At 35.7% G+C, this 144,179-nt stretch overlaps 3 protein-coding genes and 1 long non-coding RNA gene across 8 annotated transcripts in view; 3 read left to right on the top strand and 1 right to left on the bottom strand.

Moving 5' to 3' along the window:
* The window catches only part of LOC126828166 (neprilysin-1), a 23,206-nt gene extending 5,231 nt beyond the window's left edge, over positions 1-17,975 (top strand). Inside the window, exons 5-22 of the mRNA XM_050557764.2 lie at positions 343-423; positions 581-783; positions 1,724-1,903; positions 3,107-3,193; positions 3,903-4,042; positions 4,531-4,624; positions 5,311-5,439; positions 5,701-5,799; positions 5,969-6,046; positions 6,908-7,011; positions 10,159-10,220; positions 10,322-10,373; positions 10,580-10,647; positions 12,268-12,398; positions 12,506-12,571; positions 14,962-15,057; positions 15,587-15,663; positions 16,959-17,975. Coding sequence (XP_050413721.1) covers positions 343-423; positions 581-783; positions 1,724-1,903; positions 3,107-3,193; positions 3,903-4,042; positions 4,531-4,624; positions 5,311-5,439; positions 5,701-5,799; positions 5,969-6,046; positions 6,908-7,011; positions 10,159-10,220; positions 10,322-10,373; positions 10,580-10,647; positions 12,268-12,398; positions 12,506-12,571; positions 14,962-15,057; positions 15,587-15,663; positions 16,959-17,058 — 1,847 coding nt within the window. The 3' untranslated portion in view covers positions 17,059-17,975. The remainder of the gene's footprint in view (positions 1-342; positions 424-580; positions 784-1,723; positions 1,904-3,106; positions 3,194-3,902; positions 4,043-4,530; positions 4,625-5,310; positions 5,440-5,700; positions 5,800-5,968; positions 6,047-6,907; positions 7,012-10,158; positions 10,221-10,321; positions 10,374-10,579; positions 10,648-12,267; positions 12,399-12,505; positions 12,572-14,961; positions 15,058-15,586; positions 15,664-16,958) is intronic.
* Positions 17,976-29,719: 11,744 nt separating this feature from the next.
* On the top strand, positions 29,720-31,174 carry LOC126828185 (uncharacterized). Its single transcript, XR_007682935.1, has 3 exons — positions 29,720-29,806; positions 30,535-30,674; positions 31,079-31,174. It is a non-coding gene; the product is annotated as an uncharacterized LOC126828185 (long non-coding RNA).
* A 443-nt stretch (positions 31,175-31,617) lies between these two features.
* On the top strand, positions 31,618-36,470 carry LOC126828046 (neprilysin). Its single transcript, XM_056102261.1, has 11 exons — positions 31,618-31,629; positions 32,702-32,779; positions 33,181-33,284; positions 33,918-33,976; positions 34,082-34,133; positions 34,230-34,297; positions 34,484-34,614; positions 34,864-34,929; positions 35,027-35,122; positions 36,019-36,095; positions 36,199-36,470. Exons 1-11 carry the CDS (start codon positions 31,618-31,620, stop codon positions 36,296-36,298), a joined length of 843 nt encoding a protein of 280 aa, XP_055958236.1. The 3' UTR covers positions 36,299-36,470.
* Positions 36,471-45,179: 8,709 nt separating this feature from the next.
* On the bottom strand, positions 45,180-116,826 carry LOC126828173 (cholecystokinin receptor type A). Of its 5 annotated transcripts, XM_056102550.1 has the most exons (3): positions 80,813-80,831; positions 80,177-80,326; positions 45,180-47,004 (listed from the first exon to the last, which is right to left on the bottom strand). In XM_056102550.1, the coding sequence occupies exon 3, from the start codon at positions 46,993-46,995 to the stop codon at positions 45,805-45,807; it is 1,191 nt and encodes a 396-aa protein (XP_055958525.1). In that variant the 5' UTR covers positions 46,996-47,004; positions 80,177-80,326; positions 80,813-80,831; the 3' UTR covers positions 45,180-45,804. The 5 variants fall into 5 exon arrangements, with proteins under 5 accessions (XP_055958525.1, XP_050413743.1, XP_050413744.1 ...); XM_050557786.2 differs by lacking the exons at positions 80,177-80,326; positions 80,813-80,831 and adding an exon at positions 116,334-116,826; XM_050557787.2 differs by lacking the exons at positions 80,177-80,326; positions 80,813-80,831 and adding an exon at positions 70,883-71,357.
* Between the last annotated feature and the right edge of the window lie 27,353 nt (positions 116,827-144,179).

Genomic DNA, 144,179 nt, shown 5'->3' with positions numbered 1-144,179 from the left:
CATCTACACATATCTAATTAACCTGTTGCAATCTCAGACTAGCTGATTAAACCTGATACAAACATTACAACCATCACAGCAACCAACTAATTTTGAATATAATTGCTATAAGCATGTATATTTACTTATACATATTGGAATTGATTTAGTCGATTATTTAAAATACAATAACATTTCTTCTGATGTAAAAAATATCGACTATAATTGGACTTACATTTTTATAACAGTGTTTGTACAATCACCAATGCTACTTGCATATATTTTATTAACTTACTAAAATTTGATTGTTAGATCAGCGTATTTTTGTTCCCAGTAAGATAATATTATTTCTTAATGCTTCAGATGCTTTAGAAAAGGAATCCAGTGAAGACATCAGTGCCATTAAGAAGACGAAAGACCTCTATAAATCATGTCTGAATTTAAGTAAGATAAACCAGCTTCAGCATGTATTATTTCTTTTTGTTAGTTTATTTAATCATATCTTTTTATATTAAATGAAAAGCAATATATCAAAAAATCAAAATTCCCAAGGCATATTTAGACTGTCTATATTGTAGTTGATTTTCAATTCGTTTTCTAGCTGCCATGGAAGAACTAGGAATACAGCCATTGGTTGAGAGTCTGCTGTCATTAGGTGGTTGGCCAGTTTTACAACCATCATGGAATGAAAGCACCTTTGATTTGGTTCAGATCTTGGCAAAATTAAAGTCTTATAAAATAAGCCCAATCATCAACTTATTTGTTGGAATAGATTTTAAAAATTCTTCAAGTAGAAGTATATATGTGAGTGGTGTTTTAATCTGCTTTAATTGCCTGATATGTTAGTCTAGAGAAGACCATCATTGGAAGGTGCTTCGAATGTGCCATACTACTCTTAATTTAGTGTTTGTAAATTGCATTAATTGTCTTCATTGACTCACAGTGCAGTGTTTGCTTATGGCAGCTCGCAAGGTTGATTCTCTAGATTTGCATATACTTTTATTGTTTTGTAGCTAAGTAACCCGAGGATGCACGTGTGGAAAAGTTAATCAGTATACTAGTATTACCGAGTGCTCTAGAATATTCTAAAATAGGCATCGTTAATAGATGTTTGATTTCCTATAGCTAGAAGCCGAACAAAAATAAAAATTACACCCTACTTGTAATTACTATCATCGCCTGAATTAGTTGCATTTGTTTCAAATCAAAGTTTCCTAGACAGAATAAACTGTCGAACACATTCAACCATGTTTAACTGGGAAAGTATGTCATTACTTCGCAAAGTACAGATACACTATATTCTAAATCTCTTTAAAGTTTCTTCTTTTTCTTAAAGGCTCAATACCACTCTTGTTGTAACTGAATAATATGTCCCAATCTTTATTCTGGTCAACAAATTGTACTATTTTAGAATCTTTTAATTAATTGATGATACAAATTTCATCTTAACACACCTTATTTAAAAATTTTGAAAAATTCAACATAATGGTTTGAAACGTCTAACGTAAACCTTTTCAAATGAAACCTCGATTTAAAAATATTTTCGAACCCTCTGGACAAGTAAAATAGGGTGTAATGGATAATTTACACAACAGTTAGGACACTTAAACATCTGGTACTTAGATAGAGATATTATTTATTTTCTGGAGCTTTCAAGTCAGCAAGAGTGTTATTGTCCCTTTAATGATGCAGGATCGCCCTTTTACGTGTATAGATTTCATTACAAATTACAATTATTTTTCAGATAGATCAACCAACATTTGGGATGCCCGGAAGAAGATATTATTTACGAGATAGGGATGATATCATGGTCCAAGCCTATGAGAAATATGCCATTGAAATGTCCATAAATTTAGGTGCAGATCAGAAAACAGTTAAAAATGATTTCACAGAAATGGTGGACTTTGAATTTCAACTAGCTAATGTACGTATTTACAGGCACCATAACGGCGGGAAATTATGTCCCGATTTTTATGAAAAAAAAACATTAGGAAAGGTACTATGTGGATATTATCCACAATTATTAATTGTGGAACGCATTCCCTGTGGTGTCACACGGTATCATCTACACGCGAGCAGATTATCCTGTAGCTGCCCAAACATAGACCGGAAGTATGTCTGGTTGGTCAAAACCCCATCGTCCATTTAAACGTTTTTCCACTAGTGATGCAAATTCCTGTTTCTCTTGTGTAACACCGTTTCTGAGATTACATATGTTAATAGAATTAATATATGTCTGCTGAGGATGTTTGTGCATGATCAAAGAGATGACTCTAAACGAAATTGGTCTATGTTTGCTTTCAGGAATATGTTGATAGTACAAGTTATAACTAGATATTACCACATTTCTATACTAAACAGCAAAAAAAACCCAAAAAACCCCAAAAAACAAAAAAAAAACAACCCAAAAAACGTCAGTACGATTTCAAAACCAGAGAGGCATTCTAGAAAACGACTTACTAAATGAATCAAAGCATTTTTTTATCAACAGTATGCTGACACATTAGTGATTAATTCAGCACAATTCCAAGACATTACGAGAACGTTTAGAGTCTGTACACAGTCTATACATCAGTATCTGGTGTGTCCACCGCATGTGTCAATAACAGCAGCGCAGCGTCTGTACATGGAGTGGACCAGACGATTGATGAATGCCATTGGCACCTGGAAGTGGAATCACACTCTCAGAAAAGCCCGGCGCAATCCATCAGCTGTGTTTGATCTTGGTACAACGTTATTGAGTCTCCTCTGAATTTCATCCCAAAGATGTTCAATCGGGTTTACGTCCGAACAAAGGGCTGGTCGCTGCATAACGTTGACACCGCTCTGCTGTAGAAAGTCACGTGTTTAAAATGTTGATTTTGTGCATGAAATGTTGACATAAGAATGTAGAAACAAGAATCATTAGTTTAGAATGTTGCGTTCGTGTCTAAAATGTTCAAACCGGAATCTAGAAACTAGAATCATGAATATAGTCCCATTTGGTCTTCCATAGATATTACCCCTTTTCTATATTTAATCATTAGATATTTCCCCCTTCATGTATTTAAACATTAGATATTACCCACTCACTATATTGAAACATTTGATATTACCCACTCTCTATATTTAAACATTAGATATTTAGATTTCAGTTGCAGCTGAAGACCGGAGAGACAACGAAATTTTATATAATCCAAGTAGTATAGCAGATCTTACTGCGAACTATAGCAAGGTATGCTTATAAAACTATACTTCACCACTTTACATTTGTCATTGGAAAGATTGCAAAATCACATTCTAATATACAGGAAGAAGTTTCGGTCTCCTAGTTCTTGTCTGCGATATCACTTTAGTGGAAGCAGACGTTAAAGCACCATGGTAGTAGTAGTAGTAGTAGTATTTACCTTTGCCTAAAACAATAGAGTGTCGGACTGGTCGTTTTTAATTGTTACAAATTCTAACCCCAATCTATCTATCTATACCAATATTTGTGACTGTCGTTTGTCTGTTTGTTTGTCTATCTGTCTGTTCGGGGTTGGCGGCTACACTAGGTCTGCCCCGAGTCTGAAATTTGGGGTATAGGGATAGCTCGGACCGGGGAGTAACATTGGCCAGGTGGCGTTAGTCTACCACTTCCGGTTTCGGGGTTATGACCCCCGAGCGAAGCCAGGCATTCTTCTAGTTCTTAATAAAGTAAATGTTTCCGGTATTTTGCCATGATTTTATATTGACATTCACAGCTACAGAAGCCGTTTGTTGTATTTAAAAGGTTTCAGTCAGTTTTGTGTTGACTATAATCATTACTCTGTTGACATTTCTATCAAAGATAGTATTAATGCATTTCTACCTTATCACTGTTCAAAGAGTGATTCTTTTTAGGATGAGAAGATCTCCAGGATACAAAAATTATAATTAAAAATGTTTATTATTTATGTTTAAAGTTTGAATGGTTTGAATATATTAAACAAGTATTCGAGATGGACGGAGTAGAACTTAATATAACACTAGATGAAATAATTATCAACAGAGCACCTCGGTATTTCGATCAATTATTTATTCTTTTAGAACGAACACCAGCAAGGTGAGTCAAGTTTATAAGATGACAAAAAGAGAGAAAGGAACGATGATATAACTTATTTTTATAGATTAGTTACATAATAAGGTTTAAAGAAATGGGGTATTAAAATATAACATCAGTCGAGCCAATGGAGACGGGCATACGTCGTGCAGTGTGCTGCCATATGAGGGAAACTTTATCCTGTGGACTACTTTTAGTTCGATTTCCAATCGTCAGTCGACTTGAACATGATGCCATTGGTAACACGGGTCCTCGGTGTTTCCTACCATTGGATCGACTAGTCGCTGTTACTGTCTAACTCCTCGGTCTTGAACAGCTGATAATTAACTGGAAACCAGACTGCAAATATTTTTGTCGAAATCTGGAATCGAACTCGAAACTCCCTGGTTAGTGAACCAGCCATGAACTAATATTGTGTCCGGTAAAAAGAAAGCAGGTGAACAATATCTTTTCCATATTTGTCACACCATCATTTTAAACCTTATTTTCAGGATCTTAGCTAACTATGTATTGTTTCGACTTGTTCTTGAAAGAGCCCCGCTATTAACTAATATATTTAGAGATATTTTAGTTGATTATCATAAGGTAAAGTAGAATTTATATTTTTCGAAAAACAATCTTAAATAAACAGTAGCACTGTTTTAACGTTTCGAATAATATGATATGGCGTATATAGTTTTGAATTATATACTAAAACGATGCATGGATTACCTTTTAAAACTATGTGATTATTTTTCTTTTAAAGTTTGATTACGGTCATATATGAAATTACGTTTCTTGAAACATTAAACATTCATTATGCATAAGCCACATCTGCCTATTGCAGGCCTTTCTTTAGGCTTTAAATGTTAAAATGTTATCTAAAATATTGATTAGTCATTAATTAACTTATCGAGACAATAATCAACTCTCATCAGTTTCGATGCCATCGTTAGCCTACGGTATTTCGTGGATTTGAATTCGTTTTGTGATGGATAATTTAACGTAAAAATCGATAATCGAGACTTTGTTTATTAACGTACCAACGGTAGTAATGACGATCGAGGCTAGCTTAAAATAAAATCGCTAATATCTCGGTTCAGAGTGAAGCAATTTGACTGAAATTTTCTTCATATTCTTTTTGCGTTGCCTATTTGTTTTTAAACTATTATAGGGAGAACGGTCAGCTCTTTATCTTATCTCACCTAATGCTCCTTTAAACTGAATATAGGAGTCTGAATATAGTGGTGATCACAACACTTTATTGAGGCTGTCAGTTTGTATTATTTCAGGTAATATCAGGAATAAATGTTGCACGAGATCGATTTAGAACTTGTGTAGGATACGTTAAAGACACAGTTTATTTAGGTGTTAACAGATTATATATCGATGATGTGTTTGGTAAAGATTCCAAAACAAGGGTGAGTTACCTCAACACTATAGAAACACCGTTAGATTAGTATTATTATTTCAATATCTATCAATCAGAGTACTGGGACCTTATTCATGAAAACTTAAACTAAGTTACAATCGAAATTTTAAGAAACACTGCAACTTCATTGGATATATGCAAATTGATTTTACTGCTCAGCCAATCGAATTGCAGTATTTCTTAAAATTTCGATTGTATCTTAGTTTAAGTTTTCGTGAATAAGGGCCCAGATCGCTGTTTTCTTTTTAAGGCACAGGATATGATTGGTAATTTGCGTTCAGCGTTCAATGAGTTGTTAGATGAACTGAATTGGATGGATGAACCCACCAGAAAACTAGCCAGAGAAAAGGTATAGACGCATAGTGGCGTATTTGAACACATTTTTTTCTTTGTTCCCTAATTCGGTATTTTACTTGGTATTTTGTTTTGAAAATGCAAGTATCGGTGGTTAAAATCCGACACAGCAAATAGAGCGGACAAACTACGGAGATAAAATGATTTCTCTTATTTGATTTCAGGTTGAGCATATTGATAGTCAAATTGGTTACTATGATTCCATTCTGGACGACAGTTATTTGAATTTATCATATGAAAATGTGAGTCATCTCAAATATTTTTATTTACTACATTTATACCCTGCGACAGTCTTAGTACAATGGGTGCCACGGTGATTCAGATAGTAATGCGCTGAATCACGGTATGGTATCCCCTTGTCAGTGTTGCAGGACGGAGGGTCTGGCCAGGAATAGTCTCAAGTCCTTCGAAAGGGAAGAAATCTAAGGTCCTGTTTAAACGTCGACGTGCACGTAAAATAACGGTTCGCATTTGAAAATTGACAAAGAGTTTGAAGGAAAGGCTACTGTTCGAGCAAAACTTCCCTCATAGTATACTGCATGGCGCATGCCGGTCTTCATTAGCTGGGTTGGTGTATTTTATAATACAATGCGTATAGCTGTCTGTAGCTGTGTAATGAATTATGAATTGTCTAGCAGCTGATCAGAATAAATTGCTCCTGACTTATTATATCAGGTAAGCATTTTCATGCAGTGTCTGGTGGTCGTCGGGCGCTCGCCCACCATACAATAAAGTAATATTTTCTGTCACGAAACTGTACAAACTAAGAATGAGAATAGTCTTAAGCTTTACATAACAAAACCTTACACAGATCAATAAAATTCGTTGTAGATCTTTTAGTACATGTTTTTTTCTTGAGATTTTAATTGGTTGTATTCTGCCCGAATCGTATTCTATTGTTGTTTTTAATTAAAAAGTTAGATGTAGCTGCACATAATATTGTGTGGCATTATATCAATTCTATTCCATTGTTAAAATAAGCATTATATGCAAAATAATAAATGCATCCATTTGTCAACATTTAAAATAACATTGAAATTAATCTTTTATTGATTTATCGCTGTGCATACATATTTCCCCTATTCTTCTTATTATTATTCTAGCGAACTTACCATCCCTTGAAGTACTACGAAAACGTTGAAGCTAATCAAAATCGAGTGGTTGTAGGAAATCTAAAAAACTTACGTACGCCCATAAGCAGAAACGCGTAAGTGTCACGTTTTGTATATTTTAAGCACTTCAGTGGGGATTGCAATATATTTTAACTCACCTTCCACGACAGCAAGGCAATGGCATAAGGGACCATAATACAAATAAAAGAATAACCCAAGAAACATTAATTTAGAGACCAAATTTGCTACATAATTATAAAACAGTGCAGGTTTATACCCATTCATAAATTTGGATTCTCGGCCGAGAATATAATACAGACCAGCATCGAAAATCTATGACCAACATTTCATTTGAAAAATGGACTCTGACAAGACATTTATTTCTCTTAAAAAATACGTCTAAAGTATTACAGTATACAGCGAAATGACTTTAAAAACCCGGCTTTTACGCTCAACATTTATGACTCTCCAGTAACCATTTTGGTAAACTTGTACGATGTCATTCAGTACACCAACACTACCAGAAAACATCTAAAACACTTTCTTACAAACTTTCGGGAGTTGTTTTCATTAATTGACTGATCTAAAAGTGTTTTCATTAATTGCTGCTGTGAGTTCTATTAACTTGCAAGAATTAGTACAGTGTTGATTGCTCAATCTGTCAATACATCGTTAACAAAGATTATGGAGATTTTTACAACGAAAACAAATATTTATTTGAAAGGAAACAAAATTATCGTCCAAAGAAATATTGTGACTTTCAGAAGTAATTTCACAGTATATTGTTTGGGCGAAACGTATCACAGCAGTAATATATACTATTCAAAAAAAGTAGGGGATATTTGGTTTTTAAGTGTTATTAAAGTCACCTAATGAAACTGACGAAGAAACAAATGACAAAATGAAATGAAGTTCACATTCATCGATTTATTCCAAATGATCGTTAGACTAAGTAAGGCACAGACTGACCATTATAAGGGTAAAATGATACCCGGGGTCAAACAGCAAAGTTACCACAGCATCACAACCAAGTCAGTAACGGGTAAATCCTCCTCTGTTTGCCAAACAAGCATTGATCCGACGTGGCATACTCCTAATGAGACGTCTAAGGTCATTTTGGTCCAGATTGTCCCATTCATGTTGCAACGCAGCAGCAAGTTCTTGGACATTGGCAGGACGTTGTTGACGTTGACGTAACCTCTGTCCAAGCATGTCCCAGACATGCTCGATGGGGGAGAGGTCGGGACTCAGTGCTGGCCAAGGTAATGTGGTGATGTTCTGTTGTTGGAGGTAACCTTTAACGATCCTGGCCCTGTGACATCTTGCGTTGTCATCCTGGAAGATGAAACGGCGGCCATGACGTCGTGCGAACGGCACAACATGGACTGCCAAGATGTTGTCCCGGTAGTACTGGCCTGTAACACGCCCTGCAACAACATGTAAAGCCGTTCTTCCAGCAACAGTGATGCCTCCCCACACCATAACAGAACCACCCCCAAATCGATCATGTCTGATGACGTTAACGTCTTGGAAGCGCTCGTTTCGACGACGCCACACCCTCCTACGTCTGTCCAAAAAATCAACAGTGAACCTTGACTCATCTGAAAACATCACATTGCTCCAGCGTCGATTATCCCAGTGTTGACGATCCCTACACCAACGACGTCTTGCCTGAATGTGATGATCTCTCAAACAAGGGATCACGCGAGGACGTCGGGCGCGAAGGTGACCCCTATGCAGTCGATTCCGAATCGTCTGGCCACTCACTCTCACACCAGTGTCTGTTTGAAGACGAGCGCTGATCTGATTTGCTGTGATGACACGATTTCTCAAGGCCAAGGTACGGATAAATCGATCCTGGGCTTGAGTTGTCGCCCTTGGTCGACCTGAGCGTGGTCTGTCCTGTACATATTGTGTATCACGGTATCTGGACCATAGCCTGCTTATGACAGACTGAGAAACATTCATCGTCCGCGCCACAACCGCCTGTGTTGTGCCGATCTGTAGCATGCCAAGGGCACGTAACCTTTCATTTTGGGTAAGCCGACGCATATCAAAATTTGTTTTCTGGTCACTAAAACAATTAAACTGATGTTTCCACCCTGGAATTCAATGCCACAATGACTGTAACATTCAAAGTCAGAGTCGTGCAAATCTTGGGTTGGACCCCCATGATGATCCCAAGCATCACCTGCATTCCATGCGGTAGCTATTGGTGCGTTTGGGCGTCACATGTAACTGGAAATGTTTCTTCTGTTAGGTTCTATAGTGACTTTTTTCGTAGTCATTTGCATATTTTAGTATTATGCCCCCAAAATCAAATATCCCCTACTTTTTTTGAATAGTATATATACATATACCACTATATGTATACAGATTTATATTATGCATTGCTAACCGTTAAACACTGTCATTATTTTAAAAGAGTCGCATAATTACCAAGACAAGGAACGGTTACAAACAGCGAATTGAAATTTGTGACTAATATTCGAGCAATTCAAAACTCATCTTGTCAATCTTCATAAAGTTGTCTCGTGAAAATTTAACAAATTAACTAACAACACTTGGAATAAAAAGAAACGGCCCAAGGGCAATTTCTGGAATTATACCATGTATGGGATCATTACTGCTTTAAACCCGTTTCTATCGTAATTTGGAACCTGACAATCAAATTGAAATCTGTATTTGACAGCTTTTTACGGATTACCAATGGACCCAAGGCCACAATTAATTGAAAACCGAAACTGACTAATTCCCCGTGTGGATGTTTGGACACTGTGGCAACTGTCAGGATATAAGAAACATTTCAGGACAAACCAACACCGGATAACATACCCCCACCCCTCCCCCAGCCCTTAACAAATTTGTGTCATTGGAAGGTTCAGTGATAGAGATATAAATGCTCTGGATTGGTAATGTCCACCCAGTGCTAATGAATAGTTCGTGGAATCGGAATAACAAATTAATTTAAACATTCCGTCAAAACAAAATCGTGTCAAGCTTCCTGATATTATACGTTGTATAGCAAATATATCACAACCTACATGTATATAAAAAAAGTTCCCCAAATTACCGAGTGAAAAAAAATGAGGTGGATAAATTATGAGATACATATATTATGATTTTAATGCAAAATGCAAATATTTTGTATTATTTCTTGATTAGTTATCAACCAGTAAAGTATTTTACAGACATGTTTTTTCTTTATAAATATTCATGACGTGATGTTATTTCTGTTACAGACCATCTTATCTTAATGCTGCAACAGTCAATGCTTTTTACAGCCCACAACGCAATGCAATAAGTAGGTAGCTTTTAATATCAACATTTTAATTAAAACAATTTGATCCACATAATTGCATATATTTATTTAAACTGATGGTGACCACGTTTTGTTATTTGCAGTTTTCCCAGCAGGCATTCTTCAACCTCCGTTTTATCATAAACATTTTCCAAGGTAGGTAGTTGTAATTCTTTTTTCCGAACTGCACCGAAATTGCTAAGATGCAATTTACCAAAACTATCGTTAAAGTAGACCACATTATATACACGTACAGTCTTTCCAGATTGCAATTTCATTATTCATAAAAGTTAAAATAATACTATTTTAACAATTACTTTCTTTACACGTTACTATTTACATTTATTATTTTGTTTTCACAGAGTTTTGAATTATGGTGGTATCGGTGTTGTTATAGGTCATGAAATAACTCATGGTTTTGATGATTCAGGTAAAAAAATACCTAAAATATATATGAGTTTGTAAGTTGTCCTTAACTCTTAGCAAATGATCAGCACTACCAGATATATCGTGATCGTAACAAAATTACCCAAAGTGATTTGTTGCATTATTATTATTGTAGTACTAGCAGAATGCCCGGCTTCGCTCGGGGGTCATAACCCCAAAACCGGAAGTGGTAGACTAACGTCACCTGGCCTATGTTACTCCCCGGTCCGAGCTACCCCTATACCCCAAATTTCAGACTCGGAGCAGACCTAGTGTAGCCGCCAACCCCGAACTGCCCGGCTTCGCTCGGGGGTCATAACCCCGAAACCGGAAGTGATAGACTAACGCCACCTAGCCTATGTTACTCCCCGGTCAGAGCGACCCCTATACCCCAAATTTCAGACTTGGGGCAGACTTAGTGTAGCCGCCAACCCCGAACAGACAGACAGACAAACAGACAGACAAACGACAGTCACAAATATTAGTATAGATAGATTAGTATATCCCGGTTGATGCAGAGGTGCCATAAAATACATCTGTATTCATTAACTGCATCATTATCTTATTATATTGGAACGCATAATAAAAAATCTCATACAAGTCTTTTATGATACCAACTATACATCAAGATAAGAACAATACCAAGACAAGTTGATAACATACGGAATAAAGAGGTTTCAGAGACATTTACTAAGAAAGGACAGATTCTGTGATCTCCATGAAACCCTTTGGCCATTAAACACATCCATTATGCGAAAAACCACGCGATCCCAATTTAGTATTCACTGGTGTCTACTGATGAATTCTTTATTTAGTTTGAGTCATTCTATGTGTCTATGACTAGTCTGTGTCTACGGTTATATGCCGTCTATGACTTGCCATGTTTTTATTTTTCAAAATTCAAATATTTTTCATATATATTTAGCCAGGTGTGCCGCTATTTTTTCATGTGTTCCAAGGTGTGCCGTTGGCAAAAAAAGGTTGAGAACCACTGCTCTAATGTATTAAAATTCTCGTCTCTTTGACCGTCCATAAAATTTTCTTTGAGTTGTACATGTGGCAAGCTCTTGCTCAAAAGCATGTATAAGGTTCACCATGGAAATCTTGGAAGTGGCATATATACTAGTAAACATTTCAACGTAACCAACCTCTTACCTATTTAATCCTTCCGTCACAAATTCCTTAATATTCACCTAAACCTAGAACAAAATGTATGTTCTTAGATTGTTCGCCAGAATGTCAACAAAAATCACATGCAAAAGGAGGAAAAGTGGAGGGAAAGAAAGACTGCTGATAACGTTTGCGCTATATTCGTAACCAGCGTAGAAATAATAATGGTGCCCTGTGTCCGTATAGTTGCAGTCACTAGCCAAGGTAGCGTTTCTGCAGTGTAGAATTTCGAAACCAAACGGTATCATTTATCATTCTTTTTTTAAAAAAATGATGAACATCGACTACTTTAGCGCAGGGTTGAAATCTACTACGAATAGTTGTCTTGCTGTATCTGGTTAGGCATGTGATTGTATAATTTGTTATACCTACAAATTGCATTTGGCATGTCGACTAGAAGTACAGAGAGCTATATTTAAACTAAAGTAAATACATATATTATAATTATGTTAAGGTCGACAGTATGATAAAGATGGTAATTTATTACAATGGTGGACTGATGACGTCATTGGTAGATTTAAAGAGAAAACAAAATGTATAGTAGACCAATATTCGAATTATATTATTAAAGAAACTGGTATGAATGTAAGTTATTCTTATTTATTTTTAAAATTTAAATTTATGAAAATATTACCTATTTCGTAGACTTCAATACCAGGCAACAAATTATCGTATCGATCTTTTTCTTTCAGATAAATGGTAACAATACACAAGGTGAAAATATAGCTGATAATGGCGGATTAAAACAAAGTTATAGGGTAAACATAATACATGAATTATAGTATAAATGTGAAACTCACATGTTCGAACTTGTGCGTATTATATAATAATATGGCGGCGGGACGATTCACCCAATACTACCCAATACCACCCAATACCACCCGAATACCACTGTAATATCACCACATACTACCCAATACTACACATGATGGTGTAAAATGAGCATATTACTTGATTTTATTCAAAAATAGCGAGAATTATCGTGGGAAATATACTTCAAATGTGATTACCGATGTCTGGCTGTTCCATCTGCCTCCCTATATCACCCAAATCAAGCCAATAATAACCCAATACTACCAAATACTTATTGAATACTACCCAATATTATAAAATACAAACCTAATATCGTCAATTAGCAACACATCAGTATAATAATTGCAACGAATATTCGATAATTTGCAGAAAGTTGAAATATTTACGCAGTTATCTCCCTTTACAACCGATAAATAGATTAATCATCTTGTTGGGCTTTGCAGTTTGTTTCCAAGACGACGAAGTGAAAATAAGGAAAACAAATTGTTATAGATGCCCCCGCTATAGTTTATTCATCCAATATTACACGTTAAAAGCTTATAAATATATAACATAACATAAAATAATATATATATAATTTCTTCACGTGGTCCTGTAAAACATCATTTGGGTATATTATATCAGGACAGCATATGAATTTATCTTTCAATGACTTATTAACGCGTTTCCTTTCCTCTTGTCAAAAGTTCACAAATTCTTCTAATATTGTCCATATTGAACAAATTCTAATTATTCTACGGTATATATCCACATGTGACGATGTCGTGTTGATTTCATTACTACCTAAATGAATAGACACGGTCTACAATTTCCGACCACGGCAAAGGCATCTAAACGCACAACCGAATTATTGAATTATAGACCCGAAATGCCCTAGTTTGTGTCGAATGGGCGTTACCCCCCCCCCCTCTCTCTCTCTCTCTCTCTCTCTCTCTCTCTCGTTATCGAAATGACGATTCCACCTAACCTAACAATTAATCAACGGGGTTAAGATTGTTGATTGGGTAATCAAGTTCTGGTTTATTTATATTATCTAAGAAACCAACAGGACAGAGCTGTAACAGGCCGCAAATGATAGTTTTGATGAACCGAGAAGTGTCGCGTCGAGCATAACACACTTGAAAGAAACATCTGAAAATTCGTTAATTTTAAAATAAATTATTGTGCAGTAAGTAAATAACTTCATAGTTGATATGAAAAAAATGAATATAAACATTATGTAATTTGTTTTGTTAAAGCATTAATTTTGAGATAAACACAAACAATCGACACTAACTAGGTAATTTCGGGACTAACATATAGTTCAGTATTATTTCATTTACTCGCTTGCGCGTTTAATAGTGAGACGAAATCGGGCTACCAGAGAAAACCCACCTTGTTTGACAGATGACCCCACGCCTTGTCACAATCAAGCGGTGAGAGAGAGATAGATAGAGAGAGAGAGAGAGAGAGATAGAGAGAGAGAGAGATGGGTCATTCTAGGAATAAAATGTGGTATATGGTTACTTGTTTTGTCGTCTTGGAAAGCAGCTGCAAAGCCAAAAGGGTGATTAATCTGAGTAACAATCTAAAATCTATTTAGCGGTTATAAAAGGAGATAACTAGGTAAACATTTCAATTTTCTGCAAAATATCGAATATTCGTTGCAGTAATTATACTAATGTGTTGTTATATGAAATATTAGTTGTTATTTGACCATATTGGGTAGTATTTGGTAGTATTGGGTTAATATTGGCTTATTTTGGGTGGTATAGGGGGGCAAATGGGATAGCCAGACATCGGTATCGCATTTGAAGCACATTTCCCGCGATACAACTCTCTATTTTTGAAAACAATCATATTGGTATCTCTATTTTGCATCATTATGTTGTAGTATTGGGAAGTATGTGGTGATATTGAGGTGGTATTGGGTAGCATTGGGTAGTATTGGGTAAATCATCCCACTCATTAGTATCGTATCGGTTTTTCTGACCAACACAGTGCTCACCCATAAGTCCCCTTCAGTACTGTGCCACCAGAATACCCCACCCCCGTTCTCTAGCTTAATCTCTTTTAATGCATTGTTAATCTGTGGCTCTGGGACCTTGTCAGTCACAAGAACGTTGATAAATGGCAATATCTACAACCATTATGTTTACCTTTTTAGTGACATATTTTTTCTCTGTGCACTTTTTTATTGTTTTTGAGCTATATTTTGTTTCTAACCATTAACACTGAGAACACCAAAAAGACATCTAAACTACTTTTTAACTTAAACGATTAGACTATTGTCTAAGGAATATTTTTAAGTCCTTTATTTTGTTTTATGGTTAAATTTTATGAAATATAATTTCAGGCATATAGAAGAGCTGTTGAAAAATATGGCGACGAAGCACAACTTCCTGGTTTGAAATATAACAACGACCAACTCTTCTTTATTAATTTCGCACAAGTAAATTATAAGATCGATTATAATTATCAGTCCTAATTTGGAATTTTTCTATAAAATTATTTTTTTTTTTTAATATATCTTCCTTTTACTCCATTGTTGACTATGTTCATGATTCTAGAAATATTGGGAGTTCAATTCCAGCAGAGAAATTTCATCGGGATATTTCTTTCTTTTACACCAATGTTGACTATGTTTATGATTCTAGAAATATTGGGAGTTCGATTCCAGCAGAGAAATTTCCTCCGGGTTTTCCTATGTGGTTTCCCCTTGTCAGTGGTGCAGGATAGAGGCCTGACAAGAAACAGTGCCTAGTCGTTCGGAGTGGACAAAAAACCGAGATCCTTGTACACGCTGGCGTGTACATAAAAGAAACCGTAACAGTTGGAATTAAAAAGAATAGTAATCTATTGTACCGCTGTCCGGGGAAAACTGTTCTCATAGCGCACTGTACGGCGTATAGCCCGGATTGAGTAGGATGTTAAACCCCATTTCAATTCTAGACATACTAATATCTTCATTATTTTATTAGATATGGTGTACGAACATGAGAAAACAAGGTTTCATTAACCAGATACTAACAGGTGTTCACAGCCCTGGGCGATATCGGTGGGTATTTATCCTGTACCGCAAGTTTTGTGGATTAAACCATGTTGCAGCGTTAAAGGACAATATTGGTGCCAGTCATTATCACATATGTGATAGAGCTGGTTAAACACATTCCAAATATAATTTTAACACAGAGATCATTGCTACGATAGCTGAGTAATACAGGTTTCCTGAGTCGGAAGTGACGAACGCCAAAGGAAAACACGAGTCATCCCTCTATATAACTGACTGATGTGACGAGTGATAACGGATATATGGCCGAATTTCTGCTCACTAATAATTCCTTCGAAGACCAAACGTTGATATATGGGACTGTAAGAGGATACCTGACAATTCAATAAAGTAACTGAATGTCATTAGATAAGAGAACACGAGAAAAATAGAAATAGTCTGTACCTTCCCTTGTTTATATTCATTCTATATCTTATAAAAACATGGTAATGCACGGACTTTTTCTGTTTTTCTTTCGTGTTCACTTATCTAGTGGCAGTCATTTCTTTTTGTGAATTGTCACAATCTCATGCAAATACTTTTGGTCTTCGAATGAATTATTAGTGAGCAGAAATTCGCCCGTATATCCGTTATCACTCGTCACATCAGTCAGTTATATAGAGAGATGACTCGTGTTTTCCTTTGGCGTTCGTCACTTCCGACTCAGGAAACCTGTATTACTCAGCTATCGTAGCAATGATCTCTATGTTAAAATTATATTTGGAATGTGTTTAACAAGCTCTATCCCATAAGTGATAATGACTGGCACCAATATTGTCCTTTAACAATCTTCAGCTTTGGGAAACATTTTTTATATCTTAGTATTCTTTCTGTGCTATATATTTCATTTGGAAACTGCATGTCAAGTGCAAAAGGGGGCCTGTTGGGGCATTAGTGTTACTGAACAAACTTGATCACAAGAGTTATTGTTGTAAATTTATCAAATATAAACAATGTTTCTGTATAAAGTAGTACTAGATCCCCCGGTGTAATTATATACACAAATCCATTAGCGAAACGGCAAAATCAGGGCAATTTGTTGTAATGGACAATATTGATGTCAGCCATTATCACTGTAAGTTGTATAGAACAATAACTCTTGTTTTCCATTTTTTTGCGTCACTTCCGTTTCTTCAAATCTTCGTTGCATATCTATAGTAGCAATGATCTGTGTTATATTTATATTTAGAACGTGTTTAACCAGATCTATGACATATGTGATAATGGCTGGTAGCAATATTGTTCTTTAAAAGGCATATATTTCTTCAAAATATCAATAATTGTTGTTTTAATTTTATCTGTAGGGTAATTGGTTCACTTCAGAATTCTAAAGATTTTGCCAAAGCATTCAGCTGTCCGGTAGATAGCTACATGAACCCCAACCGTAAATGTTGTGTGTGGTAATTCATCGCGTAGACCCAAAAGTAAACAATTATATTCTTGTGCAATATGGATATATTCAACAATTTAAAGCTAGTGTCGATGACGAAGAACATGGATCGCACAAATTGAAGTCAATGTCGATGTGGATCGCACAAAGTATGTGCCGTTAATGTTAATTGTCCATTGTCAGCATAATATACGTGGTGTGGTGGTTGGTAGAATTATACGGTTTATGTAAACCGATGTAATGCCTGTTGATTTGCATAAACTCGGCCATCTTCACAATTTCAAATTACCAAAGCACTAAATGTCTTACACACTGGATGCGTTAGTTGACCTTAATGCATGTTGGCGATGTCAAGGTACGCGAACATCAAGCACATTGCCAACGTTGCAGCTCTTGGAAGCAAAAAAAAAAATGTTTATAAACAATCGGTGTAAAACAATATATCAATACATCATGGAATTAATGTGACATTCAGATTTAAATGAGTATTGACATTAAAATGAGTGGTTTCTGTTAAGTTAGACGAAGAAGTAATATTCCGATACATGTATACCGGTACTGTCAAGTGATAAACATTTATTTTCATTAGTCTATCATCACCTAATTAGTAATCATTGATTTTTTTCTTATTTTGATGCGTGTTTTACTTCATATTTATTGAGGAACAGATCTTGGTATTGTAATTATGCGACTGATGGCGAGTCACATTTTACGCATTAATACTGTGCTCGCACTATGTTCTTGTTTTACAACTTTGTGATCAGTGATCCACGGATGGTTTCTGATACGTTAAAATAGTTTAAGTTATAGATGTCAAAGTATAGACATTTTTATATAGAGAAACATACCTCATCCCACCTTTCTTACAGTTTTATTTTTATATTTATCGCAATTTGTATTAAATCTAGTAATTAATAAAAGAAAACTGTTTCGTTTGTATTCTTTTTCCACTAAACTGCTGGCGATGTACGGAGTCTAGCGTTTTAAATGTCACGTATCTGCGCCAATAAACGTCGAATTCTATTTTTTTTTGTGTGTGTTTGAGAAAATTGATCTGTGGTGGTTTTCCGCGATCGTGAAAACATCATTCTCGTGGTAATCATCAGATAAGATGAGATGTTTATAAGTGGGTGTATTTGAGCAGTAAGTGGGGATCTTTAATCTAACTCATCATAACTATAATACACGACATGCTGGTTAATAAGTTGCATACGTATGATATTTACATAAGTTGGGTCTATATAAATAAATACAAAAGAAAAATCGTGATGTGCAATTGTTAATAGTAATTAACTTCCGCCTCGTGGACAAGAATTGATGAAAACCTCAGTTGTCAGCCATTAGACTTCGCACTCCAAATACCGTGCCTAAAATATTTTGCTTTTGAGAGAGAGAGAGAGAGAGAGAGAGAGAGAGAGAGAAAGATGGGGTTTAACGTCCACTCGACACAAACTAGGTCATTTCGGGACCAACATATGGTTTAATTTTATATCAAAAATTCGCTTGCGCGTAGGGGTCTTTAGCAGTGGGAGGAAACCGGAGGACCCGGAGAAACCCCACGAGGCTGGGGAGGCGACCCTACTCCTTGTCACGCACAACCGGGGATTCGAAATCACGCCAGTTGACTCAATGACAGGCCATATTTATGTATGTGTAGTAAATATATACTACCGCAAAAAGCAACATTGAACTGTACAGTGGGTAACAATTTCCTAGATTCACGATACCAGAGGAGTATATGGTCACATGTTCTCATTGAGTTAAATATATAACTATTTATCCAAATCTGTAAATCAAGAATATGTTTATTGGTCCTCAAAATCCGTAAATCAAGTATCCTCAGAGATAGTATATCAGTTATAAATTTCAAGTCAGAGACAATGAATTTACATCTGTACGATATACCATGGAAGGGACTAGTGCAAAAGTTTATGCCACCGGCGTTAATGATATACGGTAAATATAGTATAGAATTTTATATTTTGTAGATTATGTCAGTTCTTTATACCCCCGTCAGACCAGAGTGGCGTCCTTACTTCGCTGCTACGGCGACGGAAAATGGTTTTAGAGCGCGTTAAGATCGCCATAAGCGTGGTGGAAACACCAGCTATCGTGCTGTGGTCACCATGGTCGCCAATGATCGCCGAGTCACGGCGTGTTTTTTGAGCATGTTCAAAACAAACGCCAAGGTTCTGCGATCTGAACTGGAAAGCTATGAGAACACGACTTTTTTCAAGTTTTTAATTTTTTGAGACATTTTCGCGTGTTGTGTTCACGTTTGCCGGCGACCTTGTGCGTTTTCTGGTCGCCGTACGGTCGCAGCAGGGCAGTAAGGGCGCCACCCCGGTCTAACGGGGGCATTAAGTAAAAACGAATATCTTAATAGTTTAGCGGCGTTCGTCTTTTATTTGACTATTACATATTTTGACGTTTCGTTTTGTGTCTGTGAGGTTCTACAATGAAAAATAAATAAAAAAATACGTCATATATAGGTTGTATTTATATCGAAAACAACCACAGAAAACTGTTACCATTGTCTTAGCTACTGTCTTAATCTTTAGTCTTTAAAAAAGTATGGTAGAAAAATTACAGTCCACTCGCTGCGCGAGGACCGCCGGAACGGGCTTTTTAATGACAAGTTTTAGAAAATATTGCTTTGTGTCAAATACTAAATGTCATCGATTTTTATGTTGTAATTCAATACCGATGCTATAAAGTATGTCGGTAAAGAAGAATGAAAAACAAATAAAAAACCGAAAAAAATCATATTCATATCTAATAGCTACATGTCTTCCAAAATAGTTTTCAGAAAGGAGGATGGTGGAACCAAAGATCTACATTAGAGAAATCGTTAATTGTGTTTGGAGCCGTGGCCTTGGCAGCTGCAATTGCCTTTATTGTTGCCTTTGCTGTTACATATAACCCAGACAACCCAGATTCAGAAAATCCAGGTTAGAAACGAGTAATTGCCGCCTTTTACATTAAAGATGTCTTTTTTATTTAATCCATTTTCTCCCGTCTCACAATGTATTCACAGACGCTTGTAAGGTAATTATGGATAGTAATATAATCCTGGATATATTACCAACAACACAGACAACCAACTGTGTGATAAAAGTGTGTTTGTTTGAGATTAAATCTGATCTCATCATCCAAATATCTTATTATTTTTAGAATTTCCAATTATCTAGGGATCCCTTTTTCTGACCTATTTTTCTCATGTATTTCATGTACACTAAAATGAATACATATACACTATGTTTCTTAGATTCGTAATATTCCCATAGTAACAGCACCTGTTCCCGAAAAAAGAAGAGAACAAAATAGTCAATAATCATAATTAGTCGGGTCACAACCCCCAGATCCACGATCATTTCTCTGGGAACAAGGTTTGGCAATGGTTTCTGATAGAAAACGGACCCTAGTGAAGATATTTGTAGTTTGCTACCCCTGAAATCTACGGGATAACTCCTGAGAGCCAAAAATCCAAGATGGCGGATGGTGACCAAAATGGTCTGAAACTGATCTTGACAAACATTGTTGGCCAAATAACCCGTGTAATATACCATTTTACAGGTTTTGTTGGCCACCGGACTCATTTTGAACAGTTTCCGATTCATCTCACAAACGGTTGCTCCAATTTCTGAAATTAATCTTGACAAACATTGTTGGTGAAATGACCCGTGTGATATTTCATTTTATAGGTTTTGATGGCCACCCGACACGTTTTGGACGGTTTCCGATTCATTTCACAAACGGTTGATCCAATATGGCCACCAAAATCCAAAATGTCGTTTCAGGGCATTGGGGGACGAAAAACGCGATTATGCCATTTCCAAGCTGATAGAACTAATATGAAAGGAGATACCATACAAAAATTAAGAATTTCCGCGACTACAGACTTACACACGTAATAATAACAACCATAAATTGTTCCAGACATCCATGAATCTTATCCTACATATATTCAGCTATCATAATACATTATAATGCACTACATAATGTATTTCACAGTATGACTCTCATAGTGTCAGAAAACATATGCAAGGAGTCTGAGTATTTTGAGTCATATATGGGACACCCGCACACAGATTGAGAAGTATTGTTATTGGGACACCCGCACACAGATTGAGAAGTATTGTTATTGAGGGAATTAACGACTAAGAAGTTGTTTAAACACCGAGGCATAGGGCATCAGATGTATATCATACAGACAAACACTTACCATTCATTACTTTCCACCCATTCCAAAGAGGCGATGGTGGTTTCTGTAGTCTGTAATGCAGCATAATGTAGGATTGATAGTTCGGTCTTTTGACCTTTTGCATAAAACTATCGCGATCTAATGGCAAACGCGTGGTACACACTACAAACTGTATGCTTCAAGGTCACTGAATAGGTTTGTTTCTAATAATAGTCGGCGTATTGGAATTGGGGAATTCATACTCTTTTAAAAGGGTATAGGCACCCAAATCCCAACACATGTAAGGGTCAACTAGAATATATTTTGTACAAAATCTGCTTCTTTTTCATAATGCCGGAATGGATTTTTCTGAAATGGGGTAAGGATAACCCTAAGATGATAAACAAAAGAGTTTGCCTGAATGTAATTGGGGAATATTAATAACTATTATTTGCATGAATGTTGCTTATATCGAATGCAATTGTTTGATCCCATAGTTTTTGTGAAAAAACACCTTGATAAACAAATTTTCGACTCCTCCAAACCCTTTAATGGATTTAAACAAAATTTAATAGTTATGTTGATTGAGCGATGCTTTTTCAACTGGGCAGGAAATGGACCAGCCACGTGGTATTGAAGGAAGGAAGGCGAGGCAGTGATTCTTCTAAAAGTAATGATGGATTGCAGATAAATTCATAACCTATTGCCAGGTTTAAGCAGGGGCAACCGTCGTTAAAAGCTGCTCTTGCATAATCCTGGCGATAGGTTCTGAATTTATTTAGCTGCAGTCCATCATAAGTTTTAGGAGAATGAAGAAGTCTACAATGTCTAAATATGTCCCTTCACGGTGCCAATATTCTCAGCGGCGTGCAGGGGTTTGATGATGTCTGGATCATTATTTACCCACGACCGCCAATCCAATACTCAAGTATAGCGCCTACTACTGAGAAATATAAGAAAAGAAACATTTCATATAATTATGTAAAATCAGATGAAATAAACCTATTACAACCAAGGTAACAGAGATAATTCCAAAGTTCAACAAACTTAAACATGCATTATGCAACAGCAAAATCTGCTTATTACAAGTCTTTCTTTAGGCCATAAATGTTATCTAAATTATCAATTGGACATTAATTAACTTATCCAGACCATAATAAACTCTGGATGTCAAGGCTAGCCTTCGATGTAGGCTGGATTAGATTCCTATATGCCGCTAAAGGCCAAAGATAATTAAATCAGAAAAAATGGATAACCGAGACTATGCTGTTTATATTAATGATTTTAGTAATGGTAACCGAGACTATGCAAAAATTTCACCGGCTCTTTCTCGGCTCATAGTGGATCAATTTGACTGAAATTTTCAGCAAATTACCTTTACACTATCTAGTTTTTAACTATTATAGCGAGAACTGCCATCTCTTTATCTTATCTCCCATAATGTATCTTTAATATTGATTTCACTCTTTGATGGGATCGAGCAAATTCATTAAACTAAATCTCAACAACCGGAAGTAAAGTAACATTATGCCACTATTTATCAAAATTCTTCAACTACTTTCAGACTAATTCTTAACGTTATTATCTTAGGGTGATCCTCATTGCGTTTCAGAGATATCCATTCTGCCATTATAAAAAAGACCCAGATTTGGTAATATAACTTCAATTTGACCCTTAAATGTGTTGGGGTACTTGGCGTTCCTACATGTATACCCTTCGAAAAGACTATAAAGCGATCACATATATTTGAACAAAACTATTCAGTAACTTGGAAGCATACAATTTATATTGTGTACCACGCGTTTACAACACGATAGGGCTGGACGTCAGTGGACGATAGTTAAAATATTGCGATATCAATATAAAAACTCACACTATATTGCCATTATTGCATTATTATTCTGCTTCAAGACAAAAGGCTCGAAATGAGGTGGCAAATCCGCCAAACAAATTTCTATGAGAAGCATGTAAATTTAATCATTGTAAGGTCAAGATTACATATGTTTAGAATAAGATATAATATTTCTTCAGAGAATATTATAAGCAAAAGCGATATAGACTCAAACGATCTATTGGATTATGGCGGTATCAAAAAAATTATTGTCAATAAAATTTACATATTCCGATATATTGATTTATAAAAGTTAGTGTCCAGCTCTAGTTAAAAAGAAAACGTATGCCTTAATACAGCTCTGTTGAGTATGGATTTCTGACGTATGAATTCTTATACATGACCAATCTGATTTATAAGTTGTTTCAATAAAATAACCCAATAATCTTTGAGCGAATTTTGTTGGAGGAATGGCGATAATATAGAGTCAAACGATATATTGGATTATTGCGGTATTTTTAATGTAAAAGAATATTGTCAATAAAATGCACATATCACGATATATTGATTTTTTGAAATTATTTCCCAGTCCTACCACAAAATCGTGATAGTTTAAGGCAAAAGGTCAAAAGAGCAAAAGAGCAAAGTACCAATCTACATTATGTTGCATTACAGACACCAGAATCCACATTGGTTTCTTGGGGATGACGGGAAAGTATATGATACGCACCCGATGCCCTATGTCTCAGTGTTTAAACAACTTCTCAATCGATAACTCCCAAAATAACATTATTTCTCAACCTGAATGCGCAAGTCTCATAGATGAATCAAAATACTCAAGACTCTTGACGAATGTTTTCTTAGATTAACGAGTTATACTGCGGAATACATAATTATATGGTGCGTTATATGAAGGATAAGATTCGTGGATAATGGTTGTTATAGGTGTTGGTCTGTAGTCGTGAAAATGCTTAATTTTTGTATGCTATCTCCTTTCAAATTAGTTCTATCAACTTGGAAATGACACGTTCGCGTTTCTCGTCCCCCCCACAACACCTGGAACGACGTATAACACGTGTATGCTGCTATTGGTATTGAAGGAATACTTTTCGAGTCATTTTCTGTCGCCATTTTGGATTTTGGCGGCCAAATTGGAGCAACCGTTTGTGAGATGAATCGGAAACTGCCCAAAATGGGTTCGGTGACCAAAACCTCTATAGCAAACTATAAATATCTGCACTAGGGTCCCTTCTACCAGAAACCGTCGTAAAATTTTGTACCCCTAGAAATGGTCACGGATCTGGGTGTTGTGACCCGACTATATTATTTATCAACACCAATGTTATAACAAGCCACATAATATATTACATAAGAGTATCATAAAATTTAAATAATAAGGTAGTTCAAGGTTGGTAAATAGATGTAAACCGCGCCCTAGATCTATATTGATGTTACATATAGACATTAAAAGTCAAATAAAATCTAGCCTAACCTATAGCCTAACTAATATAATACTTATATGCAATATATAAAGCCCTTCAAGTAAGTACTTATATTTCATGCAAACAAAGATTTACGACTATAAAATTAAGTTAAGTACAATTGACTACTGCTTTTATGGCGAGGTCACTTATATACCTATATCATTAAAAAAAATGTTTGTCAGTGTTCGAAAATCAAACAGATTCTAGTGTCATTTGAAGTTGTACGGATTTGAATGATAACGCCTCGCCATGTTCATGTGGTCCAGCTCAAACAGTGTGTGTCTGTCTAAGTAACGTATGACGGCTGGCTGAAAAGTTCTAAGCCGATCTGTGAAAGGCCTGTATAAAGTCGATGGTTTCCATTTATTTTATCTACATAGTACCCTTTGAAAGGCCTGGCTTCCGGTCAGGAATAATTTTTCTTCGCTCACCCTAAAAATGTGGTTAATAGCTAACATGATGTCATCATTACTTGGAAAATAACTGAATTTTGGATTCCGGGTCTCATCCATGGTTACAAATCTGGCAAAACAATTACCAGGATCTGTTTAAAAACGGCACAGATTGTCACGGGACGTCAGGAATCTGACACGTGTCCGGTCCGCAGTCAAGAACTTTGGCACCCACCTTGCTGAAACTTTTGTCATTCCTAACTAGTTGGCGATAATGTGCTCAGCCGATAACACTGGCAATATGTCGAATGGTCAATCGTCGACCAGCCATCAACATGACACGCGCTCAGGTAATGTTGTCTTCACTGGTTGCTGGAATTCCATAACGCGGCTCATCGTCACGTTTAAACTCAGCACCCCACTTCTTTACTGTGTAAAAGGAAGGGGCATCATCCCCTAAAGTGGAGATCATGTCGGCATGTATCTGTGTTGGGTTAGTCCTTTCAGTTACAGTTATTTGATGACTGCCCTCTTGCCAGGTTTGAACATTTCTGGTGATTTCAACGAGTAGGTTCACAAGATGGTCTGGTACGAAGACAATAATAACACTATATTTGCTGTTCTTATGACTATGATTCATTCAATACTTGTTGGTGGCAAAAGTTTGTTTCAACCAAATTGATCTATCCGTTTCAGATTTAGAACTTTTTAGCCGGCCCTCATCCAAAACGAGAGTTTCGATACACCAAAATACTCCCCACCCCACCCACAAATCTTCACGCGGTCAATCCAGAACAGTCAATTTGGATTTATACGAAAGATAAATATTTCTTTGTACCTCGGCGTCATTACATCACACTGCCTTGGATTTTAACAGTTACTTCACGGACGTAAAATAATCTGAATTATTCAGTCTACAACAGGCTTTCCTAAATTTATTAATCTAATGCGGACTTTCAATATTTAAACTGAATGCCATGTTATTCAGCAATTTGGCGGTAACATTTATCTAGAGTCCTTACAAAAGGAATATGCTATATAGCTATGTATGCTATGTATTCCATAAGCCGGTGTGATGACAAAAGTCATCGCCATGTTTCTGTTTATAACCAATTTCTAGATGCAAATCCAAGATGTACGCGTTGCTGTAACTTTCTGTAATTTAACTGGCCTACAGGTAGATGTAGGGGACATAGGTAACGCACATACCACTTTGGTTTTACGATTTAATGGTTACGGCAAGACGCCATCCATCTTGGGACGCTCATCACTTTATCATTAAACCAATATTTGCCGCCATTTGTAATTTAAATATATTTTCCAATTTATCCTCGTATAAATCCTTGTTTAAATCGATTATTAACGTTTTACAGAAGAAGACGTTTGTACGAGTGAGAACTGTATAGCTGCGTGTAAGTATGATTTACCAAGAATGAAATAAAATGGAGTTTCACGCCAATATGAGCTAGTGTAGTATGCAGGAAATTTTGCCCGCACAGCGGAGGTACGGCCTACTCTTATTTCGAATTCCAACTGTTAAAGAATCTTTTACGTGCACGCCAAGGTGTACATGGGACCCCGGTTTTACATACCATCTGAGGAGCCACAGTGGCTAGGTGGTTAAGACGCTGGCTCGCGGAGGTCGAGTGTTCGAGAAAGTTCATCCTGATTTTCCGACGTGGTTTCCCCTTGTCAGTGGTGCACAACGGAGGGTCTGACAAGGGCAGCTGCCTAGTCCTTCGGATGATACGAAAAACCGAGGTCCCGTGTATACATTAGAATGCACGTAAAAGATCCCTTGGTAGTTGGAATTCGATATATGAGTAGGCGATAGTGCCGCTGCCCGGGCAAAATTTCCCTCATAGCACACTGTATGGCATATGCCCGTCTTCATTAGCCCAGTATAGGAGCAGAACAGTAGGACGTTAAACCACATTTCATTTCATTTACATACCATCTGAACGACTTGACACTGTTCTTTACCAGGTCGCCACTCTGCACCACTGACCATAGGAAACAACGCCTGGAAATTGGAGGATATTTTTTGCACAATCCGATTATAATTAACAACTGTTATTTCAAGATTTTCAGTTAATCTATATCGACTAATTATGGCAAAATGATATAGATCATTAAATTCGAATAAAACTCATATAACTCATATAAAGCTAAATGTGTTTATGGCAAAATTACGAATGAGTTACTAGTAATAATATTTCTGGATATGTTTTACATGCCTCTCTGTATTAATATTAATCCTTTTATAGCGTCTAGAATAACAAGTCAGATTGATGCCAGCGTCGAACCATGTGACGATTTCTTTCAATTTGCTTGTGGAACATGGATGAAGAAAAACATTATACCTGCCGATCGTTCTAGTATCAACATGTTCGGTGTTTTACGTGATGACGTTGAAGTGACTTTAAAAAGTAAAATTTCACATTCATATATTCTTTAATATTAAACATATGATTGTACAAGGTACAAGAAAAACCTCTATTCCATTATAATTTCAACATTATATTGAAAATAAAATTCACCCGAAACCCCACGTGGTCTTTTCGAGCCATGCCACATTTCTTTCCCTTAAATTACACGATTTTTGCCATTGCTATATAAATTGAGGCTTCCCCACATCCTAAATTGAGGCTTCCCCACATCCTAAATTCTCGTCAGTTTCAATGGCACGCTCCTTTAGACGAGGACCAAAAATAAAATTGTTACGACAGATCAATTCAATTAAATAATTCAAAGAGTGTTGCAGCCACATTAAGCAATTTTCTGCTAGACCACCACGCTAGTATTGTATGATGAATCCGCATTAAAACAGCTAGAACCCATGTACGACAATGCAATGCTTTGAATATGTATGTAAGTAAGCACGGAAAAGTACTTTATAATCACCCCTTTGCAACCCCCTAACCCTGCGTATCACACATTTAATGTTGCATTGAACTATTTTAATTTTTATAAATTTTCCAGATTCTCTAGAAAAAGAGTCAAGTGAAGACATAAGTGCCGTTAAGAAGATAAAGGACCTTTATAATTCTTGCCTCAATTTAAGTAAGATGTCACATTCTTCACACTATATTTTATTTGAATAAAGTATTAAAACTTTGCTGCTGATATGGCCAGATTGTCTTCCATATTGACCTCGGTGAAAGCGGACGTTAATCCTTATGAACAAACGAACGAACGAATATATTCAGAAAAATGACCGAGATACTGCATCAACCATTTTCAATAATCTTATCCCAAATAAAGATCCACCATCCTTTTTACAGCTGCCATAGAAAATCAAGGTACAGAACCATTGCTTGATATGCTCACGCTGTTAGGGGGGTGGCCAGTACTGGAACCATCATGGAACAATAATACCTTTGATTTGAGTGCCAACCTAGTCCAATTACAAATCCTCAACTTAGATCCTATTATCAACATGTTCGTAACTACCGATTTCAAAGACTCCTCTAAAAGAATAATTTATGTAAGTCAATTCACATATCTTAACCATGAGGGAACCAACCAAAACTTTGATATTAAAAGAAATACATGTATTAGCAAACATCGTTAATGCATGACATCAAAGTAGACTAAGACAACCGCATTTAAAACTGGTCTTATTATTTTAATTATTCTATTTGTAAAATAGATCATGTATCTTTGTGTAATGCAGATTCACTTCGGAACATGCTAATTTGTCCATAGATAAAGATGTATTAATAATATGATAATGATAAAAAGATTTATATACCACCGACAATTCAACTCTGCGAACTGCTCTCGGGCAATTAAAGCAATGATAAAACATTGTAGCACAAATTAGAAATTTCCTCGATTTTGATTGGTCAAAAAGTGTGGTCGAATGGACAATAAACCCCCTCTAAATTATTAATCCATAAAAGACATAATCATTAAAATCACAGAAAACATGATTTAGTACACATGGGGTAAAAGTCTCACATAAACACAACTAGAACCATATTGCATCAGTTGTATATTTGATTAAAAAGTATAGCTTTGAGGTACTTTTTAAAAACTTTAATAGAGTCTGCGCCTTTTGATTCATTTGATATAGAATTCAATAAATTGGGAGCCATCGACTGTGAATGATCTACCAAGGCTTAATTAAGTGTTTGTCTGATTGTGGTCGAAGAGTTCTGGAAGAATTGTTATGCAGAGCAGAATATGTAGTAGACAGTATTTTAAATTGATGCGTTAACAGACTGGAAGCTAATGAAGATCTTTCAGAAATGGTGTCATATGTTCATTTGGTTTAGATTTGCATTTTCGAAAATCATGTTTGTTTTTGTCCAATTCAGATCGACCAACCTTCTTTTGGGATGCCTGGAAGAAGTTATTATTTGCGAGGTAGAGATGACTTGATGATACAAGCCTATGAGAAATATGGTGTTGAATTGGCTGTGAACCTCGGTGCTGATTTTGCAACAGCCACAGCTGATATTAAAGACCTAGTTGACTTTGAATTCCTTTTAGCTAATGTAAGATAATTATATTGCTCCGAACCGTGTATGAACTCATAATACCGAATGTGAGACTTTTCAGCCACAGAGGTTTCGCCCATGGAAAATAGCCAATTAGGTTGTTCCGACCAATTATAAAATAACAATGAATCTTGAACTTTCATATTTTATATTATATATCCACAACATCTCTGACCAAAACGTCTGTCCACCTATAATACGATTATTAGATTCTGACTATTTGTGACTATATGCTTTTATATTATTCTCCGCTATAATAAATTGACTTTATAATGTAAAGATTTCAGTTGCTGCTGAGGATAGAAGAGATAGTGAAGCCTTATACAATCCCGGTAGCATAACAGACCTTGCAGCTAATTATAGTAAGGTGAGGAATAGTGCTATACATTAAAAGGAGCTAAATCGCTAATATTTGGGACCTAGAAATTAACCCAAATGGGTAGCAACGCAAATAATAATGTAATCTGATTGTATATAAACTGATTTACATTCAATCGTTTCCGTTTTTACTCTAATTTCAAATCAGTTATATCCAGCGAAATACGGCATGTGTCTCAACCCTATAGCAGTTTCTAGCGTCTGGTTATTCTAGTCTATTGAGCAGGCTCTCCAGTTGAATATGTTTAGCCTCGTTCTTTCTGGTCACTTGTTGAAAATGACGCTAAAACGCACTATGGTACACGGTACCAATGGTAAAATGTTTATTTTGTCTTAAATATTGGATATCAGAAGCCTGCCTTTTCCTGGTAAGATCACGACATCAATGTTGATTTGAATTGACAAATAATTCGTATTTTCAACGTGTAAGACTTTGGATGATATTGACTTAGCTACTTTAAAGTAGCACATATTTTGGAGAACTGCTCAGTGTTTTGATTTTTTTTAAAGTTTCAAAATAAGTGACTGGGCCATTTTGTCGAATTTTGATGTTTGATTTCAATACTTAAATACACTTTTATTTACGATGGCATGTGGAATTTGTGACTGTCCCATTCATCAAGGGTTTCTTTTGAATAATCTCAGAAGGTATTTCTTTCGAATATGATACGATATGGAGAAGCTTATAATAATATTGTCGGTTCTTTTTTTGTTTAGTTTGATTGGCAGAATTATTTTTATGATATTTTTAATATGGATGGTGTGGGGTTAAATATAACAGCAGATGAAATTATTATCAACAGATCACCACAATATTTTAATCTATTATTTGATATATTAGAAAATACACCAGCAAGGTAAGCATATGCACATTACACTATTTAAACACGTACTTATTCTGGCTAATATTGTTCCCTGACATGGGTTGGCCGGGAAAGTTCATTAGGATTCTTCCAGTTTAGTTCTTCGCAGAGTCCGACAAGGAAACGCGTCTAGTCGTTCGTATGCAAGAATAAACGATCAATATTATCTTCATTAGGCTGAACTCATTTGTTGGTCGACCTTTGCTCAAATAGGGAGGGATGTTTTGTTACATAGATGGGTTGATGGATGGATATTACATGAAACATCTTTTCCGTTGGTTATGTAAATTATACATATATGACATAATATTAATGATGAACATGAAGCTGTTTAGTGTCTCATCAGTGGCATATGATTTTCACAGAAGAATACATTCTGAACACCTTCTCTTTTTCAGGGTAAAGGCTAATTATATTTTATTTAGACTAGTACTACAAAGAGCACCTTATTTAACAGCCAAATTTAGAGAATTATTAGTGGACTACAATAAGGTAAGGCCCGCCTATTACAACTGCATTCATTGTAATTTGTCATGTTAGAATCAAATTAAGATATATATTGTAGAACTGATTTGATATGGCAAATAAGATTCGATCGAAGCGGTGTATATACTCTTTTGAAACTATATGCATTAATTTGTATTATTCAGTTATTGAATTATTGTCTTTTCTCATTGCTATCTGAACACTGTTAAACTTGTTGCACAAAATAGCAGTTTATATGTCAATGGATTTACTTCTTTTTAATGACAAGGTTATAACTGGATCGGCGACTGAGAGAGAGAGATTTAGAACATGTGTGGTTTATGTGCAGAATAATGTTGGTGTTGGAGTGGGAAGGGTATTTATAGACGAAACATTTGATGAAGATGCTAAATCTACGGTAGGCAAACACATGATAACAAGTTTCGTTAGTTTCCAACATTCTGTATTCACAATGATAGCACATGTAATCATCCCGGACATAATGAAAGTACTTCATTGATATTACGACATTCTCACTCCCTTCAAATACAGAAAAGCTCCATTCATCATCCATGTGAAAATACATGCCGCGATTTTAAAATCCACATTGGTCACTATCATAGGTATGGGATGCATAGCTAAATAACGTCTAAAGCGTTACTGACGCATTACTCGTTTTGCTGTATTGAGTGGGATGAGTCAAACAAGAAAAATAATTATATGGACTTATGATTTATTTACTTTGTTTTCAACATCTCCACCCGCCATTCCTATACATGTAATAAATGGCAATGACCCGGTAAAGTGGATTTACTACAGACTCAAGGCCGAATCTATGATATAACATGGACGTCATGAAGGCGAAAGCAAATACGCGAATACGTTCTTGTTATTGCCGTTTTCTCCAGAATTGGATTTGGTTAATTTCGCCAGTGTATTAACTGTCATGTGAATAGAAAAATATATTAATGGGACGTTGTATCGATAAAACAAATAAAGCTGCAAAAAGAAATCTAACCTTGTGTTATCATCTGCAGTTCACAACAACTCTTGTCGGTCTTTTTGTTACTGTCAACTGTTTTCCAATAAATAATGTTTGCAATTACTATTGTTGGATGTCGCTATCTGTATGTTATATTTTTAAAGGCCCTAGAGATGATTGAGAATATTCGCTCAGCTTTCTTTGAATTGTTGAATGAATTGGATTGGATGGATGATTCTACAAGACAACTAGCTCGGGAAAAGGTAGATTTTAAACCATTATGTTTATGCTAAAAAAACTGTACTCGAGTGACAAGTCACAGTATTGCTGCTGCAGCAAATATAGTTCTCTAACTGGATTTATATCGTGTTCGTACAAAAGACACTAGTACCCAAAGGGTTAATATTTAATTAATATAATATATACCACGAAAACAGGATTACAAATTTGTTCAAAAAGACACTATTACCCAAAGGGTTAATATTTAATTAATATAATATATACCACGAAAACAGGATTAACAATTTGTTCCACTCTTAATTTTAACAGTACATATTTCACATATATATTTCAGGCAGAATACATAAATGAAAAGATTGGATATGCTGATGCTATTCTGGATGATGTTTATCTCAACAAATTATATGAAAATGTAAGACTCGTGTAGAATATCATCTTGGACCATAAATTATGTTACAAAAACATGTAGTCTATTTATATTTCTCTTAAATCAAAATATAGTATTATTATATATATCGTCCAGCAGGGCGGATTAACCCTGTGGGGGTGGGACTGAATTAAGAAAAAATAAAGCGAAGGGCCCTCCCAAAGAAAAAATTGTAAAATAGATTCGATTTGGTGTATTCTCGGGTATATTCTGGGAAAGTAACACAAGTAAAATAGAAGTTTCAAACTTCAATCAAGGCATGCATTCGAGTCAGTCCTTTCTAAAGATAATCAGTCACTAATAATAGTCTTGTAGTCAACCCATAGATCCGGTACTGTCGGTTAGTCATCAAAATGATTTCTATTTACTTCTTTTATATTTTTCAGCATACTTACGATCCGCATAATTATTTTAATAACGTTGACAGTGACCAACGTAGAAGTATTGTTACAAATTTAAAAGATCTGCGGGAACCAGTGGATAGAGATGAGTTAGTATACTTTTTATCTACACACAATGTTCTTTGCATTTCATCAATTCCTTTCTAATCGCTTTTTATATTCGATACTTGTTGTCTTTGTGGTATGATTTCAGTCTCTGCGTATGTATGATAGGTTAAAACAAAGTAAAATGTCAGCTGAGAGGGCAAGACATTATATTAGTATTGTAAACATTCACGTTAATTACGTGCAGAAAAAAATGACTATTCGCACATATATTCCGGAAAGCATAATTCGACTCACAGAACTTAACTCCCTTAAAGAACCCCTAAAGATTTATATACTGGTTTAGGTAACAAAGACGTTATATGTTACTAGTGCCAACTATTGCACAATGTGACCGACAAGAAAGTTGTTATAGATATGCATGTTCTACACCTCATGTCCCAAATTTATTTGAATGTATGTTGCTGTTGACAAAAGCGCTCTTGTCTTTTGTTGTCCATGATTAGTAAAACCGGAGTTTTGATATGTTATACAATTGATGGGTTTGTATTCAGGATCGAGTGTCGAGCAAATATATATTTAAATTAACTTCTTACGGCTGTTATTAGACTTACAGTGTGATCGTAAAAAAAACAATATAATATTCTAAAACATACGATTGGACTTCATTTTTGCAGTTGGAGTACCAATGCCGCCACAGTGAATGCATTTTACAGTCCTCAAAAAAATCAAATCAGTAAGTATTCTCAGAACTCTATATGATAGAAGGCTTGTTTTTTGCAACACAAATGTAAGTTTTGTGGCCATTACGAATCGTAAAAATAGTTGTTATATATTTCAGTGTTTCCAGCGGGAATTCTGCAACCTCCATTTTTCCACAAAAACTTTCCAAGGTACAGTCAATTTCTATTCTGAAGTTATAAGAAATAAATTGCTTTGCTTTCTATATTGGCTGCATTTGAAATGAAATGGTAATTTTATATTAACAGAGCTTTGAATTATGGTGGTATTGGTGTTGTTATTGGACATGAAATAACTCATGGGTTTGATGATTCAGGTAAGATAACTCGGACTTTCCTTGACTATTAACTCCAACATTAACAAATTACACATATAAAACAAATTACCAGAATATGGTCTTAGAAGGTAATTGGAAACATTTGTCAAACCAAAAGGTTATGCCATAGTAATTATTTTTATAACTTATATGACACTAATGCTGACAGTAATAAAATACGTTTAGGTCGGCAATATGATAAAGATGGTAATTTATTACAATGGTGGACTGATGACGTCATTGGTAGATTTAAAGAGAAAGCACAATGTATAATAAATCAATATTCCAACTATAGTGTAGAAGAAGCTGATATGAATGTAAGTAAGATACAACTAGGGCCCAAACTATAATATATATTTTTAATGGGGAAAATATGGGAGGGTCGTTGGAACTTCCAAACTGAATGAGAAGTATAAGAAGTTTCAAATATCAATTATCAAATATTATGGTTGATAATGACCAATTAAAACCTATTTCATATTTATTTCTTGTTGTAGTTAAATTATCAAATATTATGGTTGATAATGACCAATTAAAACCTATTTCATATTTATTTCTTGTTGTAGTTAAATGGTATTAATACACAAGGTGAAAATATAGCTGATAACGGTGGATTAAAACAAAGTTATAGGGTAAGAAATACCTCTTATCCGTTGAGGATTTCACTTATATAAATGTATGCCAGTTTTCTATTCTAACTCAACCTTTTACTTCCACCATTGATTTCAGGCCTACCAAACATTGATAGAAACCATGGGCGATGAACCACGACTACCAGGTTTAAAATATAACAACAAACAACTCTTTTTTATAAACTTTGCTCAGGTAACCAAATGCATATGTCCCAATACAATCTGATTAAAATATAGATCTAATTTTCGTTTCGTTTTACAATAGACCCAGACCCACCGCACGTTGAGAGTAAAAGGATATGGGTGACCGTGACTAGACTCGTAGCAAAGTCAAGTAAAACGAAATTTTCAGCAATAGAACCGAAACGAAATAGGATCTGTGTTTTAATCCGATTCGCCCCAATATATATTTATTAAGATATTAAATCGCTCTAGTAGAGAAAATGAATGTACAATTGTACATACAAAAATTAAAAAAGAAAGCACTTGTGAAATCAGTGCAAAACTAAACTATCGTGGTTCTAAAACTTACGACCCAACCGTATTTTCCTCTTTGTGATAAGAGATACATTAGGACACACGAAACAAGGGCCAAAGCTATTTTTAGTCTTCCTCTCCCTTTTCCTTTTTCCCCCTTTTGCATGGCGATTTTTGTTGACTTTTTGGTGTAGAATTGAGGAAAAGGGTTTGAAAATACATTTTCTGCCAAGTTTTGGTGAATATTCATAATTTTGATGCGGAAGGATACAAGAGTTGAGAGGTTGGTTACGTTGAAATGTAGGGCCTGAAATTGCATGTTTACTTGTCTCTACTTCCAGCTTGTGTATCTCAAGTTTTTCATGAAGAACCTCATACGTGCTTTTGGGCAAGTGGTTGCCACATGTTGCTCCATCTGTGGTAGAAAGTGTTCTACCCAACGAAAATTTGGGAAAAAGTTAAAGCCGGTCTAAGATACGAGAATTAACATTGGAGTCAATGGGGAAATCTTTAGTGATCTGTGTCCATTAGGTTGAATATAAGAACTGTTTTAGTTACCAGATTATATATCTCATGTCATTGTAAATGACTTTTAATGCTTTATATTCAAAGATTTGGTGTACGAATACAAGAAGAGAAGCCGCCATTCAGCAGATACTAACCGGTGTCCATAGTCTGGGAAGATTTCGGTAAGTTTCTTGAATAATGGGAGATTTATATCCTTTAGCGAACAATCATTTTTCTGTGTAGAAAGAAGTTAACAGTTTTCATTCTTTGTTCATTTATCTCCAGGGTGATTGGTTCGCTTCAAAATTCTCAAGATTTTGCAGAAGCATTTAATTGTCCAGCCTCAAGTTACATGAATGCGGAGAAAAAATGCTATGTCTGGTAGATAAACTGGGGAATGCTACTACTTAACAATAAAACACACAATCAAGTATTCTTGGCTACAGTATTTATAAAACGCGCATACATTAAGCTTTTTTGTCCATAAGATTTGTGCAAAAAAATAGGCTATTCTGTTATTGTTTACATGCATAAGAATAAAGAATATATGAAACCAGTATCATCCGCTTCTATATTGTGTGAAATTGTTTAATAAGTGTCATGCGCATGATAACTGTCATGTGATAATGTGTTTGTCTTATGTTATCCCAATACATAACTGTGGATGATGCTAAAACAATTGAAAATTTTAATTAAGCAATTTGTTAAAAATACTGTTGTATGTTTCCTATTTCTGTTAATTGTTACGATAGTCCATTATTTCCACGAGGATTATTCTTCCTTGAGTGTGGTTTGGTGACCGAGTGGTTTTAGGCTTGCGCTGTAGATCATAAGGTCTGTTATTTAACCAATGGTAGTTTACGATGAATTTATCCATACCATTATAATATTATGTAGATTTTTAACATGCCGAAGGCCTGCTCCCAACAAGGATTATTTGTCGGCGTTATCCATAATATTATGTAGATTTCACACTAAAGGCCTGCGCCCAACAAGGCTTAATTGTCGGCGTTATCCATCCTCAACCATTAATCATTGGCATTGGTTTGTGGTAATAATAATACAGCCCGACCGTTTGTTTTTTGCCGGAAAACCGGCTTGCTAAAACCAAATGAAATATAACGAGGTTTAACGTCCGACTGTGCTAATGAAGTGCATGCTATGCAGTGTGTTATGAGGGAAATTTGCCTTCTTATGGCCTACTCTTATATTGAATTCCAACTGCCAAGGGATCTTTTACGTACACGCCAATGTGTACACGGGACCTCGGTTTTTCGTCTCATCCGAATGACTAGATTGTAGACAGCTGTCCTTGTCAGGCCCTCCGTCCTGCACCGCTCACAAGGGGAAACAGAGTCGGAAAATCCCAATGAACTTTATCGAACACGCGACCTCCAGGCTAGCGAGACAGCGTCTTACCCGCTTAGCCACCATGGCTCCCACTGGCTAAAACATTTTTTAAAATTTGTATGGGTGATACTATATGTGTCATTGTATAATATCTCACTGAATGTGTGAACGCTTAAATGAACATTGTCATTACCACGGAGTTCTATATAAATAAGGCGATAGAAATTCGGTACTGGTGTACGCTGATGTGTTGCCCACCAGATTGGATCGACAAGAAATCGGGCTGTCGGTGACAGCTAATCCTTGGTGGTGTAGTCCGACCTTAACATGAACAGGAAAACCAATATCATAAACACACCACTGTCAATATGAACAAGAACGACAATATCGTAAAGCCGTCATAATTCTGAGTCACTGCCAGAGTTTGTGTGTCTTATCTGCAAATGTACATGGTGACCCCCATCCAGGCTGCTATGTATAAGCCAATAATACAAAATTGAAATTATTCCCGTTGACATAACAAATATTCGCCTTACCCGCTATTCTTTTCCTCCAGACATGACCTCGTGAAAGAAATAGAAATTATATTGATTTTGTGTATTCCTATTGTACTTGTATGTTAAAGATCCCGCACCCCCTTCCCGAAACCTCGATATCGCATTGGATTTATATCTAAACAACATATTCTTGAGGTTGAGGCAATGGTAACGAGCATTATCAGTTCTGACCGAGTCTGAACCCAGTGTTGGCCAAAAGCGATTATCGGGGTTTTCCAGTCTGGTATCCCTATGTCAGTTGCGCAGGGGTGGTTTGGGGGGTGGGGGGGAATGATTTCGTCCGTTTTCTATCTTTTAAACACACTCTCGCGGCAACCTACCAACCCCGGAAGACAATGAAATTTACTTTTATTTAACCGTAAAACCATGTGGTTAGTTGCCGACTTAGTGAGTTTAGAAGTTAGGTTGTTGCTAGCTTGAGACCGGAAATAATTAACTGGACGAAATGTTTTTCCGTAGTCTTGATTAACCAGGCTTGTATGATTAAAGTAAACTTAAGGTAAACACTTAAAGTAAACACAATACTTGAATTCTAATCTTTTTAGGTCGTGTACTCTATTTTAGATGTGTATTTATTTATTTTCATATTTGGAACCATAATAGGATTATTATAAAGGATACTTAACATCTACAATATAAGTGCTCTAAGCACTATTGCGTTTGTATGGTAAACCACGAATTTCTCCAATATTTGAAAGTTTTCATTATGTTCTAATGCATTTATAAAAATCAGCCCAAAATGTAACTGATATTTGGAGTTGTTAATTTTCATTTCTCTCTGTTCCGCTCTCGTGTTCAAAAACTAAGGACTGTGCATGCGTACAAACATTAAATTCAACCGTTATTTGTACGTATTCTAAAAAAAAACGAAGATTCCCGAATTAAGTATTCGTTTCAGTGCCAAATTTGAAATTTTAATGTAACCAAGAACCGTAAGGCGTATTTAACTCCATTGATAACGGAAGTCGGTCATAATTGGAAGCATTTATAAACACATGTCCAAATGGTTATATCCTCAAAAATCAATCGTGGTCAGACTTCCATTGTTGATGTATGAAGTTCATAATATGTTAATATAAGCCCCAAATATTGTCTGTCTGTTGGATTTTCTTCAAACCCTGAACCACTCTATATAAGTATGAGCGATCGGTTGACAACGTTCGTTTACAGAATTGCTGTGACTAAAGGCAATCAGAAGACTTCGTTGAGTCTTCATTTAATGCATTCAAACAGTTGAAGTTTCATTACAAAACATTTATTCACAGATCACAGTCAGAACAGGAATTCAGTGTATCATGACGAGTAGCTACGAGGACGTAATTTAAACCGTTCAGAAAAATCTGATGGTTTGTTGTTCAGTTCCGATTTGATCTTATTATTTTCATCTTGCAAACTCGTTTCTTTTAATAATGCCTATACCGTCTTTAGAATATGAAAATGTTATATACCACTATAACTAATTAAACATACCCTCAGCCCAGTGTAGCAAAAAACCTTTAGCATAACTACAAAAATTATCGGTAATATAAATCATGCGTTGCTTTTCGCGGTCTCCATTCATACTAGTTACGATGTATTCCGCATGTGCACCTCTGTGAATCGCAGTGACGAGCTGTTAGAAGGAACTGTACTGTACCCTTCCTTAACTTGAGACACGTATTGTAGAGGTCTGGCGCTGTAGTCTTGGAAAACATTAATAATAGGGTTTCATTCTTTGGAAACTTACCATTGGTCTAGGAATTTCACCCTGAAATGAATAGCATTGAGATTACCCATGACAATATAAAAAGGAGATTGTACTACACCAGGATATGACCGTCATCATTCTGCAGTGAAACCCGTGAATCTTCTGAGACAAGATCTGATGACCAATTATCACCGATACATTTATCACGACATTGCTCATGCCTCTCTCGTAGCTCTCACGTTGACGCAAAACTGATCTTACCATGGTGTCTGGTACAAAGATTGCATCTTCTGATACGGCGTCATTTCCAGTTACAGTGCTCAGCATTCTTCGCAGATGATTTGCATTCATTTGTCTCACCCGCAATGTGGGACGGGAAGGCGGGAATTGCATTTCCTGTTGCGGCTCGAGTTTATCTAAACTGGATTTGCTGAAACATTTGGTGTAGTCTATGTGAGAAACCCCCTTTCTCCCAAACGATTTCCTCTAACGTCCAACCCAACCAGAGAATTCAAATTCTTCGCAAATGATTTGTATTCATTTTTCTCACCCGTAACGCGGGATTTTCATTTCTCGTTGCTGCTCGAGTTTTATCGAAACTGTAGTCTATGTGAGAAACTTCTCTCATCCAAACACTTTCGTCTAATTGTAGAAGTCAAATGTTTTTAACGTACACGCTCCGGTACTGACTAAGCTAACATATATCTACAGGACAGAATTTGTAGGGAGGCCGGGTGGTTAGCATATGTATTAGTAACACATACTTATGTAAAGGGAGCCCTCGTCCATTCATCCAGAGACTTTAATAATGTTATAGCGGCTTTTCAAAAGATATAATGTTACTGTGTGGAAACAATTATATTCTAATTGACTGTTATATACCTAGCATTGAACGATATCCTTGAATTTTAATATCGAAAATAAATTAGTTAGCTGTATTAGACATAAACACGTTATTGTGGTTAATGCTTTTAATCTTCAATGGACAAGATTCGTTATTATATAGTTACGAAACCTAAATGTACCGAATGTCCTAGGCGGTTATATGTTTCTGAACTTGATTTTCGAAAATAAATTATAGCAGGAATTTATTTAATCTTCAATGGTTAAGATGTGTTATTATAGTACACGAAACTTAAATGTACCTAAATTCCCAGTCCGTTGGTGGTTATTAGATTTTGAACTTACTTTTAGAACCTAGTAAATACTTAACTCTAGTTTCGTCACCTATGGCTTGCCGTGGAATTAATTATGTATACCCCGTTCATATAATTTCGTGCGAAGGAAAATAATTAATTGATGAATCGTCATCTGTTGATATGTTACAATGTAACCTACACGAATAAAACAGGAAAGCTTGCATGCTGCTCCACTTCCGAAAGAGTTTTGTCAAGTTTTTGGATGAATAACAAGAAAAGACGTGTAATCTCCTGTTTGTGACACCAAATACAGCAAACAAGAGGATCGGTGTATATGTAGCTAGTCGATAATAATTTTAATTTTTTTTAAGTACTCAGAAAGAATTCTTCAAACCCACATGAAGTAAACACAACACGTTACCAATTACAAAGCAAAATAAAAACGTGCTAGCTGCTTGACACCAAGTTAATTCGAAATATACTTTAGAAATTATAGTGTAAACATTCGTAACGTGAGATCAGCTATTTTTATTTTGCATGTTTGTCAGCACTTTAAAGAATTTGTGAAAACCAAACATAAAACCGGTCAGATCGTTTGTTCATATTTATATTAATAATATGATTACAACGTAAAGTGCTCGGTCTCGCAGACACGATACATAACGAAGTAGATCGTTTTGAAGAAAAATAAATATGCTCCATTATCTTTCCATAGTGGTCGAAATATACCTATTCCAAAATAACGATTATTTTGAATCTAGATACAGAATAGTCCAGCTCACGTTCAACAGTGTGGTTGTAAGGAATGGCCTGCAGCGCAAGGCTGTTCGTCCCCAACAAAGTATTATAATTACCGTGGTGGCGAAACTATGAACTATTTCCCTACAACGGAGTATTAAATAGGACAACGTTTGTGTTAAACTACTAACCATCCTACATTGCATGTTTTAAATTGCTGTGCTGTCCTATTGGTGAAGTGTCCCCTTTGCGCCACCCCTTTCCATATAGGCTACATTACATAGTTGTACTCAGACTTTCTACCAAAATTTACGGTACTACTATTAACTCCATATTCCAGAAAAATATAGCTCGACCAATCCCCGATATGGAGAGCAGCCGTTCTACAAAAAACGGATTTTTGAAGGACATGCATTATTTGGAGATGCGTTTTCCAAATGTTTGCAATTTGTACACACTATATCATCCAAGGAACAGTACCTTTGCACCGTGGTCTTGATGATATGGAACATATAAAACGTATAAATATTTAACATGGTTATGTGTTGCCACCCTGTCTGTTGATGTTGGTAATCATAAATGTAGTAAAAGTCGGTGGTTTAACGCCTGCTTCCAAGATAGTAATTGGTTTGGCAGGCTCAGACTTGGTAAACGTCTAGTTTAGGATTTACGGTACTATAAATTAGTATAAATGTATTCCGTGGTAGATTTTATATGGTATGGATCTAGAATTATGTTGTCCAGGTTATGTTGTGTTATTTTAGTGGTAGAAATGTTTTAGTTTTTAATATCCAGTTCTTCATATCCCTCGTATTATTTAAAGGATATCTCGGTGGAATCCTTCAGTTGTAAAGGCGTTTTCTTTCTGATGTTCTGTTATTCTTACACTTGCCAGGTTATGTTGTAGATTAAGTGGGATAAAAAAATATACATTATATACATGCACCTTTATCACTTAATTATTTTCAACAGTTTATACATCGGCCCTTTTCCACAAACGGGCAAACTAATTATTGTACTTTTTTTTTTCAAGTGTTGAATTAGGTGACATTGAAGTGAAGAAACCGATTCTTTTGAAATATAGTTTATGTACGTACATATGTTATGTTTGAAGTAACATTTAGCCAATAGAAATATTAATTATATACACATAGTGGCAAGTATTTGTATCTATTATTGATAATTTATTAGCAATGTCATAATACAAAAGAAATTGTGTAATTGGATTTTATGGTATAGAACGTTATTGTAAGGAATACCCAGCATCCAATCACGCTTTTAAACGTTTTACCGAATATTTTATTATATATAATAATTTCATCTTATGTATTATATAATACATAAGATGAAATAAGTTTTTTTCCTTTCTAAAAACCTCATATTTCTATATACTTTAACCTGAGAGAAGAATCTTTTATAAATTTTATATATATATTATATATCATGTGCTGTTTCTGAATATATAAACTGATTTTAAAACTGTTGTCACTTCTTGTCAATCAAGAATTCTGGGTTTTACTTACTATCTCACCCCACCATTGCAGGTGTTGGAAAGGATAGGTCTGAACTACGGTTCCATTAAAATCAGGGCAAGGTTTCCAATACTTAATTTGTGTTATGAAATGTTGTTTAACGTCCTTATGAAGACGGCCATACGCCATGCAGTGTGATATGAAGGGCATCCTGCTCTTATTTCGCATTCCAACAAATGTGTACACGAAACCGCGGTTTTCAGTACCATCAGCACGACTAGACGGCGTTCCTTGTCAGGTCCCCTGTTCTAGATTTGTTTCCTAGCGGTTAATTAAGTCATATGACGCAACTTGAAAAAAAAGTTAACTAACAGTGTCATATTTCTTAGAAGCTAAAGGGATAACAATAAAAAAGACAGTGATTAGTGAGCTTACAATAAACCTATGATTAGTGGGCTCAAAATAAAGAAAATAAGACAGTGATTAGTGAGCTTAAAATAAAACCGTTATTAGTGAACTTAAGATATAGACAATAAGACAGTGATTAATGAGCTTAAATTAAAGGAAATAAAGGAAAGTAAGTAAGTAAGTGAACCATAATGGCAAGCGTAAATTCCTAGTCCGTATCGCGTATCTGTATGGATTTTACATGTGACGTCATCAATGTGTGTGTATTTCTCATATGTGACACGGCTTTCGAATACGGCAGCAGGTATCGAACAGTTTTTATACTGAAAAGGTCCGTATAACATTGTCGTGTTTTACTGTCTTTTTTGCTATTTTTAGACGCTGAAATGCATCATAACGTTCTTATGAATCTATGTGTATCCTAGAACACGAAGGTGTATATTTGATGTGATGTTAACCATGACAAAGGCTAGAATTTAATCATTATTTTTGATGGGTTTTTCTCGGAATTTTTATACTTTTTCTGTCTGTCTGAAAGCTGGTTGATCTACGTGCTAAATTTAGGGAGGTTGGACCTTGCAAATCTGTAAAAGGGTATATACTTTCTGAAATGATACATTGGTGGAACAAAAAATCGCTGTCAAGTCGAAGTCGTAGATTTTTAACAAGATTTGATATTAAATTTGTTTTTTAATAGTTCAGCGACTGTCGAGCGACTTCACTCCTCCGGGAAATTGTAGGCTAGGCATTTGACTAACACTGATGGTGATCTTGGTATAGATAACTGCCACCATGCTATAATAGAACTAAGCTCAGCTCAGCGACGCATACTTACGCGACGCGAAAATTCTGCCAAAACTCTAAACGTATAAACGTTCAAATAGAAAACGCGAAAACGTCCGGCTTTCAAAGCTGAATTGTCTGTTAGAGACTGAGTTTCTATTTGGGGAGATGATGTAATAAGGGGAAAATACTCGCTGATTGGCTAAAGCTCTGGGAGCAATCAATCCGGCTCAACGGACGCAGTTGTTTTTGTGCGCACGTATTTACAGATACGGATACGGATGTAGTATGAACTGACCTTAAAACTACATTGATGCAACGTATCACGTATACGTGGTACGGATGGGAAAAATTTCGTTTACTAAAAGTCTCTATTACATATTGTTTGTTCAGTGTGGCGTATAGCTTTAGACTATACCAGTAATAGGGAGCAGTATCATATAATGCTTTTAACAACAAATGTATTTTCCAATCAGAGTTTATGTATCTTGGCTCTCGAATCTCATGGAAATATATCTTTGACCAATCCAATCGAACGGTAACAGGAACTGAATGCTGTATAAACAAGCCAGTCAGAAGATAACGTATAAATGTGATCCAATATGTAACTACAAGAAGTATGCTACCAGACAATAATCTACAAGACAGCATTTAAAATGAAATGAAATGAAATGAAATGGGATTCAACGTCCGACTGTTCTGCTCCGAACTGGGCTAATGTAGACGGACATGCACCATACAGTGTGGTATGAGGGAAATTTGCCCGGACAGTGGCACTACGGCCTACTCTTATATCGAATTACAACTGCCAATGGATCTTTTACGTGCACGCCAATGTGTACAAGGGACTAGTCAGATGTCCTTGGCAGGCCCTCCGTCCTGCAGCACTGACAAGGGGGAACCACGCCGGAAAATCTGGATGAACTTTCTCGGCCAATGCAGGCATCGAACACCCGACCTCCAGGCTGGCGAGCCAGCGTCTTATCCACTTAGCGACCGTGACCCTCAAGACAGCACTTAAAAAAAACAAAAAAAAAACAAAAAAGAACAGCATTTAAACTCTCGTAAATCCGTCATAGCGTAGCGGACTAAGACATGATATCTGTCAATAATAAAATATTTTCCACCTCTATTAAACTTGTAAAGAGATTTTAATCGTTACTACTTTTATGTCAGAGACCCTGATTGGCTAAGATAGGTTATTAAAAACAAAATGGTCAACGTTTTACTTTTGACAGGTGTTTGCAGATTGCATTCATTTGTGCGTACTTCGTTTATGGTTTACTTCCAATTGTTGTTTGCGTAGACTGAACTTACCGTTATTAAAACAGTTCAACCCCCCCCCCCACACGAAAAAAGCTTAGTATTAAATATACTCAAATATAGAAGACATTTTCCAACTTCCGAATGCCTTTCATGGAATATTACCTCCGATCAACGAAAGTTCTTGTGACACAGAAATGATCTCATATAAATTGTAGCTGTATATTTTCTTTTATTGTAGCGTAGTTACAATAAAAACTTTTGATTTTAAGATCAGATGCAAACGGCCCACCAAAACATTATTTTTGAAAACAACAAAAAACAATTCCCGCTTAAGCATTCGATATACACGGATAAGAGTTGGTTTTCTTATATAATAAGAATATATTTGAATCGTGATATGACATAATATAACTACACGTATAACTTAACGAATATAATTATTATGGATAGCGCAAGATGAATGGTAAAAGTCCAAAATAGAATAACACAGCTTAGCACTTTTTAATTAAGTGTTTAAGGTCATCACGAAATGTTCGGTTCATAAAAGCATAAATGAAAGGATTTGCCACATTGTTTAAAAAGTAAAACTGGTACACTATAATGTTGAATGGAATGATCTCTAGACCCATTAACCAAGATGGCAAGTAAGAAATAATAAACACTAAGGTAACGACAAACAACATAGCGGCTGTTTTGATATTTGCGTACATCATTTTTTCACGTAAGGCCGCCGCAGCCCTGATTGGTCCTTTTCCCATAGAAGCGCCAATTAATGGTGGCGCTATGCCATTAACAGCTGTCAGTTGAGTTTCTTCCATACCCGTTTCGTTACCATTCATAGTTGTATAGCAGCTAGCCCTTTTGCAGCGACTGCGCCATGCTCTCCGTTGTAATATGGATCTGTAGATCAAAGCGTATAAAACGGCTACGATAATAAAAGACACCAAAAACAAAGCGGCGTAGAGCTTTTGATATATCAGCGTTGTAGTTTCCGACAGAATGATCTCATTTGATACACAAGTACCGTAATAAACATACTCCTGAAATGCGTCATCCTCCAATGTCTCATTTATTACTGGATTAAAGTTATATCCACTGTCCGTTTCGTTTGGATGCGCCAATGCTTCCGGTGGTACCAACAGCCGACTGTCAATGTATACGCCATATGTTAAAGACGTAATAATACCTAGAGCAAAGGCTAGGTAGGTAAGCATGAGCACACATATTTTTGCCTTCCGAACTGTTAGAATGTGCAAGAAAGGATGGCAAATGCAAAAATAACGATCGAATCCAATGGCCACCATTATGAAGGCCGACAACGGTACATTAGAAGTTATAAAAAATAAATACATTTTGCACACAATGTCAAACACCAAGTGATACTGAACCAGTTCCGCAGCCATTGTGTATGGAACAACGATAAGGCAAGTTAAAAAGTCCGTTACGGCCAACGACAATATGAATATTGTTGATGTAGATTTTTCACGTTTTCCGTAATATATGTAAAAGGCAATAGCATTTCCAGTAACCCCAAGAATACAAAATATAGACAACATTGTGGTTAGTATTATAACCATGTGCGGTTGCTCGGAATGTTCAGCTTCATCCGACGATGCCATCATAGTAACATTAATGGAAGTTAGTGTCGACGAAGTATTGAATGGGGGTAAGCCTAAAGCCATGGTTACAACCTGAAAAGATAAAAAGAGAATAATTAATTAATAATAATAAATTAATAATGTGTTGAATTCAATAAAGAAGAATAGACAAAATAAACTAGTTAGTTGTATTTTACGTCCGCTTCCACCGAGGTGATATCGCAGCCAAAATAAACTGCCAGGATTTGACTGATAACACGAGCAATAGATGAACAATGAAATGGCCCCGAATGTAGTGTAGTGCTTTATTCATATGTACATAACCAAATGCAGATTTAATATCAAAACTATGCGACAAGCGATTATTGCTAATGTTACTGTCTGATGACATCTTGCTCTATATTCAGAGTTTTTCGATTAGCTGATGCCTATCTGACCTACCCGACTTAACGGTTTATATAGTTGGCGATAACCATATTTCAAAGCTAATAAAACAATCGTCTAGTAATCATTCTTTTCTTATATCGTCATTTGTTTTTAAAGACAATAATGCGGATGTGTGGCTTTCACTTTTAACGTTTAAATGATTAAATTTCGTAATATATTGTACTAAAGCACCAAGGTGATCATTTGACATTCGATTCTTCCCTGGAGATTTTACAGGCAACTTGTTTTGTTCCATCTATTGATCCTTTCTTAGATTTAAATCACTCCCATTAATATATTATAAAGTTAACTTGGAGATCAAAGCTTTTCTGTTTGGTCTGTATACATTCGTAATTGACATTATAAAAAAATTATTTACACTTATTTTAAGACACCCACCTATTCACGGGTCTAACGTAACCGCCACAGGTATCTCAATTTATTGCAAATGACATAAAAGTAATGTTAATTGTGTGTAAATAGATAATGATAGAAAATAACCCTCTATCAGTAATTGGAGTTTTCTCACATAAGCCACCCTTACAAGATAACCATATTATTATTGGCTCTATATGACATCCCATTATTATCTTAAATTATCCAGATGGTGTATATCATAAGCAACAGTGTAGCAGTGGTCGATCAAAGACAAGGTAACACATGGATTGTGGAAGTACACTAGATATCTTGCAATCAATAACTAACACATACTATGTCCACAAAACCTAATATTGTCAAATAAAGTTCAGAACACTTGTATATGCCTGAAAACCACTCCACGTTGATAACATGGTTGTCGTGTCACTTTCATGCCTTATATATTACCGGGTGGTTTCTATGGTATTTTAACCAACTTTACAATTTCTATATAAAAAAATAATACTACGAAATAAACGCCATATAAAATCTGAGAGCATAGAAATAATTCTTCATGTATATTTTGAAAAACGGCATCCAAAACTCCCGAAAAAGATATTTCCAAAAATGGCATCCAAAACGTCAGAAAAAGGTTAATTTAAATAAAATAGAACATTAAAAAAAAAAACCCACTCCAACCCTGTATCTAAATACATAGTCTAATAATGATTCCGTTTCAACAAAGACAAACAAGCATGTGAATAGTTTGCAAATCCCGCTGAACCCCGTTTAAACACAGTTTAATTCTATTCATCCCATAATCTTTGGGTAATTGAACTTCGAGAATAATCCGAAATACCATTATTCAATCTTTCTTAATCTGCTAGATTGAGTTTTAACTTTTTCTTGAAAACAGTCAAATTCCAATAAGAAGAATACACAACTTTTAAAACAGATTATTGCCAGTCATTCATTCTTTCAATACTAACCACTCAGTATCCCATCTCAACTCAACGAGGTGTTTTAGTGATAGTGATGACAATTTCAACACCTTCAAGTGGGTTAAAGATCTCAATCTTCGCCAACTCAGTCACGTCTTTCTATACTTCATGTTAATTTAGTAATGTTTAAAGCGCGGATTATTACGCTGAGAGAAAACTGGTTATTTAGCTATCGATTGTACATGTATTTATTGTTTTTAGCTTGTGGAATAGGTTAAGTCTAATTTTACAACATACTTGACATTTCGTCTAAGTTTTAACGTACGGGAAGTGTCATTATTTTGACAAAAATGCTTCGGTTATCTTTGTGCAATAGTTTTGGTCGGTAAAAAGTTATTGGTTTGAATAAACGACGTGGTGCTTTGTTGGGTTTTTCTCTTAATCACTGTATTAAGAAATTACGATAACCTCGTTTATATACTTCTTGGAAGAAGTTAATCAGTATCTCGTAGATACGGTATTCATGAATTACGATTACCCAGTAAACATACTTTTGAAGCTTTGCATATAATGATCGTAACAAAAATACCAGAAGACCACAAGCGCCACCGAAGGAAGTCCCTCAGCGCCACCAACACCCAAAACAGCGACCAGTACCACAGGCGAACTTTGTATATAAATTTAATTCATAGTTACGTAATTTTTTTTTTTATAAAACTAGGAAATATCACGATCTAAATTACAATCATCCCAGATCAGTACTTATGTGGAGACTTAACCTCTCCCCCAATTCTTTAACTTATCCCTTGCTTGTGTTATACAGAGTGCCCCAATACAAAAGGGTACTAACTCTAATCACGACTACCGTGGTTAGGAACAGCATCTCCCTTTCTTTTTACCAATATGTTTTCCTGTCATTTATCGACATTTCCAGACCATTTCCATCCTCTCGCACAATGGACACATTCTGTCATTAAGAAAATCATCCTTGTTTGATTTACAAAATATGTTATATTTAATGTTTCATCTTTTTTGGTATTGATATTTCTGCAGATCTATAATTATAGGCGAATAAAAACAGCAACTGCTTTTAAGCTTAATTATAGTTTGTGATCACAGTAGAGCAGCACATTGTGTAAACATATTGTTATTTTTTATCGATTTAATTACTTACAGTTGGGACTAATTCATGCCACATATACTCAGATTGTCGCTAATTAGCAATTATGCAAGACGTGTTTCCTGTTTGGGAATATCTAGGACTACGTTATACCCATTAAATAACAATAACAATAGATACACAATTTCTCCATTATCCACACATAAAAATCAGAATTTCCCTGTACGTGTAATTACAACAAAATCTTCAGCTAGTCCTGTATGTAAGTGCTAGTGAACTATAACTCCAAGGTCATCGTCTACCCATAACATCGGCTTTTGAAATACAAGTCCCAAACACCATGATGGCCAGTATATTTTATACCGTCTATGCATTTACATACCCATTTGTAACAATGGTCATGCACTGGGCAGAATCGGCTTTCTCTTTTTAGACCAACCCGATAACACTTCGACATCGAAGACGCAGTTGTAACCATGACCATGTGTTGAGAAGGCTCTACTTCCTATTTCTTAACAAAACTGATGACGCTTCGACTAGGAAGAGCCCAAGTTGCAAAAAAATAATAATAATAGCATCGGCTTCTAAAATAAGTCTAACTTACAGACGATGGCAATGCACTAGGCAGGATCTAAATATTATTTCTGGATCAACCCACATGATGACACTTCAAATAACAAAATGAACAGCTGTGACGTCGCGATTCGGATTCAAATTTCCTTATTATATTTATTTCGGTGTCTTTTTTTGACGGTAACAAACAAAGTAAATGTAACGTTTCTAGCCATACATAATCGTCCAGTTTTGAAGTCCAGATGCACACAAAAATTAAATGCTAGGCCTGTTTTAAATCCCATTGAATCCAAGCCGGGACATTACGTAGCGTTGGTAATGTGATTTTGTGGTCCTGATTATATGTTAAATAACCAATCTGAGTACTTATTAGCATGAATTAAGCCATGAGAAATTTGATATTTTAGCGACAAATGCCAATGGCGCATCTTTACTTTAAAGATGCATTTAGATAAATAAGTGACCGTTCTTGTAAAAAATAGATGATGGAAAATGAATAATCCAAAGTGTTGACAAGTGAGGCGAAATAAACGAAGTCACGATAGTAAAAGTACTTTGTTGGGGTAGGTTCATATTGACGTTAACCGATTATATGGCGCGGGTGGTGGCCTAATCCACTCAATATCTAAGTCATTTGATGTTCTAGAGAGTTGATTATGAACTTGTCGTGTGAATAAATGCAAAAGATATTAATTTATATGACATTTGAAGCCTGAAAACAAACTTGTGATAGGCATTTTTGACTCTCCCATAATGAATCTTTAGTGTTTACTATGCGCCGATCTTTAAAAGGTAACCAAGGATGACCAAGTCTTACAAAAATGCAAACCGACAGACTGTAAATTGAAAAGGTGCATTCAAGCCTAATATAATTTTACGAAAAATCCAACCATATGGGTATACCATTCATTAGACTATTTTCCAATCTATTTCATACTCAATAATCAATCCTCGATGCCATAGGATGCTCGAGATGTTAACTAGATTAGAACGGTTCGGCCATTTATTGAGAAGCGGGAATAAGTCTCGAATATACTAGTGCCGTTGTTACGATAATAAACAATCAATGCGCCCATACTTTTAAAAGTACATCCATAAACAATGACAAATAAATTGGTGTGTGGTAGATTACACAATGTGCTCATTAAAACCCAGAAAAACAGTAGATTAAAGAAACACGGAAAAATCATACGGTAATTTTGGAACAAACGTTAAAATAACAAGATGGTATGTATCAGTGCAAGAACTAAGCTGCGCTACAACCGAATGATGAAACGCCTCATCACCAAATGTTGGCATGTATCAACGAGGTTTTTGATGGAAATTGGCTAGAAAGTAACATATTGTTGAAAGATGGACTCGTGCGTGTTATGTAATAGGAGTTAAAAGAAACTTTTTGTGTATTTAAGAGATACTTTAGGCTGTTTACAAATCTCATAATAACTACAACATATGGCTTTAAATCATACAATATTCACAAGTCGTTGTTTTGCTGCCAGCTTAAAACGAAACCCTGTAAAATATTTGCACAAGATTCTTTTGATTATTTGTAAAACTATTATCAAGCTCCAAGGGTTAAAAAAAACTTCTGGCATGTTAAAATAATTCATCAATTTAATGAAATGAAAGAAATCGAGATATCCCCGGATATCGGATTTGGGAATTGTGAAACACACGATGAAAGAAATAAATGTACTTTAAAAAAAACCATGATTGCAGAGTATTGTTGCAAATTATGTAATGGTCATAACAGCAGAGATAAACGAGTTATAACAATAGGTAAACGCAGTAAACCCTAATAAGATCGTCCTCAATTAACACCAGCATTCCCTTGGTATACAGATGCAATTGTTCGTGAGCAGTTGTGAGATAACCCGCATAGAATTAATGGTTCACATAGCGTCGATTTGTGTGGCAACTAATTACAGTACGTCTGTTTATTAGAGAAACGTTTGGGATTTTGTATTTTCACGATTCTTTTTCAAAATATTATTTTGACGTATGTGTTCGGGATGCGTGGCTGCTTCATTGTTTTCTCTTTCATCCTCTTTTAACAGACTGTTACCCAGATAAACCTGGTCCATCACGACCTCTTAACTAATAAACTAAATGTCAATATTCACAGAATGTTAATTATATTTTGAGAGAGTTTGCTTTATAGTATGATACGAATTCAAAGGTTTTTTGTTAGACAGGACACAACGGATGCATCTGTTATTTTAGAATATTCATACCAACACCTTTTTGTCATTTTTCATACCCCCCCCCCCTTTAAAGTGTTGTTTGCGTGTTTCCTTCTTTGATTTATCTTTAATGAAAGCGTACCAAAATACTATAGCCATTTGAACGCTTGAAAGTGGGATTATGCCTGCCATAACACGATCTACTACTTATCGCAGATTAAAACGATAGTTTTGATTTGGATTTGAGAAGAAACCAAACTTGAACATGTTTACCAAGCCATCTCTGACAACCAGACAGGACTATGGCCAAAGTGTTTAAATAAACATATACATCAATATTTGAAGCCTCTTGTATACCAGCAGCTGTATATATTAGGTACATTACCAATGCTTCGTTTCGTTTTATTTTCGTTCCGTATATATAAAGGTCTCATTTTAGCATACCACGATTAGGACTGTACCTATGTCGCACTATGGAAATGACCGTACAGTATGCTCTAGCTTGATTTTGAACCCTTGACATGCAATCGTTGCCATTGCAAGTCATTGTTTAAAAAAGTTCTCTTTTAACTGCTTTCTCTACGAATATCCGACAGACTGATAGTCGCCGATCATGACATGAATGTTATTATACACATTTTTGTTATGATTGTGATTTGATTATAACCAATACTTTCTTCACTACACGTAGTACAACCCAACCTTAATACCAATTCATGATAACTACGGTGGAAACATCGCCTGTGGTTATAATAGAACGTCAAATAGACACGGTAATGTAATTGTAATATGGAAGATAATTGTGAAGCTATTGCAGATCATGGCGAACATGTAAGTTACTAAGAACCCAGCAACACAGTTTGGGTCAATATTAGCTTTTCACTCTATCAATATATGAAAGATGTTGGGGTAAACCTAAAGCCACGAGTCATAAATGTTATTGACATGCATGTCAAACCAAGTGTTACGGTAAATATTTATTTTCAACAAATTATATAATCGTTTTATTTGAATTATCGCTGGGATGTTGTTTATTTTATTTTACGTTTCTGGTAGATAATATAAAATGACACATATGTAAATATCGTTATTAGCTTATGTACATATTACACATCCTAGCGTATTATTATGGACAGTGACAATATTATTGTATTGTAACTTAATTGACATTAGGCCTCTGTTTGTTAATAACGTTATAACTTGTTAAGATAGTCCTTTGATGGTATTGAAATTCAAAGACGATAACGGTATATATATATATATATATATATATATATATATATATATATCATTCGATCATATTTTATAGACGATAACCAAATAGCCATATTAGAGCGTGGTCATAGTAAGTTTAAAACCGATAACAGTATATAACATTAACACGTGATTGTAGTTTAAAATCTTGTCTGCGGTATCACCCTAGGTCTAAGCGGGCGTAAAACCCCAACGAACGAACGAACGAACGAGCGAGCGACCATAGTTTAAAGACTATAACCATATCACAGCGTGATTATAGCTTAGAGACGATAACGGTTAACCATATCACAATATGGAATAGTATAAAGATGATAACGGTATAACTATACAACGTGTTCATAGTTTAAACACGATAACAGCGTGACCATAGCACATCGTGATTATAGCATAAATACGATAACGGTATAACCATATCACAACGTAGTCATGGTATAAAGACGACATACTATTAAATATTTTTTTTAAAGTTAAAGGTGAGATCCAAATCCAACTTAACAAGAAATTCACCGAAGCCATTAAAGATACATTGATACATTATTCAAGAGCTAATTTGCCTAGTGTAGGTCTTTCTTTAGGCCTTATATGTTATATAAATTATTAATTAGGCATGAATTAACTTCTCAAGACCATAATCAATCATCGATGCCATAGGATGCTCGAGATTTTAACTAGATTAGAACGGTTCGGCCATTTATTGAGAAGCGGGACTAAGTCTCGAATATACCAGTACCGTGGTTACGATAATAAACAATCAATGCGCTCATCTTGTCAAAACTATAAACAGTGATAACTTGGCTCAGAATAAAGTAATTTGAATTAAATTTTCAATATATGCATTTTGCATTATCTATTTTTTTTAACTATTGAAACAAGAACGTATAGCTCTTTATCTACATCTTGCATAATCTATCTTTAATAGAAGTTTTACCATCGCTGAAGTTGGCCTGGTATTTGTGAGCGTCTGCACGTGTGTAGAAAATGTATAAGAAATGTATATTAAAGCGACTATTTAGCACAAATAAATTACTATATAATTGGTATAATTTCTGCTTGGAATAGATCAAACCTTAATGTAATGTAGCTAAAACCCGAGATATCCGGCACGCGTCTGACCCAAGGTTTTAGATAAGGTATTGACTTACCGGCAAAAATAACAGTCTGACTGGAAGCTAAACTAAAATATACCTGTAATTTTACTCTTAAACATATGATAAACTCATACTACTGTGTTATTATAGTGAGTTTTTCACATGCTTACAGCCATGTCTGAAGTATTCAAATTGCGTTAAACAACACTTGAGCTTTCTATCAGCAAAGATAAATAACCAGGTTTTATCTAATACAAGCAAATTGAAATCTTTGTGGCGTGAAGTTTTGTAATAATCGGGGAATTGGAGAAATATATCTAACAATCCGTTTTATCATATAGATAAAAACACTGACTTTATTTATGACGAATAGCAAAAAGATTCTTCATATTGTTCACTGGCAGTAATAGATGAGGTTTTCAGAAAACGTATCACCGGGACTGATATAACAGACCCTTGGTAATGATTAGCGAGCTAATTGATAGAGAGAACTTCAGAAATTTAAGACGATGCTTCAATAATTAACGAGGATGATTTTGACAGCTAAGTAGAAATATGTCTACAAATTAGTCATCTATTATTAGAAGAGGAGTCTTGAAAAACTCAAAAACCAGTCACATTTTTAACCTTTTTATAACATAAAGCTCCACTGTTCAAAACATCTATTTAAACATATATTATTTATGAGTCCCCAACAAATGAAATGAAATGGGGTTTAACGTCCTACAGTTCTAATGAAGACGGATATACGTCATTCAGTGTCCTATGAGGGAAATTTTAATCAGATAGCAGCTCTACGGCCTACTCTTATTTCGCATTCCAACTGTCAAGGGTTCTTTTTGGCATCAGGTTTTTCTTAATAGAACCCGAAAGATTAGACGCGATTCCTTGCCACGCCCTTTGTCCTAAACCACTGACAAGTTGAATTAAAATAAAATAAAACTAAGTATGAACAATCCAAACCATTAGATAAAATTATCGCACGCGTTAAATCACCCGGCTTCTAACCCCTTTTATGGAGTATCCGATCTGTACGAATGATCCCTTTCAAACAAACGGACTTGTATATTGGGATTGGGCAAATCAACGGATGAGGCCAACATTTTGCGCAAATACTGAAATAAACAACAAATCGTAACTTACTTAGTTCTTTGTCTGTCAGATTCTTTGAACATTAACTAGATAGAATATATTTCTTCAAGTGGAATGTAACGATAATTTACGTATGTACACGTGGTGAACTATGTGCAACAGTTAAATGCAAATAATACAGATCAATGATTTTTCGATGTGCACACAGAACGTCTTTGACAATGGATCGATGGGAAATGGCATCATAAATTCTGTAATAGTTTTTAGAAATGTACCGCAAACGTTTACATTCAATTAAATGATTAACGAAGCATGCATTATTTTCAAAAACTAAAAATGGCTGTTTTCTCAGACCCCATAACACTATGGTAACTTCTTTATTTCTTAAGTAAAGTCGTGAAAATTTCGATATGGGATAGAAACAAAAAAACGGCTATGAAAAAACCAAAAAAAACCCCAAATTAAACCCGATTTCATCTAATAGGTGAACAGATTACCCTTTACTGTCATTGCTCATTTCATTTCGCCTCGAAAACTTCTTTCATTATTTACACAAGATCCATTAACGTGATTAATATACTAAATAGCAGTTCGATATATTAGTCCTCGAATTCAATTGTATCAAATTCCTTTTAAACATAGCGCATTTTCAAAATAAAAAAGAATAAGAAAAAAATCTAGTAATAACATATGAAAGATGATATAATACAAAAATAAATGCGTCCATATCTAAGAGTTCCCTTTTGTGTTATAATGAAGATAAAAAGATTCAATGTCGTGTTACGACATGTGAAATATTTTAATAATCAAAGAAAATCAATACCTAGATGCAATGAAATGGCAAAAACTATCCTTATTAAAATGGCATACATTTAGCACAATACCGGATAAGCATGTACTTATAAGAATCCAATAACTAATGGTCCCTGTCTTATTTTATGAATCCAGATGAAATCCTTCTCAAATACAGTATAATACGTCTAATATAATATTAGATATAGACATAACACCTTTTGGTACATTTAGTATGCTGTTCAGACGCTTATGCTAAACTCAGTTTAAAAATGCATTCGTTAGGCTTGGTTAATTTTGTCATCTGAACTCTGGGGCAAAAACGGTGCAAATTAACTCAGTTCACTGCTAGTTTTCATGAAACTTTTTTCTAAGCTGGCTTATCAGGCCATCTTAACCTTAAGGGTTTCAAATTACCAGCTTCAGCCCGCTTGGAGCAGGAAAGACTTTTCGGTTCCAAGTAGTATTATCAGAACAATTAGCTTGTTTCGCCTATAGTACGTGTGGAGGCTACCCTCTCTCTGCGTTTGAAAATAAGTAGTGAACTAAGGGTTTTAAACTTATTTGCCCCAAAGTTCAGATGACAAAATTAACCAAACCTAACGAAAGCATGTTTAAACGAGTTTAGCATTAGCGCCTGAACAGCATATTGCATAGTACGCTTATAATACGCTTTAAAATCGTGGAACTCTGCCCAAAGGACCAATTGTTAAGTTTCTTGCAAGCTACCAATTCTTTATGGTCAGACGGTGTTTTAAAAAAATCTTGAATATTTAGTTCGCTTGGGCCCCGCATAAGAACAAAATAGTATTTTATGATAGTGACAAAAATTTTGCCATCGGGAAAGTATTTAAATCCAAATGTTTGCACACTTCAAGTATTTTCGCACAGGATGGCATAACCAAAGATTTTATGAGATAAAACCGCAATAAAGACAAGTAGAATTGTTTTTCAATGCACGTTGTACTTTAGTTACCCACTAAAGTATTTTGAATGAATAAATAATGTAAAATAAATAATATAAAATAAATAAATAAATAATATAAAATAAATAAATAATATAAAATAATATAAAATAAATAAATAATATAAAATAAATAAATAAATAATATAAAATATTACGATTTAACTTTTGATTTTAAAATTTTCAGGTTTCTATAAAACAAATATTGCGATTATCCCAGTAATAAAAATAGTATTCTGACTGTAAGCCATGCAAGGGTTTATACTTGTAGACCAAGTCAATGTAGAAGAGCTAAACAAGACATTTTAAAAGTAAAAACCACAAAAACATGTCACAATCAGACAATATGTCTAGAGAAGATGTTCGATCTTAATAGAATTCCTAATCTGTGATTCCTAGCAGAGGGCTTGGGAGGTGGTGTCGATGGATGTTGTTGGGTACACCATAACAAAGCGTTCTCGAACCCTCCACAAAGGAATGGGTGTAAAACAATAAAATTGGGAAACTAATTAAAAAGCACATCCCCAAAAATGTCAGGCTTCAAATAAGAGCTAAAACTTTTCAATTCATGTAATTTAGGTAACTTGTAAACAATGATTGTTTTTATCAGCGTTTGGGGAAACGGCATTAAATCATTCACTTTTAACGTCGAGTTGAAAACGCATTCTTTATAATATCAAGAAACATTCACTTTTAACGTCGAGTTGAAAACGCATTCTTTATAATATCAACCGCGACTGTCCGTTATTTCATAATATGAAGAAACAATTTTTGGGTTAAAGAACACCCGAGGACTATTTTTAACATTAATTTCACATACACGAAGGCATAATTTATGGATTTCTGTTTAAGTCATTTCCTTGCATGCAGGGATGAAACTAAATAATACGACAAAAAGCCACTGGGGATCGGATATAACCTTAGACTGATTGCGTTAAAAATAGACTATCAATCTTATCGACAGGTACTCTTATGTAGATCTCGGTCATGCCATAGTTACTATGCATATGCCAACGTATTTCTCAGCGGTTCCTGTGTCACAATGAATGTTCACAAGGGTTCAAAGCTATCGAGGAACCTTCTTTCCCAAATACAACTCTATATAGCCATCATTTGATGACAGCCGAATTGATTTGGCACCTCCAGGCAAGGATGCGTTATTTAGGCACTCTCGCTACAGAGATCTGTAATCAATCGTATGGCTACAACACTCCAGCAAATTATTTTGAAGTAGTTTCTAAGAAATCTAGAGTTGGTGCCATGATGATTAGTATTTGTTGAAGTAATTAAAGTCAATTATTGGATAGATTACTATATTCTACACTGAAATTAGAGTTCTTTAGTCAATGAAGAATACCTGTCTGAAGTAAAACGCGACAAACCTGTCTTAAAGTTGGGCAATAACTCCTAGATTACGAGAAGTAGTCTCTATTAATAAGTTTTTGATTGCTGTCTCGTGTGAAAACTACTTTGACAAGCTACATAGCTGAAAATGCTATAAATTTCCATTTGGGATGACCAAGTGTAAATAATTTGGAAATAATAATACATTTCTCTTAATCTTTTGTTCGTACTATGACTGCGACGGAAAGAAGATAAAACGTCTAGACACCATCCCTCCCAGAAAACTTTACAGTTCACCATAATCAACACATAGACGTTTTACTCTATGTTTGTGTTGACACAGCACTTATGGTGGAAGAGGGGCATGGCACATAATAATACTTATTTGGAACCTAAGCGATTTAGTATTTTACAAAAGTTAAACGTATAAACGGACACCACTTTAAAAGTATAATTCTTTTGGGTTCATGATAGCTATCGGTTTATGCAACGAGGTTGTGTTTTCAAATGAATCCAATTTCGTGAGCGCAAGTATATTGGATTGAAGAGATTAAGCTAAAACCCCTCTATTGGAATCCCATACACGGGAAAATGATTGTATAAAGCATTAGAACAAATTGACATTGATTTATGTTCGTTGAAACTATCTTAACCTTATTTTATATTGAATATAAGAAAATAAAAAAAAGCTACCCGTATGTCGATTTCCTTAGATATCTCCATTTATTCTGCTGTATTGAGTCTCTAATGTACTTAAGATATAAATCAATTAAATGGATAAAGTTTTTACTGAGAGAAAATTTAATTTAAAAATGGATGCAAGAGCACTACTTTATTTTATAAAGAGGTGACGAATAATTATGTGTTTCGTACACCAACTCTGCTCTCGTTTTGGATTATAAAACGTATATAACAAATTAATATTTATTAAAGAATGTAAATAAAACAGAATGAAGTGTTGCATTTATTTATATAATTTATAAGATTAATGTAAATTTCGAATGACTATAACGTTAGGATTTTCTGGAGGAAGCGAACTTTTTATTGTGTATTTAGTCTTAAAGCCTAATGTACAGAATGCCAATAAACATTATGGACTGGGAAGAGTTCTTTAGACTTAATAATCTATTCGACTAATTCAAAATACCAAGGTTAGTTGCCATTTTGTTCTCCATGTCGACGGTCATTCTTCCTTTGATGGTTGGCGTTCTGAGACCGGAAACCATGTTGTCATGAAATCAATAGAAACTAATGGGAACCTTATAATTAGATGATCATAATTTACGGATATAGTTTTAGTTCATTTTAAAAGACTTTTGACGAGACAACTGATTTTTCCAATTAGTGCACTATTCTCCCTCTGAACTATGGTTATTTGAGCCTTTGACGAAACTTCAACCGGCTTGATATTGGTTCTCGTCAGTCCCATCTTACTCAATGCAAGCAAACAACAAATATAGAACAAACACTAAAATCCAAGTAAATTTTACACACTTTACATCGTAAACCCGAGTTTCATGGTTTATTTCTACAGGTTTCCCCCCTACATTGAAAGTAGGAATTCAATTCATTATATTTTATCGAGAATAATATGATCAGATTAAAAAGAGCCAAAGAATCGTTTTCCGACATCTCAGCTTAAATTTTACGTCATAAGGTAATGGATTCGTATTATTGCAGAGATTTAAATTACACGCAAACATTTGAAAGCATTTGTTTTGTCCGATAATAAAGGATAAGAAAATGTCTCTTTTTTGTACTAAATGTGCTGTTCCTTCTTAACTGCAAAGAGATAGGTCACCTTGAAGAGAAATAAGCGATCAAAGGGCTGGTTAATGCTTTCTGTTTTTATCAAATATTTCTAATGGTGCTTATCACAAAGAGTAAATCTGTTCGATACAGATATTGGTAGCTTTCGGAAAAACTTCAACTCAATAGAATTCTGTTTCCCTAGATATCTCTTCATATTGGACTGTTAATCTTTCTTGTTTTCTGAATAAAAATCTGCACTGTTTCGAATCTATTATATAACCCATATAGATTGTAATTTTCAATAGGATGTTATTCTTTATATTATAAATTAAGTTTGCCCAATTGCAATAAGAAAATGTCAAAGTGTCAATATTTCGGTTGGTGCGAATTGCGTCTTAATTGACATCTACGACCAAGGTTATAATTTAAAAATGCCTACAAAACAACAAGTTAATAAGATTTTCAAATTGAAAAGATGAATCAGGAGACAGATAAGGCTACATCCATTTGATTATCTGTTCTTCGGTAACACCCGTAAAGAGATTCCCTTCTTATTTCGCCGAGAAAGCAAACTTTAAAATCCAAAAGTACTTGGTTGCATTGTTTAAAAGCGTTTATTTCCTAATACAGTATTTAATTTTGAAATTTTAAACACACATCTTTCACATAATTCAGCTGGCTATTTATTTATCAAAGACCCGAAGAACAGAAAACCCAATTGGCTTGGCCGAATATCTTAATTTTTCTCACATAAAATTAAGATTTAAACGTATAGCAATATGTTTCCAAACATTAAACTGTCGGTTTTGTTTCTGACATCACTGGCAGAATCAGAACTGAAACGTGAATCCCGACAGACAAAATCAGCAAATTTGACTAGTTTACGAAATATTTCGCCATCTTTAAGATATTGATGACATCACTAACGCGTTCGCTAATTGAGGATACGGCTTAGCAGGGGATCTGCCATCCTTGTCTATCATTTTAAAAGTATACATAACATTTCGCCATCTTTAAGATAGTGATGACATCACTAACGCGTTCGCTAATTGAGGATACGGCTTAGCAGGGGATCTGCCATCCTTGTCAATCATTTTAAAAGTATAGGCCTGCAGAAACAAATCGAACATTTCACATATTCCACACCTCTTGCGCCATCTAGTCTAGCATAGGTCTATGCGCGAAAGGCGTGTGTCGGTAGTTGGGTGCCGTAATAAGGTGACATCACTAACACGTTTGCTAATTGAGGATACGACTTACAAGGTCTGCCTTCCTTATCAATCATTTTAAAATTATAGACCTACATACAGAGAGAGAGAGAGAGATGAGGTTTAACGTCCACTCGACACAAACTAGGTCATTTCGGGAATAACATATGGTTCAATTTTATTTCAATAAGGCGCTTGGTGTAGAGGTCTTTTGCAGTAGGGGGAAACCGGAGGCCCCGGAGAAAACCTACTCCTTGTCACGTACAACCGGGGAGACGAAACCACGCCTGTTGACTCACTGACAGATACAGCGTACACGTGCTAACCATTTAGCCATCCAACCCCCCTCATACATACACAAATCGACCATTTCACACATTCCACACCCCTTGCGCCATCTAGCGCAGGTATTTGCACAGGTCTATGTGCGCTATGTGAGACCAGGCGTGTGTCAGAAGTTGGGTGACGTAATAAGGTAACGCAGGTGTGTTGCAAAAGACACGTTGTTTGTTTGGGGGGGGGGGGGATTTTTGGTAAACATTTTGTCAACTGACGGCAAGGCTGCAGGGGCGTGTCCGGGAATTTGAGCCGATGGGAGTCGAGGCGTTGATATGTCAAGCTTTGCGCGAGGCCTGATGGATTTCCCGAGAAATTTATCAAATCAGAAGCTCTAAGACAACTAAAATTCTATTCGTTCAGGTGCACACATGTATAGAATTAGAGTGGAGTGGTTCAAAAATGACGACAATACTTCGCACGTTTGATTGTTCGCCGTTATTTCGATGAATGTAGGAGAGAAGAAATTATTTTTGCCCGACCACCCTCTAGACACGCGCTAAAGTGTTGCAGTCTTGCGTCATCTGAGTTAAAACTGCGTCTCTAACCAAGGAATCACCCTACGCACGACCTACCACAGAGTAACACATATCCGTGTGAGACAGCATTTTGTCATCGGTGTTGTGTACAGCTGTTAGATCGTTAGCCCATATCAAATACTTCGAAATAAAGGTACTGCTAAAGCCTTTAGTGTTGAAATCATGCTCCATTTATAAATATTACAGAGTTAACCGTACTTTAAAGATGTATTATGTAAGATTTAGATAAAGAGCTCACAGTTCATGCTATAATAGTTTAAAAGGAATAATAGAAAGGGTATACTTTATTATAAATGTTGGAAGTTTTCATAAACACAGCGTTATGATAATAAACAATGTCCCCATGATCCATTTTTAAATTAAATTGCTATCTTGTTTCAATCCATTAAGAATCGCAGTCATCTAATAATATATATATTTGAGATCAACAGAAAGACGTTCAATAGACAGATTTAACTCTTGCATAATGCATATTTAAATTGCTGAATATTTTAATGGCATCGTTACCGGGTTATGAAACTCTTTACAGTTTGCATTAAAATCCATTTCAAAACATTCATCCATTTAAAAACTTTCAAATAAATCACCTATTACGGCATTTAGACATCAGAAAATTAATGTTTTGCGGCAGCTTTCGCTGACAATAAAAGCCTTGCGTGATATTTCCACATTGTAATCAGAGAATGTCGGCACACCTTCCAAAAATACTTGACACACGCAGACATTCTTCAACCTAAACACATAAAATTACTCAAAATGTTGTCATTATTTGATATATGGTATTCATAAATTAGTGGCTTATAATTTAGAAATAGACATTAAAACTGTGCTAGGGCTATAACATCGTAATTATAACTTCTCAAACACCTGATGTCTCTTTCCATTCTGAGTACTTTCAGCAATACCAAGTTAATTTACTGAAATAGTAGATGCAGGAAGACCGCACTACACGCACACAAAACACAATAAAACAAACCTGCGGACAAGACACACAAACTACACACTGTACACAGACACTGCAAGCAATAACCAGCATGAACCGTATATAGCAAAAACAATTAAGTTCCGAAACGAACAGTGGCGGCGCCAGGGGGGGGGGGGCACTCATTAAATCCGGTCTGCCCTCTGTTTGCCCCTCCCCCCAATAATTTTAGAAAATAAAAAAAAAGTATTTGGTCGGATAGACTAGCGATCAGGCAAGAGACGGCATCTGATCAGCTCTATTTATCTCTACAATCGGTGCCTGAATACTGTCAGACAGCATTTCCGACAGTCTATTTTTCAAAATTTTCTTGGGGAGGTGCCCAATACCCCCCACAAGGACTTGCTACTTTGGCAATCACAAGGGGACTTCGTAGAGGTTCGCAAGTCCGTTCGTTTGACATTTTGTTCTCTGGTCGGATAAACTAGTGATTAGTCGACGGAAGGTATCTGGTCTTATCTATTTGTCTCGACGATCGGTGCCGGACTGAATACTGTCAGACAGCATTTCCGACATTCTTTTTTTTAAAATTTGGATTAGGGGGGGGGGGGGCGGCAGGTCCCCCACACCCTCTGTAAGGACTCCCTACTTTGGCGCTCGTGAGTGGGCTTCGTCGAGGTTTGCAAGTCCGTTCGTTTGACACTTTACCTCAACGATCAGTGCCTGAAATACTGCCAGGGGCAGCCCGTTGTTCAAAATTTTCTGGAGGAGCCCCCCTCTGCCCCTAGTTAAAACATGTGCCTTTGCCCCCTTAACCTTGAACTTTGCCCCAGCTTTGCCCCTCCAACCACCGACGAAATGGAATGGGCTCAAAGTCTTACTTTTATATACCAACAGGGCTGACTGACTAAAGCCTAGTTCACACCCCGCCGTACGTGCTACTATGGACAGTCTACGGGGGAAATTTTAATAAACCCGTGCGTCACTTGCGTTTTTTCAGCACCGTAGAAGATCGCAGACTGGCCACAGAGACTTTTGGTCCTGCACATACAAAATGTTCACCCGGTTTCTTGCGGCTGGTCTGCAAGCTACCAAACCCTACGACCAGTGCGAGTCAAAACACGAACAGCGGGTTGTGAGATATAGGCTTTAGACAAAGGTGAAGTAATATCAAGAGGTGTTTGGACCTATTGCAGAACTAATGATGAAAGTTTATATGCTATAACAATCAAACCTCGTCGGCTAACCTTAAAATGGAAGGCGAAAATTGGACGTCTTAAAAACATTTAAATTAAACCGTAAACAGAAATTTTGATGGCGGAAGTCGTCCATCTGTCATAAATGTCACATTCCATATATCCCCCGAGACTTTGGTTTAAGTCTGCTAATAAATCAAGAATATTAGTGAGGGATAAACAATAACATGTATATTATAATACAATTAGAACGTCAATACAGATAACGATCTCAAGATCATCTCTACTAATGAACGTAAAAGACAGGAAAGCTTATAGGGTTGTTAACATTGATATAAAGTATTCAGCGAATTAACAACGTCTCATTTATGATTTTGTGTAAACTATAATCATCACATTATATTTGACCCTTTGTCCTTGTTTAACTTGAAAGGCTGGCCTTACAGATCAATGCTTGTTTTCTTCAAATAAAAACACTATTTAACACGCTACATCGAAGGACACCTGTAATCAGGCAGGTAAATCAAAATATCGATTTTCTATCAAATATCGATAGAAATCAAGGACGTGATGTCTTCCCGTCTATTTTGTTTTATCAAGCATGATAATAATCGGATTTATGTATTGTCTCCTTTTTGCTGCAATCAAAAACAAGTCTGAAGCTTAGCTATTTATCCAAAGCATTATTATCTTATATTTGCGATAAATAATGAAACGGTGATAATAAATAATTCGATGATTAAATAAACTGTCGCTGTGGTGTTAATTTTAAAAATAACATTTTGTCTGTTACAAGTCGAACGATATAAACACTTATATCTTATTATAATTTATTGGTGCGTGTGCGTTTTGGCTGAACAAAAAACATATAGTAACTGCTTCGCTTGTAAATTTAGTTTCTTCTGGTGGTCGCTCTAATTTGTAAAGTTAATTTCAAAAATAAAATTTAGTCTATTACAAATAAAACCTTATAAGCATTTGTTTTATTTTCTTTTGTTGGCTTGTGTAAATTTTTTCTGAAATAAAACAAATATTATGACAATCAGAAACTGGAATAATGAATGTAATCGTTACAGTTCCCATTGCACTATGATGAAATAAGACTTAATTTCGGCATGTGGTCGATGGAACGTTAGTGCCAAAAATAACATTTGGTTTATAACGAATAAAACGTAATAACTATTTAGATTTATTTAAATGCGTAGAGACGTTTCCTTTGTTTGAGTAACAACAAATGTTTGAAATTAACAGCTGCCAAGTAGCAACTGACAATATCTCATGTGTATCTACTAAACTTTACATGTTATCTAAATTTAACACATGTACATGTATATAAAAACTAAATGGGGCTTAAAGATACTTAAAGGGACTATCCCTTATTTGAACAGAGTCTCAAAAATAAAACTCTGAGTATCTATAAAATTTAAACGCCAAAATATAGAGGAATGGTGTATTGACCGTATCTCAAAATTTCAGCTCAAAATATTGAGTCGTTTGGACGTGACCGTCAAAACTGCTTATCCGGACACGTAACCCTTTTTAGATTTCGGGTCAATTTTTTCATTGGGAGACCTGATAATCGATTCCCGTTCATTGAGAGGTCTATACAGTGAATGGCCCAAATGCTGTACTTGATAATGAAAGGTAAATTTCACATACACATTATTTTTATACAAAAAATGTCTGGTTTTATCTAGACACCGCATAATACAGCTTGGGACACCGGTCTCCATTTCCAGATGGAGACTGACGGGTTTCAGTTATTTGAAAACTTATCACAAATATTGAGTTAGTTGCTCGGCCCTTAGGTAGAGGATTTTAAGGTATTTTAAAACAAAATTAAACAGTTTTATTCTCAAAAAAATTATCGGGATTAGCCCTTTAACAGTATATTTCCTTTTTTTATAGACCAAATAACATTGCAATATTGTTTTAAATTTACAATGTAGAAATGTTCGTGAATTCACCCCTGTGGAACGAAACGGAGATCGATTTTTCTCTTCAGATTTTCGATGATTAGTTCTGATATCAACAATTTTATTTAAAACATTGTTATATATAAGCATTTTCAATAAAACTTTCTTTGATATTTACAGATCTGACTGTATTTTTATTATTTTGTTTTAGATATTTAAAACCGAGTCTGTCTATACGATACAGCAACCAGTCTTTGTAATACCATGGACTTCAAGGTAGTGCTACAAGATATTATAGAACTAAAGAAAGAAAAAAATGGTTATTCCACATGGGAAAAACACAGCACAAAGAACTGTAAAACGTAAAAAAATATATCAAATTCTGATATTAAGTTTAGACGTTCTTGTCTACTCTATAGGATGCTAATTGTCATAACTCCTTGGTGAGATTTAGCACTAGGTTTATATTTCTTTAGAGAACAATACCATATATGCATATAATTGATTTATTATCATTTATAAGATATGCCTTTCCGTCATTCCAGTACACGTTGCACCATAGGACCCCGTCAATTGTGTCATGGTTATACGGTTATGGTTGTCATCATAATTAAATCTGAAATTTCATATCGGAATTATCTCCATTTAAAGTCGACACTGTTCTCGGTAAGAATCATAATTGTTTGCTCTTGTTTACATTTAATGGTTAACATAACGTGTTTATTATTTTATATACGTTACTTTTACAAGCAATCCAACATGTGAAAGCTAATGACAAAATTCCAAATTCTATGATGGATTTGCAAACGGTCAGCTACGTCAATTGTCGCTGTCTTACATTTAGTAGTCAGTGTTATAACGGCGAATGATCAACTCTGAGTTTGTAAGGCACGAAGCATACGTTTTTTTTCAACCTTTGCAATCGACAATTGACTGTTACCATTACTTTGAACCATCAACATGTGCACACGCTTTTTGAACATGCGGATAGCAAAGGGCTGGAAATGGAAAATATTCAAGGGGCATAACTGATATCGTTTACTTTTGCACATCTTCTTAATTTTGATCGGTTTTAAACGGTTCGGATTTAAAAATAACATCTATTGTTATCTCAAAGGCTCCCATTGATACCCCAGGCTCCTTTCATCGCACTTCTATAAACATGGGTTATCAGTTTTAAAAACAGATCCGATGAAGATTTTAGTCTCAACATACCGTATTATCAGAAATTGTCAACCTACATTAGGTTCCATCACTTTCATTTCGCTTAACATTCAAAAGACCACGTGATAACTTCTGCTTCTAGAATATCCACAGGATTCTTCAAAGTTTTTATCTTAACAATCTATTATCACCAAACGTCCAAATTTGACAAACATACTTCAATGCGATTTACAACTGGAATTACTGCATTTGGATTTGAAAAGATCGATAACTTTAGCAACCTTTGTAGTTTTGAAATCACACGAATTTTAAAAACTTGCTAACAAGGGACATAACTAGGCCTACTGAATTACAGCACGCATCATAGTGCTACAAAAAGAAAACACTATTTTCGATAGGTTTTTTTTAAAGTTGTAAACAATATTCCTATTTTAATGTTTTTGTTGCGATTTACTATGTACACTTTCTATATTATTTTTAAGATAACACTTCAACACAAATTTAAGCAGTTATTTGTTTTTAAACAACGTCCGTTTTATTTCGAAATGTTGGAAAACAAAATATAAATTCGAAAATATTGATACGCAACATGCTATGCGCAATCACTAGAAGTACCCATAAAAATAAAAGTCACATTGGGTCAAACTAATATTTTGCACCTTATAATTTGTCCTGAAAAGTACAATCTGATTAAAATACAGATCTATATTTCGTTTCGTTTGTTATACTTTCAATGGTCTCTACTACATGGAGATCTGACAAGTTGTAGTGGGCTTGACATCAGGGGTCATACGAGCGGCTTTTGACCCTATGACTTCAGACATTTGATTAACCAATCAGCGTTGATGTTTCTAGAAGGGTGCCCACAGTTCGTTCATCGCCCGCCAAGAACTCGATGCAACAGATCGTTCCATTGGCTAATCTCTCAGATCAACCAGAACACAGGTTATATAACAACTTTTCCAGATCCTAGTGTAGTAAAGACAATTAAAACGAAATTTTGAGCTATAAAAACGAAACGAAATAGGATCTGTGTTTTGATCACATTGTGAAAAGTATAGACGGAATAAGAGGTAAAAGTCCCTCTTACGAAAATAGCCAATTCTCGTCAACGGATCATGTTATAAATTATTTTTTAAAAATATATTCGTGATAAACTGCCTTTCTGTCTAATCATTATGTCCTGGATTCGGCTCCCGCCATGACCCGAGTATAACTTTTAAGCCAGGTTCCCAAAGCCAGTGTGCCATGTAGTTCGAGGTCCAACCGGATACACATTGCCGAACACATAAAATTAACGTATGTTAGTGCCAAAAAATATTATATTGAAACGTTAACCCCCATGTCATTTTGAAAGGGAGATAAACTTATATTAGTTGGCAGATGAAATTGAATAAAATGAAATGGGGTTTAACATCCTACTGTACTGCTCCGATTGGGCTAATGAAGACGGACATACGCCACACAGTGTGCCATGAGGAAAATTTTTCCCAACTGCCCGGGATCTTTTACCTGCATCATCCGATGACTAGACAGCTGTCGTTGTGAGGTGTTTTATGCGGAAAATTGTACCTGCACCAATGTGTACACGGGGCCTCGTTTTTTTTCGCACTATCCGATCGACTAGACAGTTGTTCTTGTCAGATCCTCCGCCCTGCACTACTGACAAAGGGAAACCACGTCGAAATTCCCAATGAACTTTCTCGGCCAACACCGGGAGCGAGACCTGTAATCTCCCGACAGAGCCCGTGTCTTACCCACTTAGCCACCGCGGCAGATGACCGACATCGGTTATCAACACTGTATTTAAAAAGGCTCGTTTTTAAAATTTTAAGCTAAATATAATTCGACAAAATTCGATAACACAAGGAAACTGGCAATCCAAATTAGCACCAGGGCACAGACAGGATCGTACATTGTAAGAAAAATTTCTTGCTACAAATTCTAATAAAGGTCATTCTAACAAACCTGTTCTATTCCTTTATACTTTTGACCGTATGCACCTGTACTGTCTTAATGTAGCTGAATATATACATATTGAAGTATTTAAAAGAGATCTTTAGACGTTGCCGTTTGTTTATATTTTATTCATTGCATCGTCTATGTTTATTTTCAGTGTCTAGCAATTCCCCCATAAAGTCAGGTGTTACTTAAAGGCTACATAATATGTACTTCAATTTGTGCACAGTTAAAACTGATCAGTTCAAAATAATGAATAAATTATGTAAAATCTACCACGACTAGATTTTCCCTTTAGTTACATGTAAATACCTGTACACGTATCATGTTTAGAACAGATTGAAAATAAACACATTTTACCAGTAGTTAATATGTCAATTCCCATTAAAAATTTCATGAATATTAAAAGCTTTAAAATTGAGAAATTCAAAACTATACACAACATTATACAAAATAAACATTAAGAAAACTACTGAGCTGTACAGTGTACATTTTCAACAAAATATCTAGGTAATATGTTTATATCAAAATCACAGATGAGACAGAATGGAACCAAACCCATTATTAATTTTACGAATCGTAAACTACGGATAATGTTATCAATCATATATAAATTAACAATTTCGATAAATATTCTAAAGTAGAAACCCATGCTATATAAATTCTAATCATTTTAGATTTACACAAGAAAAGCAATACTGGCGTGAAATTGGTTATTGTTATCCATTTAATATAAGTAAAATGCCTGGAACAAGAAAATGTCATATACATTAATAACGTCCTTAAAAAGTCATTTCACTTAATAAATCTTTCTAACATGCCAATAAAGCTATAAAACTGACCTAAATCAACTTCGGTGGAGCGTAGAACCAACAAGACCATTGACATAGATCAATCTATTTTCCAGACTAAGTCCATTATGTCATCATTGATCGGCCGATGTTTCAGGATAGAGCGGTTGCAAGTATGACAGTGAGTGAAATAACTTTGATAAGAGCTTCTCTCCGTCTTATGAAATTATAAATAATATCACTGACAAGCCGATAAATTTATAACTACCCCTAGTCTCTGACCTCTTACATATGTAATGGCCGGGTACATCGTAAAGCTGCTTCTGTTATTGAAACGGTCGGAATATATATGCACCAACACCATAAAATTGTCCACGCGATCTTGTTTATTTCAGTTAATCGATGATACTACAATGCTTATTTAAATTCACCCGTGTGCTAATATAGTTCTATCCACGTGTATCTCTCAACTTTAAACACCACCTTTAATATAATTGAAACAATCACGAATTTACACTTACTTCAAGTTATAATCTGAAGAAATCGCGTTCTAACTTAAATGTCTCGATAAAATTAACATCACCAATCGTGTTTTAAAGGTAAGCCCTTTGATTGGAAAACGGGTTGTAGCAATTAAAAGAAAAAGCCAACTGATTGTTTAAGTGTTCGTGAGATCACGTAGAAAGCAAAGTGTGTGACGTAGTCAGTAATTCAGAATGACAGGTGGCACTCATTTGTCTTACTTAATCACAAGAATAAATATGTTTTGACAAAAGCTGGCTTTGAAGTTAATCCTGTTGAACATTATGTTCTTGCCAAGAATACCATTTATCCTATCAGGAATCACAGACCTTAATGCCCTGGAGGCTAATAATGTAGACAGGTATAAGAATACCGGCATCAAGATATCCTTATCACGGTTATAGAACCTTTTAGTCTGATTCCATGTCGGTTAAACGATGCTATTCTAACTAGCAATATTTTTTCTGAAAATATCTATCCACCCGATACGATCCTCAAAGATGGCGAGAAGGCTAATACATTGTTACCTGATAGATGTCAAAAAGATATTTTATACCTGAAGGTAAGCGAAATGTATCGAGGATGACAATATATCAAATTAAAAATAGAAAACTGAAGCGAATTAAATAAAAACAAAATTACGTGCTGTTTAGTTTTTCGTCTGTCGTGAAATTTGAGATGAATTGTTAACGTATTTTTAATTAAATCTATATACTAGTATTTTCTCTCACTAAATAAGTTTGTACTTTTTTAAAAAGCGAATAACAACATTATTCTTGGATTGACTATAAATCTGTTAACTAAAAAATTCTCCGATTTAGTTAGCTGCTCGACGTGTTATGCAGATCTAGTTAATGATCTTTACCGGGGGTTGCATTTCCTTCAAAGTAAATAATATTAACTAACCAGTTATCGTTTTCATTTATGCCCTTTACAACAGTCAATTAATATGAATAAACAAAATGCTAAAGAATTATTGATCACTCGTTCTGAACTGACAACACCTTTAGATGATTCTGATTGTTAGCTGGTGTCATTGGTTTGATCTTTGACATCATTAGCTATGTATCAGCACATACATTCATTCGTATCTCTATGAATAATATCATTTATGATTAATGTTTGCAGAGAAACCAAATTAAAGCTATGCAGAATGTCAGCTATAACAGAAGTAGAATCTTATTTGCTGATTCTTGAAGAAAAAACTAACACATTACGTTATGGATCAGGATGTAATCTGTAATAGAACACCTATAGGATTTCTTAGTTTTCTTTACCTAAAACATGAGCACGAAACGCTAATAGAAATGTTTTATATCGCAAAAATACTGTTTTAGTAAACGAAATCTTGTTTAACATTATGTGATTACTGAAAAGTTAACTTGATTTGTGGGAAATATACCTTCCTTAACCTAAGATTAGACTAACAATCTCACATTAAACTAAAGGCCAGAGGCGTTAAAATGTAGTGCACGGTCAAACCGAAGACAGATTTCTGAATATTTTAACCAATGTTTCTTTATTGTCAATACCCAGCCCTAACCTTTTCGCTTCACGGATTATACTGGCAACACGGAATTGTGCCCGAACAGCGCCCTACTCTTATTTCTAATTCCAACTGCCAAGGGTTCTTTTACGGGCACACCATTGTGTACACAAGAATTCGGTTATTGATTCTATCCGAAAGACTGAACGTTGTTCCTTACCATGGGAGTTGGACAGAAGATTGAGATATTATATAAATCAACGAATGTATCAAAATCAAATCATATGAGATTGGGTTAAACGCTCTACTGTTCTGCTCCGACCGGGATAATGAAGACTGGCAAACGCCATACAGTGTGTTATGTGGGAAATTTTGCCCGGGCAGCGGCACTACGACTTACTCTTGTACCGAATCCCATCTGCCAAGGGAAAGAATGTAACAAAAACGTCAAAAAATTAAAAACAATATGCAAGCCCCAAAAGCTATTTATTCGATTTAATCTATCCCTGATGTTTTTCCCGATGATGTATCCAATTTTGTTTTTGTTTTCTTTCTGTTCAAGTTAATATTCTGTTTCTATGTTTGTCTTTGTAGTTTGGGTAACCTGCTAACATAATTATTAACATTATGATCAACACCAAACACCGTTTTTTGTTCAAAGAATAGCACCGTGTACAATATAATATGTTATATACATTTTTAAAACCCGAAATAAATGGTGAGTTCTAATATATATCGAATCATTAATTCCCTATAACTATTGTAATAGTTATTTCCGTTCTTGGGCAAGAAGTTTAAGAAAAACAATTAGTAGACAGCGATGTATATAGACATAGTTCCTTAATATTAGCTTAGAAATGTCATGTCATCTTTCCCTTCTTTATCCTCATGCTATTACTGTCTAGAATGAGACAACCATCATCAATACCTTAAGCATTATTTTAGGAAACGACTTATATTGCGACATATTTAATTATACATAGACAGCATAATTTTATATATTAACATATATTATCCACTTATATTGAAACATATTTGATTATACATAGACAGCATAATTTATCTATATATGAACAAAAATTTATAGTATTTGCACCCCTGCAATTCCTTAATAATATGTGCTTCAAAATTTATATATACGTATTATATACTACATTTGAATAACACGAAAGGTTAACGTCAGTAACGGAATCTCTTCAAGAACATGGCGTATGGTTAGTTTTCCGTTATTCTATAGACATAATCGGCAAAATTTTGCCAAAACGTTTGTTAAAACCTCTAGTTTTCTGTGAATGGAAATCAGCACCATACAGAAACAGTGATGGTACGTACACAGAATTTAATACTGGAGATTTGGCCATTCTGCATGCTCATTTCTGTAATTCGAAGATAAAACAAGTGTTCAATTGTGTGTTGGCGACTAGTTTGATTAAACACCGAGCACAACAGGGACCATTAATGAATCACCTATTAAATCAAGAATGAATCCGATTATTATTACTCGAATAATGAAACCATTATCTCCTGAATATCAACCTTTTCCCATGGTGACATTTTAAACAGAAAAGGGTACTAATTCTGATCGACCCACATTCGTCCTCTCATGTATGAGCAAACATCGTTTCCATACATCGAAACATAAGCCCAATTGCCAATAACAGGTAAATCGCCCGAGAAGTTCTGAACTAACCAATGTGTTTTTTTTCACAAGATCAGATTAAAACTAATTGAAGTCTTTAAGATATGGAACAATGTCTGGATATTGTTATATGCCCACGTTTTCATGTGGAGGTATATTGTCGTCGCCCCTGTCCGCCCGGCCGTACACATTTTGTTTGTGGACACTATACAGGTCAGAATTTTCATCAAATTTTAACGAAACTTGAAATAGGTTTATAACTCAACTATCCCAGTTCCTTTCGACATTAGCATATATCGCACAGTAACTTCATGGATTATGGCCCCTGGCTGTACGAAAAATCGCGATTTGAGCTTGTGGACAATCTAAGGGTCACCGCTACATCACAATGAGGTTTGAGTCCGAATTTCGTGAAAATCGGGCAAAAACTGGTCGACAAAATGGCCGCTCCCTGTATGCAAAATGTGTAATACCAAGGTTGTGGACCCTCTACAGGTCACAACTTTTATCTGATTCTGATGAAACTTATAAATGTGTGCTTATATCCAAAATATCTCGGTTCCTGTCTATATTAGCGGATATAGAATCGTAACTTCCTGGATAATGGAGCCTGAATTTACGAAATAGCGCGTTTTTGGCTTTTGGACACTCTAGACGTCACAAATTTTTTTTGATTTTAAAAAAAGTTCATATAAAGTATAACACTGTTGTTATATCAATAATTATGGATGAGTTTGAATTTTGCGTAAATCGGAATGAAACTGCCCAAAGCTTGCGGTTGCTTTCGATATTAACACATGTCGGACCGTAACATCATGCTTACATGCAAAATCGCTTTATTAGCTTGTTCCCTGTAATTCATTAAAAGTCAGAAGAATTATTTTATATAAACTTTCAAAGGATACTAATAAACACAGCTAAGATTGCCTAAAGGGACATAATTATAAAAATCTACAAGATTCTTCATTTCCATGAGAAAAAGACCTCAACATAACATATATTATTGCAATATTATGTCCAGTTTCTGAAGACCACCACTACTAAGTTTCATTAAAGAGAATTCAGTCTTGGCAAAATATATCATGTTGACAAGCCCAGCCATGGTAAATGCAGGGGATAATATAATACCAAGGCATTGTCATTATTTTATCAGTGAAATCATTACTCTTACATTTTCAATTGAAATCATTACTTTTACCATAGTCTTCATAAAGGTAATTAATTACCTGTAATGTACTGTGTAATTTATATAGTAACCATCACATTTATTTAATGGCGATCCGAAAAGACAAAAACTTAAAACAGTAAATGGTTTATTTATTTTTTTACAAAATTATGTTCTTATATATTAGTCAATAATTTCGCAACGAACATATTTTTATCTGTCTCCTTATATGACATTTACTTTGTTCACCTTTTATAACTTAATATTCCTCTGTATACTAAGAGGATGTCTAGAAAGTTCAAAGGTTACTAATGCGTTGCTTTTTGGTGTTCTAACACCCAACAGTTTTTTTTACAATATGACCTACCAGAACATTTTTCATTCCCTACCAATAATCACTAACTCAACACAGGTTATCATTGTGTCCTACTTCAGGATTCGCACTGGATGCCATTTACAAATAGCGGTTTCTCCTCAACTCATCTTGTAACTAGACATTTCAAATATATATACTTTAGACACCACTGTAGAAAAATAAACAAATGTCTCCAAAAATCTAAATAATTCTGAGATTATTGGTGATCGAAATGTCTGTATATGATAACCTCTTGTTGATTAAGTATCTCTTGATTAACCATTGTACTTAACCAATGACCAGATCTTTACTTTATAGTACTTGAATTAAGCAATTCACTTCTGAAGTGCAAGATAAGAGTAGTTTTTATAGTTGAAAGTTTCATTTGTCTAACCGGTGCACAGAATTGTGATTTATGAGCACTCGTTAGGGCCACATGTACTTCTATTTTATCGACAAAGATTTGCTGGGATAACAAAATCCGTACCAGAGTTAACCCATTTTCCATAGCAATATGACAAGTCATCTGACTATATCACGTAATGAAAAAATACAGAAATTAGTCACGTCCGGGAGGAATTGGTTGAAATTAACAGATTTTCTGAATCAAATGAGACTGATTATAGTTGAAGCCTTTCGTTTATCGATCATGCTTGATCAGACTGATCCGATGTGGAATGTGACTTCATAGGTTAAATGTCTATTGCTAACTTGAAGTTCATAAATTTGAAACTGCAAGAAGCGGAGGTCAACGAGTACAAAACAAGTCCTATTCACTGTAAAGCAGAATTTCTGTGTACAAGCTGTGATATAAATTAACTATGTAAATACTCTGGTCCACATTGATAGATATTAAGTACATTAGTATATTTTCCTCTATTACTATTTTACAAATAAATCTGTTATTAAAGCATGTATTATTAAGTGGTCGATTTTATGTCGTTGCAGCACATTTACGCGTCCCGTAAGAGTGTTAAATATTATAATATAAAACGTACCAACGCTATTCTTTTAGAATCTCACAAAACAATATCCAACTAAGTATGCTAGCTAAGTCTATTTTAATAGTGCACGAAGTTTGTTGAGTGTTTGTATTCATAAGAACTCCGTGTCCAGATGCAAAAGGTATTAATAATGGTTCCCTACAAACTCATATACACAACATAAATGGCAAGAAATGTAAAATATTGTTGCCCCACTTCCACTAGAGCGAAGCAAATTAACTTCGTTTCTGCCGCTGACTCTCCAAGACATACCATAATATGTTGAGATAGTACTAATAGGTTAGAGAGAGTGGTTAATCTTTTCGATGACTTTGGCTGCTATTTGGATACAATCTGATGACCAGATGAAATCTAATAACCTTCCTTAATACAACATGACAAAAGAGGAAACAAACGGAAGATTCGGGTTTCAGAACAATTTTACAGATTCGTGCATCGACAATAGAAATAAAGTTACAACTTGGCAGGATTGCGAGACATACAATCTTTACAAGAGATGTAACAGCTGCTTAAATAGTATTTGGTTAAATCATTGGACTTTTATTGTAGATACAGACCATTATTAATCAATATAATTCTTGTCCTACATGTGCTGCATACAAACTTCGGGAAATGCGTGGGAAGCTTCAACAGAAAAGGATTCTTTGTTGAAAAAATAAAAGTAAAATTTTAGCAGCTAGTGTGAAACAAAATAAATATGTCAATCATGTACACGTAAAATATTCAAATAAGAATTCAAAAGACTCGAAAAAAAAAAATGACTTGTTGAAACAAAAGATACACTACACTGTCCGCTGGAATGTAAGTCCTTCGGGTAAGGTAGTGTCATCTGTTGATGTACTTACCCCACTTCAATTTACGAAACATCCCCTGTGGGGAGTCATCTTGCGTTTCATAGATTTCGCCGAATTCTCTCACTACATTTATATATTTTGACTTTCTGTTGCTATCATCTGTGCGTGACTTACATTGACAAAGCAAGTTGTTTATTGCTTATCTATTAGCCATTGAGATATTTGTAAAATATTTAAGATGGATTCAGAAAAATGCCTAACTTTCGTGAAGTCGAAGTAAATAATTGATAAACTAATATTTGGAAGAATGAATTAACATCTTTTAACATTGATTGGTTGGCAGTGTTCGACAGATGGATATGATGAGATGCGACCATGTGTATCTTGAAATTACTTCTCGAGGGTACTCTGGGGATTGTTATGAATTGTTATGAACACCAACAATAATTAACGGCTTATCAATGTCTGATTGGGATACAAGTACATCTTTATCCACATTGTGTTCCAAGTTCCACAATCAGGTCTTTGTCAGCAAATTATCTACACATGTAAACTAACCATGCTAATTAAGATTAAGTAATGATCAATGCAATAGTTTCGTGAGGATAGCCGGATATCATGTTAGCATCCAGGAAACAGAACATAACCTATTGTTTCATTAACTAAATTGTAATCTGATATGCAAACACACTCTAATAAGTAACAGGGCAATTATTTTATTTTAAATCCAGACTAAATGACAGAAATAAGGATCTCAAACGCGCGTGCTATCTCCCCCCACCCACACACACCTACCGACTTGCTCTTACCTTCCCTTTACGAACGGGAGACAGTGTGCGATATGAAGTTTCACAGTTGAGTTGAGCATGAACTTATAAAACGGACATAGTAGGTTGGCCCACAAACATGATGGTCGGAGGTTGAGAGAAATGGAGTTTAACGTCCACTCGATACAAACTAGGTCATTTCGGGACTAACACATGTTTCATTTTATTTCAACAATTCACTTGCGGGAGGAAACCTGAGGACCCGGAGAAAACCCACGAGGTTGGACAGGCGGTCCTACTCCTTGTCACGAACACGGGTAGTCGAAACCATGCCAGTTGGCTCAATGAAAGACCTTATGATACAGCGCGCAAATGCTAACCATTCGCCCCCCCCCCCCACAAAATAGTCGGAGAACTTTTAAGCAGAACCCATAAGGTCACAATGCCCCCCCCCCCACTACTAAGCCGCATGCATAATATTATTCTCGGTCTGATGGTTACATATATTAAAATATGCAAGACATTATTAGCAGACCCGCATAACTTAAATTTTTATTTCAATTAAAGGGCCAATCGCAATTATATTTTGGAGAACAAACTGCTTAATTTTGTGTTAAAAGCCCTTAAAGTCCTCTACCTTATGGCCGATCAACTAACTCAATATACGTGATACGTTTTCAATCAACTTGAACCCGTCGGGATTAAACCAAATTTATTTTGTAAAAATAACGTGTAGGTGACATTTACCTTTTGTTATCAAGTACAGCACGTGGGTCATGCACTGTATAGACTTCCAAAGGCACGGCAGTAGATTATCAGGTCATCCAACGAAAAATTCGACCCGAAATCTTAAAAGGGTTACGTGTCCGTATAAGCGGTTTTGACGTCCACGTCCAAGCGACTAAATATTTTGAGCTGAAATACACCTTTCCGCGATATTCTGGCGCTTAAATTTCATATGTTCACGGACTTCTATTTCTGAGAATCTGTTAAATTCGGGATGGCCCCTTTAACTCAAGAAACAGAAAGAAAGCTTAAATTTCGATAAGCTATGTATACCCAAATGCACCATATATTTCAATGAGCAGATTTGCATATATTAAAATTACTGCTATTATAGGATAAAGTGGGCGGTTTTATCATCATTCCAATGCACCTCACCTTTATTACCCTCCTTTATTAATTAAATAATTCAATTAGCTGTACGAGTAATGAACGTTTCTGGACATGGAATACATACAATTGATAAACATACACCCGATATTGTTAATACACGACACAAGGTCCGGACTTATAGGGTAATAATGTGGGGTTTATTTTCTTTAAATGGTAAAAGAAATAAATTTAATTTAAGCTTCGCCATTAAAGACTCTCACGTAATCTTAGCCTATTCAAACTATGAACAGTTTGTTGAATGAGTCATGCATGAATTGTTTTCACAAAAGAAATCCAGCTTTGATCTGCGATTCGCGAAATCCTCTTTGTATCGCTTTTGATCTGTAAAACGTTTACCAGACACGATTCTGTTCGGATTTCATGCTGGTGAAACTACAAAATTATAGCGCAGGTTAATTATTATTACTCAAAAGTCAAAATATTAAATTTGGCCTTACCGTTCAATTCCAAAAGATTACATTGATGGCAGAGAAATTCCTTGATTTGGAATTATATGGTAAAATCCTTTATGTGTAGCCAGATCTTGAAGACAGTAGACATAAAAAAAAATCTCGTCGCTAAGTTACCACCACTATTAAGACGAATCTCTGAAACACAATTGTGACACAAGACAAAGGAGTATGTGATTTTTCTTTTCTCGGCAAATTTCTATGTCTTACTTTAGTTATATGTCTCTCGCGGTTGATCTCTTGATTATAAATGTTCTAGACAAAAAAATTCTTTCAAGCTCCGGTATTTAATTGATTTCCATTAAGCATAGCTGGGAAAGTTTCTTTCTATAGCGGATTGTAACCGACTACACTAAGAGCTATATTGGAAAGTAATTACAGCCTGGGAAAATACAAAACTTTGTCAAACTTATTCATATCTAAACTATAATGCTGAACTAACTGGTTTTATTCTGGAATAGAACACAATTAAACGGTAATCATTGCGTCAATGAATCCGAGCTTGTCGATAATTCCTCAATTAGTTTGTACTCGGCAGAGAAAGGAAAAGTCACCAAACGGCTTGCAGATAGTATCCGGCTTCAGTGAGAGTTTCGGTGGTTATCAACAATTGCTATAACTAACCAAGTAGTTATTCAGCTTGCAGTCAATACGTTATCCCGCCCTTCTATTGGATTCTGTTTAGTCTCATGTCAGCATACGGCCTGTGTGAGAAGAAGGATATAAAACATGATTAAGAGACTGCTACATGGACATAGCTATAGATATCCTGTTAACGTCTATCACACAAGAATTTTTATTATGACTTACATTCCAATACCCATACGGCGTAGGCGTTTTGACTAACATATTAATACCTTAAATTTACAATTTTCTGATGACACAAAATGGTAACCCAACATCACTTTCAAATATTGAAATTACAAACAATATTTCGTTCAAGATTACCAAAACCTGGCATAAATGTTTAAATCACCAGTAAAGTTGTCAGTATTATAAAGCGACAATATGCTAGAATAAAGGATAATTATAGAGTTATAGAAAATACACACAAACTTTATTCCTCAAGAGTTTTATTTTAACGACATTATAAATAGGTTTATATTAATTTGCTTCCGTGTTTGTTGGTTGAAGAAAAGTTAAAACTCATTTGATTTCCATGGTATTTTATGGGAACATTTTTTGTAATTTTAACCCTACAATTTATGAAACATACAGTCTACAAATAACCCGGATAGATGAAAAAAACTGATTGTGGTCAAATTTGTGTGGTTTATAAAATCTGCATAATAGTGGTTGATTTATGTTTTAAAAAAGGAACATTAAAAACTAAACATGTAAAACATATTTCGAGAGAGATAATTACAAACAGGTTTAATATCACCCAACCAGTTTAACGGAGAACGGGTTAAACGGAGGGCCTTCAGTTTTCAACAGACCACTTATAATCGTCTACCGATTCTGTTCAGACTCTCAAGATAATGTGGATCATTAAGGATATTTACCAATCTTCTGCTCTAATGTGTGATCTTACGGAATTATGATTTACAGTGACACTCCCAACCAACCCCATTTACCCCCTTCACCCATTCGATGGACTTTTAAAATTAATATATGTACATTTCATTCTTCCACTTCCATGAGTCAATTTGTATTACTTTTGATCGATACTGAGATGCAATTATTCTTGTCTGTTGATTGTGTTCCTTTTACAGGGCATACTGCAGATCTAGTGTTTCGCGGTAAACTTTTAAAAACCTACTGAAAAGTCCTCGTGCCGCAACTGGTCATCAGCTAAAAAACGAATTTTTGGGAAGCTACCTTCTGTCACCGAAAACTGGGTTTCTGAATATGTTCAGTTTTCAACGACGATAAAGGTACATTTCTGTTGGCACGGGTATGGCACTGGCTCACTAACCAGGACGTCTTGGATTCGATCTCAATACATTTCCAGAAGGTAACACCAGGAACAATGTCTAGTCGGATTAGGCAAACAACTTCTGATGGCCCATTGATGGTCCATCATGCCAAAGCACAAATACACTTGATCCATTCTACAAGGCATGTGAATGTTCGCTACAACAGATTAAATTGGAATGTAAGGTAAGCCTATACACCCCATTGATTATAATCGTAATTATTTAGAAATTACATTTATTATTTATAGAAATATGTATACTTTATTTTTAAGTTAAAGATATGGTCCATTTGTATCACTGGTTATGTAGTTATTAGTGATACCATTCACCCATCTTGGCCTAGTTCATGGACATCATCGGATGGCTCATCTTGCTATCTTGTATCTTGTCAGAGAAACAACCGATTCTAGTAGGCGTATGAATGTCCGTTATAATAGATAAAGTTGGAAGGTAAGGTAAGCCAATAATCGTTAAAAACCCTGATGGTTTTGGACAATATCAGTTTTGTAAATATATAATGAAAACGCAACAAGGGCCCCACCGGGAGTGCTGGCGAGACATAATGCAGATTAAATGTGATTTCATCAACGTCGCCGTATGGACTTGAAAAGTCCCTGACTGACTGTTTACAGTGATGCTTCCAGTTGACGTTCGAGATTGTTTTGTTGAAGATATTAATGCCATTTGAAAAGTGACACGACGTAGAGTCTAAACTGCTTCTACACACGTGCAATTCTGTCCATTGGTGGTAGCTAATACCCCCCCAACCAACTGTACCAGTTTTCGCATAGTAGTTTGGTATCAACAGCGCTGATATTCATGTCACCTGGAATGGCGTTCAAGTGTTAACTTTGACATATCGTTGCTAACTATAGGAGTATGACCCTAGCTTTTTGAAGCCACATTATACACCGCATGGTTTCAACATTTTTGGGTTTGCGCGAATTGATCTGAGGTGTATTTACGCGATCGCGAAAACAAGTTCTCGATGTATGTTGTATGGTTGAACATAGCAATTATTAATATTCTACCGACGTTGTTTAGGCAAAAGTGAACCGCATTTAACAGGCCACGCAATCGAGTAAAATAAAAATTTGAGTTACGTTACAAGTACCCAGTTAAGAACCTGCACGGATCATTTCAGTTTTTGTTTTCTTACGGCTAAGATTGGCACATTTAAAACCACACTTGTATCCATGTACAAAATGTAAAATCTGGGAAGGTTACTTTAAACTGAGATAAGTTTTTTGACCCTGATCACATCTGTTTATATCTAATGACATCAAACTCTTCACGTAAGTCCCATATGGAAATAAACTTCTTATGATATACGTTTAATCGTTAATCGAAGTAGGAATAAAGATGACAATAAACACAGCAAGACAATGGCCGCCTCGGTCAGTATCTAGTTAGCTGTTATTATTCCAGATAATTCACAGACATGATCCGTAAACTAATTGAATCTGACGTACAGTCAATATTAGTTGACCGGCCACAGCAAGGTCAAAGTTATAAACACCGGATATGTATATAATATGTAAATAATAACGATGATATTTAGTATATGTTAGAGACAAGTTTATGTCCGTGTTATTGGGAAGCTAAATTTATGTATTTATAGAGTCCTATAACTTATTCCAATTAGTAAACAAGAATTAGTATAGTATGTGTTTTATGTCCTATGTGTTTGTCCATGGTAGGTTCATTAAAGGCTATGACGTCTTTCAGATTTGTGTTGCCTGTCGTGCGCAGCATGTGGTGGAAGTGTTTTGTATTATTATTTTACAATTTGAAATTGATATGCATTCATAGCAGTCATATTTACGTTTTATATTACTATTTTAGAATTTGAAAGTGCCATTCTTTGCAGTCACATTGATGATACTAGTGTAGTTCAAAGCTGCAGCAAGTGTGAATAAACCTCAACTAAAACACTTAACGATAACTTATTTTAAATAAATGAATTTAATAATAAATTGTTATAAATAAATGCATTTAATAATAAATTGTTATAAATAAATGCATTTAATAATAAATTGTTATAAATAAATGCATTTAATAATAAATTGTTATAAATAAATGCATTTAATATTAAATTATCGACGAATCAAGCACTGCACGTATTTTCGAGAATTTGAAAATCACCAATTCTTTGTTTTCAAAGTTAAAACGTGTATATTCCAGGGATGACTTGACAGAATAATTGTTTCAAATTTTGCAAACAATTTAATCTGAAAGGAAAAGGAAGGAATATGTGTTAACGTCTCGCAACTATCAATGGCTCTTAAACGTGCACACGCGTGGAACTCGAATTTTCGTCCCCTTAGAACGACTAGAGACACTTTCCTTCCTTGTAGCCCACGCCGGTACCGCCCCCCCCCCCCCAACCCAACCGAAAAGTTAGATAAGAGCATGGAATATCAAAAGGTTCACCTATTCCACGATTTAATTTGAACCTACAGTCAAATCATACCAAATCGAACGTTTTTTTTTTTACAAAACGGCGAAGAATTCCAAAGAGCTACTACCCCTTCAACACTTTCAATTGGAAACACTGTTGGACGAAGCATTATTCAAACCCACCGTTCTAAACAGAGTTTCTATCGATTTCACGCCACGTGTTGTTTGTAGAAATAACAATTGTGAAATCATTTCTAATCAAGCCCATATTTATCCAGTTTTATGTGCTTAATTAATTGTAAGACCATTTCTAGTTTGATCGCATAAAAAGCAGAAACGTTAAAGGCCAAATTAGTCTTCGATGTTAGTTTAGTATCTAATCTACAGAAAATACATCAAAGGACCACTCATATTTTATTTTTTCGACACCCCAGTAGTAGTAATAATAAGGCAACATAGCAATAATCATTTTCTAGACCGCTAAACATTCAGTCACACCCTGTTTCACGGTGGTAATGCGAAAGCCTTCTTTTAACTGTGTACATGATGGCTGACATTTAAGTTCACGTGCAGGATAGGTTTACGGCGCAGATAACAATTGTTTACATCGGATGTAGTAACACAAACTGGTCCGGGCAGAAAAAACAAGTTAATATTGAGAGAAAATTAATTCGCCCCGATTTCATCCCTCTCAGTGATAGTAGCAGTCAAACGAATATATAATGCTGACCAGTTTGCTTCAGTAAGTTTGACTGCTTTGTGACGCTTTACTGAATAGTATTTTATACGAAACTAATTAAAATCGTAAACAAATTTTGTGGCTTTTAATCCATATTCTTAATTCTGCCAGTATAAGTAAAGAAAACAATTACGAAAATCGCCTACGGTTTCAGCTGTCATTAAAACATTACACTCTGCAGTATGTTCTACAGCTCAAAACCACCTTCTAGATTATCTCAGAGAAAAACTTATATGGAAAATTTCAACGTCAACATTTTAATAATAGCTACGATGTATCTAGTCTGTCAATACATAGAGTGTTAATGGGGATGATCTTACTATGTGTTACGGACATTTTATACCCAGCAAAACACCCTAATCTTCTTTAAGAATAGGTAGATGTGGTAATAGGTATGGTAATATCATGGACGGTCCAGGGTAGTATGTACAGTTAAAGCTAAACCAGCTGTTTGGCCTGAATGGGGATAATGAAAATTGTACGCTGGGAATTTGCTACTAGATGAATGTTGATATCAGAAAAATTGAAAATTATAATTACTGTTCCGTGGGTTTTGTCAATCTAATTACAAGTAGATGTTATTTTTGTTCCGTTTATTATTTTGGTCACTCCATTGGCACACAAAGACGAGTTTAAGAAGATCGAGTGCTAATGTCAGCATAATAGTATCCGTGTCCTTGAACAGAATGGAATGGGGTTTGATGCCCTGTCGACACTTTACATAGGAACTATTGAGACTAACATACGGTAATTTTATTTCTATTGTACAAATGCAATTCTTGTGTATTTTCTCGAATCGTAGTTGTTGAATAAATGAAAATAGGAATCTTGTTGATGGTTAATATTTCTATTTTCTTTAGTTAACAAATTAGCAATAAGAATTTCAGCACACAAGTAATGTAGCAAATATTGGTATAACCGCTGAATGTTAAATAAGCTCCAATGTGGATATGGGAATTGACATAAACGTGGGTCTCCAAATATCGGTAAACCAAGTCTCTCTTTAGGGATGTGATCTGAAGTTGACAGGTTTGTAGAAAGATCCTCTCTTAACTGACCCATTTGGGTCCATATATCCCCATGCATAACCTAGGGCATTAATCCTATACATTTATCGTCTATGCAAACAATATACCATGGTAACTAAACGCTTTAGCCCGTAAACGTTAATTACAATTTAACATGTAAAACAAAGAATACTGAAAGTTGATTAAAGAAATATGTAAGACAATATGAAGTAGATATAAATGGGGCGTAATTATGGTGGATTCGGTAACGAGTTGGCAGTTCTCACTATAATAGTTAAGAACTAGATAATGTAGAAGGCAATTTGGTGAAAATTTCATTCAAATTGATCCACTATGAACCGAGAACTAAGCGACTGAAATTCCCATAAGCCTCGGTTATCATTACTAAAGTCAGTACGATAAACAGCATAGTCTCGATTATCCATTTAATCGTTTAATCGAGAAGGAAAGTTATGCAGTGAATCGGCTTACAATCCACTAAAGATCGCAGGCTAGCGCAGCCATCTAGAGTTGATTATGGCCTGGGTAGATTAATTAATGTCTAATTAATAATTTAGATAACATTTCAGGCCTAAAGAAAGACCTGAAATGGGCAGATTTAGCTCTTGCATAATGCATGTTTAAGTAATACTGTTTGGATTAGCACGATGTGATAAACATTCACCCTACTACACTACGGCTAGGCGTGAAGTGGAACTGGTCCGATCTGAAGTGAAAGTGGCTATGTGTTCCGTGGAACATAATCAACCGCAATCTCATTTGCATCAACTGACGCTTATCCCCCGATTCGACTAATAAACCTGGTAGCTATAGTTACAAAGATGGTCGGTAGTCTTGATCATTCTGTCATTTATTGTCTACACTGAACATATATATTTGTCGAGGCAGAGTAAATATCGGATTGAATGATGGAAAACAACGATGTTCAAGAAGTTAGATAAAGCACATTCGTCAAAAACTTTAATCATTCCTATGCTCTAAAGTTAACATTATTTTCGACTGATTTCATGCCGCCATTATTTTTCACTTTGATCGTTAATTGACGCATAAGCGATAATTCAATTCTATCCAAGAACATCTTTTGTTCGAATTGCTATCTAAAGTCCCCTTTTCCCATTTTTATATAAAGGCTTCAATTAGTTTTAAAACAAATTTAAAATTTTATGACAATCATAAGTAGTAGACATTAGGAACCACGAGATTGTAGCCCAAAAAATAATCGCTCTTTGCTAAAATCACCACTGGCGTCGCTGAAGTTTCCTTTTTTAGAAACGATATCCATTCTCTGGCGACATCATTATTCAGATATTGCAGATGTGTGTAACTATATTGTTTGCTATGAAATCAAAAGTTGATCTGTCATGGTTCCAATAATAGGGACGTCAGAACATGGCAGTTACACGATTTTCATCCATATTCCGACCATATTAATTGCTTAATTAATAGATATGGTTACAGAGAAAATAATAAAATGAAATTCATTTATTAACTCAGAAAATCAACTTGACCAATTAATATTTATTTATGGTCAGACTTCTAGTGTATTGACCAAACAATTAAATTATGTAAATCAGTATTATTATTTCTCAGAAGATATAAAACATAGATAATAATATTATAGTGTCCCTTCCTAACATTTTTTAAATACAAGTTAACTGTAGGAAATTAAAGCTCTAGATCAGTGAATGGCTAGGCCGTGTCGTTTGTTGAAATGAAATGAAATGAAAAGGAGTTTTATGGCACGTCAGCTCCAACCGAGGTATATGGTGCCAAACACATGGTGATTTTTGACGAGATAAATATACTTATATACATAACTAAAAACAAGTATCACAGACAATACTGTTAATAAAAATAAATATAAGTCCTTTATGTATATTAATAGTTAAAAATATAAATACGATTTATAATAAAAGTTTAACAATTTTCCATACAGCTATGGTTGGGGAAACAATTGGCGTAGTGACTGACAACGGTAATAGTTCGATCTTACATTCTTGAGATGATTGCACTCAATCAGAATGTGCTTAACTCCCAAAGGAACATAACAGTGTTCACAGTCTGGTTGATGCTCTCGCTTCAAGATGAAAATGTTAGTTAAGAAGGTGTGAGCAATACGAGAGCGGCACAAAACAACTTCATCCCTCCTGTTGATTCAATAGGAGTTTGGCCAGGCTCCTAAAAGAGGCTTAATGTGGTGAAGTTTATTTGTGTCTGCAAGATCCCAAGACCGTTGCCAGCGGTCATAATTTAAACGAATTTATAGAAAATTTAAATTCATTGAAAGGTATTAAAAATCGAGACATGGGAAGATCCAAGGCAGACTTGGCAGCCAGATCTGCTTGATCATTACCTTTTATGTCCATGTGACTGGGGAGCCATCAAAGGACTATGTCCTTGCCGATACTCTCGGAAGACAGTAACAGGCGATAAATCTCTGCTACTAATGGGTGATTAAGTTGTTTATTATTCATTGCTTGAAGAGAGGACAAAGAATCAGTAAAGATGATATGGTTTAAATTATGTGAGGATTGAATGAACTCCAGGGCCTGCAGTATAGCCTGGGAATCAACTGTAAAATTAGAAGCTGCAGATGGAAGACGCACAGATATGCTCTCAGATGGCGTTACGGTAGCCGCGGCTACCCGCGGCTACCCGGTCACCATCTTTCGAACCATCTGTGTAAGTAGGAGCATAATCACCATATTTAGACCTTAACTCTCGAAAGTGAGATTGAAACACAATGAAGCTTGTATCTTTCTTTTTATGTTGTGTTAGATCGAAATCAATCTTTGGGGAAGATATAGGCCACTGTGGTGTCAATTATTTATTCATTCGCTGTCCACAATGGACTCGAGTTTAAATGACAATTATATTTGGAATTACTTTATAAAATACAATTCCCTAATAACTGAGCCTTTGTTAGCATAATTACATGTATGTACGAAATACTAGATTATAACGGAAAAAACATTTAAAGCTAAATTTTGTGTTACACTCTCTTATTGGCCTAATTCAACGGCTGCATAGGTTAAACGTCTGCGAGTTCTGCTAAGTGACGGACGGGCGGGCAGAATGATCACTATAGGGCGGCCCTATTTTATATTAAAATGTTCATGCAATATATGACTTTTGACCCCGCACTCTGATTGGCTATTGAAAACTTTTCCCCATAATTCGCTTTGATGCCAATCTCTGATGTTTTCCGCGCGAACAAAAAATCGGCCGCGCTAACCGTTAGTATAAACTACTTTATTGAAGTATCAGTTAAACAATTTAGTCAGGCCTCCGCATCCGTGGTCGCGATCGCGATCAGTATAATTAATGGCCCTTTACTCACACCTTCGACTTTTTGTATGTTCATGTATACAGAAGTTTTGGGACTCCCATGTAAGAACGCGAATTATTGAAATAAAATTGAACCATATGTTAGTTCCGAAATGACCCCTCCCCCCCCCCCCCTGTCTTTGTAAAGTAACCCAGTAATTTATCAAATTGTTTGAAAATGAGGTAGTTTCTGAGAAATAATATCGTTTGTTTGCAAATTGCCAAAATGAGGGAAACAATTTTTTAACATAATTAAAAACTGGTAAGGAAGCAAAAGCTAACAATATAATGTTAATTTTTCGGCGTCATTTCAAAGATATTCTAAAAGTTTATATTATTTGTTTTGCGTGCAACGAGCTTAATAAAAGAATTTAATGTAAAATGTCCAAATTGTTTTTCAAATCGCCTGAAAATGATTTAGTTTCTGGAAATGTTATGTCTTTGACAATAAAAAAAGTACAGAATAATGATATCATATAAGTTCGACAAATTGAGTTCTAAAGGGTTTTTATTTTAAAGGGACAACATACCAGAATAAAAGGAAAATGTAGAGTATAGATCATACAAAATCAATTGCTGAAACAACGTATTGAAAGAACAGTCATTAAAATCGATATATTTCTTCTTAAGTCATGGTCTTTTAAGTGTATGTTATTTTCTTTTGTTGTCTGAGTGACGTTATGAATATTTGAAGTTTTAACAAGAGATGGGCTAAATTGTATCCGACGATTGTTGATTGAAATATAAAATTCTCGATTGTAAAGTACCATTGTCACGATAATAAACGTAGTCTTGATTTTCAGTCCTTCAATCAAGTCTCCTGGAGCGGCGGCAATATTATCGAAGATATGGCATGTTTGTCTAATCTACCTAATATTTAGAGAGTTGATTATGGGCTTGTCATGTGAATAAATGTCTAAATAATAATTTATATAACATTTGAAGCCAGCAAACACCTGGCAGATTTAGCTATTATTATGTCTCTTTTAATTTAGTAGTGCCTGTTGAATTCATGGTTTGTATAAATCAAATTTAATTTTGATGGTAGACGTATTCCCATACCTTCTATCAAAAAAAAAATAAAAATAAAAAAGAAAAGAAAAATAAAGTCGTTATCTTCTCTTCATATCCAGTGAAGTAAGTAGGACGCCGACTGGAAGTATAATAATCCGATTGTTTTTTTTTATATTTTAAATACCTAGGGGGTCAGGAACTGGATATATAATTTATAAGGGGATATTACGTGCTGTCAGTCTAATCAAAATTATGCCAACATTTTATTTTATTCTGCGGCTATTTACTCAACTTAATCTTGGTGATATAACCCACAAATATGGTATTTTACCCCAATCTATTCATAAACAACGAAAGATCAAATGAAGATAACATGTAAACTAATTCAGTACGGAGCATACAAATGCCTCCTGCATGTTCAGACTTGGTTTAAAAAAACAAAAAACGTTTCGTCTAGTTTGTTTGTGAGTGATTCCCACAAAATCTGTTTCACAGAGGATTACGAGAGTCTTCTAATATCTCTGTAACAGATGACTGTTTCGACGTCGTGACGTCGCATCATGCGGTGTCAATCATTGGCTCAATGGCGCGTGCAGTGTTTACATAAGATGTTACTGATTCGGGCTAAATGGTGAATTTTACTTATTTTAATACCCATTTACACTAAATAGGAAATTGATTTTTACCTACAAATAATTTAAACGTCTTTATTTTTCTAATACATGAAAAAGATGTTTTAAAATTTAATTTGACGGAAGAAAAAAGTTAATATTTGGGACTTATTAAGTCGCATCGATGTCATCCTTATCAGTAGCTGCGTAAAACTGCATGCGCATTCAGTGCGAATTCCGGAGACCAGTCTCCGGAATTCGGATTGGGTTTTCCCGGTTTAAAAGCGATGCGTCACATTACAGTTTATTCGGATTGAATTCAGAATGAAAAGCGCCACACTGAATGCGCAGTTAAGGTCATTAATATCCAACATGGATGCGCCAGACATTCGTATTGGTGATCTTGTGTTGCTTATGTGTAATTTGCCGAGGCAATTAAGGCTACACCAGCGACGCCGCGTCTTACATCTTATTCACCTTGCCATGCAGCGCCGGGCACGATTTCGTTGGCACCAAAATCAAATGCGAATGAGGATGATTACTCTTTTGGTAGCGTTTGCTATACATCAACACGTATGTACACGTACTTCACTCTTGACTCTGTACTAGCGAAGATACATTTCATAATTGAAATGGCGTCAAATTTCCTACTGTTCTGGTCCGACTGGGCTCATATAGACGGGCATAGACCATTTTCCCAGGATAGCGGCGCTACGGCCTACGCTTTTATCGAATTCCAACTATCAAAGGATTTTTTTACGTCCCCGTCAATGTGTACACGGGAACTCTGTCTTTCGTAAAATTTTATGATTGTAGTTATACGGGATACGGTAATTACTGATATGATCAATTTTTTATTCAATACAAAACTAATTTTGTAAATTACAGCAACTATAAGGGTACTCGTTTAATGCATAAGTATATATATTCATTTATAATTAGAAATCACGTGGTTTAGAAAATAAAGCATTATGGTTTTACACATTCACCCCGCAAAAAGTACTGACGGAACATATATGTTGTTTTGTTTGTTTTTTGTATAAATATAAACACACTTCATCTGGAATTTCTGGCGTGGTCCCGCCTTGTCAGTGATGCGGGACGCAACATTTCCCTCATAGCACACTAAATGGGTAAAAGCCCGTGTTCATTAGCCCAGTAGGTGCAGAGCAGTAGGACGTTAAATCTCATTTCAGTAGTTATTACGATGCTGCTGGAAGGATTATGCTTTGTAGCTAGACGACCGGCCAAGATAAAACAAAATGCAGGCGTGAAGAATATGAAAGATGTAAACAATGCTTTGTAGCTAGACGACCGGCCAAGATAAAACAAAATGCAGGCGTGAAGAATATGAAAGATGTAAACAATGCTTCGGTGGCGTCAAAGTTGTTTTATAATTATCATCCAAACCGATAACTAGTAATTCAAATTCGAGGGGTAAACATCACGAAAAAATATCTGTGTTACAATAAGGATAAACATTTTGCTATCTGTAATTGATCTGGAAATCGAAATGAACGCTAGTTCTTAATTATTTAATTTAATACATCTGGCCAATTGATAGTAATAGAATACAAAATGATTGATAATGGTTATCCACACATTGTTTAAATAACACTTGAAAAGTCTAACAGGGGCACCATTAATAATAGTCAAGAAATGAAATTTGTATGACATTGTGCGAATGGTTATAGTAATAATAGCAAGCCAAAATTTAAAATGAAGTAACCACTGATAAACTGATTATTGAAAGTTGGTAGAATATATTCTAAAGTACGTGTACACATAACAGTACCTGGTCTAAAAATGCGCATGCTTAGAGATGAATATTAAGAATTACGTTGAAAGATACAAATATCAATAATCCTAGAAGTCAATTCATACTCATGCCCTCGAGCTCTGAATTATCTTTGAGTGCTCGTATTTCTAGGGTTGCTGATCAGTATTAGGTAATTTTATACTGTGCATAATACTGCAACCGGAAATAGGAATCTAAGGTTTAAATCGTTTCGGTGTTCTTTTGTTTTAGTAACAAGAGAGGATAACGATATTTCGATATTGTGACTTGCCACGATGAACGAATATGTTTTTTTTGTAAATATTTACATGGTGAAAATTAATATTCAAGGGAAAACAAAATGAAAAGTATGCTTTATATTTGACATATATAGTGGATGAAGTTTTTAAAATTATATATGTTGTATTTTCTATAATTCGTTTATTCTGATTCGTGATTTATACAAATTATGCAACCCATTATATCAAAGCGTCGGACACTTCCGTGTCTGCACAAAAAGGAAAGCCATTTTCAATTTGATTTACGCAGAGGCATTTTTTTTTTATTAAAAAAGGGTAATCTTGTAAAATGAAATATAGTATATCGTTGTGTTCTTAACCAACTCTACGGGTACACGTTTATTCCTTCAAGCATATCAACAAATGGCCGGTAATTACGTCCAATACAATTATGGCCATTGAAACTCTGCGAAATGTGTTCATAACCAAGATCAATGTACCGCTTCTTAACAATCAATAATTCAACGAATAAGGACACCAATAAAATAGAAAATTAACATTTTAAGAGACATCCATGGAATTTATACCCGTACAACGTTGTTGCATGGGGATTGTAAATAGTGTATACATGTCCCAAGACGGTCAATTAGCCTAAGCAGAAAATGCCCACTATCGAACGTAGTCAAGGTAGTGTTATAATTAGAAACAAATTGCTTATCGCTACTGACCCTAAGCAGAAAATGTTCATCTTCGAACTCAATCGAGGCATTCTAATAAAGACCAACACCAAATTTAAATATTCTAGCTCAATTAGAAGAGTTAATGTGTCCCAAAATGTGTGACAGATAGACAGACGAAAGGCAGGGGACAATAAACAGTTTTGAATGCCTTAATTGACATGTGATATAGTACCAAAGGATATACTAATACAGCTGGTTGTGGTTTCATCTGGTTTATTATAAAAATGCAGGAACAACATTATAATTCTATGATAATATAACGACTATTAGGTATAACCCACGCTTTCACAAAATGTGTTCAGATTCGCTGAACAATATTCATTACAACAGCAAAAAAAAAAAGAACACGAATATGAAAAAAACCTCTATAAAATAAAAACATACATTTAAGAATCTATAATAAAAAAAACCTCTATAAAATTGTATAAATTAAAAACATACAATTCAGAAACTATTATAATTAAAAAGACAGTTTAGTTAAACATACATTATGCAAGAGCTAAATCTGATTATTGCAAGTCTTAATTTAGACTTCAGATGTTATGGAAATTATAAATTAGATCTTTATTTAAACAAGCCCAAAATCAACTCTGTAGACCCACGGATGGCTCGGCTACAGCTCGGATTTAAATAGGATTTCACTTATTGATTAAATCAAATATGGCGCAGCCTGATGAGAATACGTCAGTTAGATCGAGGCTAAATGATAGAGTGTACTTGGCGAGGCCGCTGTAGAGCGTTTCCGCATGCCATTGAAAACTCTACTTGATAATCGAGATATGTAGGTGGAGTTAACACCTGTCAATCAAACGATCGGCCAAGGTTAAGGCACATTTCACTACCATTTCTAGTCAATTATTACAACGATGATAACTATGTTTAGAATAAAGTAATTTGACTGAAATTTTCAATATATTCTTCTTTCATCATCTACTTTTGAACTGTTATAGCAAGAATGGCCAACTCTCTATAAAAAATCTCCCATAATGAATCTTTAAGTATGAATAATTCTATAAGCCCACATTTTGCAATACATGGATAGAGAACAAACTAAAACGTGATTTTTCGTTCCGGTGCGATATATTGAAAGGGACTGAGATCTTTGTGATATAAACATATATTTTAAGTTTCATCAAAATCGGACACAAATTGTGGCCTCTAGAGGGTCCACAACCTTCGTATTACACGTATTCAGGGCTGTCGGTAATTTTTCACAGTTGATTAGCAGCACTGCTAATTAAAAAGTCCAATTTCGCCAAATTTGATTAGCAAATTTAAAAATTGATTAGCAGTTTTTCAGTTTCAATGTAAAACACCTAAATAACAAGATATTACTTTAGCTCATAACAAATATGATTAGATTCCATTCTGACTATTCTTAGATTTTTTAGCACTGCCACAAGTACTTGTGACAGTTTGTGAATGTGATGTAGAAATTTAGTTAGGTCTTATGTCTGAAGCCAACACTTGACAGTGACTTCTGAAGCCCCACTCATTTTAATTGTTATTTTTTTGTTAAGTTAGAAATCTTCGTTAGAAAACAATTTCGTCTGCTTTTTATCGTGTATTACTATTTTTCTTCAATCGGACACACCTCGATTAACTAGACACACACGATATAAACAATAATTTTTTACGGGAATTTTTACTTTGATTTATCATTTTACAATACGTTAACATGTATTTATTTTTTTATATTTTATTTACAATACGTGGGGGATACATTGGATTTATTTCTTTCAAAATGAATATGATATAATTACTTGATGTCTCGCAACGTGAGTGGTACTACTTGATTCCCTATTTCCGGTTTAATAGTCCCTATTCATAGAGTTATGTGTTATATAGTATTGTGTCTGGTAGTTCGAGAAGAAAATGTCACACGGAGAATTCAGTTTTGTTTATAAAATTTTATTCAACATTTTATACACGTTAAAAGTGTTGAGTAAGCCTTCTAGTCTTCAAAATGTGGATTATTCTTGTGTCAATATCCAAAATGACAGGCATATTGATGATTCGCAGTAACTGCGAATCAAAAACGTTAGATTTTAATTTTTGGTTAGCAACGGACAAAATATGTATCGCAAATTGCGCTGCGATACTGGTTGTCGGCAGCCCTGCACGTATTACATATTTTTTTACACAAGAGGCGGTAATTTTTTGTTGGGCAGTTTAGTTCGATTTTCTCAAAATTTGAACTCAACTTTCATTATGGCTTAACGGTGTTCTATTTAAACGGTTTTTAACATCGGATAAAAATTGCAATTTTTTCAGACAATCAGGGGCCATCATCCAGGAAGTTACTGTCCGATATACGCGAATATCGAAAGAAACCGAGATCATTGGAATATAAAACACATGTTTTAAGTTTCATTAAAATCGTACAAAATCTAGTGGGCCCACAACTTTGGTATTACATACTTTTACATTATTTGCGTTCAAGGAACGACCATTTTGTCGGGCAGTTTCCGTCGGATTTTTTACGAAATTCACAACCATCAATCATCTGGGTTTAACGGTGATATATTTAATCGATTGATTTTAAAATTGGATAAAAATTGTGAACTCTAGAGGCACCACAAGCTAAAATGCGATTTTTTTGTACAATCAGGGGCCATAATCCAGGAAGTTACGGTGCGATATCTTTGGGTTATAAACATACATTTCATATTTCACCACAATCGGATAAAATTTATAAGTGGCCACCTACATTTCAAGTTTCGTCAAAATCGGATAAAAATTGTGACCTGTAGTGTCCACAAACAAAATGTGAACGGACATACGGACGGGTGACGACAATATAATAAAACTCATTGCAATTGTGATTTAGAACTTGATTAGGAGGTAGAACTTCTGAGTTCAAATTGGAGCTTATTCCATAATTTTGTGGCCTGCACTGTAAACGATCGTTCACCGTAAGTTTTCAGTCTGGCTGTTTTACAGGCAATTAAACAGTGATCATTCGATGACCTCAATTTCCGGGTAGGGGTATAGATATCTGAAAGAGATGATAGATATAACGGTGTCATATGATTTATACATCTAAAAGTTAAAAGAATGATTTTATATTGAATTCTAAAAACAATGGTAAACCAGTGAACTGGTATTAAAACAGGTGTGATATGATCGTTATATTTACTTCCGGTTCTGAACCTTTTGTAATTCACCAGTTAGTAATCCATTGAGTAACGAATTACAGTTATCTAATCATTATTTGACAGGCGTCTGAACAACAGTTTTGATGGGACTCAACTGGCAATTTTTTACGGATTTTACCAATATTCCTCAGTTGACAATAACAGGATCTGCAGATACTGCTAATTTGTTACTTAATGGATAGTGCACTGTCAAAAATAACACAAATATTACAGGTTGAAGATGTGGGTATTATTTCAAACACTTTTATCAAGTTTAAACACTAAACTTTTTGATCCCAAAAGAACATATTCCGTCTTTCAGTCTGAGGAAATTGATTTCCATCCATATACGAATGTCATTAACCCACTTTTCAATTGTTATTTTGATGTATTAAAGTCTCCAGTCAGAGATTGTTTAAACGAAAGATTCAACTTTTGTCACCCGCGTATAGTTGGAACTGTAGACCATGTTTCGCAATAACAACGGGGTGGTGTAAATGGTAAACAAAATTTGGCCTAAAACTGAGCCTAGGTGCGCACACCGAAGATCAGATCTTTTTTTGCTAGATTGTTTGTTGTCTATCATGATAGATCGGGGACAGTTTGTTAAATAAGGATTAAGAAGATCGAGAGCTAAACCCGTTACACCAAATTCACAAGCAAGTCGCGAGAACAGCACCTCGTGGTCAACAGTATCAAATGCTGCTGAAAGATCTAAAGGCAACAGTGACACACAGCTTTGATTATCAATGGGCAAGAGAATGTCATGCAGTTTCTCTGCTGTGATATTGGCGGTAAGCGCTTTGATAGGTGCTGAGAAGACTAAATCCAGACATATAACTAATCAATTGTTTTAGGATGCATTTTTCTAGAACTTTAGGTTGGATGCTGGTCTGTAGTTCTTGACTTGGTCTGGATCAAGCCAGGGTTTCTTAATGAGGGGGATTACATTGACATGTTTGTAAATATCTGGGATCTAAACAAAGAGTTTATGATGTCACAAATCACCGGGAGCAATACCGGAAGATGATCTTACAGTATCGGTGTTGTGACAGACACATGATTTTGTAACCATCGATTTGATGACATGAGAGATATCGTCATGGGACAATGATTCAAACCTGCCCAGATTACTCGAAATGTCACTTTCATGATCATGAACGGAATCATTATCAGTAAAAGAATCGAGTTTGGCATATCCAAATTATAAACGGAGGGTGATATTTGGACTCCATGATTGTGGCCAAGAAGAGGATTAACAACCCTGTAAAGTTCTATTGATAGTTTCTATCTTGTTCTTATAATACGAAGATTTTGAGTTTTCAATAAGACGCTTGATCAGTAACCCTGTCTATTACTAAACCCGTCTGCCGCCATTTTCTCTCAGCCCTATTACGCCTCAAGTATCTCGTCATTTAACCATACATCCCCAGGTTTGTCCATGATAGTTATAGTTTGAAGAGAAACAACCTGATCTAACACATAATGGATACACTCATTGAAATGAACAGCTTTTTGATGAACATTTTGTATCGAAGCAATTTCTGATACCAGTGACAATCTGAATTCATTGACAGTTGGAACAGTGGCTTATTTAATATTGAGGTTCACGGTGCAAAATGGTCAGATATAAGTGTATCTGTAACTACCACATTGTAAACTGATAAACCATCTCCCCTTCTACACAAAGTTTATTTGAATAAGCTTGCTTAAAATTAGGTTTACCGAGAACATCTGGGTCGTGTCTGAAAGTTACCAAACGAATGCGGCGCTTTCTATTTCTACCCGATGAGCACATTCTCCTTGTTTTCTTAAATTTCATTATATTACATGTAAGGGTTTTTAAGGTGGTCTGTATGCATCGTTGTAAATTAGACAGAAGTTTTCTTGTCATTGTTCGCCATACATTAAATGTTCATTTGGAGGCAATTGCTTCCCAAACAAGTCACAGTTGTCATTAGTGATACTTGTAAACACACTGCTATATTTAGTAACGACCTAAATTCGGCCAGTGATTCCATGCTAGATTTGTCATTATTGATCAGTTGAAATAATAGAGAATAGTCAAATTCTTCAAATTTACCACAACACAAAATCATAAGATTCTCTGATTCATGAGAAATACACTGGTACCCCTTTTCTAAACCAGCTATAGGATTTAATAGGTTAACTCACATCAACAATTCCTTCCTTTTCTAAGACAAAATTATTATTTATAAATACATAACAATATCATAAAAATATACAAACTATACAAAATAAAGGTCTTGTCAAATTATTTTTACTCGAGATAACGATTATGAATATTTTGAACACATATAATAATCTTCAGTAAGATATCTTCTGTTTTATAACGCACCTGTATTTATTTTGCTATAATCTTCTTGTACAAAACAACCGACAACACAAATTTAAATCTACCATAATGCCCTTAACTTGAGGGCATTACATATTCCTCTCTTTTGGGAATTCAATAGAAAATATCTTTCGGGAAAATTTACACACAGAAACATATTCAGAGGAAGATAAATCTTAATTTTTGGGATTGTCTTTCTGATCAAACCCAAATTTAACGGAAGACGGCTTAAGCGTTTTACAAAAACCTTTCAGACAACCACAAAACATTTCAATTCTTTTAAGAATACATAACAACATATTCTTTGTCTTATTAAACAAATATTTCTCATACGCCAAAAAATGTGTCCAAAATTAAACAAAAATGTGTTCAAAATTAAACAAAAATCAGTCAAATTATTTTATTATAAGGGTTCCATATTTTACAAATTTTCTTTAAAAGTACACAGTTCATTATAGATTTTTGCCGTCGTCCATTTCTCATCTTTCTACGACTTCACTTCTTTCCACGTTCTGTCTTCTTCTAATTTTCGAATAGCGCGAATTCCATCTTTGTTTCCATATTGACCAGCAGCTTAATCATTCGTCACTTTCACCAAATATAGTAACCAAAGGTATACGGAGAGGTGCTTATATACCCCAATTTCAAAAAATTTACACTGGTTAAATATTTGTTATAGAATTGATTTAAAAAATTTATTGTTTACTTTTAAATGTTTGAACAACGTAGCAGCTGTTTATTTATCTTAACTAATATATGAAACAAACATGCGTGGGTAATGGAGAACTTATCGCGATAAATTGAATGAAAATTTGATAAGTAACACCAATTAAGTCCCAGTTTTATTGTAGAAGCACAACAATAACGTACCTATGAGGTTCTGGCGGACATTTGTGCGGAATAACCGACTCGCATTGCTACACAGTGCGGAAAGCTCTAGGTAAGTGTATGGATTGGACGAGTGGAAGTGTAAAAGATGGCGGCCGAGCCAGTGCGGATTCACTCACTAAGGAAAGAGTTAAACCTAAGAAAACTGAGAGTAAACGAAGTGAATTGCAAGCAACAGATGATATCTATGATGGATGATCTCCTCACTTGTTTTGTTTTGTGATAAGACATTTACTGAATATGACAGTAAATAAATACAGTGCAGGAAATGGTATTTGTGGATTTTCACTGATTGTTCAAGTCTCTTTGAAAATCAATACAGCACGCTTAGTGGCAATGGTTTAGGGCTGGAAATAACTGGTTTTGTGATCAATGCAAAGGGGCCGCTTACTAGCTATTAAGACTGGTAGACATTGAAGAGAAATGCAAACTACTTTCAAACTATCAGAGATGAAATTAATGAAATAAAAACTGCCCTCACACAAGATATCAACTCTCTCAGGATACTCGTAAACGTAGACAAATTCAGAGATGATGTAAAACAGTTATCAGGTTCACAACAACATGAGGATTTTGACCTATTGAAAAGTAAGATAAATGATAAGCTGAATAAGGCTACAGGGAACTGAGAGAAGGGACAGACAGGAAAAGTCACGTTGTTATTTTTAATGCACAGGAGAGTTCAAATGAAGACCCCGATAAGAGGAAAACGGAAGATACAGAGCAAGCCAGGTATATTCTAGACAGTTTGAATTTAAAACTTCCCGTGTCAGAGCCTGCTCCCCTAGGCAAAAAGGGTGACAGTGTACGTCTGCTGCGAGTCAGATTACCTTCAATTGTCAAGAAAATTTTAAAGGAAGTCTCATATCTCAACAAGTCTAGGGAATTGAGTATATTTACATGACCTAACCTGACTTTTGGTCTTCGAAATAATTGCTAGTGAGCAGAAATACGCCCGTGTATCTGTCATCACTCGTCACTTCATCAGTCAGTTATATAGACGGATAACTCGTGTTTTCCTTTTGTGTTCTTCACTTCCTTTTGTAGAAACCTTCATTACGCATCTATCGTAGCAATGATCTATGTGTTAAAATTATATTTGGAAAGTGTTTAACAAGTTCTATCATATATGTGATAATGACTGACACCAATATTGTCCTTTAAATTCGAGTCTGTAGTATCTCATAATCTTCGCTATTACGTAAACTGATGATGTGTCTCAAATGCCCAAAAATATTTGCAGTAACTACCATAAAATTCAGGGTTATTGTTGTATAGTTGAACTAAATAGATTTATAACAAACAGTCGACAGAATTTTAAATATAGTATCGAAGTGGACAGCCATCCTCACATACATGTATGTATGCGTATGTGTGGGCCCAATGTTCTCAAAGGGCTGTTGGACTGTGACACAGCAAACATTTGAGCAGTTCCTACTACAATATATAATCAACTGACTGATCATCCTTCTCTTTCCGTATCGCGTATTTGTCCCACAAAACTGAAGGTCATAAAATTCATCAAAACGTATTAAACCAACGCAGTGATCCACAGTGAATACCGAGTAGAATTAGGCGGATTATCAGTGTGTATAAAACAAGCTTTATTTAACGCCCCCTTCCACCGAAGTGATATCACCGACAATTGCATTATTATGTGATATTTATTTACATGTATGATTAAGGGATATAAAAGATTGGTGAAAATTATATGAATGTACATAACAAGAAAGGACATTGCGGTAATCTATTAAATACGCTGGGCAGACTTTAATCCGCGCGCGCAGATTAGTAAACTGAAGATAAACACATATTTAAGGGGGTAATCTGGCCGCGAGGTGAAATCTGCACTCAACATATACACCAGGGCGATGTTTACGTTCTTTCGATGATAATTTTCTTTTCAAGTCCAAACATTCAAAACTTTTAACTTCAGGACAAAGATCTTTTAGTGTTCAGGCACCTGCTTTATGGAATATGTTATCATGTGACATCAGATCCTGTAATAATGTTAATACTTTTAAGAAAAAACTAAAAACACATTTATTTCTTCAAGCTTTTGGATAAACATATTAATCATTGTGTTGTCTTAGCATCGTATTGTTAATTTTATGATTTTATATTTTAATATTTGTACCATTGTCAAGCACTCCCGAACACAAGTATAATCACACACAATAATGTATAATTTTCTAAACGAACATAATAATGTGTAATTTTGTAATCTAATCAATCATAAAACTGTTTAATTTTGGTATGAATAAATGTAGATGGGATATACTTTTAAAACCTGATATTTTTATACATCAAACGAGATTAGCGTTCACCCAGTACAAATAAAATATACTGATTTTGTTGTTTTTGTTTAATTAATGCAGTAAAACCCGCAATCAATCCATTTTAGTGATTGGAGAGGGTGGCGACATCTTAAGCCTCTTGTCCCACCGACCATAATTTAGTCTCGGTTGCTCCCGAATGATTTAAATTTCCTTTCCCTTTTTCAACGGTTATTGGCGTTGTCTTTACGGTGAATTTACGATTACTCATGACATCTGTGCGAACAAAGCTATTGCATTCACATGGCGCCAGACAAATCATAGATGAAAAACATTTACTTTATTACACTGATTTAAAGGAGCTAAATTGCTAACATTTGGGACCTAGAAATTGACAAAAGTGGGTCGCAACGCATATAATAGTGTAATATGAATGTATAAACTGATTTACATTGAATGGTTTCCGTTTTTACTCCAATTTCAAATCAGTTATGTTCGGCGAAATAAGCCAGCAGTCTCAAGCGAGTGCAAATTTCTAGCGTCTGGTTATTCCAGTCTACATACGCCGTTTGATTTGGTGCAATGTGTCTAGCCTCGTCCCTCGAGTCTCTTGATACAACTGGGGTCGAAGCGCATTATGGTACATGATTCGTGTACAAATGGTAAAATTTTTATTTTGTCTTAAATATTGGATATCAAAAGCCCATCTTTTTCCAGGAAAGATCACAACATGAATGTTGATTTAATTTGACAAATAAATCGTGTTTTCAATGTTGAAGATTTTGGATGATATTGAGTTAGAGACTTAGCTACTTTAAAGTGTTTTATCTATTAGTCAATTTTAAAGAAATTTAGATTCCCGAAAAACTGACGGTACAAATTATAATATAATGACCGATTCCTAAAAAGTGTCGCACAATGCAGAGTGGCTCAAGACCAAAATGTAAATGGAATTTTGGGCGCTGAATTCTGCCAGCTAGAAAGGAAACAAATGTTGTTGTTTTTTTTTTTAAAAAATATAATGAATTTTTGTCCACTTTACCCGTTTGTCCGAAAAAATGAAGAAATAGATAATAATCGATGCCCGAAGACTACTGCACAATTAAGAGTGGTTTCAGAGCAAATAGTCATAGGATTTAGGGCATTTTTACTTTACTCGTTTGCCCGAAAATCAGATTTGTAGTATGTGTTAAAGTATCCAGATTGGCAACACATGGACACCTGGTTTGACCTGGAGAAATATACCTCCCTCTATAGTTATTGTGACGGACTAAAATTATTCGCGTAAGCTTCAATTAGCAAATCGTTTATTTAATCAGCCACACTGTATCTCATTTCTTCAGATATAGGAATACGTTATGTACTTGCTTTTGAATGATTAATAAATTATAGGTTTCGTAGCTTGTGACGTTAAAACTTTGTCGGTGGGTAAAAGAAGTGATATCCACACGACTAGAAATTGTACCACCTACATTTATTTTTGTATGGTGTCACATAATCAACATTACATTGGCAGATAAACCTGCAAACTTAAGCTATTGTAAGAGAAGATTATAATAAATTAGCGGATTAAATGTACTAAAGCACACCATGACACTGACATAAGCTTGTTTCTTCCCAGTGAAAAGCCTCTGAAAAGAGATGTTTCTGAAAACTAATTTGCTAATACAAATGGATCTCAGTCCGAGATGCTAGCCCTAGTTTAAGTACTGAAAGGCTTAGCGTACCAAGTCTAATTATAAAATGAACAAAATGATAAAACTTCTTTGTTGCAATCTTGTATTGAGGTACATTTTAGCAAAAGATACACTTCGATGATAGCACAACAAAGCCCAGGATTTCAAATGTCCTAACTTCAATCTATTTAAATAAGCATAATAATTAATATAAAATATGTTGTGTCACATTATCCTACTAGGCTAGAAAAATTTTAAACTCGATATATGAGGAACTGGTGTTAGGGCTAGGAAAAAATGAAGTGAAATGTGGTTTTATGGCACGTCAGCTCCAACCGGGCTATATTGTGCCCATCATATGGTGAATATTACGAGACAGGCTAAATTATATCACAGAAAAACATATGCATAAATAAAAACAATATCACAGTTAATAAAATTAAAAATAAAATACAACTTTTATGCATATAAATATTAAATACAAAACTGAAATGGTATATACAAATACAATTAAAATTTATGATAAAATCCTATCTCTTTTAAAACGTCTAATGCTTTACTATATAAACCCGGTTGGGCAAACATGTGATGTAATGACTGACAACGGTAAAATTCGATCTAATATTCTTGAAATGCTTGCACTCAATCAAAATGTGCTTAACTGTCAAAGGAACATGACAGTGTTCATATTCTGGTTTAGGCTCTCGCTTTAAAATGAAAATATGAGTTAAAAAAGTATGACCAATGCGAGAGCGACACAAAACAACTTCACCCCTCCTGTTGGTTCTATAGGAGCTTGGCCAGTCTCCTAAGAGAGGTTTAATGTGATGAAGTTTATTTGTGTCTGCAAGATCCCAAGACCGTTGCCAGCGGTCATATATAAACAAGTTAATGGACGATCTGTAATCGGTGAAAGGTAAAAGAAATTGTGACATGGGAAGATCTAAAGCAGACTTGGCAGCTAAGTCTGCTTGATCATTCCCTTTAATATCAACATGACTGGGGAGCCAGCAAAGGACGGTGTCCTTGCCGTTAAACTCGTGTGATAGTAGCAGACGATAAATATGTCTGCTACTAAAGGGTGTACAAGCTGCTTATTAATTATTGCCTGTAAAGAGGACAAGGAATCAGTAAATATAATGTGTTTTAAAGAAGAAGAGGATTTATTGAACTCCAAAGCCTGAAAGATGGCCTGGAGTTCAGCAGTAAACATGGAAGCAGCAGGAGGAAGACAAACAGAAATGGTCTCAGATGGCGTGACAGTAGCCGAAGCTACCCGATCGCCATCTTTGGAACCATCTGTATAAATTGGAGCATAATCACCATATTTAGACCTTAACTCTCTGAAGAGAGACTGAAACACTGTGGAACTAGTAACTTTCTTTTTGTTTTTTGTAAGATTGAGATCGATCTTGGGAGGAGATATAGACCATGGTGGTGTCTCAAAGAAAGGGTTATTCGCAGTACTGTCTTGACTGATACAAGCCTGAGACAAAAGTGGTTGAATGCGAATACCGAATGGTGGAATAACATTAGTCTTCAGTAAATATAAATGTTTATGATAGGGTCTAAATATGGTGTTAAATGAAATATGATGAGGCAGAGATGCAATTTTTGTTTATCACGTCTGTCGTACAATGAGGGCTCGTGCGCCTCGGCATATGTTCGAAAAGCTTATAACCTGATTCTAAGTCCTTGGTTGTGTATGGTGTCAAGCTCTTTGGGGTAAGACTCACGGGCAGACCCATACACAATACACCCATATTCGAGTTTAGATCTTATCAGTGCTCGATATAATCTGAGCAAGACCTTACGGTCTGCTCCCAAGTCAGTGTTTGATTGATAAGACTCTCAATATATTGAGGGTTTTAATATGTGGGATAAATGATAATTTCTTATCAAATATCAAACCCAAGAATTTCGTTTCATCTACAACTGGAATGGGACTACCATCCAGTGTAAGCTCCGGATCAGGATGTAAACCTCTTCTTTGACAGTGCATACACACAGTCTTGGATTTCGAAATCCATTGTCAATTGCCCATCGTTGAATAGAATTCAAGCAAAGCTGCAACTGACGTTCGATTGTCTGCATGCTTGTCGATCCGTAACACATCTGAAAGTCATCAACATAAAGAGAGCCGTCGACCCCGCGTTTAAGGCACGTCGGTATCGTATTTATTTTGATAGAAAAAAGTGTGGGAGACAATATACTTCTCTGAGGAACTCCCATTTCAGGAAATGGGCCAGGGAATATTGATCCCAAACGTACCTTAAACGACCTATCTTCTAAGAAGTTTTTAATGAAGATAGGTAAGCGACCCCGCAGACCAAGGTTATGCAGGTCGCGCATGATACCATATTTCCATATGGTATCATACGCTTTCCCCAGATCAAAAAATATAGCAACTAAATGTTGTTTCTGGATGAAAGCATCCCTGACAAACGTTTCAAATCTAACGAGATGATCAAGAGTGCTCCTTTGGGACCGACATCCACATTGGAGGTCTGTAATGAGGTTGTTGAAATAGCAACAACGATTGCCAGTGCCCAAGAATATCCAACTATTGGAATGGTATATCCCATAGTTTATGGTTTAATAAACAAGCATCTTCAAATTAATGAACTTGATAGTCCTGATGTCCTTAAGATGAAAAATACCATTTCTGCAGCTTTGAGAAAAAGATATCTATCATCACCAGACGAAGAATTGTGTGCATGCACTCAAATAGTAGCATCAGCTTTAGACCCTAGATACAAACATTTGCTATTTTGGCCTAAAGATTCACAGAGGTCAAAAGTTTGGGAAATTATTTTGCAAAAGATAACTCCAGATCTTGATCCAAATTCTGAATTATTTCTGATTATGATCGTAATATAGATGTAAGCCCTCCAACGAAAAAAACTAAATCTGCCTTGGATTTTTGGGTGGGAGATTATGTACAAGATGGATCCTGTAGCCAAAACGAAATGATTGGTTGTGCAGTTGGTCGTGCGGAAAGAGAGGTTAATTGTTTTAAATCGGAAGATGTGTGCTCTGCTGATACGTGTCCTCTTCAGTGGTGGAAAATTAACAAACTTAGGTACCCCTTGTTGTCCAAATTAGCAAAAGATATTTTAGGAATCTCATCTACATGTGTTCCATCGGAACGAGTATTTTCGACGGCCGGGAACACCGTCACCGCTAAGCGATCAAATCTCGATCCCGGTACAGTAGACAAGCTTATCTTTGAGAGAAGCCTTAAATAATACAAAAGTAAATTAACTAACATTCTATACATATACCATAATTGTGTTGAGTAAATATCAACAAATATTTAATCATTATTTTTTCTTCGCGTTCTCTGTTGAATTTAATATTTGGTTATTTTGAAACGTACCCTTGCTAAGTGAGGCGTATAATGTATGACAAAATTGGGTAAATAGACTGACCTTGGTGGGATAAAGGTGACGTATTTTTAGAGCAAAATGAAAAGTGGGAGTGTTGTGAATAAGAGGGGCAGTCATACACAAATTTCTTCACCTCATTGATTTTTGGGATATCATGGATAGTCATAATATGCAGCTAAGGTAAGCACGTTTTTTATTCGCGGCTCAAAAAATGTGCAAATCGAAAGTACGATTTTCCCACCGGACGCGGATGACACACATATTGAAAAAAAAAAATACGAGTATATGAAATATTGGGGTGATTCTGTTCAAGATGTTTACAAAACTATTCGGATTACAAATCTCGATCCGATTTTCAAAACTACTTAAAATACGATCACGCTCTTTAAGAGCGGATTTGCAATCGTTATTGTACCATGGTTTATTGAAACGTTTGGGCTTAGTCATGGTCTTTGGAATCGCCTGCTCAGCTACATCTTGAAGAATTGAAGTGAATAAGGCCATGGGCTTATCTGCATCTTCTAACTCTTTTGCATCAAAAGAGAAGACACACAAAGATTCAAAAAGAGCCCAATCAGCCTTATGCAACTTCCACCTCTGCGGCCTTTCAACCGGAGAGGGTCCATTTTTGTCTATCAAGATCGGGAAATGATCACTTCCACAGAGATCTTCATTGACTCTCCACATAAAATCCTGAAACAGGACCGGAGAGCAAATGGTGAGATCAAGGGAAGAAAAAGAAGCAGTTGCTGGATGTAGATAAGTAGGCGAGTCGTCATTTAACAAACACAAATTATTAATGTTAATGAAGTCCGCTATTTGTTTACCTCTATTATTATCATCCGAACTTCCCCAGAGTGAGTGATGACCATTGTAATCTCCCGTAATAATAAACGGGAGAGGAAGTTGTGCAACATGGTCATCAAGATCCCTGGGGTTCAGGTGTAAACATGGCGGTAGATATACCTGTAAAGGCGAGTTGAGGGCGACTTTACTCTGCGGAATATTTCCATTAGCAAAATGATGGTAGGCAACAAAATGTCTTAGTGATAATACATCTGCATTCTTTAAAAAAGTTTCTTGTAAACAAATAGCTAAGGGATTAAATTTTTGAATTAAAATTTGAACTTTATTAAAATTTGGTTTTAGACCACAATTCCATTGAATAATGGAATTTGCCATTTTCAGAGAGGGTTAACAGGACTTCTATAATGTTGTTTGGTGTCATGAATTTCAACAACAACATCCATATGAGTGTCCTGAATCCCGAACCTGTTATAGGTTCCGACAGGATCCTCGTCACCCTTCATACTACGGAAGGTATTTAACTTTCGAGGAACGTCTTTATCAGAACGTTCCTTGTTTTTGTTGGTTTTGGGTGGATTTCCACCATTTGGTAGAGGAGTGGGGGGCACAATCTCCTCTATCTCAGACTCCCCAGACTTTTTAACAGTCTGAGTGCTGAGAGTAATAATTGTGGGTTTTGGAGAAATAAGTGGTTTTTGTTTCGACGAGATATCTTCTGTCTCCGCTGGAAATTCAGTAGGCGTTTGGCAAGCAATAGAAGCGGTTTTCGGCTTGACTGCATTTGCAAAAGACATTGCAAATGTTGGGGTTGCAGCCTCAACCAGCTTCCTTGCTTCCGGGTATGATATATTTTTTTTCTGTTTTCACCTGCTGAACTTGTTTTTCTTTCTTCCATATTGGGCATTCTCTAGAATAAGCAAAATGGGGCCCTTTGCAGTTAATGCAGTGGAGGTCGAGCTGACAAGAGGTACTTTCGTGACCATCTTGTCCACATTGAGCACACGCCACTTTCCCCTTACACACGTTTTTACTGTGTCGAAAGCGTTGACAATCAAAACAACGCAATGGATTTGGGATGTAAGGGGTAACTGGTATGGCAAGAAAAAGAGCTTTGATCATCCTAGGAAGATCTGGTTTATCAAAGGTCAGGATATAGGTGTTGGTTTGGATAACATTACCATTACGTCTGATGGAAATGCGTTTGACGTATGTAACACCTTGTGAGGTGAGATTTTTAAGCATCTCTTCCTCACAGCTGCCTTCTTAATCCTGAGACCGAATAACACCTCTTGAAGAATTAAGAGATTTATGCGGTGCAACTTTGATTGGAATGTTGGCTAAAGTTTTGATTTTAATAATGAAATAGCATGTGATTCTTTAGCACATTCCACCAACAGAGTACCGTTTCTCATTTTTTAACGCTTTTGGACTCACCAGCTAAGCCAGCAAGACCTTTAGCAATCAAAAAAGGAGAGGTTTTAGCCAAGTTGATATCATTAGTACTCTGTATAACCAGAAATCTAGGCCAGGTTCGGGAAGTTTTGCTTGGTATATTATTTGGTTCCAATTCCTCGGTCGACGTACGTTTTAATGAACGAGTCTTCTTCGATTGGGAAGCCATGAGTATAATTTTAAAGATTCATCCCCACCTGCTCTCCAACCACCAACGGGTTGCAATATCCATGCATAGGCTACTGCGCGGATATCCAGCGCATACGCCCTTAGAGGACAGACAGGGATATACCTAGACAAAGTAAAGATTTAATATTTTTTACTTTATCCAGTTGACCCATTCAGCTTCCCTAGAATAGGCACTCAGGACACAAAGGTAGAGCTGCATTCAATGCATTACAGATGCGCCTACTCGTCAGCTAAACACGACCAAAGCCGATTGATCAGAGTGGGCCACTCTAACCTCCCGTCTAGGTGAATTGTGGGCCGAAGCAATTTGTTGCAGAGAAAGGGCTCGCAAGCCGAATCCCCACTCAATTACAGGATTCCACTCTCCACCGACACGGGTCGCAACGCACGGCAAACACGTTGCCCCATTACAGGGATCCTTTTAGTCGCCTTTTACGACACGCAGGGCATACGAAGGGTATATTCTTATCACCCCCTACACGTTTTAGCACTTGCACAGGTGATCATTTGAGGAAAAGTAGGTGTTCATATGGATGAACACCCCAACATACTAACCCGGTGATTGTCAAAACAGACCATGCATTTTAAGGTGTGAACTGTATTAATAGCAAGAAACATCGTGTTAATTATAAAAGATAAATACATATAGTTAAAACAATAAATAAATGTTGTTTCAATGATTTATAGTTTGTGAAATAGTAGTTACTCTCTTCGTTACAGGTGAGCTCGAATGACAACTAGTATGAAAATAAGACTCTTCCCCATCTCGGTTCTAAGGCTATTTTGGAATCCTTACCGTCTATTTTTCACCGTGATTCTTCTTTGATCACCAACAGGAATCATTTCTTGACACATCCGACACAAATTTATAATAATCCAACACTATTTTCATGTAGAATTATACGATACAAAAACACAAACAACGTTCATTTGAATGCGGCGGCCATTGTAAACAGACGCCTGCGCAGACCGGTTCATAACTGCGCTCAGCCAATATTCCAAATTTAGGAATGGAATTTTTACCGTAAACGAAAATTCGTGCTGTACCGCAATTAACAGACTAAATTTGCTGAAGTTTTTTTTTATTCAACATACATGAACAATTATTACATAAAATCTATAATATTGAACAACATTTTATATTGATCTTTATAAGATATTTAAAATCTCCTAACAATAAATAAATACTTTAAATTTAATATAGAATTACAAGATTGAATTAAATGATATCAATTATCAAGTAAAATAAAAAATGTAGCCTATCACAATGTACAGATGTATTAGTGTACATGTACGTTTGTCTTTGTAATTTTTAAAACAAATATTTCCAATACTTTTACATTCCTCTCTTATTTATTTCCAGTATTTTTAAAATTTGTGTTTTTTGTGGGTTTTTTTTGTTTTTTTACATCATTATATTCATTTTTATTTATTTATTGAATATTTGAGATTCATTTTTATTTTGATAAAATGTGTTAGTCTATTGGATGGATTTTATGTAGTAATTGTTCATGTGTGTTGAATGGTTGTGATAGGCTACATTTTTTATTTTACTTGACATCATTTAATTAAATCTTGTATTCCTATATTAAATTTAAAGTATTTTTTGATTCTTAGGAGATTTTAAATATCTTATAAAGGTCAATATAAAATCTTGTTCAATATTATAGATTTTATAAGTTTAGTCTGTTAATTGCGGTACAACATAACTGAGCGCAGTTATGAACCGGTCTGCGCAGGCGTCAGTTTACAATGGCCGCCGCATTCAAATGAACATTGTTTGTGTTTTTGTATCGTGCAATTCTACATGAAAATAGTGTTGGATTATTATAAATTTGTGTCGGATGTGTCAGGAAATGATTCCTGTTGGTGATCAAAGAAGAATCACGGTGAAAAATAGACGGTAAGGATTCCAAAATAGCCTTAGAACCGAGATGAGGAAAAGTCTTATTTCCATACTAGTTGTCATTAAAGCTCACCAGTAACGAAGAGAGTCAGCAGGTACTAGGACTCTCATATTTTCGTTACTAAAGTAACTAGTGAAATAGTAACATTAGCTAGAAAACTCATCCAATAGTATAATGAACAAATACACAAAACCTAGCGAACTGGGATAAATTTCTGTTTGGCCATTTTATTTTTTAGATAGTTTTAATCGTTCCCTTTCGATGTCTATTCTAATTAAAATAAATAATACATTATCCATTGGCCTGTTGTGGATTTTAAAAATAGATTGGCAGGCAACGAAACATACGCCCACAGAGAGAGGAAGAAATGGGGTTTAACGTCCACTCGACTCAAACTTGGTCATCTCGAGACTATCATGGTTCCATTTTATTTCAATAACTCGCTTGCGCGCATGTGTTTTTATCAGTGGGGGGCGGGGGCGGAGGACCTGGAGAAAACGCACGAGGTTGGACGGGTGAACCTACCCATTGTTACGTACAACCGGGGAATCGAAACCACGCAAGTTGACTCAACGACAGACGTTATGATGCAACGTGCATGCACTAACCATTCGACCAACCAATCTCCCCCACATACACCCACAGTAGGTAAGTCGCCCGAGCAGTCAGACTCGTTTGCCTTCCAGTTCTGCCTTATACTAGCATTTAGTATACAAAATTGTTATCGGAAATCATTGATTATTCTCCTAGTGACCTTAATCGTTTAGCGTTCCAGAGCGTGGATAACAGACGGGTGGACTGATAGACGGGGGCGACCACAATAGGACATGTGGGCGTATAAAAAATTGTCGAAAACCCGAAATAAGCAAATAGGCATAAAATATATTTATCGGTACACCAATCTCAATTTCTTAAAATTGTATTTTAAAAACCTAACATTAGAATGATCTGATTTTTATGCATCGTAAATAAACAGACATAAACTGGCTATATTCAGGTTATGGACCCCTCTCCAATCTGCTGAGTAAACAACAATATATGACGTGCAGAATAATGTATTGATACCTGTTATAGACGAATTGGTAAAGCGATTTTGAGTGATAAAGTGTCCGTGATAATCTTGCGTCCCGTATCCCCCCATTTTCTTTCATTCATTCAACTTCTTACACAAACAAAGAATCCAGTGTGTAAGTGAGTTATCGACCTTGACCTAGGGGTCAAGTTAGATAAACACCCGAGCTCGTGCAATTGAACGCTGCGCGTTCTCAGTGTACAACTCTGCACGAGCTCGGGTGTTCATCTAACTTAAACCCCTCTGTCTCAGTCGATAACCCTTACGTATTTACCCTTTAGAATAAGACAAACCAATCTTAGTCTCCTTATGTTTTATTGAATAATGTGGATTCTTATTACATCTTGGGGGTTACGGCCGAATGGTTAATGCGTGTGCGTTGGATCATTCGGTCTGTCATTGCGTCAAGTGGTATGGTTTCTATGTCTTCCGGTTTCCTCCCACTGCTAACGACCCCTACGCCCAAACGAATTACTGAAATATGAACCATATGTTAGTCCCGAAAGGACCTGCTTTGTGTCGAATGGACGTTAAACCCCGTTTTTACATTTAAAATTAAAGATACCATCCAGTGTACAAATTGGGTGATTTGATAATATATTTGGACTAAAACATATTCAAACTAATTAATCTAGCAAAAAAATTGCTTCAGATCACTATCAAAGCTATACAAATATCTATTAAAAGAAATGTTTGTGTAACGTGACTTCGCTGTCGCGGTAACTAGCAACGGGCGCCAAGCCGGAGGAGAATTCAGTGCATATAAAAGACTATGTTGTCTTTAATCATTGTCCATTTACCATAAATATCGAAGTCTACCAAGGAAGAGTTGCACCACCCTGCCATTCAACCGGACAGAACGACCAGACAACACAAACGACCCAATAAATATATACATGTACATAATTGTCTGTTTTGTCAAAATGTCCCTATATAAATGTCTATGTCTGTCTAAATGTTCGTCCATGTTTATGTCTGTTTTGTCACAACTCGTTGTCAATGTCTGTGATCGTCCCTACTGGCGCCTCATTAATTTGCACCTATTATATCATGTCTCGTCCTCCTATCTATTGTATATAAATATACATATATATAAAATCCTAACTATCCTTTAATTTCTCCACTAATCACATTGTAAATATTTTCACTAAGTAAATATAAAATGTAATTGTCTGCGATATCACTTCGGTGGAAGCGGGCGTTAAATAAAGCTATTTCACACACATAAATTCTCGGATTACCCCCTGCCCATGTTTTGTCCCGTGGTTTTTATCTCAGAAACTGGTGTACGTTTAAGTCTCTCATTTTGTCCACGTCCGCTCACTATCAAGTTCATCAACATATTATACATCAAGCGCTCCTTAACGCAAAGAGGTCCGATAATCTACGCGTGCAACCTTTGGCGTCACTCGAGCAGAAAACCCTTAATCGTTAGGCTGACAATTAGTGATACCCTCTTGTTTTTGTCATGTGCGCGCTCCATGGATGTTTTTCAAGGAATCCAGCATTGTTTCATTGTTTTAGTAAGATTGGGTATCTCTGCTTTCAACATGTCAAAACTGCCATACCTTTTATTGGAAATAACCACCCGATAAATACCTTTGTGGGAAAGTATCATTCATACATTGGATGGACGGATTATATACTCTTCAAAAAAAGTAGGGGATATTTAGAAACAATACAAAACTGCGGAAATGCACTGCTGTTTTTATTAGAGGAAACCAGTGAATGTTAATAATAGGCCAATTACCTACACATGAACATAAACGGTTCATATGGGCGGCTTATCTGACGGCACCATTTCACTCGCAAAGAAATACACTGTCAAAAGTGGAAATGGACGTTTTTGATTTTTGTCTTAATAATGAGTAATTGCTCCAACAATTCCCAGACATTCAGCAATTCGTCGTGGCATGCTCCTAATCAACCGTCCAATCACAATTTGGGGTAATCTGACCCACTCCTCTTGCAGTGCCACGGCCAATTTTTGCAGTGTTGTCGGTTGACGTTGACGTCTACGAACACGTCTCCCGATCATGTCCCAGGCATGCTCTATATGGTTACGCTGGTGGTATTCATTCACGGGACGAGTGCGGTGGGCACGGGAAGCCACGGTGGCTCAGCGGTTGAGTGTTGACTCGCTAATCCGGAGGTCGCATGTTCGTCGGGATGTCAATGGTGCAAAAAAGAGGGCCGACAAGGGACAGTGTATACTCGTTATGGCGGTACGAAAAACAAGGATCCGTGTACACATTGGCGTGCACGTAAAAGATCCCTTGGCAGTTGGAAGTCGATATAAGAGTAGACCGTAGTGTCGTTGTCCGAGCACAATTTCCCTCATAGCACACTGCATGGCGTATTTCCGTCTTCAGTAGCCCAGTCGAAGCAGAGCTGTGGGATGTTAAACCCCATTTCATTTCATTTATTTCCATCAATGGTGGACTGGGTCACATACAATCAGTGGTGGACTGGGTCACATACAATCAGTGGTGGACTGTGTCACAGACCGCCATTGGTAGACTGGGCCACATACCATTAGTGGTGGACAGCAACACAAATACCAACTGCGGTGGACTATCACACAATAGACATTCAGTGGTTGACTAGTTCACGCAGACCATCAGTGGTGGACTGGAACATACCATCCCTGGTGTATTATGATGATACAATAGACATTCAGTGGCGGACTGGTCCACACAGACCATCACTGGTGGACTGGGCCACAGATCATCAGTGGTGGACTGGGGCACGCACACCTTCAGTGGTCGACATGGCCACAGACCATCGATGCTGGACCATGACACAATAGGACATCAGTGGTGGAAAACTGATCGCTTCCAGGCCACTTTAGAAAATAAATAATTTGAGATATAAACACATTGCATATAATTCAGTGTACTAAGGCCAATGTTAATTTTGAACTTTGATCAATTCGCCTGAATATTGCGTCCATAATTCAAATCAGGGTAACTTTAAAATATCCATATATCAACACAGAAACGGCCATGTATGATTTTTTTGGCTGCTCTGTAAGATTTTGACATCTAAATAGATGATCTCTTAAGTCCACCCAGAGACCATTTTGCGAGTGTGCTTCGCCAACGTCATACGGACTTAATCTAGCTACATTTATGGCTAATATCTGAAACTCGGGGATTACACGAGTTAAAGTTTCAAATAAAACTAGTAGTAATCTACTCACCTAAGTAATTATCCACCATAGTTGAAAGTAAAGTCACCACTAAAGACCCAAAGTAGTTCTTCAATATGTGTACATGTGCAATGAAACCAATGTTTATATGTATTTTCGGGAATGCAGCCCTAATCCCTTGTGCCGTTTATCAGGAAGAGACTGAACTTTTAGGATGCTCCGACTTTTTCTCTCCTTTTCTTTGTTACTTTCAAACGTGGCATATCGACGGTCGGTTGAATGCTGAACACAAACCACGAGTTCATAAAGAACATGCCGTGGTGAATGGTGTAAACGGGAGAAATTATCGTCTGAAAAAAACCCTAACGTGCCTAGGGTGCCCCACAATTTTTATAAGTGGCCTAGTCTGACCCACAACCCACCTACAGTGCCCCACGTCTTATGTGCGACCTATTATGACCCATGACTAACCTAGAGTGTCCCACTATTAGGGTGACCCGTGCACCGTACAGAAAGTTGGTCTCGACACGTCGAATATACACGCTTCAGTGACTGATCTTGAACTGATTTCTCGCATACACTACGCACTATGATAACATTCAGCGGAAGAGTCTATGATACTATAAATAGCCATCACACGTGCAATTCTCTACACATCTATCAACTATTACAACCGTAAAAAATCTACTGTTGACGATTCTGAATAGCACTAATATTTAGCTTATTGGTTATTACAGCAGCTTTAGAAATTACGTTCGTTTTATTTTCTAAATTGCTTTATCATTAACTGTACCATAAGGAGCGGCATATTTTGGTTTAGTACAAATAATATCTCTGAAATACTTGCGTTGGGCAAGAGCATGATACTAGCAGTAGTTTCATTTTACTTTTAAGAGGTTCTTAAAACAATCGTTGAGTTGCCCAACGTGCGTGTTTCGAAATTCAATTTATTGTTCCAGCTTTCTGTTATGTTTCGTAAACCAGCTGCTGCCAGGCAGGATACGCCCACATTTTGCAAGAGATGGATAGAGAACAAGCTAAGAAGAAAGTGATTTTTCCTACAATCAAGGGCCATAATTCAGGAAATTACAATTCGATATGCGCAAATATCGAAAGGAACCGAGATCTTTGTGTTATAAACTTACATTTCAAGTTTCAACAAAATCGGAGAAAAATTGTGACTTCTATAGGGTCCACAACCTTGATATACCATTTTTTACGCTATTTGAGAACGAACGGCGGCCATTTTGTCTGTCAATTTTGGGCCGATTTTCATGAAATTCGAAATCATTCGTCCTTAGGGTGTAACGGTGATATAATAATACGTTTTTTTTAAATCGGATAAAAATTATGACCTCTATAGGGTCCACAAGCTAAAAACGCGATTTTTGGTACAATCAGGGGCCATAATTCAGGAAGTTACGGTCCGATATGCGCGAATATCGAAAGGAACCGAGATCTTTGGATTATCAACTTAGATATCAAGTTTCAACAAAATCGGATAAAAATTGTGTGCTCTATAGTGTCCACAATCTAAAAACGTGATTTTTCGTACAAACAGGGGCCATAATCCATGAAGTTTCGATCCAATACATGCCAATATCGAAAGGAACCGAGATCTTTTGGAGATAAACCTATATTTCAAGTTTCGTCAAAATCGGATAAGAATGGTGACCTGTAGAGTGTCCACAAACAAATTGTGGACGGACGGACAGGGGCGACGGCATAATACGTCAACATGAAAATGTGGGCGTATAAAAAGTAGTCTTGATTATCCCGACCTGTTAACCAAACGAAGAATGGTAGGTAGACGGGTTAAGCGAGACTACTTTCAAAACAAGGGCACGTAACCTATTTTTTGCTCGGGTGTTATGGCCGATACTCGGAACCATCTTTCAGTATATTATTTATGGATGATTAAATGGTCATAGCTTATTAAGTACAGCATGACCGTTTATTTAGTGACTATACATGTTTGAAGCTGATTTAAGGCTTGGTGTATATATAGATATTGTGGTGTAATTGTCGAGATATTTGGAGATATTATTTATGGTGGGGCACTCTACCACTATATTTATGTGTGGCCCAGCATGGCCCATTACCCACCTAGAGTGTCTACCATTTTCATACGTGACCTAGAGTTCCCCACATTTTTTATGCGTGGCCTAGTGTGTTTTGTTTGGTAATTAGTGTTGTTTTTTTCGGTATTTAGGGATTTTTCGCTATCTAGGGATTTTCGGATTTTTTTCTGTAATTAGTATCCAAAAGATGTTTTCGGTACATTTCCGGTATTTTGTACATGGTATATGGTACAGCCGCCGAGACCAACTTTGGTGGGTATTTTTTATTTGGTAATTATCAAAGAGATTGTTAACAAAACTGATGTTTTTGTGCTGTTTTATGATGCCCATTGAAATCAGTGGCTACCCCCAAAACAAATTTCTCAAAATGCTTTTCTATATTATCACAGTGAAGACGTTGCAATTATGTTCCAGTCAAAAACGAAACTGTTCAGTTAAATACAATACATTCACAGGGATGATTGCTGACGTCTAACAACTCAATTATACAATAACCAACGATTAATACCACATTAAAGTCTGACATTCTTTAATTCCAACATCTTCTATATATGCAGATATTCATGTAATTTGAAAACCTACCTGATATAATACAACCTATGTTGATCTGATGCAGACTGACCATACATCAAACTTGAATTCACAACTTTTGGGGATTAAGTGATAGTATGGTATATATAAATACATTATGTATTATAGCAGATGGTCACATTACAAGGTCTGTGAAATTGTATCTGAAATATAGGAAATTAAGACAATTGAAAATAATTATAATGAATAAATATACTTATTTCCTCAAATTCAGATTCATGAAATTTGTTCGTTCATAACAATACAACACCAGCAATGATAATAAATTAAGTGGATGAAAGAGATAATGCACAATATTAACGATGATATAAATATAACGGAAAATGTCAAAGAACGATCATTATTAATTCAAAAACATTTATCTTCAATTCTGTATTCAGACGTCATTCGAGTAACTTATTATTGACAAAATAGCGCAAATTAATTCATATTGGGACACTATTAGTCTACTGAGGGCTATATTTAATAATATTGATTTCATTTTTGACGATGTTTTTAAGCTACAAAGTTTAAGAAAATATTAGCTTACCAATCCTTCAACCACAATCACACAAATTTATGCTTCTCTTCTGACAACTCGATTTGTCATAAATCGTTCCATCTTGGTTTTTTTTTCTCTACGACGATACAAACATTCTCGTTAGTGACTCACAGATTATTTCTTTTTCATTGTTTGTACCTCACCGAAATGTTAACCATAGGATGTGGAGCCACGGTGGCTAGGTGGTTAAGACGCTGGCTCGCTAGCCTGGAGGTCGGGTGTTCGATCATTGCATTGGCAGAGAAAGTTCATCCAGATTTTCCGACGTGGTTTCCCCTTGTCAGTGGTGCAGAACGGAGGGCCTGACAAGGACAGAGAGAGAAATGGGGTTTAACGTCCACTTGACACAGACTAGGTCATTTCGGGACTAACATATGGTTCAATTTTATTTTCATAATTCGCTTGCGCGTAGGGGTATTTAGCAGTGGGAGGAAACCGGAGGACACGGAGAAAACCCACGAGGTTGGACAGGCGACCCTACTCCTTGTCACGTACAACCGAGGATTCGAAACCACGCCAGTTGACTCAATGACAGGCTTAATGATACAGCGCGCATGTGCTAACCACTAAGCCATCCAACCCCCTGACAAGGACAGCTGTCTAGTCCTTCGGATGAGGCGAAAAACCGAGGTCCCGTGTTTACATTGGAATGCACGTAAAAGATCCATTGGCAGTTGGAATTCGATATAAGAGTAGGCGATAGTGTCGCTGCCCGGGCAAAATTTTCCTCATAGCACACTGTATGGCATATGCCCGTCTTCATTAGCCCAGTATAGGAGCAGGACAGTAGGCCGTTAAACCCCATTTCATTTTTACCATAGGATGTCGCTTTTTTTTGCACTCTTCTGTGGTTTAAAGTTGCGAAAACTATAAATAAAATAATCGCGTTTAATAGGTCACACAATGTTAACCAGCAGGCCCGGGCTCTAAAAGACTTATGTAGTCTGTTTAACCAGTTTTGGCGATCATCTAGATATTTTAGCTAATTTTTCAAACAGACTTTACATCAATACTTTGACTATAGTTTCCATACTTACAAACTTTTATTTCTGACATCCTGTGAAAACTGGAACGTCCCCTTTAAATATCTTTGTTAGTGGAGGTTACTTTCTAACAAGTAGCGTATAATAGGCTTTTTAGAATCAAAACCCCAACCACTGTTTAATTTAGTAATTTACTATTACAGGAACAGCTTATGCCATTTATTATTTATGTGGGTAGGAAGTTCACATGGTATATAATTTTGTGTTCTAGTATACTTATCTCTAACGAGATTCTTTTCTACAGATTCGAAAATTAAGCTGAATAAAACGGAGCCGACAGTCTAATCTGTCGGGATCAAGTGGGTTTCTATTTTGAAGCATGTAAATGCATATCAAACACACAACGGTTCCTTTATTCTTTGGCCGAATATTAACACCCTTGATGTTGTCTATTCGTAAGGGTCCAATGATATGGGGTATTAACAACATTGGAGATATATCCCCATACAAAAACAGCTCTGGTCAATTGCAACTCACAGCTTAGTGTAGAGACCCTCAGCTATTTCATTGCACACACCAAATATACTTAAGACAGTCAAAAAGTGCATTCGAAGGAATTGGTCTGGGATTAGGTTCTATTTTAAAATGCCTGACGGTTCCACTGGTATGTTATGTTTTCATGTTAAAAGCAGGAAATGACTAGAAGCACGTTTTGAAGACTTGAAAGCGGTTTAGTTGAAAAAAAGAGACATACTTCACGGTGATCTAATTCTTACAGCCAAAACTTATCAATTCGAAGGACACAATGGCAGCATTTATATTGAAAACAAATCAACTGTGATGCCTTAAAGAACATGCAGGTTTAAGTCAGGAGGTTTTATTGATTTGAACTTGCTCGATTTAGCCAAAAGATGTCGGTACATAAGATCTCGTTTAGTATGGTTAATGTCAGGTTGATTTTCATCCCAGAAGCAACCAAATCATACGTTCTGATTTGGAACAGCATTGAGATTAATAGGTAATACTGCATGTATTTTATAAAATATATGACTATACACTATGTGCAAGTGTTACGATTGTTAATAGTTTAATTATGTTCTAACGACAGACATATTTTGACTGCGACAGTCACGCGTTCCTAAGAAGTGCGTAACTCTTCCGAGTCGTAAAAATAGTCCTCCGGCTATTGTTTCGACGATGCTTTCACAGCCCTCCATCGGCGAAGTTAAAAACTGAATAGTCGTAAAAATAGTCCTAACCCTAACCCTTCCCATCTCTTAATTGCAGCCTTCAGTTCTGAAAACGTTGAAAATACTGCTCCTTTTTCAAAGCTGGTTTTCGGGAGATTGGCAGCCATTTTGGAATTCGTTCTAAACTTGGCTCAGACTCGTCGTAACAATAGCCACTTTGTATAAATAAATGGATGGTTGAAAAATAGTTTATGGATGTTTGAAAAATAGTTTCTCCCTCTCTTCAGTCGGAGTAGAACGTGAAACCCCATTTCATTTTATTCCATTTCTCTCTTTTCATGTATTTTTATAATCTTATACTTTGTCATTGTTTATCCTGCATATGATTGTTTTAGAAGATGTTAGGGATTAATTTGGTTAAAACATTTAAACCTAATGAGTAAAAGCTTTTCTTTGATTAGTCAACTTCAGCCATGAAGCGTGATACACCCTGCCAATTGGTACGTGGGAAGTGCACCCGGCAAACCTCGGCAGATTCCGGTACCTACGTCTAGCTTCGACAAGTGATATGTACCGATACAATTACGATGCGGCTATCGTATCGTTTTACTTATTAGGAAACCTGCCGTTTTCATTTTAAAGTTATATTTTGTTTAAAGAAAATCGGATAAACTTGGAATTTGGTCACTTGATTCGTGAAGAAGAATTCGGTGATTTCGTTTTTAATGGTGTTCTAGTAGTTTAGACATTGCGTTCTACTGCCAGACACTGGGGATATAGGTATTGTGGCCTTTTCACTTGATTCGTGAGGAAGTGTTCTAGTAGTTTAGACATTCCGTTCTACTGTCAGACACTGGGATATAGGCACTGCGGCCTTTTCACTTGATTCGCGAGGAAGAATTCGGTGATTTCGATTTTAATGGCGTTCTAGTAGTTTAGTCATTGCGTACTACTGTCAGACACTGGAGATACAGGCATTGCAGCCTTTTCACTTGATTCGTGGGGAAGAATTCGGTGATTTCGTTTTTAATAGTGGGTGAACGGGCTGTACAGGATCGATGAATCGATTCACCACAGTGGGTTAATTCATTCCGTAGTTTGAGAAAGACTTTGGCGTATAAATATCATGATTTCTGTTTAGTATTTCGAGCAAATCAATCATTTGAAACATTAAAGGCACACGTCACATTTCCAGAATCCATTGTTGTTTAATTTATAATAAGTATCAAATTATATCTTGTTTATTGTTTGTTTCGTGACAATTGGCTGCCGCTGCATCCAGCACCCGAACCCTGTCCTACATCTGAAAGTAGTAAACAATACAGGGGATTTGGGTTATCTATATTCTTTTATTTAAATTGTACATGGTGATAAATATTAAGGCAGAAATAGTAGCTGGGTTATGTGAAGCAGAATTACTGGCGTAGATGATTTGTCCAGTTTGTATGTATATCAAGAAAACATATTTAATTAAGGCCTTAAATAAGATAATCCCGATTTTGTGTCACACGTTGATAATATAATTAAGGTCTTGGTCTGCCTTACTTGAGATCATCCCACGTTTGTGTCAAAAGCTGATCTAATGTGGTGTCACTCTTCGTTTAAGAATATCTTGACAGCAATTTGCAGTGCTTTACGAATTGACAGTAACAATATATCACTTCTAAAATAGACGCATAACTAGAGTATAAGAATAGGAATAAGAATAAGAATAATTTATTCTGTAATATAGGTCCAAGACCAAAAGTTACAAATATGATATATACAACAATATTTACACCATAAATCATGAACTGGTGACATGGTAAATAGATTAAATAGATAATTTATAATAAATAAAATATAATGTATAAACAGATTTGTTAGAACAAACTTTTACGGTAGTTTGTAACATTATACATATACATAGAAATTGAAGATAAAATATAAGGATCACTGGTATTTGATAAGCTTAAATAATTATGTCGATTTAAGTAGAACAATTCAGTAGTATCAAAAGAAACAGATCTTATATGTTTTGTTTTACAACATTCAAACATAAAATGGAATAGATCTTCTTCACAATGGTGACATAACGGGCAAGTGGAATCGACAGTTAGATTTCTCTTCAAAAGAATTGATTTAGTGGGTAAAAGATTTAATCTAAACTTTGTGATGTTTCGTTTATGTTTAAAGGGAATATTACTTGATAAATAGGTTTCCTGGCTTAAACTAGTTTTGAAGTTAGAATACTCTCTTAAACTTTCACTTTCTAGTAATTTTGCTGACCATTCTTGTAAGTTTATATCTAGTAATCTTACTTTAATTTGATTTAAAAACACTTTTTTATTTCCAATACACTCACTTTCAAAAGCAAAACCAAATCCTAAAGAGTTTAAAATAGTTCTAACTTTGGATACCCAGTTTGTTCTTTTTGCTTGGTCTATTTGTCTTAACATAAGGTACACGTGCTTGGGGTATCTTTCAATAGGCATATATATATATTAGTTTACACCAGTACTTTATACAAGATAACACATAGTAAATACTTAAAGAGTGTCTTCCACATTCTCCTAAGGTGCCAACATTTGACGAACTCTTGCTTATTCCTAAAATAAACTTGCAAAAATTATTATGTACTTTTTCTATTTCGGGTCTATATTCTACACCCCATAATTCGCTACCATACAGCAGAATTGGCTTAATTACAATATCAAATATTTTGAAACAATCTTTCACCCCTAAACTTGTTTTTAGGATTAAACTTTTTATAGGTATCAAGGCCTTTTCCGCTTTGATTGACAAATTATGTGTATTCTTACCCCAGTTTAATCTGGGAGAAAATATTAGTCCTAGATAATTATAATAGGTTACAGTTTCTATTCTTTGATTATCTATAAACCATTTTTCATAGTGTTTAATTATTCCACCGTTTCTGAAGACAACAACTTTAGTTTTATCAGGATTGACTTTGAGGTTAAAATTTTTACAAAAGCTACTTAGTACATTAATCTTATGTTGTAATTTACCAACAGAATCAGATAACAATGATACGTCATCGGCGTATAATAATGACGATATTTCTGATGCGTCGGTAATAGTAAATATGCCTCTATGGCCTTCTTCATCCAACATTTCAACCAAATTGTTAATGTATAGACAAAATAATAGTGGACTGAGTATACAACCCTGTCTGACACCAGAGTTACAATTAAAATATGAGGTTAAATACGAGTTCAATTTCACACACGAGGAGACATTTTTATACATGCTATCTAAAGCAGTATACATTTTTCCATGCAAACCTTTGTTTATTAGTACAGGCATTAGCTTAATTCTACTTAAAGTATCGTATGCTTTACTGAAATCTACGAATAATACGAATAACCTCCCCTTGGACTTCGATAGATATTTTTGAATTAAACCCTGCAATGTAAAAGCATGATCTATTGTTGACCTACTTTGGCGGTACCCTGCCTGTGCTTCATCTAGTTTTCCTTGACTTTCTGACCAGTATTTTAGTCTATTATTTAAAACTGCTGAATATAGTTTGCCAATGCTGTCCAATAAAGAAATAACTAGAGTATAATTGAATTGTATGTCAATGTTTCTTTCAAAATCCTGAAGATTTCATATGTAAAGAAAGTAAGCTTATTTTTTTTCAATAGCTCCTGATATCACTTACGGTGAAATAGCTATGTAAAAAAACCTATTAGTAATAGCAGCTGTCATAAAAACGGACGAATACGCTTACCTTTTCGACAACACATTATTTCGACAACACATTAAACTATTTCCATATGGAAGGTTTCACTTTTATTGTAAAGATCCAGGTTGGTGACCCTGTTCTTGGCCTGTTGCCACAAGGTTAGCTATTAACCAGAAACGTTGGCTTAAGTGGAACGCAGGCCCAAGTCACTACGTCATGACGAGTGCTATACAGAGTATATTTATTTGTTTCTAAAACGCCTAACATTGCTTCTAATCTGAGGGTTTACCCAATTTACCCAATAACTGGTGCCATTTCTCATTAATTGGGGATTCCACATAATATAAAACCAATATGTACTTAAGTTGTCTACCCATGTAACACCCAGTTTCTAAACCCAGATCATTAATATTTACTACAAAGGTATGGTTATTCATTCTAGATCACATGATACGATCACAGGCACTTAAAGGGATTAATTACTTTTGACCCATTAAATTATCCTAAGTATGTTACAGAACATACGAATAAGAGTATTCAGCTATAATTTTCAGATTCATAATTCGCGGTCATCTATGAGTCAATTTTATTTTTAGTAAAACGCCTTGTCTATATATAAATCAAAAATAAGGGCTTCCCCAACGCGACGTCAACCTCATTTCGTGTTACTTTTCAGTCCGACAAAGTTGCTAATCGCCAAGTGATAGTGCTTCAAGGTTGATTTGTAATTATTAACGCTGTAAAATGACCAATTTACTTAAATCGGAAGCTGTATAATGATCAAATAAAGTCTCGTTGGCAATAAAAAAACAACGGGTAGTGTTAGAACAAGTGAGTAAACAAATGATGAATATCGTATACGAGGCAGGTCGTATTTTTAGAACATCTGACACCATTTAGTTTAAACAGCTAAAACGATTCTATTGTACTTTTATAATATCACTGAAACCGGCATGTACATTTCATGTTATCTATATATCTCTAGTAAATAATTTGTATTTAGATTACACTTCAGATGTAGAATATATTGACTGATGCAGATGTCGAAACCAGAGACTGAGAGCATTAGTGTGGGTGCACAAAACACACCTCACAACCCTTTTTCGGTTGAGCTACACGTATAGCAAAATTTCTTTTGCAAACATCACACCCTATTCTGTAATTCATGTTTGTTGCTATGAAATTTATTAAATAGAAAACACGCGTAGAATGCAATATATTATCCAGTTAAACATATTCTCTGGAATTTAATAATTAGAAAGACAAAAATAACATAACAACATGATGTTACTTAGATTATTCTATCAACTTTACATGCAGAATATACCTTGTGTAAGACAAATAATATAATTTAATATGACAGATGTATGCTGTATATTTTACCCTCTAGAAAATGTAATTAGCATTGGAGGACCTAAAAAAACACGACGACGCTGGACACGTTAAAACTGGGAATCTAAGCCACACCACTTGACTCAAATGAGATGAAAAGGTAATTACTGTTCCATATTAATGTAGACACCCAATGTTAAACATACTTTATTTATTGAATTCATATGTCATTCCATCAAACCATGGATCACGCTATTGTAATAATAAAAACACTAGCGCACAGTAAGAATATTATCCTATTTACTAGTCTGCAATTATTTATTAAAAACCTATTGTCCGTCGTTTACCACCACTTCTAATTGACATAAGCTTTCATTACCGTAACAAACGTATAATTATTGGATGTTTCTATTTTCAGATAAACCAAACAAAGAAAATGGGGTTAATACTAAGTAGTTACTCCCCGGATAGATTTGATTTCTGAACATTTTAATCCATTTTGATTAAATGAGCTACTGGGGGATTAAGCTAAAAATTACTATCTTTTTGTGAAATAGACATAGAGCTTTTTAATAAAATGCATGACGATCGAATTAAAGATAGATGACCTCTGTTTGGATAATAATTTTCATCACTCCGATTTATTTTTCCATCTTCAAGAATTGGGCATATGCCGTAATTTGCCAGAACGAGATAAGAACTATTAAGGACCAGTCTTGCGGAAAAGGGATTTTTTTCTTTTATACGCCCGGTCCATTTATTTCTTGTGAACACTCTACCATCTGATTGTTTTGAACACTTTAACGACAAAAGTTATCACCCAATCTGTATGAAATTTATATGCCTCGTTTAAATTAGTAAAACGAAGACCCCCCCCCCCCCGCTTGAATTTCAGCAATTTCCGTTAATTACCTCTAGCGGTTATGTCCCTTGTTTCACCCTGTGAGCGCGCTCCTCTAAAGACAAAAGTTATCATTCCATCTGTAACAAATTTATATGCATCACTTATATTAATTAGTGAAACGAAGAAGACTATTGAATTTTAGCAAATTCCATTAATTACGTCTATAGTTATGGCACTTGCTTCACCATGTGAACGCTTTAACGACAAAAGTTATCATCCGGTCGGTGAGAAATAGATATGCCCCATTATGATTAGTAAAACGAGGAAGCTTATTGAATTTCAGCAATTTTTGTTTATAACTCCTAAAGTTATGGCCCTGGTTTATCCCTGTTGAACACTTTGAATGCTCGAACGACAAAAGTTCGTATCCGGTCTGCATGAACTTTATATGCATCATTTAGATTAATGAAACGAAGAGGTCTATTGAATTTCAGCAATTTCTGTGACTTACGTCTAGAGTTATGGCTGTTGTTTTACTTTACTTTACAAATGTTATCATCCAATCTATAATACACTCTCCAAAAAACCCGAAAAAATAAAACGTCAGTACGATTTCAAAATCAGAGAGGCACTTTAATCAAATCATTCTAGAAAACGACTTACTAAATGGATCAAAGCAGTTTTTTGTGAACAGTAAGCTGACACACTAGTGATTAATTTATCACAATTCCAAGGCATTACGAGAAGGTTTAGAATCTGTACACAGTCTATACATCAGTATCTGGTGTGTCCACCGCGAGTGTCAATAACAGCAGCGCAGCGTCTGTACATGGACTGGACCAGACGATTAATGATCGCCATTGGCACCTGGAACCACGCTATCAGAAAAGCCTGGCGCAATCCATTGGCTGTGTTTGGTCTCGGTACGACGTTATTAAGTCTCCTCTGAATTTCATCCCAAAGATGTTCAATCGGGTTTAAGTCTGGACTAAGGGCTGGCATGTGCATAACATTGACACAATTTTGCTGTAGAAAGTCCAGAGTAACTCTGGCGGTGTGGTCACGGGCGTTGTCAAGCTGGAAAACGTTTCGATGACGTGCGAAATGTGGTATGACGTGGGGTTCTGAGAGCTTGTTCGATGTAGCGCACTGCTGTGATGCCGTCTCTTCTACCTGGACCACGATTTTGGAACACCACAGGATCCACTCTCTAGTTCAGGCCGATTCCACCCCAAACCATTATGCTTGGACCTCCCCAGGAGTCTCGTTCCATAACACATTGGTAAGAATAACGCTGGCCACGTGGACGCCATATTCTGGTCCTGTCATCTGCAGTTGATACGCAATACCGACTCTGATCTGTGAACAGAACAGTTCTCCATTGCCTGTGTGGCCAGTTCTGGTCTTGTTGGGCAAACTGTAGACGTTCAACTCGATGACGAGGGGTGAGGATCGGCCCACGGTAAGGTCTACGGCAATGGATGTTCTCTCTGGTGATACGTCGGCGCACTGTATTGGTACTGATGGGTCTTCCGTGTGTTCCCACTGTCTGACGTGCTGTCGCACAACATGTCGCCTTGTAGTAACCCTTGGTCTACCAGTTCGGGAACGATCATCCGTGGTGTTTGTGGCCCGAAAGCGTTGCTGAAGCCTGTAGATGGACCGAACATTGACATGGAAGTGATTGGCAACGGCTTGGGTCGTGTGACCAGCGTCGAGTCTTCCAAGCGCCTGGTTTCTCTGAGCTGTCGTGAGTCGTGGCATGCCGCTGACGTTGTAGTGTGAATGATTCAACCAGGTATGAAGGTTCATTTTATAGGGCTTGCCCCGGTGAACAGCACGTGCAGCATGAGTTACATTACCATCTCAGACGTCAGGTTCAATTCTGTGTTTCGGAAGGAGCCTTATTGCTCAGGTCAAGTTGGAAATGTGGTCACAAATATACAATAAAAAATTTGGCAAGTTTTATGCAATGCGTCTATTCAGAATAACATACCAAATTGACGTTTCTTTTGCTGCTTAGTATATTTGAAATTTATATGTATTATATAAATTAGTAAAACTAAATTTCAACAATTCCTGTAAGTTACTTACAGAATTAAGGCCCTTGTTTCAGTTTGTACAACCTTGTGAACCCTTAAAAGAGGAAAATTCTAATCTGATCTGTATGAAATTGTCTCGTAAATGCCCCCCTCCCCCAACAAACGAATAAATATGCGACAACCCTTGTCGACCACAAGGACAATTTAGCTGCTGCCGGCGTATGTTTCGTTGCCCGGCAACCTATCTTTAAGTTAAGTTGGTCGAGGTGACAAAATAAAGATGGCCACGAAAATCGTGGAAATACGCCTACACAGCAGCTGTGTCTTAAAAGAGACAATCGTAAACAGCAGCATACATTACAAGAATTTCGGACAAATGAAAAAGAAGGGTGTGAGGAGCGGAAGGTCCCTCGACGTTGAATATGGACAAACCTCGTCCTCTTATCTCCACAATGCCTCACCCCAGATCTGAAAAAAAACACCCGTTAAAACTTGCAGCCCGCAATGGTAATACAGAGCCAACAAGTTAAAACATTTCAAGCATGATTATTTTGCTTTCGTGGTGTGTATTACATTTTATTAAACATTCCCCACGCCAAAACCCAACAAAAGCATAACACGCTAAGTGTGCGTACTATCCATCGTTTTATGCAGTTCCCAAAGATAGTTAGCTATAGCATAAACGCTACTAACCATACACATCGAATTTGCCGATTTGTTAGTTTGCTTACAGGTTACGCTAGATAGCGGTTAATCCACGAAATAATACATTCAATTGTAAACCCAATAGAATTAATTTTGTCTATTCTTGATTAGATTTGGCCTTCTAAGATACTTTTGCCCCCACAATGAGATACATTTTTTGAACTCTTAACATTTACCGAAGACAGTAGACGAACAGGTTAGAAACCATTTCAGTAGTCAACACATTTGACGTGATCTTTCGATATTGTAACTGCTGCTTGCCAGATTGAAACCAGTTAAAATCAATCCAAATTGTTGACTTTATCGCGCATGTACTTTACAGTATTACAGCTGATTAAACTTGAATAAATATATTGAAAGAATTCAGAAACATTGATCAATTTTCAGTCTTTTAAACCAAAGTTGTACTTTTTCTTAAGCTTCTGGTGTATTTTTAACATGACTAGAAGGCGAAACCGTCTGGGACGAAACATGATATTATCCTCTTCAAAAGGATAATTACTTTATATCGAATGGATATATCATGTTTTTTTTTTAAAAAGAGCCATTCTATTTTATAAGTGAGTACTTTATAAATATAACAAAAATAATAAGGTATTTTCAAAATCCATGTCTTGTAATTCTGCAATCGTTCACCATAGAAACCAAGAAATGAATTCATTTTTTTTTGCACTTAGTAAGAGCATATTATAAGTCGCATTTCAAGATTATTTATTTCCTGTGATAAGCAAATTCGACCTGTACGATTTATTATTTTCTCAAAATAGGATTTTGTGCAACAATTTTCGAAGGGGGGTGGGGGGTCAGACTATTGAAATATAAATTGAAATCAATTTTACTGTTCCTGGCCCATTATATATTGATCACTAATTAATTTCTTTGTGAAACCTTGAAGTTATCAAATTCTCTAAAGACCAATATTTTCCTAACCAAGTCTAGTATAAGAATGACTAGAATTAGACCAGAAAACAAAATAGTAGTATATCAGACAATTGATCGATCGGCCGTAGTTTTCAAATGACCAGTCATCCGGGTTTCATTGTGGATACTACTTTCATTTCTTTTCTATATTTATTTCTTGATATGTCAGCGATCTTGTGGCAACGGGGGCGTGCTGAACTGCGCAATAGAAATGACATCCCACTAATAAGCGTACTCATAGCTCAATAAATACAATATATATATATAAAAAATGTATAAAACGATCTAACTCTCAGTTAAGTAAAATTCAAATATTAGAGAAAAAACACTAACAATCAAAATTTTGGCTAGTACTTTCATCGTTATCAAACGAATCGTCAGGCCATTTTAATGCCTTACTATGCTGTTGTTTTTCTCTAATATTTATTTACTTATATATAATACACAAGTTTTTATGGCTCAATGTTTAAAACGTTTTATAAGCGAGAATTAAAGATTGGCGGAGCAGTAGCAAAACGAGGATCAACTGAGACTGCATTCAAGTTTTCCGGCAAACGCGGGCGCTCCCTATCAGAAAGTTGTATGTTCCGACTTATGTCTCACTGTCTGAGATTTGTTGCATATACTGCTGAATTGATTGGCAGAGGATTTTGTCCATTGACACACTGGTATTTTAGACAGAGATATAGGACTTTAAAGTATACACAAGTACTGATAGGTAAACGATGAAGAGCTTGTGGTGATCCGTTGAAGTCAATTTATTTAATTTTGAAGAAGACCAGTGAGAAGACTATTACAATACTAAAGGCGGGATAGAAACAATAATCTCATGTAAGAACATGACCGATGGAATTCGTGTTTCAGTTGGCAGTAGAATTTTCTACACAGAGGGTTGTGATAAGGTAAGCAATCTGATTAAAACACAGACCCTACTTCATTTCGTTTTACTTGTCTTTACTACACTAGGATCTGGAACAGTTGTTATATTACCCGTATTCTGGATGATGTGACGGATTAGCCAATGAGACAGTCTGTTACGGGGAGGTTTTTGGCGTGAGGTGTACGAAACTGTGGGTAACCCACTAGAAACATCAACGCTGATAGGTTAATCAAATGTCTGACGTCATAGGGTCAAATGCCGCTCGTAGGACCCCTAACACGACCTTCTACTGCACCCGGTCAGATCCTCATGTAGTAGAGGCCATCGAAAGTATAAAAAAAACAAAATATAGGTGTGTATTTTAATCAGAGTGGGTAAGAACACGTCCAATTTTTCACCCAATTCTTGATGGTGGTGGAAATCCAACACCTCATCAAGTGCTAGATTTGTGAGGTTGATGATAGCCGCTTTATGAACAATTCAGCATCAAATGATTGGTATCCATTTTTAATAAAACCAAAGATTGATCTGCCACAGGAACAGAATAATTTAAAAGCGGAGTAGCAAGATCGACTTTGTATACATAGTAAATACAACTGGTCCTAAAACAGGATTCAGAGGAACACCACACACTAGGGACACACATTCTGATTTGTCTGTGTTAACAACCACAGATAGCCGGCGATATAACATTACAATCCATATCACCCAAAACATTTATCTTAACACCGAAATCTTTATGAAGCCTGAATGAAAGTTTTGGTGAGCTATCGTGTCAAAAGCTATGAAGAGATCTAACAGTACCAGCAGTAACACATGTCCTTTTTAAACACAAATCTTAGGACTAGTTACCACATTGTTTAAGATGTTTCAGTCCTTTGGTGAGGTCATCACGATTAGAGAACCCTCGTCATTTATATCCAGCAAGTTTGCCATCGTTGTAACAAAAGGATCCGTGATGTGGACTGTTTTCTCCAGTTCGGATTCTGTCAAATCTTTCCTAAAATCTGACAAATATGTTGCTTCCTTACAGATCACAATTAATACAAACAAGTTCTAATACCTGACCTGAGGAAATTTTTGATAGTGTCTGTGATAATTTACAATGCCTCAACCAGTGCCTTGTATCCAGCAAATGATTGTGAAGCGTAATCAATGGGTTGGGCGGAGGTTTAATTCATTCAGATTTTATCTGTCCCCGACTTCTTTAACCATGGCTCAGGTATTTAAGTAATGTCAAGTTTATTTTCAACAATTTCGTCTGATATTTTTAAAGTTTTATTTCTAGCAGATCTTGCATGCCAAAGAGCAGGTTTATTATCAGAGTGCATAGGTTTCGGAATTGGATCAAGTGACCTTTTTGGTTGATCATGTATCACTATATTATGAGTTACAATCAGAAACGTTTTGTTTTTAGCCTTCTTTTAGATTTTGAATTTTAACAAAATACTAATTTGTCGAAAACTGGTGAATTCAGATTGATCTAGAGATTATGTTCAATAACAATTAAACGCAACCCCTTTATAGACAATATTTATTGCCTAGTTAATCCGGCAAACGCTTTTCCTCCAAGTACTTGCTTGTGACGCTGATGGTGTCTTTGATTCTCCAAATGGTGCGCACTGCGAACGCCAAAAATAGGGATATTGCGATTGGACAATGGGGATTCGTTTATTTCCCGCGTATTTTTTTAAAAACTCAATCTGATTAAAACACAGATCCAATTTCGTTTCGTTTTTATAGTTCAAAATTTCGCTTTTGAAATTATCTTTACTACACTGGGATCTGGAAGCGTTGTTATTTAACTCGTGTTCTGCTTGAAATGGGTCAGCCAATCAAATGCTCTGTCGACATTAGCGGCAATAGAAATCAAAACAAAGCAAAAGTAGATAAAAAAATACATGGCGGTCGCTAATTGGTGAGTCGAATGACTGACGTAATCGGGGCAAATATCGCTTGCTTGGTACCTGACGTCATAGAACGTGAACTCCCACTATAACTTGTTAGATCTACATGTAGTGTAGGCCATCGAAAGTATAAAAAACGAAACGAAATATAGATCTATATTTTAATTAGATTGGTAAAAACTAGAACTACCGGAAAATTCACAACGAAACGAAGAAATGCTGTGTGCGAACAGGTGTCTATTTTAAATGTCATTTAAAGGACAATATTGGTGCCAGTCATTATCACATAGGTGATAGAACTGGTTAAACACGTTCCAAATATTATTTTATCACAGAGATTATTGCTACGATAGATGAGTAATCAATGTTTCAACAATCGGAAGTGACGAACGCAAAAGGAAAACACGAGTTTTCCCTCTATATAACTGACTGAAGCGACGGGTGAAAACAGATACATGGGCGAATTTCTGCTCAATAATAATTCCCTCGAAGACCAAAAGTTGTTGTATGAGACTTTAAAGACATGTCTTATATTCACTTCACTCATTAAATATTCGCTGATCTGTTTTTCTTTTTTTTTTGTATGAAAATAATGCATTTTTATAACCCATAGATCTCGGTTCCTTTCGATAGTCGCGCATATCGGACCATAACTTCCTGAATTATGGCCCCTGATTGTACGATTATTATTCGATTAAAAAAAACGTTCGAACATATCACCGTTACACCGTAATGTTTGTTGAGTTCAAATTTCGTGAAAATCGGGCCAAAACTGACAGACAAAATGGCCGCCCCTCGAACGCAAATAGTGTAAACATCTGGTAAATCAAGGTTGTGGACCCTCTAGAGGTCACAATTTTGATCCGATTTCGATGAAACTTGAAATACATTTTTATAACCCAAAGATATTGGATCTTGTCGATATTCGCGCATATCGGACTGTAACTTCCTGAATTATGACCCTTGATTGATCACGTTTTTAGCTTGTGGTCCCTGTAGAGGTCACAATTGTTATCCAATTGAAAAACAAAACGTGTGAATATATCACCATTACACACTAAGATCTTGGTTCCTTTTGATAATCGCGGATACCCGAACCTAACTTCCTGAATTATCGCATTTTTAGCTTTCGGATTCTCTAGAGGTCGCAATTTTTTCCGATTTTAAAAACCGTTTAAATACATCAGCATTCCACCATAATGAAGGTTGAATTCGTATTTCGGGAAAATCGAAATGAAACTGTACGACAAAATGGCCGTTCTTTGTACGCAAATTTTGTAGAAGTGTGTAATACGAAGGTTGTCGACCCTCTAGAGGTCACAATTTTCATCCGATTTTGATGAAACTTAAAACATATCTTTATATCCCAGAGATCTCTGTCCCTTTTGATATTTGCACATTTCAGGCCATAACTTTCTGGATTATTGCGCCTGATTGTACAAAAAATCACGTTTTTATTTTAGCTTGTTCTCTATTCATGCGGGCGTATCCTGCCTGGCAGCCGCTGGTTTTTAAAAGTGTCCTTGTATAATTTTCCAAGGAAACACCAAGGAATTTACTTCGCGTAAGGAGTTTTTAAAGTATAATTATATGCAAATATTAGAAGATATATGCGTGTATCGACTTGTCGGCATGTGGAAGATATATTGTACAAATAATTACATATTATTAATTAATATAATCGGTCCAGGCAACGCAGGGGACATTATCCTAATTCCCTTGGCTCGCGTTTATTGGATTTTGCCATCCTCGAAAGCTTGGGAGTCAAAAGATTTGTTTTTTCTACAGCACACTAAATACATAAATGGCGATAAAACAGAGTAACATTAATATTCTGAGAGAACTAGGGGGAAGAAAAATAAATATATAACTTTAAAAAATCCTGATAATTCCAATATACTTTGTAGGTTGTCTTGATTACAAATACATGTACTTAAGTCCATAGATAAGGGAATGTCAAATTGTTTCAAAACCGCGTTGTGCGTGATACAAGTTATTGATTTTCAACCAGGGGCTTGCGATTTACATAAACCATTAAATAAAAAATAAATGTATTCTGTTCCGTGCATTTATTTCAAAACATATTGACATAAAAAATAAATATATAACTTTAAAAATCCTGATAATTCCAGCGGGGTATAGACTTTGTAGATTATCTTGATTACAAACACTTAGGTCCATAGATAACGGAATGTCAAATTGTTCCAAAACCGCTTTGTGCGTGATATAAGTTATTGATTTTCAATCAGGGGCTTGCGATTTACATAAACCATTAAATAAAAAATAAATGTATTCTTTTCCGTGCATTTATTTCAATTTTTCAATATCAAAATATATTTACATAAAAAAATAGAATTAACGCCCAGAATCTTAATTTAATAGCACATATATTAATTTTCAAGCAAAGATTTAATATTATATATAATTTATGATATCCGGAGTGTGCATATTCTTACTCCCGTTTGCCATAAATGTAGTGATCATATAATAAGATCAGTACTCACGTCTTCGTCCGAAGCGCAGCTTGAAAATCTCGTAAAATAGATCCAACTATAAGTCAAAGATCTGTACGAATTAGGTAAAAATAATCGTACAGGAAGTACACTAAGAAAAGTTCCATCATGACAAATGGGAAACTGAAACATTGGGTTGGACCAACCATCTGTATTCAATGGCAGTTAAATCAGGGATAATAGAGATTGAGATCTCTATACAACGTTTGAAATGGACGCAAACATAATCGTTACAACCCGGTACCAATATACCCGTGAGGGAAATTAAAGAACTTGTTTACTGTACTTGATAAATTCAAACTTAGAAATGCATCAGTAAGCAATGGAGCAAAATGCCGCCCCCGCGCATTTAACGAATAATTACATTTAAGTTTTCAGGAACCGGCAATTCTCACGGGATGTGGTCATAACAGCCCTATGTCATATCGGCCAAAAACAGATTTGGTCAAAACTGCCCTACTTTAGTCATAATAGCCAAACAGTCTGGTCATAACGGCCAATAAATTTGGTCATATATATTTTATTATGAACAGAAATAGACACGAAAAAGTTTTAAATAATAAGCGATCAAAATTGGCATATAATTAGGCAAAAAAATGGCTAAAAGTATTATTTTGACAGTGCGTTTTGGATTATCGAAACAGTGTCGGTCAAAGAATCTCTTGACATCTGTATCAACCAATATAAATATATTTTTACTAAATACAGACGGCAAGGCAAAAAATATAGATTGGCGCAATAAGATTGAGTTAAATGCTTTGATATTGTTTCATTTTTTTTCTCTCTTTTTTATGCATAATTACCACCTTACGCTTTTTTTCTATTGTTTTAAGGTAATGCCCTGTCTTTTTCAAATTGGTGTAGCTTATTTAGATGTTTAAGATACCAAACCTCACACGTATTTTGGTGTATAATTCGACGTGTACATGCATATTAGTCGATATGTATTGTTCGATTAAAAGTCTAGTAATAAAGTCTTACCTTACAATGAAAATTTTCTCTTAATTCTTTTGTTGGTTATTATACTATTGAATTTGTTAACAACTTGCGCTACTTCTGACAACTTTGTGAAAGTGGAGACAGAAATACGTAGGTTTAATATATGATACGCATCTTCTCCGCCTTCTTGAACAATAACGTATTATAACAAATGAGTGTCTTGTTATTCACGCCAAGCTCGTGTATTATTTAATTTTATTATTATTTTTTTTGGTTTTAATCCCGCATTTTCATATTTAATGAGAGGTTCCCACTATCACGATTCGCGCCACTATTGAAATCGTGGTGACCCTATCAGGTCTTATCATATCTTGAGGTTAGTCGTAGCAAGGGCATTGATCGTAGGGAAGCTTTGGACAGTTCTAAAAAATTCTATGTTCAACACGATTAATTGTCAATCGTGATCATCGCTTCAAATCGTAACAAAGCGCGACAGATCGCATCTAATCATGCTTCCGAATCGTGGCGACCGGGATCAGCCTTGGACAATACAAGAGAGAGAGAGGAATTGGTTTTAACGTCCATCCAACACAAACTAGGTCATTTCGGGGTCAAATCGTAGTTCAAATCGTGATCGCTCGATCCCGATCGCGAAAAACATCGTGACCAAAATAGCGCTTCGGTTCCTGATTGTATCGAAACGTATCTGTACGTACCAGTTCGTGACCTCAATAGGGCCTATCCTCGCGCAACGTATCTGAACGGCAGACCAGATCGTGCCACCTGAAATTGACCAGCCGTGACCATATCACATCCAAGCGCACCAATCCATACCAGAACGTCTGGACTCGCATCGTCTCGTATCCTAACGTGAAATATCAGAGAAGGAAGTAACAATTCCACGATCAGCTAAGAAAGACCAATCGGCGCGTTCGTAACGCATTGCACGACAGTGGGAACCTTGCATAACATTTTTATGTGACTCTACAGACAATAGTAAGATATTGGTTATTTTCTATGAGATGGTCAATACTACATGAACAACTAATGTTTTGATTAACACGTCTAGTTCGCGATGTGCGGTCGTGTCTAGACACTACTGTTCTATGGTTGGTGGGTTAGTTACAGAATTATTCTTATTAAAACTCTACATCCCAAGTGGCTTTAATCCCACAAACCCCTTTAAAACCAATTTTAATCATAATAGTATGGTGTATTGATTGGAAAAACAATTCTACCAAGGTATGTGGAATGTTTTCATGAGGTTGGCGTGAATTCGCAAAAGGTACACTTTGAAATACAACCTTTAACTCGTATGGGTTTATTCGACGCACACAGATATCACAATTATTACACCCCACTTCCTTTCACCACTAATGCTGGCCCACACCAAGAAACAAACCGGTTAATCATACCAGTTTACGATAGCATTTTTAAAAGTTCCAGGACGGTGCCTTAGGTACCGAGAATGGACAGGTTACTACATTTTAGCGGTGTGATGTGTTCAACGTAAAGCGTGCGGCTCTGAGACAGGTTACAGTCTTGACCACCGAAGACACATGGCCGACAAATGTATATCGTAATGTGTAAATGTTGCTTTCGAATTTGATCTATATTGTTTGTATCTGTTAGCCTATCAATACTCTTTTCGTAATGGTATCTCTAAAATACTATTAATCGTCCTGGGTTTTTTTTTACAATTTCACAATGTGTTTATATTTCTTACTTGGATATAACAATCCAATAATAGATTTATTTTTATTTATCTTTAATCTACAATTTCGTAATGCTACCGAAGCGTGCTTGATCTTAAACTTGACACTGTAATAACATGTAGGCGTGAAACTGAAAGACATTTCGAAATAATTATCTTATAGTCTAGCGATATTGAATTTTATCACCCAATAATGCATTCTACAGTAGGTATCGCTTGTGTGATAAATTTCATAATCTACTTTACATGAATTTGATTGGTCAGTTAAAAAGGAACTACTTTTTTTTATTTTCAAAGACCAGTTCATTTTTTTTATTTAAAGTAACTTCTTTCTTTTAATTAACAAGAGCATCGCTAACGCAGCAATATACGTCCACATTCCTGTTTTGTTTGATATGGTCCAGTTTGCATTGAGGGTCTGTGAAATAAAATTGGGTTGTAGAACTGCTATCAGTTTAACACTTCGTTCACATTAACAGAACACAGTTTTTATTTTAAAACAATCGATGTCTTTATTCTAAAAGCATGACGTTTCGAATAGGTATGCAAAGTTTCAAAAGGATCTGTTAAGAATTGCGGTCTGTAGGCAAAACACAAGACACACAAACATTAGGCGTGGCTCTGTCCCAAGGGGTCGAGCATGCACCAAAAATAATAATAGAGGTCGGCCTTAGGATTAAGGAATAAGTATAAAAAGTAGCCTTAGGCTATAAGGAATAAGTATAAAAAAGTTTTCAAGATGATCGATTAAGAAATGCGGTCTGCAAGTGACACACAGACATAAAAAAAGAAAATGGGCGTAGCTCTGCCCCTGGGGGGTGGGTATTTACCACAAATAATAGGGATGTTCCTTAGGATAGAAGGAATATGTATGCTAGGTTTCAAGGTGATACGATAAGAAATGCGATCTGTAGATGACAAACAAATAAATAAATATAAGGGATGGGCGTGGCTCTGCCCCTGGCGGTCGGGCATGCACCAAAAACAATAGGGATCATACTTAGGGTATAAGCAATTCATATGAAAATTTTTCAAGACGATTGATTAAGAATTGTGGCCTATAGGCGACACACAGACATAAAAAGAAAAGAAAATGGGCGTGGCTCTGCCCCTGGGGTCGGGCATGCACCCCAAACGATAGGGGTGTTCCTTGGGGTACAAAGAATAAGTATGCATAGTTTCAAGATGATACGTTAAGAAATGCGGTCTGTAGATGACAAACAAATAAATAAATATAAGGAATGGGCGTGGCTCTGCCCCTGGAGTTCGGGCATGCACCAAAAACAATAGGGATCATACTTAGGGTATAAGGAATTCATATGAAAAATTTTCAAGACGATTGATTAAGAATTGTGACCTATAGGCGACACACAGACATACAAAGAAAACAAAATGGGCGTGGCTCTGCCCCTTGGGGTCGGGCATGCACCCCAAACGATAGGGATGTTCCTTAGGGTACAAAGAATAAGTATGCATAGTTTCAAGATGATACGTTAAGAAATGTGGCCTGTAGACGACAAACAAACAAATACAAAAAATGGGCGTGGCTCTGCCCCTGGGGGTCGGGCATGCACCAAAAACAATAGGGATCATCCTTAGGGTATAAGGAATAAGTATGTAAAGTTTGAAGATGATCACTTAAGAATTGTGGCCTGTAGGCGACACACACACATACACACACAGACAGGGGCGACGGCAATATACGTCCACATTAATGTGGACGTATAAAAATGAACTATTTATATTTAATTGACCTTGATGGAAACACTGGGTCAATATAAAGGACTTTGCAATGGTTGAATTGCTGTCAAAAAATGAAGTATCACTACGCCGTAATGTTATCAGGTTCAGTAATAGTGAAATCTATAGCAAAGAATTATATTTATTTATTTGTGCTTGTAAGAAAGTATTGGGTGAGGAGATTCTCTATATATTTCTTACCCAATACCCACATCAACTATTAAACTAACACCAATGTTGATTATTGTAACCTTTAAACTATCCACCACCACCACAAAAAACACATCAACTATTAAACTAATACCAATATTAATTACTGTAACCTTTAAAATATCTACAATCATGATATCAACATTTAAAGGATTGATAATTTTGTAGTACGTATATCCCCAGCCACCACCAAAAACATCCCCCATTGAACTAACCAAAAAATTATATTTTTTCATAAATAGTTAACATTTTATGTTGATTATTGTAACATTAAAAAACCCTACAATTTCAATGAAATAAAAAGAATTGACATTTCGTAATTTTCATACCCCCATCTCTCCGCCACCGAAAACCACGAACCATTGAAATAAAACTAGATATTTTCTTATTTCCTTTTTATTGTTGTTTATTGTAACTTTGTTATAAAAAAATTCTACAATTTCAACATGCCCGTTGAAAGATATTAAAAAGAATTGATATTTCCTAATACTAGCCAAGCATGTTTGATCTTAAACTTGACATTGTAATATGTGAAAGTGGTGAAAGACATTACGAAATAGCTATTAAAGTCTACAAGCGACATTGAATTTTATTTCTCCCACACAAACACATCAACTAATGATTACTTTTAATACATAGGACGGAATTGGATTAAAATTTTGGAATACCCTTGGTAATTGACGAAGTTGTCTGGCAATGTGAACTTACTATATAAATCTATCAAATATTAAATTTTTCGAGTTATGATTACACTGAGAGTGTTTGAGGCGGAAGTTACACAACATACTGCCCCCCCCCCCCCGCGCCTACAACAGAACATGACCGGTTCTGGCTATCTTTTTTCCACTTATCTTATAGTATTATTTAGGATACAGAGGTATTAACTACAGAGAGGTGGTGGAAGACAAAACTACACTGGGATGTATTCCAGGATCAAAAATTTTACTTATAGTTCTCGCTAGTCCCGTGTTCATACAATTTCATTTATTGGCAGTAAAGGTTCCAAATATATTATTTAAGGAGGAAACTAGAACGCAATTAACACTAGCATATATACTATAGAGAGGAACGAGATTTTACATGGGAAATGTGTTACTTAATTGTCAATGTTTTCAGACATTTGTAACTAGACGACAGTCACGCACAGCGCGGGAATACGTCTAATTTTAGTTCTTTCATGTCCCAAATTTCGTTAAAAAGTGCTCAAGAACGGAAGATCCGATAAACACTGTAGCCATTATCACGTTCATGAGATTTACTGCGGCCAAAGGGTGGGGACTGTTGAAATTACAACACAATTTCAAGTTAGAAGTGAAGTCATGCTTGGTAGCAGGTCCATAGAACTTGTTAAATTGGTTACTAATTGAAATGACATGTTATATAGTTTATAGCCATGCAGTCTGTAAAAGATCGCCCCATTGTTATGTGTTTTTTTATGTTCATCGATATGCATATAGATTAGCTGCTATTATATTTTAGATACAGATGTGCATTCTTTAAGATAATGAAATGATTGTGTTGTGGAGATATAAATTTAACCAACAGCTTTACCTAACGACTATAAAGCCCGTTTTGAAGATGGATCGTTGACTCATTTTAAATTCAGTTTAATTATCTCCATTATATATACTTAAATCTAAACTTTCCTTTGCTATATCGTATTCGACACAATTATGAGTTATTTAGGCAAATCGCTGGTAATAAACATACATTATGCAAAAGCCAAATCTTCCTATTGCGGATCTTTCTTTGGGCCTCAAATGTTATCTAAATTATTAATTTATAGACATTAATTAACTTATCCAGACTATAATCAACTCTCGATACCATCGCTAACCTGCGATATTTAGCGGATTCGAATATATTTTTTGAAAAATAATTAAATCGATAAATGGATACTAAAATATAATGTTGGGATCATGAAGAATGAATGCTGATCGGAAGTAAGTGAACATTTTTTTTTAAAACAATATTTTATTCAGAAATTGAAAGGAACTGAGGAACAGGCATAGTCTATATGACCTCTCTCCTAAATGCAAGAATTAATATGGATATGTAAAAGAAATAAGTGAGTAAACAACAAAACAATAAAATGAATACTTAATCATCAACATTTTATGTATACATATTTACACATTGGCTACGCAGTTGTTCATGTTCGCATTTTGATCGATATAGATGTTACACTGATCTTAAAACCTTCTGCTGCTGTCAAAAAACGTGTGGACCTTTTCAAAGATTGCTAAGTGAACATTTGTTGTATGTAAATATAGCAATGTAATTATGTATGTGCTTGGGGTAAATGTATTTTTTTTTATAAAAAAAACAAGATTGATTTGTACTATTTGCAGGTTCTAGTCTTCCCTACTTAAGATCTTTATTCAGAAAAATATTTTGAATTTTACCCCTTCACACATTCAATACGACCTCGCCACGGCTGTGACAATCCGTCAGATTGTGACTGATGGAGGTCTTTTTCAGTGTGGTGGGTCATGGTAGAAAATGAAATGGAGGGGTTTAACGTCCAACTGTTCTGTTTCGACTAGGCTAATGGAGACGGGCTCATGGTAGGAACGTGGAAGATCGGGATTGGTCACGACCTCACCACGCAGGTTTGAAACATGACCCTATATCCAGGTAGCGAAGTCGTGGTTGTAAATTTTAAACTGAATACCACCCACCGGAAGTATATTTTAAACATAACTGTATACGGAATAAATTAACGTTTTCAAAAATGGAACTAACTGCTAATTCTAAACGTTTAATGCTTCTTGCTATATTCTTGCCATGACCTCAATCCATCATTTACATCGACAATGCTAACGAATGTACATTGCAGCAAATTATGACTGACCAAATTTGTAGTGATTACTTATCTTATCCTCTTGCTGTTACTGGACAAGGGTATCGGAAGAATTGGCCAAATTTAAGTTTAACGACAATAAAGCAGTATCGGGAATTTCTGGAAACCTAAAAGATCCTATAACTTTCGGAGTTGTTCTTAAATAGGAGACCTCATAATCTTCAGCGTTTGCCCCTTTATACATGACTTTTGTAATATAATACATATTTCCAG

The sequence above is a fragment of the Patella vulgata genome, chromosome 7, assembly GCF_932274485.2.
Source record: "Patella vulgata chromosome 7, xgPatVulg1.2, whole genome shotgun sequence".
Lineage (NCBI taxonomy): Eukaryota > Metazoa > Mollusca > Gastropoda > Patellidae > Patella > Patella vulgata.
The sequence above is the reverse complement of the archived record's forward strand: the minus strand, read 5'-3'. Positions and strand labels throughout refer to the sequence as shown.

Excerpts from the sequence above, each read along its gene's own strand:
- LOC126828046 (XM_056102261.1), top strand. Across the intron at positions 34,134-34,229 it reads TTCCACAAAAACTTTCCAAG|AGCTTTGAATTATGGTGGTA; the intron begins GTACAGTCAATT and ends TTATATTAACAG. Across the intron at positions 36,096-36,198 it reads CATAGTCTGGGAAGATTTCG|GGTGATTGGTTCGCTTCAAA; the intron begins GTAAGTTTCTTG and ends ATTTATCTCCAG.